The sequence below is a fragment of the Microcebus murinus genome, chromosome 7 (genome assembly GCF_040939455.1).
Source record: "Microcebus murinus isolate Inina chromosome 7, M.murinus_Inina_mat1.0, whole genome shotgun sequence".
NCBI lineage: Eukaryota > Metazoa > Chordata > Mammalia > Primates > Cheirogaleidae > Microcebus > Microcebus murinus.
The window spans coordinates 26391781-26529258 of record NC_134110.1 but is presented as its reverse complement, the minus strand read 5'-3'; the positions used below and the strand labels follow the sequence as shown (position 1 = coordinate 26529258).

The following is a 137478-nucleotide window of genomic DNA, read 5'->3' as shown; positions in this document are numbered from 1 at the left end:
AACATTTGAGACGGAGCCACTGGTTGTTTGGTGTGGGATTCTTGTAGGGCTCTAAAATGTTCTGGAATTGGATAGTAGCGATGGTGGCACAACATTGTGAATGTACTAAAAAAATACTGAATTATGTCCTTTAAAATGGTCAAAATGGCCCTAAAGCCAGGTGTTGCCTGTCCCTCTCATTGCATCCCTGGTGGGTATCAGAAAATAGACATGAGGGGATAGCAAATTAAGACCCTCTTTGTTCCCTCTCCTTCTTTTTTCTTTACACGAATCAGCCTATTTTTAAATTATAGAGAAAAAAGTCACATAACATAAAATTCACCATTTTAACCATTTAAAGGGTATAATTCAGTGTTTACATTCATGCATTCATATATTTATAATGTATGTATACATGACATATATGTATGTACACATAATATATACATACATAAGGTATGAACACATTGATTATGTATTCATTAAATTCATAATGTTGTGCAAACATCACCACTAATTCTAGAGCATTTTAGACCCCCCAAAGAGACTCACACTAAATAAGCAGTGACTCCCCACTTTTCCTACCTACAGGTCCGAGTTACCACTAATGTATGCACACACTCTGTGGATTTGCCTGTGGATGATATATCAGGCAGGTTTCTCCAGAGAAATAATAGCAATTAGGGATGCACGAATACACACACACACAGACTGAGAGAGATTCAGCTTGAGAAATTGGCTCATGCAATTCTTGGTGCAGGCGAGTCTGAAATCTGTAGGGTAGGCCAGGAGACTAGAAATTCAGGCTAGAACTGATATTACAGCCTTGGGTCCTAATTCTGCAAGTCCGCAGGCTGGAAATTCAGGCAGGGTGTGTATGTTGCGGTCTGGAGAGAATTCTTTCCATTTTAGGGAACCTCAGTGTTTGTTCTTAAGGCCTCTTAAGGCTATCAGCTGATTGGATGAGGTCCCTGCAGCATCACAAAGGAGGAGAGGCCAGACAGGAGAAAAGGGATGACACAGAAATCCTGGGGCCACTGTTGGTTTGAACGTGTGCCCACTCCTACCCCCTACAAAGTGTACTCTTGCTTAGTAATAAATATCTTTGCTCGCTGATTAACATTTGCGTATCTTGCTTTCATTCTTCACGGCAACTGCCAGTAACACTTTTTTTTTCTTTTGAGACTGAGTCTTCCTCTGTTCCCCATGCTAGAGCCCTGTGGCATCAACCTGGCTCACAGCAACCTCAAACTCCTGGGCTGAAGTGATCCTCCTGCCTCAGCCTCCCCAGTACCTGTGACTACAGGCACTTGCCACCACACCTAGCTAATTTTTTGTTTCCAATTTTAATTGCCCGGCTAATTTTTTCTATTTTTAGTGGAGATGGGGTGTCGGTCTTGCTCAGGCTGGTTTGAAACTCCTGAGCTCAAGTGATCCTCTCACCTTGGCCTCCCAGTGTGAACACATTTTTAATTATTTAGATCTTATTTAATTTCTTTCGACAATGATCTGTATTTTTCAGAGTGTATAAGTTTTTTGTTTTTTTTACTCTTTAAGTAAGCATGGTGCTTTTTTTTTTTTATTTCGGCATATTATGGGGGTACAGATTTTAAGGTTTCAATAAATGCCTGTTTCCCCCCCTCCCCCCACAAGTCTGAGTCTCCAGCATGACCATCTCCCAGATGGTGCACATCTCACTCATTATATATGTATATACGCTCCCCCCTCCCCCCTGCCCAATACCCTATTACTGCAGTACCTATGTGACCACTTAGGTGCTGTTCAGTTAATACCAATTTGCTGGTGAGTATATGTGGTGCTTGTTTTTCCATTCTTGGGAAACTTCACTTAATAGTATGAGTTCCAGCTCTAACCAGGAAAATATAAGATGTGCTATGTCACCATTGTTTCTTAGAGCTGAATAGTACTCCATGGTATACATATATCACATTTTATTAATCCATTCTTGGATTGATGGGCACTTGGGATGTTTCCACAGCCTTGCAATTATGAATTGTGCTGCTATAAACATTCGAGTGCAGGTGTCTTTTTTGTAGAGTGTCATTGGATCTTTTGAGTAGATGCCCAGCAATGGGATTTCTGGATCAAATGGTAGATTCACTTGTATCGCTTTAAGGTATCTCCATATTGCTTTCCACAGAGGTTGAACTAATTTTCAGTCCCACCAGCAGTGTAGGAGTATAGAATTTTTTAATTTCCATCTTGATTTCTTCATTTATGAAATAATCATTTAGTAGGAGGTTGTTTAATTTCCACGTTTTTGTGTAGAAATGTTAGTTTCTGTTACGGTTGATTTTTACTTTTATTGCACTGTGATCTGAGAAGGTACATGGTATGATTTCTATTTTTTTAAATTTCTTGAGGTTTACTTTGTGTCCTAGGATATGGTCAATCTTAGAGATGTCCCGTGAGCTGATGAGAAGAACGTATAGTCAGTGGATTTTGGGTAGAATGTTATGTAAATGTCAGTCAGACCCAATTGTTCTAGAGTTTTGTTTAAGTCCATTATTTCTTTATTAATTTTCTGTTGGAGGATCTGTCTCGTGCCATCAGTGGGGTGTTGAAATCTCCGGCGATTATGGAGTTGCTATTAATCCATTTGCTTAGGTCCAGTAAAGTTTACTTTATGAATCTGGGTGCACCTAAGTTGGGTGCATATATATTTAAAATTGTGATCTCTTCTTGTTGAAGTGTGCCCTTCACCATTATATAATGGCCCTCTTTGTCTTTCACTACTTTTGTTGGTTTAAAAACTAAATCGTCTGAAATTAGAACTGCCACACCAGCCTTTTTTGGCTTCCACTTGCTTGGAATACTGATCTCCACCCTTTTACTTTTAGTCTATATGCATCCTTGCAGGTTAGATGTGTTTCCTGAAGACAGCATATACTTGGCCTGTATTTTCTTATCCATTCAGCCAGCCTATGTCTCTTGAGTGGAGAGTTTAAGCCATTCACATTTATTGAGAGAACTGATAGGTAAGGTAGATTACTGTTCATTCTGTTGGGTTGGATGTTGTTGCTTTGATTTCTCTCTTGAGCCATTGTACTATCTGGCCTTTAATCTTTGGGTTTTGGTTGTTTTTATATTCATGAGTTTTTATTATGGTTTTCCGTGCATAACACGGTTTTGAGTACTTCCTGTAGGGCTGGTCTTGTCTTGGTGAATTCTCTGAGACTTTGCTTTTCTGAGAAAGTCTTTATTTCTCCTTCATATATGAAGCTTAGTTTTGCAGGGAAAAAGATTCTAGGGTGGGCATTGTTTTGTTTCAGAAGAGTGAGAATGGGGCCCCAGTCTGTCCTTGCTTGTAAAGTCTCATTAGAGAAATCTGGTGTTATTCAAATTGGTTTTCCCTTGTATGTCACTTGCTTCTTTCTTCTTACAGCTCTTAGAAGGGCCGCTTTAGTTGATACTTTGGTCAGTCTGATGAGTGCATGTCGTGATGTCTTCCTGTTTGCATTGAATCTCCCAGGGCTCCTCTTAGCTTCTTGAACTTGTATATCGAGATTTTGAGCAAGGCATGGGAAATTTTCCTCTATTATATCTTCAAATAGCTTGTCCAACCCTTGGGTGTTGTCCTCTTCCCTTTCTGGTAACCCTATGACCCTCACATTAGGTTTCTTCACGTAATCCCACATCTCTTGTAGGCTTTGCTCTTTTCTCTTGTTTCCCTGCTCTATCTCTGTGATGGTTTTATATAGTTGGAGGGTGTTATCTTCAATCTCTGAGATTCTTTCTTCTGTTTGATCTACCCTGTTCTGGAGACTTTCCACTGTATTTTGTAGTTTCCTGAATTGATTCTTCATTTCCAGGAGTTCGGTTAAACTTTTCTTCATTGTGTCCATTTGTCTTTCCAGATCCTGGAGGCTTTTTGTGGTTTCTTTGTGTTGGTTATTGAGTTGTTGTTGCAGCTCGGTGAGTATTCTTATGATCCACATACGAAATTCCTCTTCTATCATTTTGGTTGCCTGATTTGGGTTGGTGTCCGTTTCTAGGGGGCTGGTGCTCCTCTTTGGGGGTGTGTTTTCCGTTTGGTTCTTCATATTTCCTGAGTTCTTTCGCTGATTTCTTCCCATGTCGATCAGTTGTTGTTTCTTTCCTTTAGGTTATTGTTTGGGTATTCACACACCTTGTTTAGTTTCTGAGGCGTTAGGTGGTGTCTGTGGGTGAGATTGGACCACTCCCTGTATATTGAGTCAGTGGGTGCCGTGGAAAGGCTGTGCAAGATGCCGTCCCTGTCAGTAGGTGGCGTTTGCTTGGAGGAACAGGCTATGCTGTTAATTTTGTGTCCTGTTATCAGCTCTTGTTCTGGGCGGAGGTGGGTTGGGTAAGCCTGCCCTCAGGCAGTTAGCAGGGGTCAAAGTTCTGTTCTCTGCTTCCAGGAACAGCTGTCAGCACGGGGCTGGAATGGTCCCGCTCAGCCAGAAAGTCTGTGTGTGGGGGTGGGGCTGTCTGAGACCCGCAGTCTGGAGCAGGCCTCGCTTCTTTCCACCCTCCCCAACTCCGCAGCTTCTCCTAGGCCTCTACCTGCAGGCCAGACCACAAGCCACCAGGCCTCCCCGGACTGTGATGCCGGCGGGGAGGTTCCCTGCACCGGAACACCACCTGGGCTGGGCACACAGCCTCCTCATGGGAGGAGGGTTGCCCTCTAGGATGCTGATCCGCCCCTGGAGGCACACACACCTCAGCAGCCTGTTCACGTATAGCCCTTCTGTGCCCCGGGCAATGCTAGACCTCAGTGCAGGGGATCTGGTCTGCAGGTCCGACCTCTGGGTCCAGAGTTCAAACTGTATCCCCACCAGGGAGAGGATTTCCGGTCCCAATTCACCCACAGAGAGCCCAAGCTGGGTCTATGTCTCTCAGCCTCTGAGTCGGCACCGTTCTCCTGGGAACACCGTGCCAGCAGCACCTGGGAGAGCTGGCAGGTAGGGAGCTCACAGTCTGAGTTCCCCTTAGTCAGCTGTAGGTTCCCAAAAGGGAAGCTCCCATTCCCTGGAGGTGCCTCTGGCTGGTGGCTGTATTGTCTCTCTGGGCAGCCGTGGGTAGGGTCTGTGGAGGGGAGGAGGACGCAATATGGCGCCTGCTGGGCGGCTCGGGTCTGTGCACACGGAGGTGCCCGGAGGAAGTTGGGAACCTGGTGGCACGTCTGCCACAGGCTCACCGCTGGCTGGAGGCGGTGGCGGTCTCTGGGCTGGTGTCCGCAGGTCTCTCCACCCGCTGGGGAGCCCACCAGCAGTCCCAAATGCAGGGGAGGGGAAACAGCAAATCCACCTACCCTTGCCGCTGGTCTCCGGGCTGCTGCGGTGGTCTCAGCCTCCAGTTCTCCTCCGCAGCCTCCTCCCGTGGAGTCTCCCGGGGTGTCAGGTACCCCTCCTTCCGGCCCTCGTCCACTGTATGCTTGTCTTCTTGCTTCTTTTTTCTAATTTCTGCTAGAATCTGTCTTTTCTGCAGAGACACTCTGTCTGGCAGTGTTTCTCGTCCGCCATCTTGCTCCGCCCCCCCCCCCCCCCCGAGTGTATAAGTTTTGAACTTGTTTTGTTAACTTTATTCCTAAGTACTCTGCTATTCCTAAGTACTTTGCTACTACTGTAAATGGAATTATTTTTTAAATTCCGTTTTCATAATCTTCATTACGGCAAAAAAATACAAATGATTTTTGTATATTGATCTCATTACCTGAAATCCTGCAGAACTACTTTGTAGATATCATACTTTTTTAGTGGATTTCTTAGGATAGTCTGTATACAAAACCATGTGGTCTGTGAATAGAGACAGTTTTACTTCTTTTCCCGTCAGGAGGACTGCTATTTATTTTTATTGCCTACTTGTTCTGGCCGGAACCTCCAATAAAATGTTGATTAGCAGTGGCTAGAGCAGACATCTTGCTCCTGATATAACTGAGGAGGAAAGTAGCCAGCCTTTGACCATTAAGCATGATGTTAACTGTGGAGTTTTCATAGATGTCCTTTATCAGGTTGAAGAAGTTTCCCTCTACTTGTAGTTGGTTCACTATTTTCATCATGAAAATGGTGTTAGCTTTCTTCAAATGCACTTTCTGCATTTATTGAGATGAGAATGTGATTTTTATTTTTCATTCGATAGATGCAATACATTACAATAATTGATTTGGGGATGTTATACCAATGTTTTATTTCTGGGATAAATGCACTTGTCCATGCTTATAATCCTTTTCATACATTGCTGGATTCCATTTCCTAGTATTTATTGAGGGTTTTGAGGGGACGCCAGGGGAGGAAGGTGGGGCCTGAGCAGGCTCAGAAAATACAGCAGGGGAAGAGGGGCTGAGAAAATCCAAAGTGCAGGTGAGAGACTTCCATCCTCAGGGTGTGAATGAACAGGAGGGGTATTCGTGTGCACTTTGTTCTCCTTCGGTGTCTGTCCTCCTCATCCACTTGCCTGACAGCTCCTCCATCTTGCAGCCCCAACTTCCACCTTTGACTCAGCTAAGTATTGTCTGCTGAAGAAAGTGTACTTCCCGTGGGCACACTCCATGTCATTGTCTCCCTGAGCTGTACCTGTGTGTACACTGCCCTTCTTCCACGCCCCCCTCCCCTGCCCCCCTGCCTGCCACCCATAGTTTTTGTTTTCCAGGCATTGCTCCACTCATCCCCAGCCGACATGGAAGTGTTCACTTTCCACAATCCCTGAAACTGCACAGGCTTCCGGCTGCCCCCTGCAGTGTCCAGACAGAAGGAGAGAGAAAAGTGCGATTGGAAAGCTGCCTGCATCAGAATCACTTTTGGGGGATTGATACAACTTTATGTTTCTGGGATCTCACCCTGGCCCATCGAGGCATTTTTTTCTGAGTTGCAACGTGCTTGTGTGCATTTTGACAAACAGCTTGAGAAACACTGTGGCAAAGGGTAACCCAAGGTAGTCTAATGGAGGGGAGAGTTACTCACTGCCTGGGCCTGGTAGAGAGCTGAGCACTTTCAAAGTGGAGGGCAACAGAGTGAATAGAACCCAGTGACTGAGGCTCAGAGTCATAAGGGTAGGAGAGGATCCTGGTGGCCAGATAGGGTCAGCAAAGGCGCAGAGGTGGGAAGATACCCTTAGTTCCTACGCAGACTGCCACAGTCTCCATGGCACCCGAGAATCCTGGGGGGAGGGGTACAGTGTGCTGGAAGCAGGTGGCATCTGGGCACAAGGGCTGTTCATGGTCAGGTTGTAATCACGCATTTTTTCCTCCAAGAAACACTGACTGAATGTTGGCCCCATGCCAACTTCAGAGGTGACCTGGCTAGGTTCATGACCCAGTAGTGAAGACAACTGTAAAACTATAGAAGCAAAACAGGCTCCATTCAATCAGCCTGCTCGCAGGCTGCCCTCAGGAACAGCTCAGAGAGTCTTGATGCCTGCAGAAGCTGCAGGGAGGATGGCACAGGCAGCCATGAATAGTGCAGCACTGTCTAGCATGGTGGTGATGACTGCATCACCAAGGACAGGCTGCCCACTTACATCCACCCACCGAGGCACAGCTCTTATACCATCTGGCACTGATGAAGGCACACAGAAAGGCCACATCACCATTCTGCTCCTCTGTGTCAGCGATGCTCAGTGCCCAGACACAGCTGACGCACCACTGACTGCTGAAGGCTTCCCCCAAGGACGAGTGGGAGAGGGACTTGATTTTAAAATTATTAAATGGTGGCCCTCCCCTGCTAAAACCCTCACAACACCCTACCGCAGGCCTGCACCATTCCTCCCAGTGCAGCCCTCTGTCACCTTGCCGCCCACTCCCGCCAAGGACTGCCGAGTCCCCTCAGAGTGGAAGCCCCTTTCTTTCCAACTGCACAAGGAGCAGCCTCCTCCTTCCCCTGCAGGTCCAGCTGAAATTCCCCTCCCCAGCTCCTTCTCCATGCAGCTCAGCCCGAAGCCACCCGCAGGGCCCTTCCCCTCCAGCGGTAACGAATCAATGTGGGGGCTGACAGAATACAGGAAATGTGGAGGCACAGTAAAAATACACCTCAAGGCCAACCTCCTACGACCACAGCCAAAACTTAGGTCATCCGATTTCCCCACAACACTGGCTCTACTCATAAACAAAAGGCAAAATGTAAGTTTTTGATGTGGCCTTGTCAGCCCATTCTCTTGAAATGAAGCCGATCAGCTGCACACCAGGGGGCTCAAACCACTCTACTTGCCCTATGAAGAATCTGCGATGGGTCGGCCAATGACAAAATGATCAATACCTCCTCCCTGATGCTTTCAAGCTGTGGCTGCGGTAAGGTGGCATCTTCCCAGGGGACTGGACCTCTCCAGACGGCCATCTGCACTTTCTCTTATTGTGTCACAACGAACACTTGCATTTCCCTAGCTTGGTCTTGTTGGCTGTTGGACCTGCGAGATGATTGGATTTGCACACACACACTGCAATGCTTGTGAGTAGCCGTGCCAGGGGACTCTGCCTTCCCATGTAGTTTGTGGCTCCCCCCTGCCCAGACCACGACCACGCACCTGCTGTGTGTCACCATTTACCTCTGGCTGAGCATGTCTGTGCAGGGCTCTGCCTGCATTAGCATTCCCAGGGCCCATCCCCAGGGCATCAGGAGCCCTGTTGTCCTCCCCTGGCAGTTGCCTGCCACAGGTAGATGTGGAGTATGTGTCTTTCCAAGGTGTGGCTGAAAGGCAGTGCCAGGTGAGTCCAGCCTATTCCCCCAAGGGACAGCTGAGGCAGGGGCCAGATAGGGCAGGGCCATCCATGTTCCCATGTCTGGGGTCCAGGTCAAGGGCGCCTCAGTCTTCAGTTGCCCCACAGGTGTCTCCTTTAAGCTCTGACTTCAGAGGGTGGCAGTTAGTGGCAAGAAGAGCTGAGGCAGACCCTGGCAGAGAAAAACTGAGCTCTTCCTGGTCTTTGCAACAAGGAAAGGCCACAGTGCCCTGGCAGATGGGGAGAGACAGCAGGGGTTGCAGCATTTTGGAGCTGTGCCTTCCCAACCCCAGGCTGGGGTCTGGGGCCCAGACTTGGAGGGTGCAGCTGAAGAGAGATGAGGAGCGAGGGTTCCAGGTTCCTTGCGACCCCTTGGGGGACCTCAGGACTGCTATAGGCTTTGCAGAAACAACACAAGAACCAAAACACAGACCCACCCTCCAAGGGACAATCCTAGCCATGTGTTGCCAGAGAGAGTTGACAGGATAGTGGGGCTCCTGACAGCGCCCCCAACTAAGACTCTATGGCCTCTCATTGCTCTGAGCTATGAATCTGAGCATTGGGCCATGTGCTATAGGATGAAAAGGGGATGTGAGCAGTCGGCACAGACCCTACACAGGCAAGGATAGACCAGGGCAAGAGCACTCTCGCCTTTCAGCCCGAGCTGCCTCCCAGCACCCCCAGCCCCTCCAGGCCAATGTCTCCTGGCTGTGGCCTGCTGCTTAGCTGGACCAGCAAGGCCATCCAGGACTGGGTCTGAGACACGCAGGGAACCTCAAGGCCAGCCAAGATCAGGCAGGAACACGCCGTGAACCTCCCACATTGTACCCCTGTACTCACTGAATTGCCCCAGGGCTGAGCCCCTCATGGTGATGGTGCCTGCTTCATGCCTCCACTGCACACACCCGACATAAGGCCTGGAGAAGAGCACACGGCTCCACTAGTTGGTTAATTCAATGAACGCAAACTCCTCTTCCCTTGCTCCTGCCTGGGATCTTGCAAGGAGATGAATAATCCAAGGATCTTTGATAAGATAAGAGCCCCATCCCCTGTTTCCCAGCAGTGGAGGAGGAGGGAGCGGCCTCTTCGCCAGATCCACCCCTGTGCACCCCCAATCTAGACCTCACTCTGGCCCTGACCTATGCCCTGGGTTTCTCAGGCAGATCCAGGGACAGTTTCCATGACGTGATCCATCTGCCAGTGCAGGTCTCCAGGAGAGATAAAAGGATTCGGGCACAGGGTAGAGGAGCATCGGAATGGCATTCAGGGCAAAGGCAGGCGTGTGGATGGCAGGGCCCTGGCTGTCTCTGCGAGGGCCACGGGCACTGGCCACCAGAGCCTCTCTGGCGCCCAAGGCGGTGCTGCCCTTCGAAGCCATACCCCAGAGTCGCCACAACAGCTGGTTGAGGATGCTGCAGATCTGGAAGGAGCAGGGCTATGAGAACCTTCACCTGGAGATGCATCAGAACTTCCAGGAGCTGGGGCCCATTTTCAGGTGAAGCCCTTCCTACCCCTCACTGAGAACACCCAGAGTCCTCTGCGGCTGCGGGCTGCCAAGGCCCTTACCTGGCACACAGCACTGCCATTGCCCAGCCGGGCCCCGGTGCTCTGTATCCTTTGGAAGACAGGGAGGGAGCCCAGTGGGCGCTGGTCAGTGTCTTTGCAAATGAACAACATTGTTCTTCACGAGGGGGGAGCAAACCACGGCTCATGCCAAGAGCCCAGAACACAGAAGCACTGAAGTTGTCGAGGTTGCAGGTAGACGGCAGAAGGGACTTCCTGCCATGAAACCACTGGGCCAGGAGAAGGGAGAGGTCAGATAAGGGACAGTCTGGACTGGTTTTGCAGAGCGGGGCCCAGGGGAGGACATGGCTGTGGCCAGCAGGACTTAGTGCTTTGTCCCACAGGTATGACACAGGAGGAACACAAACGGTGTCTGTGATGCTACCAGAAGACGCGGAGAGGCTGCAGGAGGTGGAGAGTCTGCACCCACGCCGGATGCTCGTGGAGCCCTGGCTGACCTACAGACAACACCGGGGGCACAAATGTGGCGTGTTCTTGCTGTGAGGGGCGAGCTGGGATGGGGGGATGGGCAGTCTGGACACAGAGAGGAGGCAAGACAGAGAGGCCCCAAATCACCCCTGCCTGGGGCCTCAGGGTGACTGCCAAGTGCTGAGGAGTGGACCATGGGGTCCCGTGTGTCCAGTGGCTGGGGAAGCAGGGCAGTGGCAGAGACATGCACAGGGCACTTTGCACATGAGAGGAGGGAGAACGGTGAGCTCTTGCGTTAGGAAGCTTGCTCGGGAGTGAAGCACTGGGTGGGGCCACTGCCCTGGAGGGTGTCTCATGACCCGTTGACTGCGCAGCACTCCTGGTTGGGTAGGCAGAGAGAAGTCCCTGCTTGGCGGTAGTCAGCTGCCTACAGTGTGCCCTGAAGAAAGGAGGAGGTTCTGAAAGAGAGATGACAGACAGTTGACAGCCACCACACTCCCTGTGGGGAAGGTGATTCTTTGGGAATAGTGGAGCTTAGGCAAATAGGCACCTCTGTGTGGGGGCCTTAACTGGGGTAATCTGGGAGGGAGTCAGGACCCAGGAATGACCATTCCAGGAGAAGGCTGGGAAGGGTACGTGTGCATATCTGAATGAAGGGGCGCGCTTGTGGGTGTGTGTGTGCACGTGTGCATGTCCATGGGTTTGTATGTGGGTGCATGTGTGCATGTCTGTAATTGTGCATGTGTATATGCATGCTGCTTGTGTACACATGTGTTTGCACGTACATTTGCAGCCATATATATTGTATGGGCTTGTGTGTTTTTGTGTTCACATTTGTGAGCATGTTATGTGTGTTTCTGAGTTTCTGATTTGTGCATTTTTATGTGTATGCACTACATCTATTGTCTGCATGCATGCATGTATGCGTGAATATGCACACACATATTGCAAATACCAGTGTCAAAATCAATCCCTACAAGCAGATAAACATGCAAAAATCCAGGTACTTTTCCATGAATGTGGCTGAGGGCAACTTCCTGCCCAACATTCCCTGGAGGACATCCATCAGCCCCCTTGTGCTCTGGCTCTGTCTTGAGGGTATTCTGAGAGATACAGTTTGATTTCTGCCCTACGTAAGACAGAGACATTTCACAGAAACAGGCAGATGCTACGGGCACAGAGGCAGCACGCTCAGGAAAGGGAAGGGTGGGAAGCTGGTCCCCTTTGGGGCATGGTGTTTGTGACAGGGACAACGCATGACAAGAGGGACAACCTCCTCCCCTGGGGAAAAGACCTCCCCATCAAGGGAGGGCACGTGGGTGACCTTTGTGCCAGGACCAGGCATGGAAATTCACTGGAATGAACTCCATGAACACCTGCAGCACGTTCAGGCAGAAGCCACTGTCTCATCCCCAGTTTAGACTTGAGCGCCCTGCTTGCCAGCACCCGCAGGCTGCTCCAAGAGGAAATACTGCAGGCAGAATAGCAATGCAGGTAGCCTGCCTCAAGGGCGCTAGTCATGGCCTGTGATGCCCATTCCCTTTGGGGACAAGAAAGGTGGGACACAGGGTTGGGGCCGGATGTTTGCTGGGGGTGACTCTGCAACTCTGCTCTCTGCTCTGCAGGAACGGGCCTGAATGGCGCTTCAACCGATTGCAGGTGAACCCATATGTGCTGTCGCCAAAGGCTGTCCAGAAGTATATTCCCATGGTGGATATGGTGGCAAGGGATTTCTCCCAGGCCCTGAAGGAGAAGGTGCTACAGAATGCCCAGGGCAGGCTGACCCTGGACATCCAGCCCAGCATCTTCTACTACACCATAGAAGGTGTGGGGTCAGGTGGAAGACCCCATCTCAGTGACTTTGCAGTAGACCAGGAATGGGGCAGGGGGTGCTGGTGGGAGGCAGTGGAGAGTTGTGGGGGCTGCCTTTGGCTCAGCAGTGCCATCCTCCCTGCAGCCAGCAACTCAGCACTTTTTGGAGAGCGGCTGGGCCTCCTTGGCAATAACCCCAGCCATGCCAGCCTGAAGTTCATCCATGCCCTGGAGGCCATGTTCAAATCCACCGTACAGCTCATGTACATGCCCAGGAGCCTGTCCCGCTGGACCAGCACCAAGACGTGGGAAGAGCACTTTGAGGCCTGGGACTACATCTACCAGTATGGTGAGCGCCAGGGACTTGACAGTGCTACATCGCAGGGACACTGTGGTGGCCCAGTTGTCTATTCTCCACAGCCCAGGGAAGAGCAGAGACCACATAAAAGAGCTATGGCTTCCTCCATGTCTTGTCAAAGAAAGTTGGGGGTGAGGCAGGGGCTGGGCTGGACTGATCTGGAGGTCACGGGGTAGGGGGGAGGAAAACTTGTGGGTGTTGGGGTCAGTGTGTGTAGGAGGAGGACAAAGGAATGGCTTCTCCGATCCACGGCTAGAAGCTGTCTCCTTTTTGTCGTGCAGGTGACAAATGCATCCAGAAAACCTATTCAGAGCTGGTAGGTGGCTGCCCTTCTCAACACTATCGCAGTGTCCTTGCAGAGCTGCTGTTGCATGGAGACTTGTCAGCGGATGCCATCAAAGCCAATGCCATGGACCTCATTGCGGGGAGCACAGACACGGTCAGGGCAGCAACCAGCCCCATCCCAGAGAGCATCAGGCCCATGCTACCTCCCAGCCAGTGGCCTCCGGTGCCACCTGTCAGCCATGGGCCCGATCCATAGGCTCTGTCTTCCACATTCCTCAGTTCACCCTCAGCCCATGCCTCAGCTCATGCCTCAGCCTGGGAAGTGATAACAAAATTTGCATGTGGGCCTTGGTTGGGATGGGGTCGCCTTTCTCTGGGGGACTCAGGGAAAGGAGTCCAGGTGGGCATTAGGATCACACCCCTGACGCTCCTGGAAGAGGTGCCCTGAGGGAGGAGGTCCTGCCGGTGCCAAGGTCTGAGCCTCATACCTGTGGCTCCTGCAGACCTCCTTCCCCTTGCTGATGACATTCTTCGAGCTGGCTCGCAACCCTGACGTGCAGCAGGCCCTACGCCAGGAGAGCCTGGCAGCCCAGGCCAGCATCACTGACAATCCCCAGAGGGCACTGGTGGAGCTGCCCCTGCTGCGGGCCGCCCTCAAGGAGACCCTGAGGTAGGTGCCGCTGACCCCTCCCCAGCTGCCCTGCCCCTGCCCAGCTGCCCGGCCCTATGCTGGAGAGCAGTGCCCACTGGGGGTGGCAGCCAGAAAATGGGGCTGATAAGCAGCTTGCCTCAGACCCATTCCCCCTACACATCCTTTCCTCCCTGGAAAGGTGGGGCCCTCCCTTCCTCTGGAGTCTCTTTCACTACTATCCTGGGGGCCAACTTTGGGCACATCCTCCTTAGCATGGGGCTGCTCTGGTTGGGGGCAGGTTTGGCTGAGCTCAGCAGGTGCAAGGAAGACCTCATGGTCTGGGCTTCCCATGGGTCCAGGACCTCTGGGGGTCTTGGTAGGAAGGCTGCAGGGGGCATAAGAGGGACCCTGGCAACACTGAGACCACGACTGATGACCCCACTCCAGGCTCTACCCCGTGGGTCTCTTCCTGGAGCGACTCCTGTCCTCAGACATGGTGCTGCAGAACTACCACATCCCAGCTGGGGTGAGTGCGCCCTCACCGCCCCTCCAATAGAGCCCCCCAGCCACGTTCCCTGACAGTGCAGCTGACCTCTCCCTCCCCACTGTCCTGTCGGTAGACACTGGTCCAGGTGTTCCTCCATTCGCTGGGTCGCCACTCCGCCTCCTTCCCGAGGCCAGAGCGCTATGAGCCCCAGCGCTGGCTAGAGGTCAAGGGTTCCAGCACAAACTTCCGCCACGTGGCCTTTGGCTTTGGCGTGCGCCAGTGCCTGGGGCGGCGCCTGGCAGAGGTGGAGATGCTGCTCCTGCTGCACCACGTAAGCGGCCTGGTGGGGCGAGGCGGGAGCAGAGTGGGGCGGGGCCTGTGTTGGTTGTGTCCTGGGTTGAGCAGGCCTGGGCAGTGCAGGGCCTGATGGGAGTGCGGTGGGGCGCATCTGGGTTGAGGGGGACCCTGAAGGGGGTCTCATATTGTGGAGGGGCGGGGCCTTGCAGGCTGGGGAGGGGCCTGGTCGGGCCCTAGGCTTGGCCTGATTGTAGCGGCCTAAGGGGATGGGGGGAGGCCGGGTGTGGTGCAGGCAGAGCAGAGTGGAGTGGGCCCTGGGAGGTGAGGGACGGAGGGCGGGGCCTTGAGGGCTGGGGCGGGGCCTTGCCGGCTAAGGCAGGCCTGGGTTGGGCTGAGTGGGGCAGGTAGGTCTGGGCTTCTGGCTGGCACTGGTTGGGACCACAGGCTGATCTTCCCCTGCAGCATGTGCCTCACCTGGGAGAGGGGGTGGCAGATGCACCAGGTCCATGGGCATCTGACTAGACCAGATGAAAACTCAGCTTCTGTTCTAGGTGCTGAAAACCTTCCTGGTGGAGACACTAAACCAAGAGGATGTAAGGATGGTGTACCGCTTCATGTTGAGGCCCACCGCTCTCCCCCTCTTCACCTTCAGGGCCATCAACTAGTCACCCCTCAGCACCGAGGGTCCCAGCCTTGCCACCTGCGCCCCTCTGCCATGGCCCCGGGCCACCCTTCTTCTCTCTGTGTGCATTATGTGCTGGGCCACACCTCTCTCCAGCCGGCCCCTGCTCACATGGAACACCCTAGGCCCTCCAGGGCCAGGGCTTGCCAGGCTATACAGCAAGGTCAGAGCAGAGCTGGGGATTCTCTTCCTGGCAGGACCTGGCCTTGTCCCCTACCCCACTTGGCTCCTTCTCCAGCCGGCAGTATTTTTTGAGTGATTTATCCACATCCCCCCCAGGACTGGCTCCAAGCTCCTCTCATGACCATTCATGAGCCCTCAGATTCAGTGTCTGGTGTCACATACTCCCTGTATTCCTGTCCCTGCGTCTTGCAGGAGCCATTCATGTGTGTTCCCACTCCTGCTTCCTTGTCATTGCACATGCTGTGCTCTTGGCTTGGAATGCTCTTATCTGGACTTGACCTGTTGTATACAAGCTTTTCCGTTGTTATTTCCAGCTACCACTTCTGCTCTGTCCCCTGGGACTCTTTGTAGCAATACCAGTCCTCTCTGACTGTGGCAAAAGCCTCCAGGCTGAGCTTGGAAAGTGTCTGCAGTGGGTGGTTGTTAGAATAGCCATTGATTCTGCATAAGTGTTCATCTGTGCCATAAGATCCTGATCTAGGAAGCAGGAAAGATTGTGAACGCAGCTAGTTGGTGGGGTTTACCAAGCAGAAACTTCTGGAAGAATGTGGTGGGCCCATCTCTTCCAGGAACAGCCCTGTGTTACCCTTCATGGAGTTCTTCGTCTCAAGTGTCCAGCTGCCCCACACAGTGATCCATAGGCAAGCTAATCCTGGCCTTGTAGCAACCCATAAACAAGAGAAAAATGCCACACCATGTCACTGGTGGAAGAAGCTTTGAACATTGGGGTGCTGGCCTGAGGTCACAGATTTTGCAGGAAGAGTCTCTCCCGATGCTGCCTGGGGCCAGTGACATCCCCATGTGGACCATTGCCAAGAGGCAAGGCTGGGTGGTAGAGTGTACTCCACTATTGCCCTCACTGCCCCACCCATCCCCTGTGGTGGGCACCAGGCACTCAGTGGACACTGAGGCAATGAGTGGGGAGAGGGGACGGTCCTGCTGGTACTGAGCATCCTGGTGGCATCCTGTTTGGTCCCTGGAACTCGCAGATAAGGAAAAGGATTTGCAGGTTCTTTGCCCCTCCACAATCCAGTGGGAGAGCTGCCTGCCTGAAGCATGCCAGGGGCCTTTGAAGGTGCCTGGAAGAACTGGGGAGAAGAGAGAAGGTTTCAGGCACCATGGCTACACAGGCACAGACTGGAACCCTAGTCTGTCACAGGGGCCCAACTCTTAAGCCTTCTGTGCCTCAGTTTCTTCACATGGGAATTCCATGTAATAATTCCCATTTTACTGTCCCCCTGTGAGGAAAAACAAGATGGATATTTGCAAAGTGTCCAGCTCACTGCCTGAACAAACAACTCAATAAATGCAAATTTTTTCTCCTGTGTCTCAAAGTGGCTTCTTTATTTGTCACCCTGAATGGGGTGAGTGAGTGGTGTGTGATGGCAGGGACAGAGGTGGAATATAGTTACCACCAAGTGAGCATGTGGTACTCTGCCATTCTGCACACACCTTCACTTGGTCTTTACAGCAACTCTGTGAGGTAAGCACCAGGATCATCCCCATTTCACAGATAAGGAAACAGGCTTAGATCATTTGCTCAGCTGCACAAAGTCTCACAGTACATACATGGCAGCGGCACCAGCTGAACCTGGGATGCCAATCCCTTCTCTAGTGACCTTACTACGTCCTCTCCAACCAGAGGACCTTGAATTCAGAGGGCTCTTTCAGATTTTGGAAACAACCTCCAATGTAATATTGAAGAAGTCCAGGCCTCATGAGTGGAAAAAGACTTATTCAAGGTCCACGGTCTTGGAAAAGGACTTATTCGAGGCAAGTCCGGGCCTCTGTGGGTTGTGTGAGAGTCCTCAAGCTTGAGCTCCCCCCACTGTAGCCTGCCTTCACAGGAAGCTCAGGCATACACAGAGGCTCTGGAATTCATAAATTTGGAAGTGCCAACAGCTTGGAAGCTGGTCCTCTTTCCCAATAGAGCCTTTAGAGGACTGCAGCTTTGAATTTTTTCAAATTAAAGATTTAAATTTCTTTTTATTTAAATTTTAGTTGACTGGCTAATTTTTTTTGTCTATTTTTAGTAGACACAGGGTCTCATTTTTGCTCAGGCTGGTCTGGAACTCCTGAACTCAAGCAATCCTCCCACCTCAGCCTCCCAGAGTGCTAGAATTACAGGCATGAGCCATTGCACCTGGCTGAAGACTGCATCTTTGACATCTCAGTTGAAACCTCACAAGACACCGTTAGCTGAAACCACTCAAGCCAAGTCACTTCCAGATTCCCGACCCTCAGAAAACGTGTAAGATAATAAATGTTTGTTGTTTCAAGCCACTAAATTTTGGGGCGATGTGTTATGCAACAGTAGGCAACTTACATAAGTATATTCACATGCACACAGCGATGTATTTGTTGATACCCCAGACACATTCTACCTATAGCTATCCCTCTCTACTGCAGCCCATGCATTCACCCTGTAATGCCAATTCCAGCACCCTGAGTACATTTTTCCCTGCTGCCTTTCCATATTTGTAACTCTGTGCTCTGGCAATGCTCTCCTTCTCTATACATATTTATTCATTTCCCCAATTTTAGAACATACAGAAAGCCATTTAATAGTTGCTTACACACGTTTGTTTTAAGAAAGAAGTCTACTATAATAATTAGACTTCAATATTTGATTATAGTTCTTTTTATATTTAGAATAAGGAAGTACAGTTCAAATATTATGTTCAAAAGTTAGTTGAGTTACTTTTCCCCCTCTAGTGTGATGGTTATGCTAATCATTTGAAATATGATCTGGTTCTTTTTTTTTTTTCTGGTGTTATTCCATTTTAGGCTGCTCCTTATCTTTATAGATTTATTGGTTTTCTTTCTTTTTAAATTTATTACGGTAAAATACATATAGCATAAAATCACCTTAACCATTTTAAATGTACAGTTTAGTAGTATTAAGTACATTCACATTGTGGTGAATGTACTTAATGTCTAGAACCACTAATCTCCAGAACCTTTTCATCTTGCAAAACTGGAACTTTATATTCATTTAACACCAACTCCCCATTTCTCCCTAGTCCCCTCACCCAGCCCCTGGCAACTGCCATTCTATTTTCCATTTCTATGAATTTACCTACTCTAGATATCTCCTATAAGTGAAATCATACAGTATGTGTTCTTCTGTGCCTGGATTATTTCACTCTGCATAATGTCCTACAGGTTCATCCATGTTGTAGCATGTGTCAGAATTTCCTTCCTTTTTAAGGCTGAATAATATTCACTGTATATATACCACATTTCATTTATACATCATCCATTGATGGACACTTGGGTTGCTTTCACCTTTTGGTTATTGCGAATAATGCTGCTATGAACATGGGTGTACAAATATCTGTTTGAGACCCTGCTTGCAATTTTTTGGAGTGTATGCCCAGAAGTGGGTTTGCTGGCTCATGCGGTAGTTCTATTTTTAATATTTAGAGAAACCACCATACTGTTTTCCACAGCAGCTGCACCATTTGACCTTCCCCCAGTGGTGCATAAAGGTTCCAATTTCCCTATATCCTTGCAACATTTGTTATTTTTTGATATTAGTGATCCTAATGGATATGAGGTAATACATCATTGTGATCTTTTTGATTTGCATTTCCCTAATGATTAATGACACTGAGCAATGTTGCATATGTTTGTTGGTCTTTCGTATATCTTCTTTGGAGAAATATCTATTCACACTCTTTGTCCAGTTTTAATTAGGTTATTTAGCTTTTTGTTATTGCTGTTGAGTTGCATGGGTTCTCTTTATATAATATGAACATTGAGTCTCTATCAGATATATGATTTGAAAATATTTTCTCCCATTTTATTCATTGCCTTTTTATGCTGTTGATTGTTTTCTTCACTGCAGAGGTTTTTAAGTTTCACGTAGCTCCATTTGTCTATTTTTGCTTTTGTTGCCTGTGCTTTTGGTGTCATGTGCAAGAAATTATTAACAAATCCGATGTCGTGAAGGTTGCCCCTATGTTTTATTCTAGTAATTTTACAGTATCAGGTCTTACATTGAAGTGTGTAATCCATTTTCAGTTGATTTTTGTATATTGGGTGAGATGAGGTCCATTTCATTCTTCTGCACGAGGATATTCAGTTTTTCCAACACCATTTACTGAGAATATTCTCCTTTTCTCTACTGTGAGGTCTTGGCACCCTTGTTGAAAATCATTTCACCATATATACAAAGATTCATTTCTCGACACTCTATTCTAGTCCATTGGTTTATAGTCTGTCTTTATGCTGGTCTTTCACTATTTTGATTACTATAGTTTGTAATAAGTTTTGAAATCAGGAAGTAGGAATCTTCCAACTTTCTAATTTTTTTCAAGATTGTTTTGGCTATTTGTGGTGCCTTAAGAATTCTTATAAATTTTAGAATGGATTTTTCTATTTCTGCAAAAAAATGCTTTTGGAATTCTGATAGAGTTTGCATTAAATATGTAGTTTGGGTAATATTTAACAATACTGAGACTTCCGACCCATGAACATAATATTTTTCCCATTTATTTGTGTCTTCTTGAATGTCTTTTGGCACTGTTTTATAGTTTTCTATATACACAATTTTCACCTCTTTGCTTAAGTTTTTCCCAAGTACTTTAGTCTTTTTCATGCCATTGTTAAGTGGAATTGTTTCCTTAATTCTATTTTCAGATTGTTCATTTTTAGTGTATAGAAACACCACTGGTTTTTCTGTGTTGATTTTGTATCCTGCAACTTTGCTGAATTTATTATTTCTTACAGTTCTTTGCTGTGTGTGGCCTATTTAGTTCTTTTTTTTTCATATAAGTTCATGTTACCTGTCAACAGAAAATTTTACTTATTCTTTTCCAAATTGAATTCTTTTTATTTCTTTTTCTTGTCTAATTGCTCTAGTGGGGACTTCGAGTACTGTGTTGAATAGAAGTGGCAACAGTGGGTATCCCTGTCTTTTTCCTGATCTTAGAATAAAAGCTTTTAGCTTTTCATTGGTGAGTATGGCATGGGATTTTCACATATGGCCTTTTTTATGTTGAGACAGTTTCCTTCTATTCCTAGTTCTTTGAGTGTTTTTATCACGAAATGGTGTTGGATTTTGCAAAATGCTTTTTCTGTATCAATTAAGATGATTGTGTGGGTTTTCCCCATTACTCTGTTAATTCTGTTAACTTAGTATATTATGCTGATTGATTTTCACATGTTGAAACATCTTTGCATTCTACGACTAAACCACACTGGGTATGCATAATCTTTTTAATGTGCTATTGAATTCCATTTGCTTCAATATTCATCAGGGATATTGAGCATTTTTGCATCACCATTCACAAGGTATATTGGTCTATAGTTGTTTTTTTTAAATTTTTTCATGTAGTACCTTTGTCTGGCTATGGTATCAGAGTAATGCTGGCCTCATAAAATGAGTTTAGAAGTGTTTTACCCTCTTAAATTTTTTAGAAGAGTTTGAAGAAGATTGTTCTTGATTAATCTTTATTTATTTTAAAAATTATTATGGCACATAATAGTTGTATATCTTTATAGGGTACACGTGATGTTTTGATATAGGCATACAATGTGAATTAATCCAATCAAGGTAATTGGGGTATTGATCACCTCAGGTATTTAACATTTCTTTGTGTTGGGAACATTGTAATTCTACTTTTTTAGTTATTTTAAAGTATACCCTAATTGTTGACTATAGTTACTTTGTTGTGCTACTGATGATTGTTCATTCTATCTAACTATATTTTTGCATGCATTAACCAACCCCACTTTATCACCCTTACCCTTGTTGATTCTTCTTTAAATGTTTGGTAGAATTCACTAGTGAAGTCACCTGGTCTTGGGATTTCTTTTTTTCTCAATCACCTTATTAGTTATAGGTATGTTCAGATTTTCTGTTTCTTCTCAAGTCATTTTAGGTAATTTGTGTGCATCTAGAGATTCATCTATTTCATCTAAGTTATCCACTTAGTTGGGGTCCAATTGTTCATAGTGTTATCTTATGATCCTATTTATTTCTGTAAGATTAGTTGTAATGTACCCTCTTTTATTTCTGATTTTAGTTATTTTAGTCTTATTTATCATCTTCTTAGGCAACCTAACAAAGGTTTGTCAATTTGGTGATCTTTTCAGAGAATCAACTCCTGGTTTAATTTTTCTCTCTATTGTTTTTCTAGACTCTATTTTTAAACATCTCTAATCTTTATTATTTTCTTCCTTCTGCTAGCTTTGGGTTTAGTTTGTTCTTTTTCTTGTTCCTTAATATGTAAATTTAGGTTTTTGATTTGAGATCTGTAAGCTGTTACAGCTGTACATTTCCCTCTTAGCAATGCTTTTGTTTCACATCATTAGTTTTGGTATGCTTGGTGTTTTCATTTGTGCCAGATATTTTATAATTTCCTCTTTGACCCCTTGGTTGTTTAAGGGTATGTTGTTTAATTTCCACTTTCTGTGTATTTTCCAGTTTCTTTCTGCTATTTATTTCTAGTTTCATTCCCTTATTATTGGAAAGATATCTTTTATAATTTAAATCTTTTAAAATTTATTAAGACTTGCATTGTGGCCTAACCTGTGATCTGTCTTGGAAAATGTTCCATACGAACGTGAAGAAAATATGTATCTGCTGTTGTTGGGGAGAGTGTTCTGTATATGTCTCAAGTCAAATTTGTCTACAGTTTAGTTCAAGTCCTCTGTTTCCTTACTGATATTGTATCTGATCTTTCCACCCTTTATAGAAAGTGGGGAATTAAGTCTCCTACTATTATTGTAAAGCTATCTATTTCTCTCTTCAATTCTTTCAAAATTTGCTTCATATATTTAGGAGATCTGATATTTGGTGCATAGACAATTGTTATATCTTCTTGGTAAGTTGACCCTTTTATTAGTGCATATTGTCCTTCTTTGTCTCTGGTAACAGTTTTGACTGAAAGTCTATTTTAACTGATATGAGTAAAGCTGCACCTGCTTTTTTCTGGTTATCATTTGCATGGACTATGTTTTTCCATCCTTTCACTCTCAACCTATGTTTCCTTAGATCTAAAGTGAGTCTCTAGTAGACAGCAAAAAGTTGTATCCTATTTATTTATATATTCAGCCAATCTATGTTTATTGATCGGAGGGTTAATTCATTCACATATAAAGTAATTATTCATAGGGAAGGTCTTACTATTGCCATGTTGTTAACTATTTCCTGTATGTCTTATAGCTTTTAGGTCCCTTGTTTCCTGCCTCATTGCCTTCCTTTGTGCTAGCTAATTTTTTGTAGTGACATAATTTGGCTCTTTTCTCATTTCCTTTTGTGTATATTGTATAGATTTTTTTGTGATTACCATAGGCATTGACTATAATATCCCACAGTTAATAGCAATCTGTTTTAAACTGATAACAACTTAATTTCAGTTGCAGAAACTCTACTCCTTACAGCCCTGACTCTTCCCAATTTGATACATTTACAATTTTCTGTTGATACATAATATCTGTATATATTGATGGAGGTACATGTGATATTTTGATACATACATACAATGTGTCATGATCAAGTAGTCAGAGTAATTGGGATATCTATCACCTAAAACATTTATCCTTTCTTTGTGTTGGGAACATGCCAAATTTTCTGTCTTCTAGCTATTTTAAAATATACAATAAATTATTATTAACTTTAGTCACCCTACTGTGCTATCAAACACTAAAACTTATTCCTCCATCTAACTGTATTTTTGTACCCATTAAGTGGTCTCTCTTCACCTCCCCCTCACCCCAGCCTCTGGTAACTATCATTCTACTCTCTACTTCCATGAGATCAACTCTTTTAGCTCCCACATATGAATGAGAACATGAGATATTTGTCTTTCTGTGCCTGGTTTATTTCACTTAACATAATGACCTCCAGTTCCATCCATGTTGCTGCAAAAGGCAGGATTCAATCCTTTTTATGGCTGAATAATACTCCCTTGTGTATATGTACCACATTTTCTTTATCCATTTGTCCATTGATAGGGACTTAGGTTGAATCCATATCTTGGCTGTTGTGAATAGTGCTGCAATAAATGTGGGAGTGCAGCTATCTCCTCAATACATTGATTTCCTTCCTTTTGGATATATACCCAGTAGTGGGATTGCTGGATCATATGGTAGTTCTATTTTTAGTTTTTTTAAGAACTCCATACTATCATCCATAGTGGTTGTACTAATTTACATTCCCACCAACAATGTACCATATTTCCCTTTCTCTGCATCCCCAACATCTGTTGGTGTTTTGTTTTTTTTTTTTTTTGACTTTTTGATAAAAGCTATATTAACTGGGGTGAGATGATATCTCATTGCAGTTCTGATTTGCATTTCCCTGATGATTAGAGTTCTTGAGAATTCTTTTCAGTTTTCACCTGTTGGCCATTGGTATATCTTCTTTTGAGAAGTATCTATTCTTATCTTTTGCCCATTTTAAAATCAGATTATTTTTGGATTTTTGTTTTTGTGTTTTTGCTATTGAGTTGCTTGGGTTCCCTGTATATTCTGATCAATCCCTTGTCAGATGAATAGTTTGCAACTATTTTCTCCATTCCTTGGGTTGTCTCTTCACTTTGTTGATTGTTTCCTTTGCTGTGGAGAAGCATCTTAGATTGATGATTTTTGCTTTGGTTGCCTATGCTTTGAAGTTTTATACAAAAAATATTTGCTCACTCCAATGTCGTGAAGTCTTTCCCCAACACTAGTTTCATGGTTTCAGGTGATAAATTTAAGTCTTTGATCTATTTTGATTTGATTTTTCTATATGGTGAGAGATAGAGGCCTAGTTTCATTCTTCTGCATGTGGAGATGCAATTTTCCTTGCACAATTTAGTGAAGAGACTGCCCCTTCCCCTATGTATGTTTGTGATACCTTTGTTGAAAATGAGTTGGCTGTAAATGTGTGGATTTGTTTCTGAGTTCTCTATTGTGTTCCATTGGTCTATGTGTCTGTGTTTATGCCAGTACCATGTTATTTTGGTTATAATAGCTTTGTATTAAATATCCTATTTTGAAGTCAGGTAGTGTGATGCCTCCAGCTTTGTTATTTTTGCTCTGGATTGTGTTGGCTATTCAGAATATTTTGTGGTTACATATGATTTTAGGATTTTTTTCCTACTGTGAAGAATGTCACGGATATGTTGACAGGGATTGCATTGAATCTGTAGATCACTTTGGGTAGTATATTGTAACAATATTTATTCTAATTTATAAGCATGAGCTATCTTTGCATTTTTTGTGTCCTCTTCACTTTCTTTCATTAGTGTTTGATAGTTTTATTGTAGAGCTCTTTCATTTCTTTGGGTAAATTTATTATTAGATGTTTTATTTATTTTTGTAGCTATTGTAAATGAAATTGCTTTCTTTATTTCTTTTTCAGATAGTGCACTGTAAATGTATAGACATGCTACTGATTTTTAATTGTTGATTTTGAGCTGTGCAACTTTACTAAATTTGTTTATCAGTTCTAAGAGTTTTTTGCTGGAATTTTTAGGTTTTTCCAAATATAATATCACATCGCTTGCAAACAGGGTTAATTTGACTCTTTCCTTTCCATTTTGGATGCCCTTTATTTTTTCTCTTGCTTAATTGTTTTGGCTGGGACTTTCAATACTATGTTGGAAAGAAGTGATGAAAATGGATATCCTTGTCTTGTTCCAGATCTTAGAGGAAAGGCTTTTAGTTGTTCCCCATTCAGTATGATACTAATTGTGGGTTGATCATATATGGCCTTTATTGTTTTGAGGTATGTACCTTTTATAGCCAGTTTGTTGAGAGTTTTTATCATTGAGGAATGTTGAATTTTATTGAATACTTTTTTAGCATCTATGGACATGATCATTTGGTATTTATTCTTGATTCTGTTAATGTAATGTAGCACGTTTATTGATTTGCATATGTTGAATCATGCTTGCATCCCTGAAATGAGTACTACTTGATCATGGTGAATGATCTTTTTAACATATTATTGAATTTGATTTACTAGTATTTTGTTGAGGATTTTTGCATGTATGCTTATCAGTGATATTGTTCTGTAGTTTTCTTTTTTGTTGTTCTGTCTTACTTTATGTCTCTGTCACAAATTATATCTTCATATTTTTGTATCCATTAACATATATTTATAATTATTATTATGCTCTGTCTTTTAAATCATACAAAGAATTAAAAATGGCATTCATATTAAAATTACTACAATACAGCTTTTCATATTTGTCCATATATTTAACTTTACTGGAGAGCTTTTCATTTTTGTATGGCATTCAATTACTGTCTAGTGTCCTTTCATTTCACTTTGAAGTCTTCCCTTTAGTCTTTCTTATAGGGCAGGTCTAGTAGTAATAAACTTCCTCAGTTTTGTTTATGGGAAAGTTTTACTTTCTCCTTCATTTTTGAAGGAAAGTTTTGCTGGCTATAGAATTCTTAGTTGAGAGTTTTTTTTCTTTGAGCACTTTAAGTATATGATTCCACTGCCTTCTAGCTGGCAAGATTTCTGCTGAGACATTCACTGATAATCTGATAGAGATTTCCTTGCTGTTTTCAAGTTTCTCTCTTTGTCTGAATTTTCACAAGTTTATTATGTGTCTAATTGTGGATCTTCTTGGAGTTTGTTGAACTTATTGTATTTTTATATCCCTTTCTTTCTTCAAATATGGGAAAGTTTCAGCCATAATTTCTTCAAGCAAACTCTCTTGTCCCTTTTCTCTCTCTTCTCCTTCTAAGATATCTATAGTTCACACATTGGTGCTTAATGATGTCCCATAAGTCCCTGAGGCTCTGGTCACTTTCATTCTTTTTTCTTTTTCTCCTCTGATAATAATTTCAAGTGATCTGTATTTAAGCTCATAGATTCTTTCTTTTACCTGATTGAGTCTGCTGTTGAACCCACCTAATGAATTTATAAATAAAGTTATTGTATTTTCCAACTCCAGAATTTGCTTGGTTCTTTAAAAAAAATAATTTCTACCTCTTTGTTGATGTTATTATTTTGTTCACAAATTATTTTCCTCATTTCATGTAGCTGTCCATGTTCTTTTTCAGTCATCAAACATATTTAAGACAGTTTAAAATTCTTTATCAAGTAAGTAAGAGGCCTGTGTTTCTTTTGGGTCAGTTTCTAGGGATTAATTCTCTTCCTTTGAGCGGTTCATGTTTTACATTTCTTTGTATGCCTTGTAATACTGTGTTAAGATTTGGGCAGTTGAGTAAGTGGCCACTTTTCCAAGTCTTTGGGGACTGGCTTCACGCAGAGGGAAGATCTTCACCAATCAGCCTGACTTAAAGGTTTAAGGTTCTCTCAAACATTTTGTAGGGATTTGTCTTTCCTGTACCTGTATGTGTGTTCTTATTCCAGTTCCCCATATATACAGCTGCTTTTCTATGTACTGATTTCCCTTAGAGTCTCATCATTGCTTCTTCTCAGAGGCCTTGGATTTCTATTGTATTTTTCTGTCTATAATCTCTTGCCCCCAGGCACCTGAATTTTGGCAGACTTCCTGCAGCTCTAAAGTGTGGTAGTGCTCACCACTGTTTTCAGTGGCACCTAATCTGGTATTCAAACTATACTTCCCTTCCTGTCATAACTCCAAGTCAGGCAAGAGAGAAACTAGTCCCTTGGCCAGTCCCCAGACAAGCTAGAACACTCCAAGAACTTTCCATCTTTTCCTTTGATCTCAAGGGAGGAAATGTTTATTAAGTGGTTTCCTCCCAACTATGCCACAACGTACTGAGAGATGATGGGCCAACAGCAAGCAAAATGTCGCTAAATTTTCTTCATGTTTGTGGTTTTTGCTTGATTAGGCATTCACTTGATTGCTGTAACTTCTTAACTGATTTCCAGAGTTCTCAGAAAGCTATTTTGGTCCATATATTGTTATTTTTCAGTGTTTCAGTGGAGGAGAAAGGGCTTGGTGCTTCCTAGTCCCCCATCTTACAGACATCACCTTCTTTTTTTTCTTTTTAAGTTGTGCACATCAAATGACTACAAAAGTAAAAACTATACAATAAGATATATTCAGGGAATTGTCAGAAGTGGCATCACAACATTCTCTCTCTCCTTCCCATCTCATATCCACAGCCCATAGGTAAATACTCTCACTAGTTCTGGTTTAACTCCCTCTGTTTCTTTCTTTATTCTTTTAAAAATGTTAAATTTAATTTAATTTTTAATTGACAAATATTAATTACACATGTTTGTGGGGTACATACTGATGTTTTGATACACATAATGTATGAGGATCAGGTTAGGGTAATTAGCATGTCCATCATCTCAAACATTTATAATTTCTTTGTGTTGGGAACATTCAAAATCTTCCTTCTAGCAATTTGAAACTATATAAAGTATTATTGTTAACTATAGTTGTTTTACAGTGGTATGGTAGGCTAGAAGTTATTCCTCCTATCTACCTGTAATTTTGTATCCTTTAATAAATCTCTCTCTATCTCTCCCATTTTCCTACCCTTCTTAGCCTTCAATATCCTCTGTTCTACTTTTTACTTGTAAGAAATCAACTTTTTAAAAGCTTCTACCCATGAGTGAGAACATGAGGTGTTCTCTCAATGTGATGTAATGTTTACTGATTTACATATGTTGAACCATCTTTGCATCTCTGGGATGAATCTTGTTTTATCATGGTAAATGATCTTGTTAATGTGCTATTGAATTTTGTTTGCTAGTATTTTGTTGAGGATTTTTGCATCTATGTTCATCAGGGATATTGCCTGTAGGAGTTTTTGTTTTGTTTTGTTTTTGTTTTTTGTCATTGTTGTGACCTTGTCAGGTTTGATATCAAGGTTATGAATACTTCATTCATGTGTAGAATCAATTAGGAAGAATTTCCTTTGCTTCAATTTTTTGGAATAGTTTGAGAAAAATTGATATTAATTCTTCTGCAAAAGTTTGGTGAAATTCAATGGTGAAGCCATCCAGTCTTGGACTTTTCTTTGTTGGAAGACTTTTTATTACTGATTCAATCTTGTTATTTGTTATTGGTTTGATCAGGTTTCCTATTCATTCTTGGTTCAATCTGTCCAGGAATTTATCTATTTCCTTTAGTTTTTTTTTTTTAACTTATTGGTGTATAGTTGTTCATAATAGTCTCTAAGGATCCTTTGTATTGAAATTGTGGTATCCATTGTGATGTCTCCTTTTCAGTTGCTCATTCTATTGATTTGTGTCTTCTTTCTTTTGTTCCTAGTTAGTCTAGCTAAAGGTTTGTTGATTTTGTTTACTGATAGGATTAAGACCACTGGGACTTAGGGATGCTATGTCTGAGGCTATGAGAGGAGAGGAGGTGAAGGAATTGCCTGAGCAGAAGCCTGAAATAAGTGCAGATGTTAACTGTCTAGTTGGGGCACATATGTCAGCGATCTGGGAGTACAGCAAAGCATGCTCCAAACTCAGAGCCTAAGGGGTCTCATGCATGAAAAGCCATGGGAAATATGAAAACTTCTCATGGCTGTAGAAGTTGATTGCAATATGTCAGCCTGGCGGGAAGGTCTTAAGGCTTCCATAGTGTTGGAACACTGGGCCAAGTTCCTTCTCTCCTTTTCTCACAACAATGCCTCAGTTAATGTAAAACCAGGCTCCCAGTGGAAAGCACGTAGTTTCTTTGTTCCTTGATCAAATGGGTTGCAGCTACTGAAGTTAAAGATTGATATCCATGTACATAGCTTGAGCTTGGGATAAAATCAGTTTACCTTGACCAAAAGGGTTGTATCTACTGAAGAATTATGTGTTTTTCACTTCTAGAAAAGAGAAGAAAATTAGCTAGGACACCTTGTGATTTGGGGGGGAGGCCTGAAACCTTTGATCATTGTATCCTGTGATTTTTTTCACATGAGATCATTATATTTTGCAACATGGAATGAGAATAAAAAGCAAGTACTGGGGTTCAGTCACTGCCACCTTGGCATGGCAGTGCTGGTGGTCCCCTGACTTCCCTGCTTTCTTAACTATTATTTCTGTGTCTGTGTCTTTCTTTCTCTCATCTCTTGCAACACAGTCTGCCAGGGGACCCTATCTTTATCAGGGACATTGCAAACCCCAATGACAAGTTTATCTTGTCAAAAAAACAATGTTTTGCTTCCTTAATCTTTTGTATTATTTTTTTAGCCTCAATTTTGTTTATTTCTGCTCTGATCTTTATTATTTATTTTCTTCTACTAATGTTGGGTTTGTTTTGTTTTTGCTTTTCTAATTCTTTGAGGTGCATTGTTAGGTTATTTATTTGAAATCTTTCCAGTTTTTTAATGTAGCTACTTATTGCTACAAACTTCCCTCTTAATACTGATTTTTCTGTGTCCCATAGGTTTTGGTATGTTGTGTTTCTATTTTCATTAATTTCAAGGAATTTTAAATTTTCATTCTTCATTTCTTCCTTTACCTATTGATCATTCCAGAGAATTTTGTTTAATTTCCATGTATTTGTATAGTTTTGAATGTTTCTCTTACTAATTTTTTTTTTTTTTTTTTTTTTTTGAGACAGAGTCTCACTCTGTTGCCAGGGCTAGAGTGCTGTGGTGTTGGCCTAGTTCACAGCAACCTCAAACTCCTGGGCTCAAGCAATCCTTCTGCCTCAGCCTCCCGAGCATCTGGGACTACAGGCATGTGCCACCATGCCTGGCTAATTGTTTCTCTATATATTTTTAGTTGGCCAATTAATTTCTTTCTATTTTTGTAGAGACGGGGATCTCGCTCTTGCTCAGGCTGGTTTCGAACTACTGACCTTCAGCAATCTACCTGCCTCCGCCTCCCAGAGTGCTAGGATTATAGGCGTGAGCCACCATGCCTGGCCTTTCTCTTACTATTGATGTCTACTTTTATTCTATTGTGGTCAGATAAGATACTGGATATAATTTTAAGTTTTAAACATTTTGGAGACTTGCTTTGTGGACTAAGATATGGTTTATTCTGGAGAATAGATGATGAAAAGAATGTGCATTCTGCAGCTGTTTGGTGAAATGTTCTGTAAATATTTGTTAGGTGCATTTAGTCTATGGTGTGGTTTAGATACAATCTTTCTTTGTTGATTTTCTGTCTAGTTGATCTCTCCAATACTGAGAGCCCCCAGCTATTGTGCTGTTGGGTTCTACCTCCCCCTTTGGATCTAATAATATTTGCTTTATATATCTGGATTTCTGATGTTGGCTGCATATATATTTATAATTGTTATATTTTCATTCAGAATTGATAACTTTATTATATAATGTTCTTCTTTGTCTGTTTTTACAGCTTTAAACTTGGAGTCTGTTTTGTCTGGTATAGGTATAACAACTGCTTCCTTTTGGTTTCCATTCTCATGGAATATCTTTTTCCATTCCTTCACTTTTAGTCTCTGTGTGTCTTTACAGGTGAGGTGAGTTTCTTGTAGACCATACATAGTTGTGTCTTGTTCTGCTTTTATTCATTCTGCCAGACTATATCTTTTAATTGGGGTATTTAATTCATTTACAATCAAGGTTACTATTGTTATGTGAGGACTTACTGCTGTCATTTTATTGATTATTTTCCAATTGTGTTATATATCTTTTGTTCCTTATTTTCTCTCTTATTTATTTTCCAGTTGGGTGGTTTTCTGTGAAGATAAGGGTTGATTCCTATTTCTTTTTTTGTGTATCAACTTTACCAGTGAGTTTCATAGTTTTGCATGTTTTAATAATGGTTTTTATTGACTTTCCACTCCAGATGTAAGACTCCCTTGAGCATTTCTTGTAAGTCTAGTCTAGTGGTGATGAATTCTCTCAGGCTTTGCTTGTGTGTGAAAGATTTTTTTCTCCTTCATTTCTGAAGTGTAGCTTTGCTGGGTATAATGTTCTTGACTGGCAATTGTTTTTTCTTTCAGTACTTTGAATATATCATCCCATTATCTCCTGGCTTATAATGTTTCTTCTGAGAAAACTACTAGTTTTGAATGGGAATTCCCTAACATGTGACTTGATGCTTTTCTATTGCTGCTTTTAAGATGAGAAAGTTCCCAGGACCAAAAGAAATGAAAAAAAGCAGATACTAAGAAAGTATCTACCAAGCAGATATTAAGAAAAGGGGATTTCCACATCCATGATGCCCCTGTCCCAATATGCCTGGAATCAATTGCGTGGAAGATCCCCCACCCCCAACACACTCATGCTCATGGTTTCTACAGTGGAAAAGGGGACATCGAGATGGACAACCAGCTTCCTCACCATCATGGGTTCCTTGGCAGGAGACCTCAACCCACAGATCTTTGGGAGTGCCTGAAGGGAGAAATGTCCCTGGGACAGGCAGAGACAGAGGGGGGAGGTGGGACCAGCACCCCTAGCCCTGGAAACTGCTCTGTTATGTGGCCAAAGACGACGAATCAGAGTGGCTGCCCAGCAGCACTGTGCTGCAGGAGGTCCGTCCCACAGGTGCCCTGAGCACACCTCTAGCCAGCCTCCCACACTACTGGGACATCCCTGCGGACCGCCCCCCCATCTGAGGCAGCCCTCTGACCATGCCAGGGCTGAGGCAAAACTGGGGCACCACTTAGAGTAAAAAAAGGAGGCAGCCCCTAGCCTTGAAGAACCCCTGAGAGTGGGAGCGAGATGGCTGAGCACAGACTGGTGGTGCCCATCCCCAGCATGAGGGACCAAGGCAATGAATAAACAACTGAGCTTTGACCGGGGTGTGGAAGGAAGAGAAGTGCAGCAGGGGAGGGGACATGCACTTGTGGTGATCAGAAGTCCAGGAGGGCAGTGGGGAGGTACCTGGTCTCTGCAACTCTGTCTCCCCAGCCCAGATTGGATCTGCCTGGAGTCAGGAGGGACTTCCCATCACCAGGCCATCTGCCACAGCAGACACCTACAGACCTTACCACAGGAGAGCCTCAGTCTCCCCGTTTGGAGAGTTGCCAAGAACTCCTGTAGCTTTGTTGCCCTGGATCATGAGCAAAAGGTGTGCATTCCACCCCTACCCACCCTGTGAGGGCCAAGCTGCTGGAGCTTGGCACCACCTTGAGACCAGAGCCACCTCTGGAGAGCCCTGCTCTGGGGCCAGTAGTCACTGCACCTCCCAAGTGCTGGGTGGGGCTCTGTCTTCAATCCACCAAACCCATCCATATAGGTGGCTGAATGCCAAACTCCATTAGCTCTAAGCCCAGGCTCAGGATTAGCTGTGATGCTGGTCTAGCATAAAAATCCCCATGAGGACTGCACTGTGTGTGCTGTATCCAACAAAGGCAGGAATCCTGGACCTTGGGGGCCTAGCCATGCCCTAGAGTGTCCAGGAGATGGGACATTAGTCAAAGAAGATTATTCTTGAGCCTTAAGGCTATATGACCCACTAAGTTTTGGAGTTGCTTGGGGCTTGTTACCCATTCCTTCTTCCCTGTGTTTCCCTTCTGGAATGATAATGTCAACCCTTTCCCTGTTCAACCATTGTATTTTGGAAGCACATAACTTGTTTGATTGGTAAATTCTTAGCAAGAGCAATTTGACTCAGGATAAATTGTATCTTGAGACTTATCTACATCCAATGTAGATAATATTTAAATGAGACTTTGGATTTAGTCTTTAAAGTAGATGCTAGAGCGAGTTTAGACTTTTGGAGCTACCAGAGAGGAATGCAAGTAGTCTGCATGAGAGAGTATGAGAAGGATATAAACTTTGAGGAACCAGAGGCAGAATGCTATATCTGAATTTGTGTGTCTCTCTAAAATTCATATGCTAAAATCTAATCAACAATGTGATGATAACAGGAGGGCAGAGCCATTGGGAGGTGATGAGGTCATGAGGGAGAAGCCCTCTGAATGGACTGGTGCCCTGATTAAATAGGCCCCAGAGAGCTCCCTCACCCTGTCCACCATGTGAGGACACAGTGGGAAGGTCTCATCTGCCAACCAGGGAGAGAAACCCCCCAGCCACAGAATGTGCTGGCCCTTTGAGCCTACCCTTTCCAGCCTCCAGAACAGTGGGAAATAAATTTCTGTTGTTTGTAAAACACTGAGGCTATGGTATTTTGTTATAGCAGCCTAAACAGGCTAAGACAAAGACAGTCTAGCTAGGTGTGCTTCTAGGTGTACCGAAAGGTTCTTCCATTGATAGGAAAACAGAAGCTCTAATATGGTTGCTGTGATCTTCATACCAGTGAAATTAGTTGGGGTAAAGACAATATGGCTAGATGCACCCTCACCCTAGTCACGTTCCTTCGCTGCACTGGTGCGCTGCAGAGGGGCCAGTTTTGAGGTGTCTATGTCCTCTGCTGGATTAGGAGCACAGTGGGTAGGGGGAGATGGAGGCATGTCCCCTTTGCTAACTGCTGCCTCCCTGTGCCCACCCGCCCCACGTCCGAGCACACAGCATGTGTTCATATGTTGACTAGAAGATGGAGTGAACAAAAGCCATGTGTACAATCATTGGCCTAATCAGGTCTATCCTGTTGACAGAGACATTGCTCAAGCTATATCCAAGCATCCCACCCCACACGTGTCCTCCTCTCCTCTCATCATCCTCAGGATCTGCCCCAGGGACAGGACAGGGAGCAGAACACCGAATGCCCATTGGCCAGACAATGCCTAGTCCATAGGCAATGAGTACCAGGGCGTGTGGCTGGCACTAGTTAGCTGTGGGGTCACAGTTTACTCCAGACTAAGTTTTCTTGACTTGAAAATGGGGATGTGTCAGGACAAATGATCACAAGCGCCTCTTCCCTCTCCCTTGCAGGATCCCATTCCTAGACAGTGGATTTCATAGAGTCAGTGAACTAGGCTTAGACACTCAGATGCTGGCTTCCCCTTTAAGGATGCTGAGACAAGCCACACAGAGGTTTTTGTAAGGGGACAGGGAGAGGGCAACAGGGGGATGTGAGACTGGATAGGAAGGCATGGGGCCAGATCTGAGGGCCCTTGGATGGACACATGAGGAGCCTGGAGCTAGCGCTGGGGGGCATGTGGACAAAGCACTCAGGTGATACTGCCTGCTAGAGAAGGAGCCAGGTGGGGCAGAGGACAAGGTTAGGTCTCAACAGCAAAAGTGTCCTCAGCTCCACCCTGGCCTTGCCGTGTAGCCTGGCAAGCCCTGGCCCTGTAGGCTTTGGGCCAGCTGGACAGAGGTGCGGCCCAGCCCTTAGTGCACACGGAGAGAGGAAGGGTGGCCTGGGCGCTGATGGCAAGGCTGAGAGCTTCAGTGCAGAGGGATGACTAGTTAATGGCCCTGAAGGTGAGGAGGGGGAGAGCAGTGGGCCTCAATATGAAGCGGTACACCATCCTTACATCCTCTTGGTTTAGTGTCTCCACCAGGAAGGTTTTCAGCACCTAGAACAGAAGCTGAGTTTTCGTCTGGTCTAGTCAGATGCCCAAGGACCTGGTGCATCCGCCACCCCCTCTCCCAGGTGAGGCACATGCTGCAGGGGAAGATCAGCCTGTGGTCCCAACCAGTGCCAGCCAGAAGCCCAGACCTACCTGCCCCACTCAGCCCAACCCAGGCCTGCCTTAGCCTGCAAGGCCCCACCCCTCCACAATATGAGACCCCCTTCAGGGCCCCCCTCAACCCAGATGCGCCCCACCGCACTCCCATCAGGCCCTGCACTGCCCAGGCCTGCTCAACCCAGGACACAACCAACACAGGCCCCGCCCTACTCTGCTCCAGCCTCGCCCCACCAGGCCGCTTACGTGGTGCAGCAGGAGCAGCATCTCCACCTCTGCCAGGCGCCGCCCCAGGCACTGGCGCACGCCAAAGCCAAAGGCCACGTGGCGGAAGTTTGTGCTGGAACCCTTGACCTCTAGCCAGCGCTGGGGCTCATAGCGCTCTGGCCTCGGGAAGGAGGCGGAGTGGCGACCCAGCGAATGGAGGAACACCTGGACCAGTGTCTACCGACAGGACAGTGGGGAGGGAGAGGTCAGCTGCACTGTCAGGGAACGTGGCTGGGGGGCTCTATTGGAGGGGCGGTGAGGGCGCACTCACCCCAGCTGGGATGTGGTAGTTCTGCAGCACCATGTCTGAGGACAGGAGTCGCTCCAGGATGAGGCCCACGGGGTAGAGCCTGGAGTGGGGTCATCAGTCGTGGTCTCAGTGTTGCCAGGGTCCCTCTTATGCCCCCTGCAGCCTTCCTACCAAGACCCCCAGAGGTCCTGGACCCATGGGAAGCCCAGACCATGAGGTCTTCCTTGTACCTGCTGAGCTCAGCCAAACCTGCCCCCAACCAGAGCAGCCCCATGCTAAGGAGGATGTGCCCAAAGTTGGCCCCCAGGATAGTAGTGAAAGAGACTCCAGAGGAAGGGAGGGCCCCACCTTTCCAGGGAGGAAAGGATGTGTAGGGGGAATGGGTCTGAGGCAAGCTGCTTATCAGCCCCATTTTCTGGCTGCCACCCCCAGTGGGCACTGCTCTCCAGCATAGGGCCGGGCAGCTGGGCAGGGGCGGGGCAGCTGAGGAAGGGTCAGCGGCACCTACCTCAGGGTCTCCTTGAGGGCGGCCCGCAGCAGGGGCAGCTCCACCAATGCCCTCTGGGGATTGTCAGTGATGCTGGCCTGGGCTGCCAGGCTCTCCTGGCGTAGGGCCTGCTGCACTTCAGGGTTGCGAGCCAGCTCGAAGAATGTCATCAGCAAGGGGAAGGAGGTCTGCAGGAGCCACAGGTATGAGGCTCAGACCTTGGCACCGGCAGGACCTCCTCCCTCAGGGCACCTCTTCCAGGAGCGTCAGGGGTGTGATCCTAATGCCCACCTGGACTCCTTTCCCTGGGTCCCCCAGAGAAAGGCGACCCCATCCCAACCAAGGCCCACATGCAAATGTTATCACTTCCCAGGCTGAGGCATGGGCTGAGGCATGGGCTGAGGGTGAGCTGAGGAATGTGGAAGACAGAGCCTATGGATCGGGCCCATGGCTGACAGGTGGCACCGGAGGCCACTGGCTGGGAGGTAGCATGGGCTTGATGCTCTCTGGGGTGGGGCTGGTTGCTGCCCTGACCGTGTCCACACTCCCTGCTGTGAGTTCAATGGCATTGGCTTTGATGGCATCTGGTGACAAGTCTGCATGCAACAACAGCTGTGCCATGATGCCGCTGTAGTGTTCAGGGCGGTTGAGTGCTAGTTCCTGATAGATTTTCTGGATGCAATTGTTGGCTGTAGGAAGAAGAAGAATTAGCCCTCCAGCCATGGAGCTGAGAAGCACCTCTTCTTTGTCTTCCTCCTACACACCCTGACCCCAACACCCACAAGTTTCCCTTCCTCCCCCCACCCTGTGCCCTCCAGATCAGTCCAGCCCAGCCCCTGCTCACCCCCAACTTTCTTTGACAAGACATGGAGGAAGCCATAGCTCTTTTATGTGGTCTCTGCTCTTCCCTGGGCTATGGAGAATAGACAACTGGGCCACCACAGTGTCCCTGCGATGTAGCACTGTCAAGTCCCTGGCGCTCACCATACTGGTAGATGTAGTCCCAGGCCTCAAAGTGCTCTTCCCACGTCTTGGTGCTGGTCCAGCGGGACAGGCTCCTGGGCATGTACATGAGCTGTACGGTGGATTTGAACATGGCCTCCAGGGCATGGATGAACTTTAGGCTGGCATAGCTGGGGTTATTGCCAAGGAGGCCCAGCCGCTCTCCAAAAAGTGCTGAGTTGCTGGCTGCAGGGAGGATGGCACTGCTGAGCCAAAGGCAGTCCCCACAACTCTCCACTGCCTCCCACCAGCACCCCCTGCCCCATTCCTGGTTTACTGCAAAGTTGCTGAGATGAAGCCTACCACTTGACCCCACACCTTCTTTTTTGTTGTTGTTTTTGAGACAGAGTCTCACTTTGTTGCCCTGGCTAGAGTGAGTGCCTTGGCGTCAGCCTAGCTCACAGCAACCTCAATCTCCTGGGCTCAAGCGATCCTACTGCCTCAGCCTCCCTAGTAGCTGGGACTACAGGCATGCACCACCATGCCCAGCTAATTTTTTTTATATATATTAGTTGGCCAATTAATTTCTTTCTATTTATAGTAGAGATGGGGTCTTGCTCTTGCTCAGGCTGGTTTCGAACTTCTGACCTTGAGCAATCCGCCCGCATTGGCCTCCCAGAGTGCTAGGATTACAGGTGTGAGCCACCGTGCCTGGCTGACCCCACACCTTCTATGGTGTAGTAGAAGATGCTGGGCTGGATGTCCAGGGTCAGGCTGCCCCGGGCATTCTGTAGCACCTTCTCCTTCAGGGCCTGGGAGAAATCCCTTGCCACCATATCCACCATGGGAATATACTTCTGGACGGCCTTTGGCGACAGCACATCTGGGTTCAGCCGCAATCGGTTGAAGCGCCATTCAGGCCCGTTCCTACAGAGCAGAGAGCAGAGCTGGAGAGGCAGCCCGAGCAAACATCTGGCCCCAACCCTGTGTCCCACCTTCCTTGTCTTCCATGGGAATCATTGGAGCAGGGCTCTGTTTGGGGTCCTAAGGAAGGCTGTCTATGTTTCTTCTTAGCTGCACCACTTTCACTCTAGCAGCCTTACCAAATTTCTGTGAATATGGCAGCAGATGATGCACCAAGAATCTGTCTCCCCAGCTAGATAAGCATTATAGTGTGAGAATCTATCCAGGCATCTATTTTAGAACTCTGGAATCTATTGTTAGCTTGCAACTTCCAGGAGAAACCTTAACAATAAATTGTGGTTAATTTCAGCTCTTAGTACAGTAGCAGTCCCTCATCCCCTACCTGTGATAGGCAGCTATGGACATGGTCTTGTGGCAACTTACATGCAGCTTGCAGTAGCCAAGCTGGACAAAAAGGACCCTGTCCTCCAAGTATCAGGTATCTGTGGTTTGACCACAGATTGCTCTTCTGAACACAGAGGTGAAGACAAAAGACAGGTCACCATTGTTTCTGTCCCTCCTCATCATTGCAAGCCTCTCCACCTCTCACTTAAGTGACTGCCATGGGCTTTAATGGGCCAGCATATTTTTCCCCTTAATTGTTCTGTGTTTCCTCTTTTGGGAGCCAGGCATTGCAGTACATTAGAAAACAACTGCATCTATGGGGGCAATTAGAAGGTCACCCCACTTGTCCAGATGCAGACTCAGAAAAGATCTAAGAATACCCAAAGTTTATATCTCAGGCCTCAGCACAAAGACAGTCTGCAACAATCAAATAAATGACTTACAAGAACAGTTTAAGAAAAACCAGCAAACCCTAAAAAGTGGGAGAATTTGATTTCCAGAGTTACCACATTATTAGATTGAAATATCCAGTTCTCCACAAAATATTCCATGGCAAAGAAAGTAGCAGGAAAGTATGGCTCATACAAAAGAAAAAAATGAATCAACAGAAATCCCTGAAAAAAGATTTGATGGCAGATCTACTAGAACTTAAAAGATTTAAAACAACTGTCTTAAAGATACTCAAAGACCTAAAAGATGACATGGAAAAATTCCAGAACAGGATGTATAAACAAAACAAAATATCAACAAAGAGATGGAAAACCTAAAAAAATAAAAATAACAGAGCTGAAAATATAATCACTGAAATAAATACTTCACTGGAGAGATCCAAAGACAGATTTGAACAGGCAGAAGAAAGAATCAGTGAACTTGAAGATACGACTGTAGAAATTGTCAAGTCTGAGGGAACAGAAAGAATAAGAGATTGAAGAAAAGTGAAAAGAGCCTATGGTATCTGTGGGACACCATCAAAGTGACCAGCACATGCATGTAAGAAATCTTTCAGAAAGTCTTGCAGGTTGAAATGAAAGGACACTAGGCAGTGACTCAAAAATGTATGAAGAAATAAAGAACTCAGCAATGATAAATGAATGGGCAATTATGAAACCTAATATTATTGTAGCAATGGTGTGTCACTATGGTTTTTGTTTTACACATTATTTAAGAGGTTAATACACTTGATAAGCAAAATTAGTCTAAAAGCCACTGTTATTATATCTTTTGTTTGTAAGTCCACAACTTGTTTTCTATACAATTTAAGAAATTAATTTATTTAAAAATTTAGGTTGTGTTTTGGACACACAATGTATAAAGAGGTAATAGTTTGTCATCAACAACTGAAAGGGGTGGGGACAGAACCACAAAGGAACAAAGTTTTTGTACATTACTGAAGTTAAGCTAGCATAAATTCAATTGAGAGTACTATAATTAAAGGATGTTAATGATAATCCCTGTGGTAACCACAAATAAAATCGCTAAAGGATATACCTGAAAGGAAATAAGAAAGGAATTTAAATGTTTTACTACAAATAATTAAGTTAACACAAAAGAAGACTAATGTAGAAAATGAGGAACAAAAAAGCTGAAAGGCATATAGAAGAAATATGAAAATCAAAGAAAAAAGTTCCTCCTTATCAGTATTTACTTTAAATGTAAAGATTAAACTCCATCAAAAGATAGAGATTGGCAAAATGGATTAAAAAAAACATGATTCCTCTGTATGCTGTCTGCAGGAGACTCATTTTGGGTACAGATAACTAAAGGTTGAAAATGCATGTATAGAAAAAGGTATTTCATGCAATAGTAACCAAAGACAGCAGTGATGGCTATGATAAAGTCAGAGCAGCCTGCGGGTGCTGGCAGGCAGGGCACTCAAGGCTAAACTGGGGATGAGACAGTGCCTTCTGCCTGAACGTGCTGCAGGTGTTCGTGGAGTTCATTCCAGTGAACTTCTATGCCCAGTCCTGGCACACAGGTCACCCACGTGCCCTCCCTGGATGGGAAGGTCTTTTCTCCAGGACAGGAGGTTGCCCCTCCTGTCACGCGTTGCCGCTGTCACACACACCATGCCCCAAAGGGGACCAGCCCTGCCTGACCTCTCATCTCCCAACTCTTCCCCTTCCTGAGCGTGCTGCCTCTGTGCCCGTAGCATCTGCCTGTTTCTGTGAAATGTCTCCATCTTCTGTAGGGCAGACACCAAACTGTATCTCCAGAATACCCTCAAGACAGAGCCAGAGCACAAGGGGGCTGATGGATGTCCTCCAGGGAATGTTGGGCAGGAAGTTGCCCTCAGCCACATTCATGCAAAAGCACCTTGATTTTTCTATGGTCATCTGCTTGTAGGGATTGACAATGACGCTGGTATTCACAATATGCGTGTGCATATTCACATATACATGCGTGCATGCGGACAATACATGCGTGTGCATACACATAAATATGCACAAATCACAAACTCACAAACACACATAACATGCTTACAAACGTGAACACAAAGACACACAAGCCGATACAATACACATGACTGTAAATGCACATGCAAACACATGTGCACACAAGCCAGCATACATATACACATGCGCACTCATGCACAGGCATGCACACATGCACCCACATACAAACCCACGGGCATGCACACGTGCACACACACACGCACAAGCGCGCCCCTTCCTTCAGATATGCACATGTACGCTTCCCAGCCTTCTGGAATGATCATTCCTGGGTCCTGACTCCTTCCCAAATGCCCCCAGTTAAGGCCCCCACTCAGGGGTGCCTATTTGCCTAAGCCCCACTATTCCCAAGAGAATCCACTGCCTCACAGGGAGTGTGGTGGGTGTCAACTGTCTGTCATCCCTCCTTCAGAACCTCCTCCTGTCCTCAGGTCAAGCTGTAGGCAGCTGACTGCCTCCAAGCACCGTCTTCTCCCTGCCTACCCGGCCAGAGGTGCTGCCCAGTCCATGGGTCATGAGACACCCTCCAGGGCAGTGGCCACACCCAGTGCTTCCCTCCAGAGAAGACAGGAGCCAGCAACCGCCTATACCCATCCCCATCCGCCTCACGCCCGGGACCGGCTCCGCATGTGCAGAGGTTTGCCTGAGCTCTAGGAGCCAAGGGCACACTGGGGGCAGTGAGCAGCCCTGGTTGACAATAGGCTCTGGCACACGCTGATTGTGACCTGGGCCAGCGAACCCCCTTCTCAGAACCTCAGTTCCTGACCTGTACACAGGACAGCCACCGATTTGGTGTAACAAGCAGCCACCAAGGCTGCGCAGTGGGCGCTTCCTAACGCAAGAGCTCACCGTTCTCCCTCCTCTCATGTGCAAAGTGCCCTGTGCATGTCTCTGCCACTGCCCTGCTTCCCCAGCCACTGGACACACAGGACCCCATGGTCCACTCCTCAGCACCTGGCAGTCACCCTGAGGCCCCAGGCAGGGGTGATTTGGGGCCTCTCTGTCTTGCCTCCTCTCTGTGTCCAGACTGCCCATCCCCCCATCCCAGCTCGCCCCTCACAGCAAGAACACGCCACATTTGTGCCCCCGGTGTTGTCTGTAGGCCAGCCAGGGCTCCACGAGCATCCGGCGTGGGTGCAGACTCTCCACCTCCTGCAGTCTCTCCACGTCCTCCGGCAGCATCACAGACACCGTTCGTGTTCCTCCTGTGTCATACCTGTGGGACAAAGCACTAAGTCCTGCTGGCCACAGCCATGTCCTCCCCTGGGCCCCGCTCTGCAAAACCAGTCCAGACTGTCCCTTATCTGACCTCTCCCATCTCCTGGCCCAGTGGTTTCATGGCAGGAAGTCCTTCTGCCATCTACCTGCAACCTCGACAACTTCAGTGCTTCTGTGTTCTGGGCTCTTGGCATGAGCCGTGGTTTGCTCCCCCCTCGTGAAGAACAATGTTGTTCATTTGCAAAGACACTGACCAGCGCCCACTGGGCTCCCTCCCTGTCTTCCAAAGGATACAGAGCACCGGGGCCCGGCTGGGCAATGGCAGTGCTGTGTGCCAGGTAAGGGCCTTGGCAGCCCGCAGCCGCAGAGGACTCTGGGTGTTCTCAGTGAGGGGTAGGGAGGGCTTCACCTGAAAATGGGCCCCAGCTCCTGGAAGTTCTGATGCATCTCCAGGTGAAGGTTCTCATAGCCCTGCCCCTTCCAGAACTGCAGCGTCCTCATCCAGTTGTTGTGGCGACTCTGGGGTATGGCTTCGAAGGGCAGCACCGCCTTGGGCGCCAGAGAGGCTCTGGTGGCCAGTGCCCGTGGCCCTTGCAGAGACAGCCAGGGCCCTGCCATCCACACGCCTGCCTTTGCCCTGAATGCCATTCCGATGCTCCTCTACCCTGTGCCCGAATCCTTTTATCTCTCCTGGAGACCTGCACTGGCAGATGGGTCACGTCATGGAAGAAACTGTCCCTGGACCTGCCTGCGAAACCCGGGGCAGACGTCATGGCTGGAATCGCCAGGGTGGAAGTAGAGGAAGGAAACAGCCAAGTGCCCATCCCCCATTCTGGCTTGGCTCCTGGTTCCAGGGTGTGGGGTCTGGATTGGGGGTGCAGGCTGCCAGGCTGGCAGGAAGAGGCCTCTCCTCCTCCTCCAGGGTTTAGAGGAGCAAGACTGATGGGCCCTTATCTTATCCAGAGATGAGAAGGGGGCCTTGGGATCTTTTAATAGACTATTTTTTCAATAGCAGTTTTAGTTCACTGCAAAATTGATCACAAAGAGGAGAGAATTCCCATAAACCACTTGCCCCCCCACACGTACAACTTCCCGCACTCTCAAGGCCTTAGACACACAACGCTTAGTCCTTACATAAGCGTTGCCCTTAGTGTTGTATATTCTGTAGGTTTTGACAAATGCATGTGACATTATCTCCATCATTACAGTGTCATACAGAATAGTCTCCCTGCCTTGAAAAAAATCTGTGCTCTGCCACCCTCTCCCCAACCTCTGGCAACGATGATCTTTTCATTGTCTCAGTGCTTTTACGTTTTCCAGAATGTCATATAGTTGGAATCATATAGTATGTAACCTTTTCAGATTGGCCTCTTTCACTTAGTAAAATGCTTTTAAGGTGCTTCCATGTCTTTTCATTTCATTTCTTTGTGGCAGTGAATAATATCCCATTTTATGGACATACTACATTTTCCACTCACCTACTGAGGGACATCTGGGTTTCTTCCAAGTTTTGGCAATTATGAAAAAAGCTGCTGTAACATCTGTGTGCAGCTTTTTATGTGATAGATTAGTTTTCAACTAATTTGCATAAATTCCAAGAAGCACACTTGCTGGGTTGTGTGCTACCAGTATATTTAGTTTGATCTTCCAAAGTGGCCATACCATGTTGCATTCCCACCAGCAATGAATAAGAATCCCGTTGCTCTGTATCTTTGCCAGCATTTGTTGTCCTCAGTTTTGTGCATGTTTTCCACTCTAATAGGTTTGTAATTATATCTCATTGTTGTATTAATTTATAATTTTCTAAAGACATATGATATTGAGCATCATTTACCATTTGTATGTCATCTTCACTGAGATGTCCATTTAGATATTTTACCCATTTTTTAACCAAGTGTTCATTTTTTTACTGTTGAGTTTTAAGAGTTCTTTGGATATTTTTCCTATCAGTCTTTTATCAGATATATATTTTCCAAATATTTCCCCCCACTCTGTAGTTTATTCTCTTGACAATGTCTTTCAAGGGATACTGGATTGAAAGTTGCTGGGTTTTTCTTTTTTCTTTTAACATTTTAAATGATTCACTCCAGTCTCTTCTTGCTCGTGCAGACTCTGAGGAGGAGTCAGATGTAATTCTTACCTCTGCTTCTGCACAAGTACCATGGTTTTTCCCTTTAATTTTTTCTCTGATTTTTTTTTCTTTATCTTTGACTTTCTGGAGTTTGAATGTGATGTGCTTAGGTATAGGGTTTTGTTGTGTATTGTTTTATTATACATATCCTGCTTGGTGTTCTCCCAGCTTCTGGAATCTTCTGTTTGGTGTCTGACATTAATCCTTATTGATATGAATGTTTCTTCTTCTCCTTTCTGTCTCTCTTCTCCTTGCCATGTCCCCACTATGTGTATGTTACTCCATTTGTAGTTGTTTCCCAGTTCTTGGATATTCTGTTTCATTTTCTTCAGTCTCTTTTCTCTTTGCTTTTCTGTTTTCAAAGTTTCTCTTGATGATTCCTGAAGCTCAGACATCCTGTCCTCAGCCGTGTCCAGTCTACTAACAAGCCCACCCAAGGCCGACCTCACCTAGGTCACAGCGTGGCTTGTGATCAGGCTTTCCCTCCCTTTGGGGCATCTGTTCTTGCGTCCACTGTTTCCATGAAGAGCCTGCAGCATGTTAATGAGAATTGTTTAAAGTCTCCAGCTGATAATGACAGCTCCCTGCCACATCTCAGTCTGGTTCTCATGCTGGTGTGGTCTCTTCCAACCACGTGTTTTCATCTTAGTGTGCCTTGTCATTTTTTTGATGAAAGCCAGACACAATATGCTGGGAAAAAGGAACTGCTGCTGCAGATAGGTCTTCGGTGATGTGATGATAAAATGGGGCAGGTGGGAGAGTCCTGCAGTCTCATAGTTAGGTCTGAGCTCTCAGTGGCCCGTGCCCTGCGCTGTGAACACCACGGCTGCTCTTCAGTTTCCCTCACTGAGTGGGGACGGGATGACTTGCAGGGTCTGGGGTCATCTATTTCCCTTCCCAAGTGTGGCAGGCTGGAGGGGCTGAAGTCATGCTTTCCCTTCTCCCAGGAAGCTTCAGCTCTGATGAAACCCCAGAAGGATAGGGTCTGGTGAAATAGTTTCTCCTGAGGGCAGGCTTTGTTAAGAAGATAAAGCATTCTGGTGTATTTCAACATGATTATTTATCTTCTCCATCCACTTGAAGTAGGAGAGGATTTTTCTCTGATATTCACCGTGAGAACCTAGTAGAGCTCTTGAGGGTAAAACTCACAAAAGCAGGGCACCCCCACCATGACTGGGTTTGCTGGAACGTTTAAGTCCCAGACTCTTCCACGCTGAGCCTCTGGAATGTTCTCTCACTGCTCATTTTTTCCTTTCCTGACACTCCTTCCTGCAGAGGCTTCTGCCTGCTAAGCTGTGTTCTCTGTGTCGCAGACTGTCTCTGCAATTTCAGGGGCAACAGTTCCCTGTGTGGCCTCACCTCTCCTACAGATCTAAGAAGAGTTGTGGATTTTAGGGTATTTTTCTTTTTCTTTTCTTTTTTGCTTTTTACTTGTTGTTAGTATGAAGTAACAATTTCCAATTCCTTATAAGCTGGATTGGAAAACAGAAGTTGGACATTGGGTTATTCATCACTTTGCAAGATCCAGGGCAAGAGTAAGGGAAGCTCGCATTCATTGAATTAACCCACTCGTGGAGCCGTGTGCTCTTCTCCAGGCCTTATGTCGGGTGTGTGCAGTGGAGGCATGAAGCAGGCACCATCACCATGAGGGGCTCAGCCCTGAGGAAAATTCAGTGAGTGCAAGGATACAATGCGGGACGTTCACGGCGTGTTCCAGGCCTGGTCTTGGCTGGTCTTGAGGTTCCCTGCATGTCTCAGGCCCGGTCCTGGCTACCCTTGCTGGTCCAGCTAAGCAGCAGGCCACGGCCAGGAGACATTGGCCTGGAGGGGCTGGGGGTGCTGGGAGGCAGCTCGGGCTGAAAGGCGAGAGTGCTCTTGCCCTGGTCTATCCTTGCCTGTGTAGGGTCTGTGCCGACTGCTCACATCCCTTTTTCATCCTACAGCACATGGCCCAATGCTCAGATTCATAGCTCAGAGCAATGAGAGGCCATAGAGTCTGAGTTGGGGGCGCTGTGAGGAGCCCCACTGTCCTGTCAACTCTCTCTGGCAACACATGGCTAGGATTGTCCCTTGGAGGGTGGGTCTGTGTTTTGGTTCTTGTGTTGTTTCTGCAAAGCCTATAGCAGTCCTCAAGTCCCACAGGGGCTGCAGGGAGCCTGGAACCCTCACTCCTCATCTCTCTTAGCTGCGCCCTCCAAGCCTGGGTCCCAGAACCCAGTCTGGGGTTGGGAAGGCCCAGCTCCAGGTCGGCTGCACCCCCTGCTGTCTCTCCCCATCTGCCAGGGCACTGTGGCCTTTCCTTGTTGCAAAACCAGGAAGAGCTCAGTTCTGCTCTGCCAGGGTCTGCCTCAGCTCTTCTTGCCACTAATTGCCACCCTCTGAAGTCAGAGCTTAAAGGAGACACCTGTGGGGCAACCGAAGACTGAGGAGCCCTTGACCTGGACCCCAGACATGGGAACATAGATGGCCCTGCCCTACCTGGCCCCTGCCTCTGCTGTCCCTTGGGGGAATAGGCTGGACTCACCTGGCACTGCCTTTCAGCCACACCTTGGAAATATGCATAGTCCACATCTACCTGTGGCAGGCACCTGCCAGGGGAGGACAACAGGGCTCCTGATGCCCTGGGGATGGGCCCTGGGAATGCTAATGCAGGCAGAGCCCTGCACAGACATGCTCAGCCAGAGGTAAATGGTGACACACAGCAGGTGCGTGGTCGTGGTCTGGGCAGGGGGGAGCCACAAACTACATGGGAAGGCAGAGTCCCCTGGCACGGCTACTCACAAGCATTGCAGTGTGTGTGTGCGAATCCAATCATCTCGCAGGTCCAACAGCCAACAAGACCAAGCTAGGGAAATGCAAGTATTCGTTGTGACACAATAAGAGAAAGTGCAGATCGCCATCTGGAGAGGTCCAGTCCCCTGGGAAGATGCCACCTTACCGCAGCCACAGCTTGAAAGCATCAGGGAGGAGGTATTGATCATTTTGTCATTGGCCAACCCACCGCAGATTCTTCATAGGGCAAGTAGAGCGGTTTGAGCTGCCTGGTGTGCAGCTGATCGGCTTCATTTCAAGAGAATGGGCTGACAAGGCCACATCAAAAACTTACATTTTGCCTTTTGTTTATGAGTAGAGCCAGTGTTGTGGGGAAATCGGATGACCTAAGTTTTGGCTGTGGTTGTAGGAGGTTGGCCTTGAGGTGTATTTTTACTGTGCCTCCACGTTTCCTGTATTCTGTCAGCCCCCACATTGATTCGTTACCGCTGGAGGGGAAGGGCCCTGCGGGTGGCTTCGGGCTGGGCTGCGTGGAGAAGGAGCTGGGGAGGGGAATTTCAGCTGGACCTGCAGGGGAAGGAGGAGGCTGCTCCTTGTGCAGTTGGAAAGAAAGGGGCTTCCACTCTGAGGGGACAGGGCAGTCCCTGGCGGGAGTGGGCGGCAAGGTGACCGAAGGCTGGGCTAGGAGGGCCGGTGCAGGCCAGAGGGAGGGTGCTACGTAGGCTGTAGCAGGGGAGGGCTGTGATCTGCTGGTTGTTTGGCATTTTACTTTGATCACTTCCCCACTCCCCACCCTCCTTCAGGAAGCTCCAGATGCGTCAGCATGCCTGGCCCTTCAGCCACTAGTGATGGACGACATGTTTCCTGTGTGCCTGTGCCCAAAATGGAGTCAGAGCTGTCCTTGGCACGACGATCCGGGCTGGCTTTCCGCTGTGTCCTTGGGGTGGTGGTGCAATCAGCCTGGCTCACTGGACACCCACCCTGCCCCCGTCGCACCGTCTCAGTTGGTTCTGGTCTGTTCTGGGGGATTCTGAGCCATGTGCCAGGTTTCGTGTCCCTACTCAGCCTACCTGCAAGGAGGCTGGGGCCACAGGCCGGCGTTCCCAAGGGAACTGTGGGGCACAGCTAAGACCTGGAGGCACTGGCACAAGTCGCCCTGGATTTGCTCTGAACCCTCTGGCTTCCCAGATCCCCTGAGCTGGAAACCCTGAAGCAGGTCCCAGAAACCACTTCTCACAATGCTCCATCCGTTACTGTGCCTATGAGGTGATAAGGTGGCTCCCAAGGCCCCTGCTGCCCACCTCACCACCTTGCCCCTCTCCCGGCCCACAGCTCTGGCCAGCCCTCCCTAGAGTGCGCCTCCTGGGGAGGAAATGGGCTGACAAGGCTGAGCTGGGACCTCTCCTCTGGCTCAGAGCTGCATAGTGAGGGCCCTGCCATCCCCAGAGGGAGCAGAGGGGCAGGTGGAGGGCACTGGGGGCTGCAAAGCTGCCCCACGCTCAGGCTCACCCTCCCGTGGGTGTGGCTGTGCCAGAGATGCGTGCAGAGCAGGCCTGAGGCATGAAGGGGAAGACCAGAGCAAGCTCTCCTGGAACGTGCTGGTTGTCCCCAAGGGCCACGGTGGAAGAGAGGGGGCCACTAGCTGAGGGGCAGACCAGTCCCCTCTGTGAACAAGCTGGGCCACCCCTCCGGCCTGCAGCAGAGCCGTCTACCTTCCCGAGTCCGTGAGTCATGATCATTCTGGTCCTTGGTGACCCTACCTGTGACTAAGCCTGCACACACAACATTTTGAAAATGTCTCTGCAATTTCCCTGGTCTCCAGGAGGCAGCCCACACATCAGCCCTGAGCCAACCACCTCCCTCAAGGCTGACTTCCTGCAGCCCGGGGCAGAAGTCGCTGTCCACATGAGCCTCTGTGCCAACTGCAGCCCGGGTGCCCTGGTCACAGCCGGAGCACTGTAGGTTGGTAGGACTGCTTCAGAAAGCAGCAGCCCTCCTCTGAGCAGTGGCTGCTAACACACCCTTTCATGTCAGGAGTCCATCCCTGGGGACATGTGTTGAGGACTGTGGTGTGTGCAACAGCAAAAGAAAAGTGGAGGAAACAACAGCCAAAATGCCTGTGATCAGAAGAATGTCTTTTAAAATGTAGCATATTCACAAAATCAATTTTCACAGGGATGGAAATGAATTATCACAGGTACCCGGAATAAGGGTGACCTCCAACATAAGGACTAACTGTGGAACCGTCAATGGAAAAGAGCGAATGTCAGAAGATGACGTATACCATGCTACATCTTGTATAACGTTTAGAAAATAACCAAAAACTTAATTGATATGAAGTAAACTGTTGAGGTAAGAAGCCAAGGACTGATAAAGACCCGGATCAGTGGTGTCGCCTTGTGTTGGGAGAGACCGGGAGGTCGGCTGTGTGGGGACAAGAAGGAAGGCATGATTTGTCCCTGCTGGCCTGCCTGCTTGGGACGGCAGAGCAGAGGTGTTTGTGCCCCGGGAACTGTTGTGATGACAGGGAGGAAAGTTCAGCAGCGCTCAAAGCAGGCAGTAGTTCTCGGCCTCCCCGAGCTCTTGTTCCACTCTAATAAACCTCAGGATATGTCCCGACCCATGGGACCTTCTGCTACTCGTGGGGGTCGAGGGGGACCGTGCCTGAAAGAGATGGGCGAGAGAAAGGAACGAGACCAAGCAAATCGTTGTCAAGTTCTGCTTTACTTAGATCCTTTGTTGGTTTTATAGGCATACAGAGACAAGGAGGGAGGGAGGAGCAGCGGGGTTTAGGGTCAATCAGTAACAAGAGTTAATCAGTCACAGACAGTCTCTGGCAGCAAGCCTGAAATATATTGTGGTTTTCTCGGAATGGTCGTTATGCCCTATCTGGTAACTCAGGGTATTTCCGGGTTAAGAACTTCAACGGCCTCGGTTCCTAACAAGGATACAAACCAGCAGAAGAAAAAACCACATAAGAAGTAGACCAGAAACCTTCCTGCAGCAAGGAAGCAGGACTCTCCAAAGAGGCCCTGAGAAGGCAGTCGTCTGCGTAGGAACTAAGGGTATCTTCCCACCTCTGCGCCTTTGCTGACCCTATCTGGCCACCAGGATCCTCTCCTACCCTTATGACTCTGAGCCTCAGTCACTGGGTTCTATTCACCCTGTTGCCCTCCACTTTGAAAGTGCTCAGCTCTCTACCAGGCCTAGGGAGTGAGTAACTCTCCCCTCCATTAGACTACCTTGGGTTACCCTTTGCCAAGGTGTTTCACAAGCTGTTTGTCAAAATGCACATGAGCACGCTGCAACTCAGAAAAAAATGCCTCAATGGGCCAGGGTGAGATCCCAGAAACATAAAGTTGTATCAATCCCCCAAAAGTGATTCTGATGCAGGCAGCTTTCCAATCGCACTTTTCTCTCTCCTTCTGTCTGGACACTGCAGGGGGCAGCCGGAAGCCTGTACAGTTTCAGGGATTGTGGAAAGTGAACACTTCCATGTCGGCTGGGGATGAGTGGAGCAATGCCTGGAAAACAAAAACTATGGGTGGTGGGCAGGGGGCAGGGGAGGGGGGCGTGGAAGAAGGGCAGTGTACACACAGGTACAACTCAGGGAGATAATGACATGGAGTGTGCCCACGGGAAGTACACTTTCTTCAGCAGACAATACTTAGCTGAGTCAAAGGTGGAAGTTGGGGCTGCAAGATGGAGGAGCTGTCAGGCAAGTGGATGAGGAGGACAGACACCGAGGGAGAACAAAGTGCACACGAATACCCCTCCTGTTCATTCACACCCTGAGGATGGAAGTCTCTCACCTACACTTTGGATTTTCTCAGCCCCTCTTCCCCTGCTGTATTTTCTGAGCCTGCTCAGGCCCCACCTTCCTGCCCTGGCTTCCCCTCAAAACCCTCAATAAATACTAGGAAATGGAATCCAGCAATGTATGAAAAGGATTATAAGCATGGACAAGTGCATTTATCCCAGAAATAAAACATTGGTATAACATCCCCAAATCAATTATTGTAATGTATTGCATCTATCGAATGAAAAATAAAAATCACATTCTCATCTCAATAAATGCAGAAAGTGCATTTGAAGAAAGCTAACACCATTTTCATGATGAAAATAGTGAACCAACTACAAGTAGAGGGAAACTTCTTCAACCTGATAAAGGACATCTATGAAAACTCCACAGTTAACATCATGCTTAATGGTCAAAGGCTGGCTACTTTCCTCCTCAGTTAGATCAGGAGCAAGATGTCTGCTCTAGCCACTGCTAATCAACATTTTATTGGAGGTTCCAGCCAGAACAAGTAGGCAATAAAAATAAATAGCAGTCCTCCTGATGTGAAAAGAAGTAAAACTGTCTCTATTCACAGACCACATGGTTTTGTATATAGACTATCCCAAGAAATCCACTAAAAAAGTATGATATCTACAAAGTAGTTCTGCAGGATTTCAGGTAATGAGATCAATATACAAAAATCATTTGTATTTTTTATGCTGTAATGAAGAATATGAAAACGGAATTTAACAAATAATTCCATTTACAGTAGTAGCAAAAACAGAGTACTTAGGAATAAAGTTAACAAAACAAGTTCAAAACGTATACACTCGGGGGGGGGGGGGCGGAGCAAGATGGCGGACGAGAAACACTGCCAGACAGAGTGTCTCTGCAGAAAAGACAGATTCTAGCAGAAATTAGAAAAAAGAAGCAAGAAGACAAGCATACAGCGGACGAGGGCAGGAAGGAGGGGTACCTGACACCCCGGGAGACTCCAAGGGAGGAGGCTGCGGAGAACTGGAGGCTGAGACCACCGGAGCAGCCCGGAGACCAGCGGCAAGGGTAGGTGGATTTGCTGTTTCCCCTCCCCTGCATTTGGGACTGCTGGTGGGCTCCCCAGCGGGTGGAGAGACCTGCGGACACCAGCCCAGAGACCGCCACCGCCTCCAGCCAGCGGTGAGCCTGTAGCAGACGTGCCTCCAGGTTCCCAACTTCCTCCAGGCACCTCCGTGTGCACAGACCCGAGCCGCCCGGCAGGCGCCATATTGCTTCCTCCTCTCCTCCGCAGACCCTACCCACGGCTGCCCAGAGAGACAATACAGCCACCAGCCAGAGGCACCTCCAGGGAATGGGAGCTTCCCTTTTGGGAACCTACAGCTGACTAAGGGGAACTCAGACTGTGAGCTCCCTACCTGCCAGCTCTCCCAGGTGCTGCTGGCACGGTGTTCCCAGGAGAACGGTGCCGACTCAGAGGCTGAGAGAAATAGACCCAGCTTGGGCTCCCTGTGGGTGAATTGGGACCGGAAATCCTCTCCCTGGTGGGGATACAGTTTGAACTCTGGGACCCAGAGGTCGGACCTGCAGACCAGATCCCCTGCACTGAGGTCTAGCATTGCCCGGGGCACAGAAGGGCTATACGTGAACAGCCTACTGAGGTGTGTGTGCCTCCAGGGGCGGATCAGCATCCTAGAGGGCAACCCTCCTCCCATGAGGAGGCTGTGTGCCCAGCCCAGGTGGTGTTCCGGTGCAGGGAACCTCCCCGCCGGCATCACAGTCCGGGGAGGCCTGGTGGCTTGTGGTCTGGCCTGCAGGTAGAGGCCTAGGAGAAGCTGCGGAGTTGAGGAGGGTGGAAAGAAGCAAGGCCTGCTCCAGACTGCGGGTCTCAGACAGCCCCATCCTCACACACAGACTTTCTGGCTGAGCGTGACCATTCCAGCCCCGTCCTGACAGCTTTTCCTGGAAGCAGAGAACAGAACTTTGACCCCTGCTAACTGCCTGAGGGCAGGCTTACCCAACCCACCTCCGCCCAGAACAAGAGCTGATAACAGGACACAAAATTAACAGCATAGCCTGTTCCTCCAAGCAAACACCACCTACTGACAGGGACGGCATCTTGCACAGCCTTTCCACGGCACCCACTGACTCAATATACAGGGAGTGGTCCAATCTCACCCACAGACACCACCTAACGCCTCAGAAACTAAACAAGGTGTGTGAATACCCAAACAATAACCTAAAGGAAAGAAACAACAACTGATCGACATGGGAAGAAATCAGCGAAAGAACTCAGGAAATATGAAGAACCAAACGGAAAACACACCCCCAAAGAGGAGCACCAGCCCCCTAGAAACGGACACCAACCCAAATCAGGCAACCAAAATGATAGAAGAGGAATTTCGTATGTGGATCATAAGAACACTCACCGAGCTGCAACAACAACAAAATAACCAACACAAAGAAACCACAAAAAGCCTCCAGGATCTGGAAAGAGAAATGGACACAATGAAGAAAAGTTTAACCGAACTCCTGGAAATGAAGAATCAATTCAGGGAACTACAAAATACAGTGGAAAGTCTCAAGAACAGGGTAGATCAAACAGAAGAAAGAATCTCAGAGATTGAAGATAACACCCTCCAACTATATAAAACCATCACAGAGATAGAGCAGAGAAACAAGAGAAAAGAGCAAAGCCTACAAGAGCTGTGGGATTATGTGAAGAAACCTAATGTGAGGGTCATAGGGTTACCAGAAGGGGAAGAGGACAACACCCAAGGGTTGGACAAGCTGTTTGAAGATATAATAGAGGAAAATTTCCCAGGCCTTGCTCAAAATCTCGATATACAAGTTCAAGAAGCTAAGAGGAGCCCTGGGAGATTCAATGCAAACAGGAAGACGTCACGACATGCACTCATCAGACTGACCAAAGTATCAACTAAAGAGGCCCTTCAAAGAGCTGTAAGAAGAACGAAGCAAGTGACATACAAGGGAAAACCAATTTGAATAACACCAGATTTCTCTAATGAGACTTTACAAGCAAGGACAGACTGGGGCCCCATTCTCACTCTTCTGAAACAAAACAATGCCCACCCTAGAATCTTTTTCCCTGCAAAACTAAGCTTCATATATGAAGGAGAAATAAAGACTTTCTCAGAAAAGCAAAGTCTCAGAGATTTCACCAAGACAAGACCAGCCCTACAAGAAGTACTCAAAACCGTGTTATGCACGGAAAACCATAATAAAAACTCATGAATATAAAAACAACCAAAACCCAAAGATTAAAGGCCAGATAGTACAATGGCTCAAGAGAGAAATCAAAGCAACAACATCCAACCCAACAGAATGAACAGTAATCTACCTTACCTATCAGTTCTCTCAATAAATGTGAATGGCTTAAACTTTCCACTCAAGAGACATAGGCTGGCTGAATGGATAAGAAAATACAGGCCAAGTATATGCTGTCTTCAGGAAACACATCTAACCTACAAGGATGCATATAGACTAAAAGTAAAAGGGTGGAGATCAGTATTCCAAGCAAGTGGAAGCCAAAAAAGGCTGGTGTAGCAGTTCTAATTTCAGACGATTTAGTTTTTAAACCAACAAAAGTAGTGAAAGACAAAGAGGGCCATTATATAATGATGAAGGGCACACTTCAACAAGAAGAGATAACAATTTTAAATATATATGCACCCAACTTAGGTGCACCCAGATTCATAAAGTAAACTTTACTGGACCTAAGCAAATGGATTAATAGCAACTCCATAATCGTCGGAGATTTCAACACCCCACTGATGGCACGAGACAGATCCTCCAACAGAAAATTAATAAAGAAATAATGGACTTAAACAAAACTCTAGAACAATTGGGTCTGACTTACATTTACAGCACATTCTACCCAAAATCCACTGACTATACGTTCTTCTCATCAGCTCACGGGACATCTCTAAGATTGACCATATCCTAGGACACAAAGTAAACCTCAAGAAATTTAAAAAAATAGAAATCATACCATGTACCTTCTCAGATCACAGTGCAATAAAAGTAAAAATCAACCGTAACAGAAACTAACATTTCTACACAAAAACGTGGAAATTAAACAACCTCCTACTAAATGATTATTTCATAAATGAAGAAATCAAGATGGAAATTAAAAAATTCTATACTCCTACACTGCTGGTGGGACTGAAAATTAGTTCAACCTCTGTGGAAAGCAATATGGAGATACCTTAAAGCGATACAAGAGAATCTACCATTTGATCCAGAAATCCCATTGCTGGGCATCTACTCAAAAGATCCAATGACACTCTACAAAAAAGACACCTGCACTCGAATGTTTATAGCAGCACAATTCATAATTGCAAGGCTGTGGAAACATCCCAAGTGCCCATCAATCCAAGAATGGATTAATAAAATGTGGTATATGTATACCATGGAGTACTATTCAGCTCTAAGAAACAATGGTGACATAGCACATCTTATATTTTCCTGGTTAGAGCTGGAACTCATACTATTAAGTGAAGTTTCCCAAGAATGGAAAAACAAGCACCACATATACTCACCAGCAAATTGGTATTAACTGAACAGCACCTAAGTGGTCACATAGGTACTGCAGTAATAGGGTATTGGGCAGGGGGGAGGGGGGCGGGTATATACATATATAATGAGTGAGATGTGCACCATCTCGGAGATGGTCATGCTGGAGACTCAGACTTGTGGGGGGAGGGGGGGAAACAGGCATTTATTGAAACCTTAAAATCTGTACCCCTATAATATGCCGAAATAAAAAAAAAAGCACCATGCTTACTTAAAGAGTAAAAAAAAAAAAAAACTTATACACTCTGAAAAATACAGATCATTGTTGAATGAAATTAAATAAGATCTAAATAATTAAAAATGTGTTCACACTGGGAGGCCAAGGTGGGAGGATCACTTGAGCTCAGGAGTTTCAAACCAGCCTGAGCAAGACCGACACCCCATCCCCACTAAAAATAGAAAAAATTAGCCGGGCAATTAAAATTGGAAACAAAAAATTAGCTAGGTGTGGTGGCAAGTGCCTGTAGTCACAGGTACTGGGGAGGCTGAGGCAGGAGGATCACTTCAGCCCAGGAGTTTGAGGTTGCTGTGAGCTAGGTTGATGCCACAGGGCTCTAGCATGGGGAACAGAGGAAGACTCAGTCTCAAAAGAAAAAAAAAGTGTTACTGGCAGTTGCCGTGAAGAATGAAAGCAAGATACGCAAATGTTAATCAGCGAGCAAAGATATTTATTACTAAGCAAGAGTACACTTTGTAGGTGGCAGCAGTGGGCACAAGTTCAAACCAACAGTGGCCCCAGGATTTCTGTGTCATCCCTTTTCTCCTGTCTGGCCTCTCCTCCTTTGTGATGCTGCAGGGACCTCATCCAATCAGCCTATAGCCTTAAGTGGCCTTAAGAACAAACACTGAGGTTCCCTAAAATGGAAAGAATTCTCTCCAGACCGCAACATACACACCCTGCCTGAATTTCCAGCCTGCGGACTTGCAGAATTAGGACCCAAGGCTGTAATATCAGTTCTAGCCTGAATTTCTAGTCTCCTGGCCTACCCTACAGATTTCAGACTCGCCTACACCAAGAATTGCATGAGCCAATTTCTCAAGCTGAATCTCTCTCAGTCTGTGTGTGTGTGTTCGTGCATCCCTAATTGGTATTATTTCTCTGGAGAAACCTGCCTGATATATCATCCACAGGCAAATCCACAGAGTGTGCGCATACATTAGTGGTCACTCGGACCTGTAGGTAGGAAAAGTGGGGAGTCACTGCTTATTTAGTGTGAGTCTCTTTGGGGGTCTAAAATGCTCTAGAATTAGTGGTGATGTTTGCACAACATTATGAATTTAATGAATACATAATCAATGTGTTCATACCTTATGTATGTATATATTATGTGTACATACATATATGTCATGTATACATACATTATAAATATATGAATGCATGAATGTAAACACTGAATTATACCCTTTAAATGGTTAAAATGGTGAATTTTATGTTATGTGACTTTTTTCTCTATAATTTAAAAATAGGCTGATTCATGTAAAGAAAAAAGAAGGAGAGGGAACAAAGAAGGTCTTAATTTGCTATCCCCTCATGTCTATTTTCTGATACCCACCAGAGATGCAATGAGAGGGACAGGCAACACCTGGCTTTAGGGCCATTTTGACCATTTTAAAGGACATAATTCAGTATTTTTTTAGTACATTCACAATGTTGTGCAACCATCGCTACTATCCAATTCCAGAACATTTTAGAGCCCTACAAGAATCCCACACCAAACAACCAGTGACTCCGTCTCAAATGTTAATATCTGGGGAAACATTCTGTTGCTGGTATGAAGCCGGGTGCCATCCCGAGAGACAACTGCCCGGCCTACAGATAGTCTGACCCACACAAGGGCGCTCTGCAAAAGTCACTAAGGTCAGGCCCTGATGATCCACATGTCACCTCATCGCCAAGCACCCCCCTGCTTCCATCATTCCTTGACTTAAGAATGGAAAAGGACAGTCAGAGTCTCAGGCGGCCTTGGGGACTTATGGTCTGAGCACAGTGGGGACCTCTCTTTCTCTTTCAGCCAACATGTAGATAATCCCCGTAACCATTTTGCCTTTTGATAAAGATAATCTCTATATGGTAACATACAAAGATGTTTTTGGTATACTTCCATGATGAATACGTAGCCCACAATGTCTAAAGAAGAAAAACCAGTTCAAATACAGTCAGGTCTCGCAAATGAGGTTTGGGTCAATGATGAACCGCATATACAACGGTGGACCCATAAGATTATAATGGAGCTGAAAAATTCCTCTCACCTAGTGACATCGTAGCCTTTGCAACGTCATAGCACGAGGCGGTACTCATGTGTGTGTGGTGATGCTGGTGTAAACAAACCTACTGGGCTGCCAGTCATGTAACAGTATAGCACATACAATTACATACAGTATATAATCTTGATAGGAAACGATCATATTATTGGTTGACAAATTTACTACACCATACTTTTTATTGTTATTTTACAGCGTACTTCTATTTATATTTTTAAAAAGTTACGTTTAAAACTCTTTAACACAGACTCAGGCATGCCGTCCAGGAAGTATCTACGAGGCATACTGATCATAGAAGATGACAGCTCCATATGTGTTACTGCCCCTGAAGATCTTCCAGTGGGACAAGATGTGAGGGTGGAAGCCAGTGATATGGACGATCCTGATCCTGTGTGGGCCTAGCTTCATGTGTGCGTTTTTGCCTTAATTTTCAAGAAATAAGGTTAAAAATTGAACTAAAAATGTTTTAAATAAAAAAAAGCTTATAGAATAAGAAAATATTTTTGTACAGTTGTACAATGTGTTTGTGTCTTAAGCTAAGTGTTATTACAAGAATCAAAATTTTTTTTAAATGAAAAAGTTTATAAAGTAGAAATGTTACAGTAAGTTAAGATTACTATCTAAGAAACAAACATTTTCATAAATTTAGTGTAGCCTAAGTGTGCAGTGTCTGTAAAGTCTACAGTAGTGCACAGGAATGTTCTATGACTTCACATCCACTCACCGCTCACTTTCAGTCCTGCAAGCTCCAGTCATGGTAAGCGCCCTGGCCAGGTGTGCCATTTTTCACCTTGTATACCGTATTTTTACTGTACTTCTTCTATGTTTACATATACAAATACTTACCATTGTGTTACAATTGCCTACAGTATTCAGTACAGTACCATGCTGTACAGGTTGGTAGTCTGGGAGCAACGGGCTATGCCCACCTAGATTTGTCTAAGTATACCCTGCCATGTTTGCACAATGACAAAATCACCTATAGACAAACTTCTCAGGATATATCCCCATCAAGTGACACATGACTGTACTAAAATCACAAAGTAATCCCTGCGTATGTAGTAAAATCGAGAAGAACAGATACGCTTAGAGACTGCACTATGGGTGTCTGAGTACATGCAGGCAATCAAATGTTCATGAACGTTTTCAACAAACAATAATTTGCTTTATTTCTCTCTTAAAATAAACCATAAGAGGGCCAACTGGAGGCACCGTGGATCAGTGTCTCTGATTTACAAGGGAGCAATGGAGAGCAAAATTTCTCTGAGGAATGGGGGAAGATGAGGAGACCTTCCCAGGAGCGGTTCTCAAGTCAGTGCGTTTCTGACTATGATAGAGGCAAGGATCAGGACGCTTTTCGACTCCCCAAAACTCACAGTTCCTTCTGGGATGGGCTCCTCAATTGTACTATCAAGGCTTATGTCCTGGTCAATAGTACTAGGTCCTCCTTCATTGCACTGCATGCCACCACAGCAACGAACAAAATAGAAACTATTCGTCTTGAGGCGTCTTGGGGCTTCAGGAGGCACTTGAGAGTGATATAAAAATGTGCAGTTGGTCGTACAGTTCTTATAAATGAGTAGTTCACGAGGGTTTAAACCTAAAAATGAAGTAGCAATGAAAATTATTGATTTCAAGTTTTCTGTTTATAGATATCAAAGCACCACACCTCACATTCAACCATAACTAACTCATTTCTACATTTCCAACCGTTACAACATTGTCTAGAATTCTTTACTGAGAATGTTCAAGTCCACTAGACCGTCTCATTACTCCAAGAACAACTTCTTCTGGAGATATTTTTCTATCCAAGCTGCCATCTTTATGTCTGCCTCTGGCCCTCCCAAAATGGCATACAATGGTACCCTGTCGTGTAGCTATACAAATAAAATATATTCTCATTTTTTGCAATAAGAATTTTAGAGCTCTAGAAATTAAATGAAGACTAGGAATGATGCTTTAATTATGCCCCAGAGGTCGCACAGACCTGTCACAGGCTTGCCCATATTAATGTGGCCTTGACCTGGTTTTCTGCCCTTGGAAAGACCCCTTTGGGTAAGCTTCTTCCCAGGACCCTCAGCCTGGTGTTTCAAAACTCCTGGACCAACATACAAATGCTGATGAGCCCTTAATGCCGCCCTTCTCCCAGCACAGACTTGACACACCATTACAACTAGGGTTGCACAGTGATGTGATTACCTTAACTAGAGGGCTCACTCAGTAGCCTCTGTCAACCAGTCCTGACTGAACAAAGCTCCATCTGAGGTCCCCTCCAAGAATCCCTGGGTTATGTATCTTGGCCCTCACCACTACTTCCGTTCCCCTTGCAGTCTACACAGTACCTACACAAACACTTTATTCAGGAACTTACCACGATTGACTTATCCATTCATGGTTCTGGGTCTTGCCTCCTCTATGACACCAGAAGGAACTAATGATTAAAGACCACTCACTGTTTTCCTTTATTTTCCACGTAAAAAGTTTATTGAACTTCAACATGCTACGAAAAGTACATAATCACGAGTTGACAGCTCAGTGGCTTTTCACAAAGTGCACACAAGCATGTGATCGGCATCCAGATTAAGAAACAGAGCTGGAAGAAAGCTTTGAACTCCCCACTCAGACACTACTAGAAGCAGCCAAGGCCACAGATAAGAAGCATATGGGCTTCTAAGCTCATATATTAGTTATGCCTTGTTTTGAACTTTATGAAATGAAATCATGCATTATGTTTGTATTTGTGTATGGCTTGTTTTGCTCTACTTTGTGTTTATGAAATTCATCTCTGTTCTTGCATGTTGTTGTATATTATTCGTTCTCATAGCTGTGTGCCATTACATCGATGAATATACCACAATTCATTGTCAATGGACATAATGGTCGTTTCTGGCTTTCATCTCCAAATAGTGCCGCAATGAACATTCTTGTCCTCGTCTTCAGGTGAGCCTGTCTGATATTTTTTATTAGCTACGTACCTAGGAGTAGAAATGCTGAGTCTTTGGATAGGCGACCTTGGCAGATAATGTGGAAGTGTTTTCCAGACTGGGTTGAACCTATCTATACTCCAAAGGATTGTGTACACTTAAAAACCTTCACAACACTTGGTATGGTTATTTTCGGATATTTAGTCATTTCTTGTGGTATTATCGTGTTGTGGTTTTAAGTTGCATTTCCATCAAGAAGAATGACACCGAATGACTTTTCTTACATCTGTTACCCATTCAGATATCATGTTCTGCTACATTTCTCTTAAGCATTTTGTTCAAATTTCTGCCGCACGATCTGCTTTTTATTCATTAATTTGTAGGCAGAATTTCCTTATGTATTATGAACAAGAGCTCTTGAGGGGTGGACGAGCGAGCAAAGCTTCGTCTCCATTTACAGCTGCTCCTCATCACTCCCATCACCACCGGAGCTCCGCCTCCCCCACTACCCTCCCCATGCACAGAAAACTGTCTTCCATGAAATGGGTCCCTGGTGCTACAAAGGTTAAGAGGCCGCTGCTTTAGCAGATACATGTTTTGAAATGCTTTCTCTTCATCTGTGGCTTGCATTTGTCCTGTTTTATAGGTATTTTCTTAGGAGCAAACGCTGTGAAATTTAACGGAATCCAATTTCTCAATTTCATTCTTATATGATCGCACTATTTTATTCTGTTTTTAAATGTCTTAATTCCCAAAGGACACAAATACATTATTCTACATTTTCCTCTAAAAACTTTGTTTAGTATTTACAGTGAGATCTACAAACCACCTGAAACTGCTTCTTTTGTATAGCACAAGTATTGTGTATAAAGATCTACCATAGCCACCACAATGTAATGCAAACAAGTGTCTTCCCCCACTACACGGCAGGCTCAACTTTGTCAGAGATTGAGTAACTGGATTTATGTGGCTTTTGCTGAACTCTTTCTCTCCTAGTGTTTTATTTTGTGATCCTAACCACAGGATCCAACACAAACTATCTTCATTAATTAAACTATATAAATAATCTTGATAGTTCGGAGCACAAGGCCTCCAGCTTTTTTCTTTTTCTTCAAGATAGGCCTGGCTATCCCTAGCCCTTTACATTTCAAAAAGCATTCAGAATCAAGTTGTCAACACACACACACACACACACACACCTGCTGAGACTCTGAAATTCTATTGAATTCATAGATTAACGTGAGGTAAACAGACATCTTTACTCTCTTGGGTCTCACAACCTATAAGCATGGTGTATCCTTCTGTGTATTTAAGTCTTCAACAGTGTTTTTGCAGTTTTGGTGTTGAAATCTGGCACAAATCCAGTTACATTTCTTCCGAGGGATTGATTTTGTGGTGCTTTGAAAAATAGGATTCTTCTTGTAAATTTTATTGTCAGCTTGTTTCTTGCTGTATGGAAAGACAATTGATGTTTGAATACTTCTCTTATATCCAGGGTCCTTGCTAAAGTCACTCGTTATCTGAAAAGTTTGTGTCTGTTGAATAGTAGCAGTTTAAATTCTTTCCAATCTCCAAGTGTTTCAATTCTTCCTCTTGCCTAACTGAACTAAGAACTCCAGTTCCATTAGGAACAGAGGTGGTGATGGGAGTCATCTTATCTCATTTTTCACTTCAAGGGGAAATCTGTGATACATTCTCATTTAATTCTCATCATTTCTATGATATGCAATTTCCTTTCTGCTTCCGTTTCCCTCAGAGATTTTTTTTTAATTTGGAAAAGGTATCGGACTTTATCAAAAAGTTTCAGTGCCTACAGTTATGTTTCTCCTTTTCTCTGTTAATATGGTGAATTAAACTAGTGGGTTTCAAATTGTAAACCACACGGCAATTCTGAAATTGAATCCATGAAGTAGTGGTTATGATGTGTGTGCACGTGTGTGCACACATACATGTGTATGTGTAAAGGAACTTTTTATTTTAAAATAGTCTTCAATTTTCAGAAAAGTTGCAAAGATAGACAGAGTTCCTACACACCTCGTATCCAGGTCCTTTGTCTCACATTACTTATATCTCTATGGTACATTTGTCACAACTAATGAACAATTATTGATAAATTCTTATTAAGACAACTCATATGTTATTCAGATTCCATTCATTTTTCCTTAGTGTTCTATGCCTGTTCCAGAATCTCACCCAGGGTACTGCATGGCATTGGATGTACTTATGTAAATCCAGGATTTTGCTGGTTAACATTTTGTTACTATTTATTTTTGCATTTATTGTCATGAGAGAAAGTGGTCTATAATTTCCCTTTCTTGCAAAGTCTTTGCTGGGTTTTGGTAATAGCATGAAACTGCCTTCCTAAATGTGTTAGGAAGCAATTCTTCCTTGTTTACCATCTGAAGGAGCATGTGTAAGATCAGTGTTATTTCTCCCATAAATATTTGGAAGAATTTGCCAGTGAAGCAATCCAGGCCAGGTTACTTGGTGGGTGGGTTTTTCATAAAGGATTGCATTTCATTAACAGGACACATCAGCATTACAATTTCACTGTGGGTCAGATAGGGTTGTTTTTCAAGTTTTGTTCATTTCATTAAGAATCTCAAATTATCACACACGGTCTATTCATGATAGCCTCTTATTTTCTTTGTAAGATCTGATGATGCCTACTGTTTTATTCCTGATATTGGAAATGTGAATTTTATTTTTCTGCCTTTGATTCTTCTCACTAAGTTTTACAAATACTATGAATCTTTCCAAGAACCACCTATTGGCTTTGTTGATTTTATATATATTATTTTCGACTTCAAGGATTTCTTCAGTCCTCTTTATATTTCCTTCCTCATTGCTTTGGGGAAACTTTTCTTTCTTTTTCCAGCTTCTTCAATGGAAGCTCAGATGTTTCCAGCCTTTGTTCCCTCTGCCATCTGACTGTGCCGGTAGAGATTTTGCTCTGAATCTCTTCTTCAGCCACTTTCCACTCATTTGACATGTCATGTCTTCATCATCATTCAGACCTTAGTATTTCCTCATCTCTGTGGTCACTTCTCTTTCTGTGATTGGTTTTATCTAGAAACACTCTGTTTAATTTCCATGAGGTTGGGAGTTTCCTAGTTCACGATGATTTCTAGCTAAATTTCACTGTCATAGAGAAGGAACTCTAAATAGTTCCAGTCATTTGAACTTTGCTAATGCTTGTGTTATGTCATGTCATTAATTTTGTAAATGTCAATATCATAAGCGTCATGCGTACTCTTGTAAAGATGTCTACTTGCTCATTCCTGGCTCTGACGGTATACATATGGGTATTTCATTTGCTAATGAAATATCAGACCTTCTATAAAAGAGGTTGGCAAACAAGAGCCCAGGGGACAAATCCATCCCACCAACTGTGTCTGTAAATAAACCTTTGTTGGAACACTGCAATGATAATGTTTACTTATCATTTCTGGCCCCACCCATACAAAGGCAAAGCAAGGTAGTTTCCACAGAGACCAGATTGTCTAAAAAGCCAAAACCATTCAGTATCTGGCCCTTTACAGAAAGAGTTCACTGACCCCTGCACTATAGCCATAGCAGGTGCTGTCTCCTTGTGAAAGCATTCAGAAGCTATGAAGAGAGGTGTGTTGATGACAACTATATCATTGTGCATTTGCCTATATTTTCTGTCACTTTTTTTCTGTATATATTTTCATCCTGCATTATTTGGTACAGATTTAGATCCAGACATCTTCCTGGTAGTTCCCTTCATCTCCATAAAATATTGCTTTTCACATAAGTAGTGCTCTTGCCAGGCAGTTTACTTTGCCTGAGTGCATGTATAAGTTTTCTTTAGACAATGTTACCTATGTATACCGTTTTCTATATTTTATTTTTCGACTTTCTGTGTTCTGATTTTAAGTATATCTCCAGTAAAAAGAAAATGCTATTTATTGTTTTCTCTACTCTCAAAGTCCCAGGCTGCTAAATATAACCATTTTAATGTTTAATGTAGTTAGTGGTGTGTTAAGTTTCTTAACTTCTTTTTCATTAAATATTTTATTTCAAGATAATTCTTTATGCAAATGCAGCTGCACGAAAAAACACAAGATAGATCCCGTGTACACTTTACTCAGTTGCTCCCAGGGATAACAGCTTGCAAAACTACAGTACCTACAACAAGGAAAGTACTGTCACGGAAAACAGAACACACAACCGTGTTATCACAAGAATCTCTCACTCGGATACACTTTTCCCACCCAGCTCATCTCCTTGTTCCTCTGCAAACTAAGCTGGTGTTTGTTTTTATAACTTTGTCATTGCTAGAACGTTGCATGAATGGAACCATATGGTATGTAACCTCTAGAGATTGCTTTTTTTTACTCAGTAGAAACCCCTGAATATTCATTTAAGTTATGTGTATCAATAGTGTCTTCCTATCTTGTGCTGAGCAGCATGGCATGGTGTGGACACACTCTGGGGTTTGCTGAACCCTGTACCCACTGAAGGGTATCTAGAATGTTTCCAGTTTGGGGATATTAATAAGCGAAGCCATTGTGAACACCCGTGTACATGTTTTTTGTGAACACAAGTTTTTAGTTCTGTGGAAAAAGATGCCCAGGAGTGCCATTTTGGGGATGTATGGTGGTTGATTTTTAGTTTTTAAAGAAACTGCCGCACTGTTTGCTATAGTGGCTACATCATTTTACAGTCCTATCAGGAGTCTATCAACGGTGTGGTTTCCTTGCATTTTCACCAGCATTTGGTATTGTCACCATTATTTATTTTGGTCATTCTGATTAGGGCCATCTAACTGAGGTTTTTTATGCACTTCCCTAATGGCTAAAGATGTTTAGAATTTATTCACGAGCTCATGTGCCATCTGTGAATCCACTTTGATGAAATGTCTTCTTATGCCTTTTGCCTACTTTCTAATGAGACTGGTTGCGTTTGACCGTTGAACTTTGAGATTTCTTCATGTGTTCAAGATACTTGTTCTTTGTTGGATGTGTGGTTTACAGACATTTTCTCCCAGGTTGTATTTTGTCTTTTCATCCTCTTAACAGGGTCACTCACAGAACAACAGATTTTTAATTGGCTGAACCCCATGTCACAAGATGGCTCTGATGGGTAATGCTTTGGTGCCAAGTCCAAGATTCTCTGCTTCTCTGCAGATGCTGAAGATTTCCTCTTATGTGTTTTTTTCCTATAAGATTTAGACTTTGACCATGCACATTTAAGCTCACGGTCCATTTTGAGTTAATTTTCATGTAAGGTTATCGTGCAGGTTCCTTTATGAATGAATGATGAAGAAGTGAGCCTTCCTCCATTGATGGTGTTTGCACCTTTGTCCGAAGTCAGATGGGGGCTAGGTGCGGTGGCCTGTGAAATGCTAGCACTCTGGAATGCCAAGGCAGGAGGACTGCCTGAGCTCAGGAGTTCCAGACCAGGCTGAGCAAGTACAATACACTGTCTCCACTGAAAATGGAAAAAAATTAGCCAGGCATGGCGTCATGCACCTGTAGTCTCATCTACTCAGGAGGCTGAGGCAGGAGGCTCGCCTGAGCCCAAGAGTGTGAGGTTGAAGTGAGCTGTGACGATGTCCTTGCACTCCCACCTGGGCAACAGAGCAAGACTCAATCTCAATAAAAAAAAAAATCAGTTGGGCATATTCATCTGGGGCTGTTTCTTGGTTCTCTATTCTATTCCCTAGATCTTGTGTCCGTCCTTCCAACAACATCTAGTTGATATAGGCTATGGATGGAAGTTCTCAGTTGCTGACATTCAAAAGGTTTTCATAGAGGTCTTTTGATTACCATCCTGCACAGCCCCAGAACTCAGCAAATATCCCAAAGGGGAAAATGTCCAAATGCATTCTAGCATTCCTAAATCTCTGCCAAAGGCTCGTATAAATTCTTTGTCCTAGTATCCATCAGGGTTTGTCCACGAAAACAGAGTCCCACAATTTATGAAATATAGATCTTATAGATTCCATGCCCATGGGAGGAGCCAAGAAAGGGATGTGAGTTGGGGAGGCTGAAAAGGAACAGCCCAGAACCAGGTCCACTTGAAGCTGAGGCATGGTGGAAAAGTACAACTTTTGAGGAAATTATCAAAAACCATTCAAAATCCATGCACCTCTGTCCTCCCCGGTAAGCAAAATACAAAGGGGTCTCTTGCAGGGCTGTTTAAACTGCTCCCCTGGAGCACCTGTCATCTTTGTGAGCCAGTGGCCAGGCACCTATTGGGGCCTACAAATTGCTGTTGGTGAAAAGACCCACAGTGGAGAAGAGGGGATGAACGTGAAGGAGCGAAAGAGTGAGGACATGCTGGGGTTCACTGGTGTCCATCATGGTGTGAAAGACTTCCAAAGAAACGGTCTGTGCTTCACCTCAACCTTGCACATCTCAGTCTAGTTCTCTTCTTTGCCAACAACACTCCAGAGCCACACAGGGATGGAGATTCTTGAAAAAACAGTTCCCTGCCTCATTCAGGAGCAGTAAACCCAAAATGACAGCATACAACCCACTGAAATTTCCCAGAGGTGGCACACTGCATGGACAAAGCCCAGATCTCAGCTTCCTACCCATGTCCCAAATCAGCAGATGCCCACACAGTAGTGGCAGTTGGTACAACGCAGTGGCCATCAGAGGAAGTTTTTGCACAGAGCTTAGAACACACAATGACATGTGAAGCAGCAACCACAATCACAGACACTGGGTACAGCAGGGGCTAGGGAGCTGCACCTTCCCTGTTGCTTGATCGGTCACTGGGCCTCTGACCATACATCTTTCTCAGGTAGGGCCCTGGGGAGAGCCACACCTTTCTCAGAGCACTAGAGGCCTCTGGGTAAGAAGACAAAGCATCTTGGATGCTCAGGCTCTACACTGACTGCATGCTTGGGCTTCCCTTCTGTGTGTGGTAGGCACTGCCCTGAGGAGTCCATGGTGGGGCCAGTGCTTGGATCTGCCTAGCTTGAAGCCTCCTCTCAGATGACCGGAAAACAAATGGGCAATGAAGGACACCCAGGCCTACTGGGGTGTCTACACATACAACCTGGGACGTACAAGAGTCAGAGACTTTGAAGTCCTGCAGTGCTCATACCCTCAGAGACACCACAGATGTGTGGACTGACTGCCCCATCTCACAGAATGTGATGCATATGGCCTGAGCAAGGGCCTAGCCCAGTGCCTGTGGGCATGCTCTCAGGCCAGGGAAGCGTAACAGGGCTGGGTGTAGACAAAAGCAGACCAGCCCTTCCCCTAGAAACTGCTCCGGTAGGAGACTAATCCATAAGGTGTCAAAATGACAAAGAGTTACTTACGAACGGAAATGGTCATACAGCGCCTAATGTCATACGGACATTCCCTTACATGTGCACAGTTGAAGTTGTTGATGATCTCACAGTCGAAGCATCTCAATTTATAGGTCCCTGAGAAAGGAAAAAGAGGCATCAGGCCTTCTCCACCCATTACCAGTCCACTCCACCCTCCTCCAACAGCCAGCCCCTCCCCACCGCCTCCAAGGATTTCCTTACGCTTCACAGCTCAGCTGTCCGTGCCGTCTGGGTATGGACAACACCAGCTCCCGTGAGAGAAGCAGGTACACACAGGAGCTCTTCCTGCTCCAGGGACAGATCTGAGGGAGCACCCTGGCAGCCAGATGTGGGACTGCTGTGCTCTGCAGACCAGTCTCACCTCACCAAGGTAAGCCAGCATCCTCCTGGATTTCCCTGGACACATCCCCGCCTGCCTGGCTTGACGGAGAAGTGTCACTCGAGAGGCCCTCTCAGGTCTCCTGGTCACTTAGCTACTCAACTGGGGAAGTCTTCCTGCCTCCTAGCCCTTCCCTCGATCCTGAACACTTCCCAAATTGACCAGTGCTCACTCACAATTACACTGACAATGCAGACCCCAGGCAGTTGAGATGACCCAAATTCTAGTCAACCTTCCCAAAGACCCCTGTCAAGTCTGGGTGAATCCTGACCCCTCAAGACAGTGAGAAGGAATGATACTTACAACGTGCCTGATAAGAGATGGTGACGTTTGTTCCGACCAATGGGAGCCCCATGGCAAGAATGAAGGCAAAGGGAAGCATCATTTCCTGCAGGGCTTGGCCTGAAGGTGAGGAAGAACAGATGCCACGTCAGGCCACGTCAGCCAGGGCTCGCCTCTGTGCACCAGCTTCCTGCTGCCAGCATCAAAGGCCCGGTTCACTCCCCCCGCCCACCTGAACGCCTTCCCCACTGGGCAGGCAGCTCCTCCGGCCAGGGACTGGGGTTGGGTAGGTCTTACCCACACACAAAGGCCTTGCCTTGCTCATGCCTTCATCTTACACACACTCATGTCACCTCTCCAGTCAAGGAGGTCCTGGTGCTGCTTCACATGGCAGCTCACCCTGGGTCCCCATGCCCCAAATATTCCTCTGTATCCACTGGTTGACTCTGGACCTCAAAACCAGCTCATGAAACATTCTTTAATATTGCCTGCTGAGGTATTTCCTCTTCTTACAAGCAACTCCAGAACACGAGGGGTGAGGTGACTGGAGAAGGGGAACAAGTACAGAACATCCCAGAAGCCAAATCTGAATCTGGCTTAGGAAATGTCCTTAGGAAAGAATCCCCCCTGGAATCAAGTATTCCTTGGACTCGGACACCACAGAGACATCCATTAGTTACTGGCAATGGGAGGGTCCAGGGCACCTCGCACCTGAGTCCTGAACCAGCACTGTGGGCCTGGGAATGCCCACCTCCCGCCAGGGTACCAAAGAGGGCAGGCCCTTCAGAGTGAGCGGCTGTCATTGCTGATACATTTGTCACTTTGGGTGCCGGCTGAAAGCCAGTGTGGCCACGGACAGGGACTCCAGGAGGGAACACACACTGGAGTACTCTCTTGGCTCACAGGGGGCAGAAGTGGCCTGAAGTCCCCAGGAACCCTAAAGACCAAGCAGGCTTTCCCATGGGAGAGCCTCCGAGGGCTGAGGTGGGAGGAAACCTGGGAGGCCAGACAAGGCCAAGTACAATCCCTGGAGTGTGGTAGATCCTAGGAGACAAAGTGCTCCTGGAGGAAGCCCGCCACAATCACACCACTGGTCTCTGCCATCAGCCAGTGGCCCAGGTGGAACAGGTGTGTGAGGTGAAGTTCAAGAGAGAAGGTCAAAGCCTACGAAGGAAAAACTGTCGGTGCTGAGGATTCAGAGACAAGCCACATGTTTTAGCAAACGCTTGGGTCAAGCCAATTCTCCCTGACCGCACACAGCTAGGAGACAAAAGCGCATGAACTGAACCAAAAGCAAGGCAGCCCTCCTCCTCAAACCTCTGCACAAGTGGCAGCTGGCTGGGCTAAAAGCAAAAGACCATAGCTCACATCTGTTTCAGTTAGGAGTAGGGACAAGAGCTGGCTGCAGAGGTGGCATGGGTCTGGTTAGCTGCAACCATCCCAACCAGGCTCGGTTCCTGAGAAGACCCATGGACTAGGCCTTCCCACAGTCTCCCTGAGAGACGAGAGAGCAGATGGCCCCAGAAGTAACATACGTAAAGGAAAACAAAATCTCAGGACCACCCCCAACTCCTCATGCAAAAGGGAAGGTCGAACCTGGAGGCCCTGCCACACAGCACCTCCTTCCACACGAAGACTGTTCCTAACGTCGCCCACCAACCAGGGCCCCAGGGGAAGGGAAAAGGCCTGACGTGTCTGCAAGGCTTGCCCCACAGATCATCCATAAGGAAATTCCTCGCTGGCCTCCCACGAACAAGGACGTGCAAGCTGTAACTGTGCATCTGCAGGCTGAGTCCACCTCCTAAAACTAAGGTCTGTTCAATTCCACACTAATAATTGGGTTACAAGTTTATCTTCCCAGGTGCAGAGCAGAGACAAGATCAAACATTCTTCCACCTACCCAGAGACATAGACATAATTGAGGCTTCCTTCACTCCATATTGCCTCTAACATTTGCTTTATCTCATGTAAAATGCAGACTTCCTGGGGCCTCCTAAGAACGTAAGCATCCATCTCACAGCCCACCCCTCCTCTTTTTCCCTTTTGTATGCCCTATCCCTTTTAACCACTCCGGTACCAGCGTTGACTACAGTCGATAGCCACAGATGAACCCGTGCAGCCCAGAGTCAACTAAAGTCGACAGACACAGATGAACGCGCACAGGGACTTTAGCCGACAGCCTTGATATGAAGGCGCACAGCCGAGCGTCGACTTTAGCCGACAGCCGTGATATGACTTTTCTAATTTTTCATCTATCAAATTAAATTGTGAACATTTAAAAATAACGTAATAAAAACATGTATGTATATGTTACCTATTCTGATTTATATTCAAGTAAAGCTGCTGTAAAGTAAAACAAGCTTTCAGTGCCTTAAAGCTTTCTTCATCACACAAGGGCAAAGCGGATTCGTCGTCAATGCACAGCACAAAGTATCGTGCAGACTGTGAGTGCCGACTGTGGGCAAGGTTTCGAGGCCGGTGAGCGCAGCAGCAGCACCGAAGTGGTTAGGAACACAGCTCCCAAACCCCACTTCAGAAAAAGAGTCAGATTCATCTGTGGTTTGCGTTTTCCCTGGTGCATCCTCAAACTTGGGCTCAATAAATCTCCACTGATTGAGATACTCGCTGCCTCCGTCACTTATGCTGGGTTGTCACATACAGCCAACTACAAGCTATACAGCTATTTCATACACAATACCACGGGGCATGGAAGAGTTACGGATAGGTCACTGCTAATCAATGGAACGGCAATGGAAATAAACTCACAGTTCACTCAAATATTGACATTAGCATATAAGTGCTTTAAAAAATTACACTGAGAATAGTAAAGAGAAAGAGAAAGCTAACTAAATTGATTTGTTCTAAAAGATGAAACAAAAAAACACAGGATTATAAGACATAGCAATAGGGGACTATACCATAGACGATTTCTCTAACACCATACTTCTGACACCAAATGTGGGGGTTTTTCCACATAAACCAATTCTCCAACCGTCCGGACACCAAGCGAGGATCCAACAATTCAACACAATCTGACGCCCCACGTGGAGTTCGGGCAGAACTTCCAGGTAGAGAGCTCAGTGCCACAGACTGCTCTCACGTCAGATAGCAATCCTCACTCTGGGCCACCTGCACTTCTGACTGACCAGCGCTAAGTCAGGGGTTCCCAAGACCTCCTCCTCTGAATTTGCTGCAACCGCTCACAGAACATAGTCAAAGATTTTACTTACTACTACCAGTGTACTTACTATAAAGGATGCAACTCAGAAACAGTCAAATGGAAGAGATGCACAGGGCAGGCTACGGACAGAGGAGTTCAAGCCTCCACACCATCTCTGGGCACCACTCTCCCCACATCTCCATGTGTTCACCCATTAGAAAGCTCTCTGAACCTCACAGCTTATGGGTCTTCTGGAGGTTCCACTGTGTAGGTGTGATTGTTTAAACCATTGGCAACTGGTGACTGCCTCAATCTTGAGCCCCCTCATGGTCCCCTGAGGCTCGGGAGGGGGACTGCTGCCTTCATCTTTCCAATGATCAGCCACAGTTATCTCATTAGCCTGCAAAAGACACTCTTCCACTCCTCAGATCCCAAGGATCCCAAGCTCTTGTCTCAGTAAGGAGACACAGTCCTCCCTCAGTATCTGAGGGGAACTGATTCCAGGAAAGCCTCCTCCACAGGATAGCAAAATTCAAGGATCCTCTTGTGCCTTATATAGAATGGCACAGTATTTGCATATCCTATGCATACCGCTCTATATACTTTAAATCACCTCTACGTTATTTATACCTAATACAATTAAATGCTATCTTCACAGCTGTCACATTATTAGTTTTTAAATTTTTTTTTACCATATTGTTATTTTTTATTTTTGTTTTTTCAAGTGTTTTCAGTCTGCAGTCGGTTGAATCATTGAATGCAGAAGCTGCAGATACTGAGGGCCAACTGTACTAAGAGCAAATATTATGACCCAAAAAAATGCTCCTATCACCCCTATCACTCAGGAAATTACAAATGTTTTAGGAGCTCTGTGCCAGGCACGGGGGAAAACAACCAAATATATCTTTCATAATATCAAAGAATGCTAATCAATAAAACAGAAGAAGAAGTAAACGACAGTCCGTCAAAATGCTGGTGTTAGTATACGCACACTGTAAAATAATTATAACAAAAATATCAAAGAGAAAAGATAATATCAATTTTTAAAAGATGAAAACTACCAATAGAGAAACAAACTCTATAGAGAGAATCAAACAAACATTCTAGAACAGAAAAACAAAATATTAGAAATTTAAAAATTCACTGGATGGCATTAACACCCAACCAGACTCAGTAAAAGAGGAAATTAAAAAATACGAAGATAGTTCTATAAAATATATACAAACTGATACCCACAAAGATAAAGAGAAGAGAATGAAGAAAAACAGGAAAAGAAGATGAATAAATAGAAGGCAGTCCAATGTGTAGCACACGTGTAATTGGAGTCCCACAAGGATAGGGCAGAGAAATGAAGAGAGGAAATATTGGAAGAGTTATTGAGATAGAAACTTTCCAATATGAATGAAAGGTTATCAACCCCAAAACTTAAAAAGTTCAGCAGTTCCAAGGCAGAATCATGCAAGAAAAACCAATCTTAGACACACCACAGTGGCACGACTGAAGAAAAGTGAAAAATCTTAACAGCAGCCAGAGTGGAAAAAAGACAATGTTTTAAATAGCAACCGTCCAAATGGTGGTCATCTTTCAAGAGAACCTGTGAAAAACAAAAACCAAGAGAACAATAGCTTCAAACTGGTGAAGGAGGAAGCAATACCAAGCACTCTAGTCCACAGATGTGAAAAGACTCTTCACAAATGAAGGCAAAATGAAGATGACTTCAGACAACAGCTGGGATATGTTGTTACCAGGAGACCAGACCCACTACAAGAACTGTTGAGTTGATAACATACTTAGAAATAAAACATACCACAATAGCCCAAAGCAGGGGAGGCTCTGCAAGGTGGAAACCGTTACGGTAGCGACAGGGAGCGCAGACTTCTAGGGGGAAAGTATTGCAAGAGATGAGGAGGGATGGACATTTCAGGACCAAAAGTATTCTTGAAACTCAAAGGACATTTTCCGACGATAGTGGCATTAAGCAAAAAAGTCACTCACAGAAAGATAACTAGAAAATCCTCACGTTTGAAAAGTAAGAGCACTTCCAAACAATAAATGAGCCCCCAAATCATTCCCAATAGAAATAAACAAACATTTTGGACAAAGTGATAATTAAAAAAGACATATGCAAACGCTAAACGCCACATAAGTAGCGACCTGAGGGAAAAGTAGAGTCCCGAAAGCGTCCATTAGAAAAGGAAGAACGGTTGGAAACCAATGTCTAGTTTTCTATTTCCTAACAGTAAGAAGAGGACAGCAAATCACGCCCTATGCAAATAGCCCGAAAAGAATTATAAAGAGCAGAAGGTGGAAGGGGTTAGGGGAGCTGCTAGGACTCCAGGCTAGGAGGACAAAGCCGGTTTGGACTAGGCGGGTATGGGGCTAGCCTAGGGCTCCGAAGGGAGCGGCATTCCAAGGGGAGTGGGGGACCCGGGACCCTCGGGGAAGCGGTGTTCCAAGGGCAGTGGGGGGACCCGGGACCCCAGGCAGTGGTGAGGGAAAAGGCAAACCCCAGCCCCGCCCTGAGGGACGCTGCCCCAGAAGCTGACCTGGATCCTGGTCCATTCCGCTGTGTGATGGCCGCGCCTAGAGCTTCTGAGCCGCCCTGGCTGCGACCTGCCCCCTTTCTGGAACCTTCCACAGCAGCGCTCTACCCCACCCCGCCAAGCACGAAGCGCCCTCCCCCACGGGCTCTCCAAGGCTGGCGGGGTCCCCTCGGGGACCCTGAAGGGAAAATGCCTCTCGAGGAAATCCCTGCTGCCCTGGCTAGGTCCGCACACCTCTCAGGAGTGCTGGGGAATGTTCTAGAAGCCCAGGGCCCTGGAAGCAGGAGGAATGGAAAGCCTCTGCTCCTCAGGACGCCTGTCGGTTCCACCCACACCCTGCAGCCTCTGAGGGCTCCCCTGGGGACCTTGGCCCCACCCTGTCCCTCAGCCCCCTCGCCTGGGGGACCCTACCTCCCCCACTCCCTCAGCCCCCTCTCTTCAGGGGTCCCAGGAAGCCCCTTCTGTCAGGAACCGACCCAGGTTACCTGCGGAGTCAGCCCCTGAAACCTCCTTCTCTCTGGCTTCTCTCTTTCCCTGTGGTCTCTGTGCGCACACACGGGCTGCCCTGCACCTTCCGCCACGAGAGCAAGTCCCCCGTATCCCTCCGCGGAAGCAGGTGCTGCTGTCCTGCTTGCTGCACAGCCCTGAGGACTGAGAGCCAAATAAACCTCTTGCATTTATACATTACCCGGCTCCGGCGTTCCTTCACAGCCGTGCAAACGGACTACGACAGGTTTAGTAATCGCAATATGGAAAGCGTCTATCAGAGAAATGAAGCCAAACACAATCACCGATAGGTGTGAATGGCTTGAGCCTTAAACAAAAAAGACTTACATGGAGTTCGTCAGCAAGAACACACTACATAAAGTGAAGAAGAGACACACCTAAATAAAAGGGTGTAAAAAGAAGTACCTGATATCAAAGACCAAATGTGGACTAAAGAACACTTGTATTGCTGAAAACCACAATTCACAATGAAGTCGTGACAGTTACGAGTATCTATGCACAAAATGACACAGCAACCACCTGAAGACGTGAGGAGACACAGACAGAAACGCACAAATAAGAAGCAGAAACTGGTCACCGGCATTTGCATTCCCAGGGGGCCGTTCCCAGGGCATCAGGAACCCTGCTATCCTCTCCAGGGCACCCCAAAGTAGATGTAGAGGAAGCATCTTTCGAAGGGAAGATTGAAAGGCGGTGCCAGGCCTTAAATGGGGGTTTCTTTCACTGCCTCACCTTGCAGTGAAGGGCACAAGCAACATTAATTCTTTCTTCAAAGATTGATGCGGATGGTCTGTTGCTGCAGGCTTCATTTTCAACATCGTCTCGTCCCCTCTTAAAGTGAAATTATCCATTTGCAAACTGCTGATTTTTTTGGAAGTAGTGTCCTCACTCTCTCTCTACCTCCCTCACACACCACCTCCTCATCCCCAAGCTTGCATGTGACCACCTGCTGGACACCTGCTTAGAGAGCTCCACGGGACGTTTCCATTCTCTTTGTGTCCAGGGCTCCCAAGGTTTCTACACTTTCATGCTCATCTCCATCTGATCTCTGAGAGCTTGTTACAGTTCTAGCTTGTGCGGTCTCCTCAGATCCACTTTCCACAGCATCCATTGCCTGCTCCTCTGGTCTGCCCCGGGCAATAGCTTCAGGGCCACATCTCTCAAGGAAGCGAGGGCCACGCTGGAGTTCTGTTCACCTGGCTGCCTTGCACCCTCAGCTTCCTGGTGGGCTGAGAGGTTATGCGTTTGTAGGTTATGCTTTTGTAGGTCAGCCAGCTTTCTCTCGTCATTGTTGCTGTTAGGGTGGGAGAGATGTTCTCTTGTGACTTTCTACTTCCTAACCGGACAAACTGAAAAAGGATGAAGCAAGAGTCATTCTCAAAAGCACGATGAGGGCCCACCACACATTAAAACGTATGCTCTACAGACGTGGTCATTGAAACAACGGTGTTAGTCATGAATCGACAGACAAAACAACGGAAAGAACACAACCAATCCACAAAGAGTCCGCGTGCATATGATGGAGACATCTCAAATCAACCGCAGGTAGGATGAAAGTTACAACAAATCGTGTTGAGATAACTGAATAGGCATCAGGAAAAAAAATATATACCTTTGCTGGACAATCTCCAGGTGGATCATGGACTCGTGTCTTTATAAAGGGCTTGGGGGAGTGATTTTGGTTCTTCTGTCCCTTCACCACGTGAGGACAGCTAGATGGTGCCATCTATGAGGAACAGACCCTCACAGGACACCAAACCTGCCGGCACCTGATCCTGCACTTCCAGGCTCCACAACTGTGAGAGATACATTTCTGCTGTTTGTAAATGATCCAGCCACAGGAATTTTGTTCTAGCAGCCCCAACAGCCTAAGACACATGGTTAAAAGCAGACACTTGCTTGGCAAAAATACCAAGACTGATATGAAATGGGAAAAAGGCTTTTTTGGAAATGTTATCACTGGCAAAGACTCATCTCACCATACAAAAGGAGATCACCAGGAAAATGGACAATAGACATCGGTAGAGAGATCACAGAGAAAGGAATACAAGTATCCACTAGAAATATAAAAACCTGCTCAACCTCACTCTTAATGAAAGAATGCAAATTTAAAATCTACCAAGACATGATTTGCATGTATCAGACTAGTGAAAATCGAAAGGTTGAATAAGAATACTTTTCCACAGTGCCATGGAAACAGGCACTCACTTCCCAGTTAGGAGAGGATAAAATTGTCCTAGGGAGACGGAGCACCTGGGCTGCAAATACATCTAACCTCTGACTTTCAATCTCAGTTCTGGAAAGTTTCCCTTCTGGCAGAGCTGTATGTGTGAGGGATGACATTATGGACAATTGCAGTGTTGTGTCTGTGAAAGTTGATTTCCCAAACTGGATTATTCAGAGTCAAGGGACTGGGGAAAAGCACTCAGGCACAGAGCATGTACTCCAAGAATTATTTGCAACCCAGCCTGCTGAAACAGCTGCTGTAACCCTAAGGCCGGTTTTACCCACCGCTGTCACTCACCAAGCTGAGCTGGCCTCCTCCGGGACCCTGCATAGTGCCCATGAGCCTTCTTTCCATCAACATGCAACATTTCTCTCATAAAACCCCCAACCTTCTCTTTGTTCCTTGGGCACACCGAAGACTACCCTGTTCTGTGCCCATGCCCCAGATTGCACTTGTTTCTCCCCCAGCCAAAATTTTAAGATTCATCCCTATATTTTATTTTGATTTTGACATGTAAAATATAAAAACACTGTGAACAACACAAACGTTCACTAAAGGAGGACATTTCAACAAAGGATAGTACATCCAGGCCACGGAATACAATGCAACCATTAAAAAAATTAGAAATGAATGTGAAAGCTCTGCAGGTGTTAACAGGGACCATCTCCTGAGAGGGCGGTGGGGGTAACGCAAGGTGGAGGACGGTACACGCGGAAAGTCCTCTGGTGTCACAGAAAAGAGAAAATCTGAACATACATCCAGATGGGCTGTGTCACAATCTGGGAGAGCTCCCTGAGCGGTGGGGACGGCGGGCTCCTCACACCGCACCCTCCCCTCGCTCTCTGCACCCGGAAGCCATCAGACCGACCCCTGCCCGGGCGTGGGCGGCTGAGGGGGCGGCGGGGGACGGTTGGTGGCCCGTGTAGACACAGAGGCCCGGGCGGGCGCGTCCTGCGGGCAGGGAGCAAGTTTGGGAGGCGCAGGCAGGCTGGCAAGGACCTGCGCCCCCAGACCCCGCCGCCCTGCGGCCCCAGTCCTCCGCCGCCCCCTGCCGGGCCGCAGGGAATCAAGCCACTCGCTCTGAGGAACAGAGAACTGGGGAAGGTTCTAGAAGGAGCCAGGGTAGCACCCACGAGGTGGCAGTGTGGGGAGCCAGGACGGGCCCTGGGACGCTAGGATCTCTGCTGAGGCCGGTGGGCACCCCAAGGCGGGAGATTCAGGCTGGCCCTGGGGACAGGGGGGGCGGATTAAAGGAGAGGGGGTCGGGGGACGGAGACAGAGGCTGTAGGGTGAGACAGGACAGGGGTGGGGAGGCCCAGAATGGGGATTGGAGATCTGGAGTGTGGGGTGGGCCCAGGTGGGGGCTGGGGGCTCAGGGTCCCGGGGTGAAGGGTGAGGGGGCCGCCGTTGGGGGCACCCGGGATAGGGACTGTGGGGTCAGGGGTCCTGGGGTGCGGGGTTGAGGGGAGGCCCGGGGTGCGGGATGAGGGGAGGTCCGGTGTGGGGGATGAGGGGCTCCCGGGGTGAGGCGTCTCGGGTGGGGGACCGCAGCGCTCATGTGAGGCCGGCCTCCTGTCCCGCCCAGGGCTTGGCGCCCACTGAAGAGATGGCCCTGCTACCCTTGCTCCTGGTCGTGGGCCTGCCTCTGGTGCAGGCAGAAACCAACAGCACTGCCAGACAAGGTTAGTCCCTGCGCCCTGGGCTGGGGAGTAACCGGGTTGCCAGGGCAGAGCAAGGCGGGGCGTGCTCGGGCGTCTGGGGGCACAGAGCCCAGGGGCCCACAGAGCCTGGGTGCATCACGGGGGCCTTTTCATTCGGGGTTGCTCCAGTCTGGGCCCAGACCCCTCTATCCTCAGCAGCGCCACATCCCGGGAGCGGTCAGGCTGGAAGCGAAGGCTGGCCTGGTCTCTTGGGCCTTCCAGTGCTGCCTGAGCCCCAACCGGAAGAGCTGCCGGGGACTAGCCCCTTCTTCCCCAGAGCTAGTGTGGCCCCGACCCAAGAGAGCCTACTTCCTGCGGAGCAGGGCCTGGGGACAAGGAGGGTGGGCCAGGAAGGGGGTGACTAGGCACCTGGGAGCGGGCACCGAACCCAGGGGTCTCTTCCGTGGAACGCATCTTCCCTGGGCAGCTGTGGTTGCGGTGGATGTGGGTATGTCACTGCGTGTCTGGGCGCAGAGGTGCGTGTTTTGGGGTGTGCGTGCATGTTGTGTGCGTGGGTGCAGGCGCCTGAGAGAGAGAGAGAGAGTGTGGGTGGAGGAGGAAACCCCCAGGAGCAAAGACAGAACTCAGGTGAAACCGGGTGGGAACGATGGGAGCCGCTGAGGTCCTACCTTCTTTTCTTCTTCCTCATAGCGGCACGGCTGCAGTGCCACGTTTGTGAGGAAGAGAACGACTTCGCCTGCAAGAACCCATCACAATGTGGAGAACATGAGAAGTTTTGTGGTATCATTACCGTGAGTGAGTACTGTCATTCATGTTGGGGGCCCGCAGACAGATGGATAGAATCCTTTGAGGAATCAGGATCTGTCTAGTTTTCTTCAACAGAAAATAACTAATAAAACGTGACTTTCTTTTTCTTTCAAACCTGAAAGAGCAAAATTCTGAGAGGCTGGGGGTGGTGGGGGTCTGGCTGATGTAGGGTGGCACCCTCAACAGTGGATAAGGATGAAATACTGGGGGATAGTGTCAACGGGAAAAAAGCCAACCTCTGTAAAATAATTTTGAAGAGATTTATTCTGAGACAGATCGCTTGGTGACCCGGAGCCACGCCCAAGAAGTCTTGAGCAGTGGACTCGATGTGGTTAGGTTACAGTTTGGTTTTATACATTTCAGGGAGACAGGGGTTACAGGGTAAAGTCATAAATCAATACGTGGGAGGCATACATTGCTTTGGCCCAAAAAGGTGGGACATCTCCAAGCGGGGAGCTTATAGGTCATAGGTGGGTTTGAAGATTTTTTGGCTTGTAATTGGTTAAAGACATGAAGCTTTGTGTAATAAAGGCTTGGAATGTTTTAACATAAGGGGCTGTTACCAGAGATAAACCAGTGGAGGTAGATTTGTTGTGTGAATTGAGGACCTGCAGGTTTGTCTTGCATACCCTTAGGCCTGTTGATGGGTCAGTTACAAAGCATGTCCCCAAGAAGGAAGGGGGCTATGATGAGGCATGTCTGACCTCCCTCCTCCTGACAGACAATTTAGTTTTAGGATATTGCTCTGGCCACGAGGGGGTCCATTTAGCCGGTGGGGTTGGGGGTGGTGGTGGGGTTGAGCCTTAAAATTTTACTTTAGTTCACAATTTCCCCTCCGCCCCCCTTTTGGCCAAGATCTGTCAGAGGCAGCATCTATGGCCAAACTTTCATTTTGTCCCATCCGTTGCCAGGGTGGTGTGGCTACCTGCCCTGGATTCATCTAGTCCCTTGGTGGGACCCTTTTGACCAAGAGGACTGAAGAGCCAAACTGGGGCTTACAGCCAGTTAAATAAGCCAAACAGGACCGGAGGTAGACAGGCACTCATTAATACTCTAAAATCTTTTAGATGACATAAGAGTAAAATGCAAAATATCAAAAGCAAAGCTATAAAGCTAATTTACCTACAAGGTCGAGGCACTATATTCTTGGGTTTAGTAGTAGACTTGTAGCAAATATAAGCATCATTAACATTTAAGTTAAGGGACTTTTAGAGACTTTTATTGTGTCACAACATTTCAGTCTCTTTAGTAATTTATATTAAGGTGGCTGATAAATTGCTCATTATATTTCCTTTTGTGTAACTCTATAACTGATAAAAATTATACTCAGTAAGTTCTAAGTCTATAGAAAGCAGGGAAAAAAAACCATTTATTATTGATTTGGATATCTGCAGCATATGGCCTGAAAAGACCAAGTATTTCATTTAGTATTCTTTTAGGCTTTTGTGTGTCCCTCCCTTGATCTGGAGGGTCTAAACTAATTCCATCCCTCAGAATTGGCCCTTACAATCTGACACGCTCCCTCTTCCGAGATATACCCTGGGCATAGAGGGAGGATATTTGAACAGGGGTTTGGCAGATTCCATGGTTCTCAGGTCCCAGAGATCAGGTAAACTTGCTATTTACTTAAAATTTGTCAGGACTCTGAAAAACAAAAGAATTAGTAATGTTTTAAATAAAGCGTCTTTTTATGAAAATTTAGTGCCGTCTCATGAGGTTGTGTTAGCTATACTCATGGTCATATACTCATGGTCATAGTTTTTTACTTAAAGTTAAAGTCCTGGAACTTTGTTTTGTTTTAGTCCAGTGGTATATAATCTCCAGAGTTATCAGAAACCAGTATTCAAATGGATTTGTCAGTCCTTTCCATGACTTTTACTTGAAGAAGTCAACTTTGGACTTAGCCAGAAAGAACCACTTTCTGAGGTGAATCAAAGTAAAATAATAATTTCTAAAAGATGATAAAACTCGGACCAGCCATGGTTAGAGACAATTGACAAACCAAATTGGTTATTTTGTGACAAATAGCAATTTACAAAATAACCATAATTATTACTGACAGCACACACCAAGACATGTCAATATTTGACAACACTAAAATATATACTAAAAACATACAAGTACAGCCCAAAGAAAGTTAAACACCATTTCATATTTGACAATGTTCCTGGATGGTTTTGACACACCAAATAAATCTAATGTCTGTCTTAGACTTTTAGTGATCCTAATGTATAAAAAGCTAGTTTAAGGTCAAAAGGCTAGATTTAGAATTTAAGTTTTGGAAAACTTATTGTCAAATATCAAAGGCTTAAAACATTTGTTCATATACAATCACAAACCACTATAAAATAATTTATTCAACCAAGAGAGATAGTCATCAAAAGATTCTAAAGGTGATAAAGTTATATGGGTATAAATCTTAATCCTTTGAAACGTTTAGTTTTTTCTAGTTAGTCAAAACCTAATAAGGCTCACAGGGATGATCTGATAAAGCATAAAATCTGTATTTTTTTAGGTCAATTACCAAAATTTAAAAAAAAAAAAATTTGTAGTCCATTATTTTTTGCATTAAAAAGGAAATGAACATGTTATAGAATCAAAATGAGTGCATTATATGTCATTTTATTAAGAGTAACTTAATATTAACAGAAATCTTTGTTTTAGCCAAAATTTCTTAATAAATTCCCTTTTATAAACTTTATCCCAACCTGCACGTACCATATACTATCTGCAAAACATACCCTAAAACTTTTGGTTTTGTCCTAACATTCCCTTTTCCTAAATAACCAGTCATTTTAGGACAAAAATTCCATGCAAGATCCTTTCTTTACATTATTCTTTCAGTTTAACCTTTCTTACCAAAAACATATTTCTATATTCATTGCCTTTTTACATCTTTTGCTTACTCACAAGTGGAATTTTGTTTTTATTGTCTTTCTAAATTTGATTCAACCTTTAAATAACCTCTGAATTAGACAAAGTTATGTATACTTTAATAAGAACACATGCTGTTTTATAATTTTTCTTATTAAAAAATCTTATTCTTTGGTACACCTTATATATAATTATACACATTGACTAGAATTCTTCTTTTTGGTAACTTTAAATTTTAGTGAAAGCTTAAAAAGTAGAAAGTCATGAATTGTTCATTGTAAGACACTTGTCATGAAACAAGATTGCAGGTTACTATAAAATTATAGCCAAATTAATAATTCAAATATATATATATATTTTTTAATGTAAAAATCCTATCTTTTTGAGAAAGGAGACTCAGTTTCTCAAACAAGAATAAGACCTAATGCAGTGCAAGTTAATAAGGAAGCTGAATCTGTGTCTTTCTTTCCTTCCCTTCCTTTTTGCAGTCTATTAAAAGGTGAATAAAAATCTTGTTATTCCTGTTAATATCATATGACAATTTAGTTCAAAAGAGAAAACAAAATTTTATTGCAGTAGTGTATTAATGATAAAGTTAATTTTAATAAAATCTTATAACCAAATCCATCGAATTTAACCAATTTGACTATAAGGTAAGACTTTTATAAACCTTCTCTAACCTTTAACTTTTATATCCATTTAATTTTTAATGATCATTTACATGTTGAATAAGTACTTTCAAATACAAATAAATTCAACAAAATATCTTTTAACAAAACTAATACTTATGTTGTATAACATTTTCATTAAAAGAATTTTTTGTATAGAGTTGTTTCTCTTTCCTCTAGAAGTTTTAATTACATGTACTAATCATAATGTCAATGCTTAGAAAAACCTAGGAAGCTAAAGTAACTTTGAACTTTTAGTCACCAATTTTATTAGTATTCCTAAATATAAAGCTAAGATATCAAGGTGTAAGCTTAAACTTATGTTTAAGAACTGATGTTCCGGCCGGGTGGCTCACGCCTGTAATCCTAGCACTCTGGGAGGCTGAAGCAGGCGGACTGCTCCAGGTCAGGCGTTCGAAACCAGCCTGAGCTAGAGCGAGACCCCGTCTCTACTATAAATAGAAAGAAATTAATTGGCCAACTAATATATGTAGAAAGAATTAGCTGGGCATGGTGGTGCATGCCTGTAGTCCCAGCTACTCGGGAGGCTGAGGCAGTTGGATTGCTTGAGCCCAGGAGTTTAAGGTTGCTGTGAGCTAGGCTGGCGCCACGGCACTCACTCTAGCCTGGGCAACAAAGTGAGACCCTATCTCAAAAAAAAAAAAAAAAAAAAAAAAGAACTGATGTTCTAGTATTTTACCTTATAAATGACGGACATTTTATGATTATCTTTTGTTAACATAATGACTTTAAGATTTTAAATTATATGAAAATTTCATTTGTATTTATTTCATTTATATTTACCTACTTCATCTTATTTATTTATCTTAGCAGTTCGCTTAGATTTTAGCCATTAGTTTAAGTTACTTTTCTGTTAACCATTTTTATACACTGGAAATTAGATACATATAACACAGAACAGGGATCAAAATACAAGCTCATAAATCTTACCAAGAAAAAATAAATATTTCTATCAGACTTGTTCTTTTAAACAAGTATAACATCACTTCTAAATTTTATAAACATAGTAGTCATTTTAGAATATCTTGTTGAAAGGTATTAGCTGATTACATCCTTCCAAAACATCGCATCTCCAAACATAATCTATTGACATCATAGTGCTTAAAGTGTCTCTGGCTCCCAGAGTTTGGGAGCAAAGGCCACTGTTCTCATAAAGGCTTGCTGAAAATCTACTGACATTAAGATTAATAGGATTCATAGGAGAAAGGATTAAAACTTATACATGGATGCCTTTAGAATGAACACAAAGATGCAGGGGAAATTGTCTATTTTTTATGTTTAAAGTATGGACAGCTGTGTAGAAATATGATTGGACAAAAAGGGGATGAGCTAATTCTAACAGGCTGAGTGGCAGAACCAGCAAGGCGTTTTATATTTCTGCTTGGCCTCTTGAGTGTGCATTTTTTCTTTCTGGGTGTAGGGCAAGCCCTTTCTGGTTATGGGGTTTTACAGTAAAACAAAGTAAAAACAAAGTAGGTCAGATAATTACTTTATGGCCATTTTACATAGAATAATTTTAGGTTTTATGGCTAGCTTCAGGGAAGAATTGGTACAAGAGGCAGGCAAGCTCAGAAAATTTTGTTTCTGAAGCCGTCATTTTAAGTTAGTTTTCTGAATCCCATCAACATAAGACCATCTGACTGTAGACTGAGGGGAAAAAAATACTTTCAGCACCAATGTTAACATATCAAACAACGATACTAAGTGGTCACATGCTTTTTACATGAGGATCAAGATTAAGCTGTTTTAAAAAACGATCTTAATAGTCTCAAAACAATTTTGGTGGGGTATGAACTTGAGCACATACAATATTTATAAAGAGTAAGACTGCTTTGAGATTCTCATGGATTTTAACCATCAGTCACTTTTTATCTTAAAATAAATTACTATAGAAAAATTAACAATTTAGAAATTTTTCCCTAGGCAAAAGCTTTGATACAGCAACATAATGTACACATAACCGGCTAGCTTGTAAAGAGTAGGACAAAAATGGACAAGACCAAGGGAAAACTAAAGCTTTCAATTTAAGTTCTTTAACTACAACTTTTAGGACAACTTTGAATCCCTAACAGTACTATTAATATTAGATGATAGTGAGTTAGAAACACCTTTAGTGTACCTCTCTACAGGCATTGATTCGGTGGAAGTAAAACTATATTTGCAGTTAGGATTAAAAGACCAAAACCAAAATGTTTTCATAAACCTTAGAGGATTCAGTTTGTCTTTTGCTCTTTGGTGTTTTATTTATTCTGATTTGCTGACACTTAGGCACATTTGCATTTTTACCTTAAACTTAAACACATAAGTATTTTTGTTGGTAACTCAGATTTAGTGATTATCATTTGACCAAATACTAAATTTTCTTTACTTATCAAAAATCACGCATTATTTCGTCTTTGAGTTTATATTTTTACAACCTTTATATCAAATCTTTACACCTCAAGAACATAAAAATGTCCTGTAAAACCCAGGCAAAAACAAATGTATACTGACAATTTTCCAAAGCATTTTTACTATTACTTTACTAATAACACCTTTTTATTTTTTAATAATAGCTCAGATTATTTACCAAAGATTGCTAAATTCATGTGAAGCATTTGGGTTTAATTTATGAGCGCTCCCTTAATTTTAAGCCAGTCTGGAACCACATAAGCACAGACACGTAATACATGGACAGACATAAAACATACCCAAACGTATATACTCTCTCATGCCCATACACACACACAAAGTTCTAATAGATTTTTACCCTAGAACTCTAGCCATGAAATGGTAACTCAGACTCACCAGTCTGTAAGAGACAGCTGGATTCAAATTTCTTCTGATGAGACTGGAACTTGTTCCCATGGCAAGCTTCAGTTGCCCTGATAGGTAACCTAATTAGGCCTGTAGATCAAAGTTTTGGGTAAAGCAGTTTCCATGGCAGTTTGATTTTTAAAAAACCTTTACTCCCCTCCCTCCCCCCCCCATTTTTCTTTCTTCAATTCAAAATGAGTTTTCAGTGTTAGCATTTTAGCTAGAATTGACTGCAGGATCTCCAGGTAGCCTTTCAATTGTAAATACCGTAAACAATGAGTTATCTTAACATCAATAGAAAAAGTAAGCATGTTTTAGAGTAGCCAGAAAAGAAGAGAGAAAAATACCTGAGACATTTTAATCATGGTAGGTGGACTATTTCAGCTCTGAATTTTCCTTGATGTAATATGTCCTTCCATAAAAACTTGTGCACAAGAATTAGCTATAACCAGCCGGAGGCCTAGAAACCCTGGCATGCCTTTGAATCTTTTCATTTACCAAACTACTTGCAAATAGAGGCGCCACAAACCAACTGGGGTGTCCAGCAGGAGTCATTCTCCTTGTCTTTCTCATTCTGAAAGAATTAGTTTCTCATTTTTTGTTTGTTTGTTTGTTGTGTTTTGTTTTCAAGGAACCGAACTGTGGTCTAGGATTTGGTGTCCTGGGTCAGAGTGTGCTGGTTGTGGGTGGGGCTCCTCAATGTTTCACCATTGAGTCAGTCCCACCCTCTTACGTGTCTCAGTTTCTCTGTTCCGGAGTCTAGTACCTCCGAGAGGGCTCAAAACGCCAAGTGATCAGCTCTTATATGGGTTTCCCGAACGAGCCTTCTTTTAATTAATGCCGTGGCCCGTTTGCAAACGGGGGATGAACACAGAATACAAAAAGACACACAAACACACACAAAGACGATTACAAGACTGCAGTGCAGAATGCACCATTCGTTTTATTTTTATACACCCAAAATCAAAGTTAGTTCCTTGTACGTGCCCACCCAGGCTTTACAGCAATGGCCGTAAATTCTGGAACACGTAGCCTAAGGGTACAATGTCCCTGACTTAAGGTTTCCAGGCGGTTGCTCAAAACATAGGTCACAGGCTGAGATAAGCGAGGTTAAGCAAGGCAGCCACAGGGGGCATTTTGCGTCCCCAGTTCCTCTTGGTTGGCTCCCCTGTGGCTGTGTCTGTCTTAGGTTGTTCCTCCTTGAGGAATCTTGCCCATCATTGACTATCCAGCCATCTTACAGGGCTAAACAGCAATCAAAAGAACAATGTGCTTATTGTGTGGCCTCCAGGCCTCCACTTATCATGGGGCTGGGCAGCTCTTGCCTCAATGCAGAAACTCAGGCCTATTGTTATGCCTCTAGGCAGCAACCTTGTCCAGAGCACATTACTCTTAAATGTTCTGGGCAGGGCACGTACGTTACTCACTGAATTTAATTCTGAAACCAAGAAAGTATAATGTCAGTCCCCAACAATTAATTTGTTCGGGGGCTCCCCGTGGGGCTACTCACGCCTCGGGGAATCACCCCAGGCAACTCCTAATCAGGGCCCTGGTCACCCAGGGCTGCCTTAGGACTGAGAGGAGTAAGCTGCCCCTTATCTTCGGGGCTGAGAAACTCAGTCTCTCATTTATCTACAAATAGGACAATTGGGTTCCTTGTGCAAATACGCAGATAAGCCAATTGAAATTAGTTTTGAGAGGAAAAAAGGCAATGGAGAAAGCCATTTAGAGTGCACTTCCAAACCTAAATTGGGATCCAAAACAACAATTGCTAAGAAAAGAACCACCTCAGAATAAACCAGACCATCAACCAAAAACAGGAGTTCTGGAATTCAGGACAACTTATCAGTTCCTCCAAAGGAGAAGCTCTGAGTCGGAGGGCCTAAAAGGGCCATCCCAGTACCTGGTGCCAAGTTCGCATTGCTCCTTAGGCGGTCCTGAGTCTTCTCTGAGATCCTGCTGACTGTGCCAAAATTGTCAACGGAAAAAAAGCCAAACTCTGTGAAATAATTTTTAAAGAGATTTATTCTGAGTCAAATTTGAGGACCATGACCCGGAGCCACGCCCAAGAAGTCTTGAGCAGTGGACTCGATGTGGTTAGATTACAGTTTGGTTTTACACATTTCAGGGAGACAGGGGTTACAGGGTAAAGTCATAAATCAATACGTGGGAGGCATACATTGCTTTGGCCCGAAAAGGTGGGACATCTCCAAGCGGGGAGCTTATAGGTCATAGGTGGGTTTGAAGATTTTTTGGCTTGTAATTGGTTAAAGACATGAAGCTTTGTGTAAAGGCTTGGAATGTTTTAACATAAGGGGCTGTTACCAAAGACAAGCCACTGAACATAGATTGGTTTTGTAAATTGAGGACCTGCAGGTTTGTCTCGTATACACTTAGGCCTTTAAATGGGTTACAAATTGTTAGGGACTGACATTCCACAGCCCCACCGGACAGAAAAGCAGAGACATCGAGGATGTAATTACACAAGAGGAGGTTTATTTTCTGGCTAGCCAGGGTCCAAGCCCTAGAGCACCAACGCAGTGGCCACTCTTGCAGGCAAGGACCCTGACTGGGGTTGCAGCGGGCCTTTTATCCCTATGGTGCATACGCTCTGCAGTGGCTGATCACGCGTGGATCATGCATTGACCTTTAACATGATTGGTTGGCTGGTAGCCCCACTATACAGGGGTTCAAACAATGCAAAGTTGGCGCAAACAAGCAAGCAAGCAACGGTTTCCATGGCAAGCAAGCAACAGTTTCCAGAAGCCGGATGTTGGTTCCAGCTTCACTGGGGGTGTGGGCCTTGCAGGTATGCAATGTCTCGACCCCTCACATTCTCCCCTTTCTTTAGAAGCTGGTCGAGCACTCTTGCTCGTCTCTTGGGTCTTCTAAAGGTTCCAAGTCTGTGCTACCTGACTAGAGCTTCTGATACTGCGGCTGCAACACTAAAAGCTGTACTGTATTAACCCTTTCTTTTACAAAGGTTATTATTTTGTTTAATAATCTTTAGACCCATGTAAGGTCATGGGGTTGGTGGGGATTCGGGGCAGTAAGAACAGCTGTAGGTCTTTATCCCAAAAACATTAGACCCACAACAACCAACCCCACCTCAACCCATCCATGTTTGTCACCCAGTTTAATCCTTAGATGCCACAACCCCAGTCCAAGTCTGTGGCAGCAGTCCTGGGCTGTCGCTGCCACGTGGGTCAGTCTGGTCTTCAGAGGATTCTTCGGGTCTGCAGTCGCTTTCTACTGGTCCTGGCACCGCTCCTGGTCTTTTTATTAGCAGGTCTCACGTGGGAGTGGTGTATTTAGGTCGCTATTTTATCGACCTTAAGAGCAGTGGGGGTAACAAGAATAATTTGATAGGGGCCCTTTCACCTTGGCTCGAGAGTTCTGCTGTTATGCCATTTCACCCACACCCAGTCCCCCGGCTGGTGTGGGTGAAACGGGTGTCCGGCACCCTCTTCTTCAGGCCGGTAGATAGCACGGAGGGCCAGCCATACTTGACTGTGGACACTTTGCAGACCCTGCACCGCTTGTAACACTTCTTTGGGATGTCCCGGAAGAGCCTCAGGGCTCATCCTAGGAACTACAGGAGGGGGTGTGCCGTACATGATTTCAAGAGGGGTTAAACCCAAGTGATAAGGGGTGTTCCGGGCTCGGAACAGGGTGAAGGGAAGAAGGGTCACCCAGTCTCCGCCAGTCTCCAGGGCCAATTCAGTCAGGGTCTCCTTTATTGTTTTATTTATTTGCTCTACCTGCCCAGAGCTCTGGGGGTTATATGCACAATGTAATTTTTAATCTATCCCCATAGCCTGGGCCAGCCCTTGACTAACCTGACTGACAAACGCAGGTCTATTATCTGATCGTATCCCTTTTGGCAGTCCATACCTGGGGACTATTTTTTCTAACATTTTTTTAGCTACTGTCAAAGCTGTTTCTCTCCTTTCATAGGGAAGGCCTCGACCCATCTAGAGAACGTATCTACCATGACCAGCAAATACCGATACCCATATTTTCCGGGCTTTACCTCTGTGAAGTTCACTTTCTAAAATAGTCCTGGCTGCCTCCCCCTTTCCCTCGTACCTGCGTGGGTCCCTCTGGTCTTCCCCGGCTGCATGACCTGACAGGCTCGGCAGCCTCTGACAATGTTATCTGCAACCCGTCCTTGTGACTTGAACCTGAGTTGAGCAGTGTCCAGCAGCTGTAGCATTTTTCTTCTTCCCTAGATGCGTGGTCTGGTGTAGGTGCTCCAACAGGTGGCGTCTTAAGGTCTCTGGCACTATCAGGCGATGCCCTTCGTCCTGAAACCAGCCATCCTCGCCTTGTGTTGCATGCAACTGTTCTGTAACCCAGGCTTCGTAAGTCTCTCTGGGCCATCTGGGTTCCAGCCAGGATCTCAAGGCAGTCATGCTTAGGCGTGGCTGAATTGGGGCCGGGCAAAAGCGTGGCCGGATTCAGGACGACAGGTGTTTGGAACTCAATGAGGGGGGCGTCCAACAGAAGCCTCTGGTAGTGTGTCAGCCTCGCATTTGTGATCCACCGTCCCGGTGGCTGCTTCAGGACCCCCTCTATGGCATGTGGGGTGGTGATCTGCAGCCGCTGCCCTAGGGTGAGCTTAACGGCGTCTTTGACCAACAGGGCTGTGGCTGCGATGATATGCAAGCACGCTGGCCACGCTGCCGCCACCAGATCTAGTTTTTTGTTGTTTTTTTTTTTGACAAGTATGCCACTGGTCACTTCCAGGGTCCCAGGGCCTGTGTGAGTACCCCCTTGGCTATTCCCCTCTTCTCATCTATGAACAGGTGAAACTCTTTTGTAGGATCAGGGAGTGCTAGGGCTGGGGCTTCCAGCATGGCTGCCCTCAGGGCTTGAAAAGCGTCTTCCATTAGCACAGTCCACTCCCATGCTCGCCCCACCTTACACCCTTCTACAGAGGTCGAGCCTTTTAGTCCTTACACCCCGGTTTCTTCACCGGCAACAGGGGGGTGTTCCAGGCCGACTGGCATTTCCAGAGAATCCCACTGTCCAGGAGTCTCTGAATGTGGGGCGTAATTCCCACTCTGGCTTCCTGGGACATGGGGTACTGTCTGACTCGGGCTTGCTCGGCTCCGGGTTTTAACTCGACATAAAGAGGCGGCCGGTGTTTTGCCCATCCTGTGCCCCCTGTCTTGGCCCACGCCATGGGAAATTTACAGAGCCATTGCTCCATGCCTTTTTCTCTGCTTTTTATGGGCTGGTACAGTCTATATTCATTTGCCTGTGTCAGGGTCAGGATCTGAGTGACCCGGGGCTGTTGATGAGATTGCCTTTATTATAAGTTATTATTACTCCCTCTTTTTTAAAATGAATTTGAGCCTTAAGCTTGGTAAGGATGTCTCTTCCCAGTAGCAGCGTGGGGCACTCAGGGATGACCATAAAGGCGTGACTCACTTGTCCTGAACCCAAATATAATCTCCGCTGTGTGGTCCACCGATATAGTTTAGCTCCTATTGCCCCCTGCACCCAACTGGTCTTACTGGACAATTTTCCTGTGTCTTCCGTTAGTACCGAATGCTGTATCTGCTCCTGTATCTATGAGGAAGCTGACTGGGTTCCCCTCTACTTGCAAAGTTACCCTAGGTTCGGGGAGGGGGACCGAACCCCGTCTTCCCTATTCATCTGTCACCTGTCCAGCAACCATGACTTTTTAAGGACCTCTAAGTCTTCACCCCCCTTTCTTTTGAGGGCACTCTCGGGCCCAATGCCCATGCTCCTTGCAATTGGCACATTGATCCTTGCCTAGCCTCTTCCGCCGGGGCCTTTTTTTTTTTTCTGACCCTATCTGCCCCCCTCTTGTGGTGCCTAGCAGGAATTTAGCCATTTCTCTGTTTGCTTTACATGCCTCTCTAGCTTGGAATTTCCTATCTTCTATCCCGATCCTCTCTAACCTCTCTTTTGGCGTTTCTCTATTGTTATCGACCTTCTCTGCCACTTCTAACAGGTCCTGCAGAGTCTTCTCGCCTAATCTATCTATTCTCTGCACCTTGTGCCTGATGTCTGGGGCTGCCTGATTAACAAATGCCATCATAACAGCGGCTTGCTGTCTTCCATAGTGGGATCTATGGGGGTGTACTGCCGGATCCTCTCTAAGTATGCTGCCGGGCTCTCCTCCGGCCCCTGACGAACATCTCCTACCTTGGCCAAATTGGTCGGCTTTTGAGCCGCCATACAGAGACTGGCCATCAGAGTCTGGCGGTAGACCTGGAGACGCTCCCTACCTTTAGCCTCATCGTAGGCCCAGGGTGGCCATTCAAGGGGGAAGGTCTGATCAATGGTCTGCGGATTCGTGGCAGGTCTGCCATCTTCACCCGGGACCAGCTTCCGCGCCTCCCCCTGAATTCTTTCTCTTTCCTCCGTTGTGAAAAGCACCTTAAGTAACTGCTGGCAATCATCTCAGGTGGGCTGATGAGTAAAAAGAACAGAGTCTAAAATATTAATTAGGTCTCTCAGATTCTTGGAGAAGTTCAAGTTTTGAGATTTCCAATTATAAAGATCACTGGTAGAGGAGGGCCAATATTGGAATGTCTGTGCTCTGTCCTTCCCCAGGGGTCCCACTGCTCTCAGAGGGAGCGCCTTTAAGGGCTCCGGATCTGGGGCCCGGCCAGTCCGCTGTCTGGTCTCATAGGCCGGCCCTGCTGCCGGTGGTCCCGAGTCCTCCTGGGCTGGGGGAGCTGCAGAGGCTGCCCCGGGGTTATAGGGTGGAGGCGTGTTCCATTCGAGACCTGTCAGGTCTGGGTAGAGATTGGAGTCTGGCAACACTGGTGTCCCAGTGGACCTCGGACTCCGTGCCCCTCACCTTTCTGACTTCTTTAACTGCCAGAACTTCCGCCTTTTCCCTCGGGGCAGGAAGGGGGGCCTTCAGCCAGGGTGGCGGGTCTCGAACCCAGTCTTGCCAGACCACAATATAGGGGATCTGATCAGGGTGTCCGTGGTGGCCAAATACCACCCCTTTTACCTTTTTGATCAAGGAGGCATCAAACGAGCCCTCCCTGGGCCACCCCACTGCAAACGTGGGCCACTCGGCCTCACAAAGGGTAACAAACTTTCCCTTCTTGACCTCCAGGGACAGGTTGTGTGCCCTTGCCCTGACATCCTTAAAATGGCTCACCAGGATGGACAACGGCGTTGTTAGAGCCTGTCCCATGGCTAGTCAATAATAGGCAGATGTGCAAACCGATATTCCGCAGTTGGGGCACTGGGGACAAGGATCTGAATCTCTAGCCTTTCACACTCCCTGCAGAGGTAACGGCCGTGCCCCTCCCGCACTAGCCACTCCTGGCATGGGTGGCAGGAGATACACTGTGTGCTGCCAGCCCATGCAGGGGAATACTCACCTGGAGGTTCTAGTCACCCCTGCGGATCTTTTCATGGGTCCCCTGATTCCACGGCCCCAGCCCGAAAACCCATGCAACCCTGATGGGTTCTCGGGCTGAAACCACAGAACCCAGAGACTCCAACAAGCCAAGGAGAGATGTCACACTCACTCACACACACACAGAAAGCCAGCGACAAACAAAGCAGACAACAGACAAGTGGACAGTGAGGTAAACAGACAACCTAACCTGGTCTGGACCTACTCCCCGGTCTCCTCCTGACCGAGCCCTTGGCTACAAGGTCAGCTCCGGAGTCCCAACGGGGCCAGAGGACGTCTCCGCCTGCCTCCGATCGGCGACCCACCAGCACGTCCGCCTAGGTCCTGTGCCGGCGTCCTGATCCGGGGTCCTGCAAGGGGATTCCTCGTCCCTTGCCCAACACCACACCCGGCTAGTCCGGGGTGGATATTCACACTCCTCCCTCAGCCCTGAATTCTATCCGATAGTCTGTGGGGAAGGCAAATCCCGGACGAGCCCCCAAATGTTAGGGACTGACCTTCCACAGCCCCACCGGACAGAAAAGCAGAGACATCGAGGATGTAATTACACAAGAGGAGATTTATTTTCTGGCTAGCCAGGGTCCAAGCCCTAGAGCACCAACGCAGTGGCCACTCTTGCAGGCAAGGACCCTGACTGGGGTTGCAGCGGGCCTTTTATCCCTATGGTGCATACGCTCTGCAGTGGCTGATCACGCGTGGATCATGCATTGACCTTTAACATGATTGGTTGGCTGGTACCCCCACTATACAGGGGTTCAAACAATGCAATGTTGGCGCAAACAAGCAAGCAAGCAACAGTTTCCAGAAGTCGGATGTTGGTTCCGGCCTCACTGGGGGTGTGGGCCTTGCAGGTATGCAATGTCTCGACCCCTCACACAAAGGATGTCCCCAAGAAGGGAGGGGGCTATGATGAGGCATGTCTGACCTCCCTCCTCCTGGCAGACAATTTAGTTTTAGGATATTGCTTTGGCCACGACGGGGTCCATTTGGTCAGCCGCTGGCGGGGGGAAGATTGAGCCTTAAAATTTTACTTTAGTTCAGAATTGGAAGAAAATCTAAGTTTCGTTTCAATCATTCATTTTTAAATGAAAAGTTAAGCTTTTATATTGTTAAATTCCCCACTGCAAATAGGGTCTAGAGAGCTTTTACAAGAGAAGCACAAAACTAGGTGGACAGGTAAAAATATGTTCTGTCCGTCGTAATTCTCCTGAGAACTTCCAGGCACACAAAACTCTCCCCAAGGGGAATCTGAACACCTGGGACATTCTGCCCTCAGCGCCATCTTCAGAGCTTGAGAATTCAAGCTCTGTCCAGGCCTTCTGTGCTCCAGGAAGTCTGCGGGACGCTTAGGCGATGGCTAAGGCTCAGGTCAGCCAACGTGGACTTTGTAACCTAATATGGATAAATGATTTGCACAGTGGAGTAGGAGATGAGGTGAGGTCATAAGATGAGCCCTGGCCCAGAGCTGAACCTGGCGCACTGAGAAGCCAGCTCTGAGCTCTGGACAGGGGCCAGGATGGTCGAGAGTCCTTGCTCTTAATTGACTTATCTGTGTTTGAGAAGTTGAGGCTGAAAGAACTTGTATGTTCCCAAACAGCAATCCCCAGAACCACATGCCCAGTGCAGAGGGACAGGCCAGGGCTGGCGTCACCTGACATCCACACCACACACAAGCCAGCCCCCTCACTGGAGCAGCTTTAAACACAAAGGCCTGACCCACTTGGTGGTGGCTCCTGACTTCTCCACTGGGTATGCCCCTCTGAAAGGGACCCTCAAAGGGTGAGGGTTTGACAGACACAGACAGAAAGGCTTTGTGTTAGAGCTTGGATTCACGTGATTTTCTCTCTCTCTCTCTGTCTCTCTTTCCTATTAGAAATATTTCCACGTTTCTTCATGACTTCAAAGCAGTGCGCGAGATGGTGCCCAGCAATTGAGGAACCCCCCGCTCGTCGAACCAAGCGGTTTCTAATAGAAGGGCCTATGCCCTTCTTCTATATACTGTGTTGTAAAAGCAACTTATGCAATGAAGTCGGGCCAACCATGGACTATACAACGTTCAGACAATACACTGGCAGAGCAAGTGAGGTCAGCCTCAGCAGTGCCAGGCTGGCCATCTTTCTGGCGTTCACCGCCACCGTAGTCGGCCTTGGCCTGCCGTGAGCTACGGGCAGTGCCGTAGGCCCAACCCCCTAGAGCTCCGACTCACTGCAGACTATTGGAAGCTGTTGCATTAAACTTTTTTCCGTGGATTCCCTCTTGGTCTGACTTCTTGGCAGAGGGTAGGGGCAAGTGTAGTTGGCTCTGATCAAGGGCCTCCTCAGTTTGCATTCAGAGCAAGTCCAAATCTCGTGGTAGTGGTTTTGGTGACAAGATTTTCTCCTTGAAATCAAACCTTGTAACTCTGGTTGTTGCTGACAATCACTCTTTTCCTCTACTCCTCTTTGCCTCTGAGAGCTTCAGTGTTGATGGGGAAGGGGCCGAGGTCCACCATAAACCATAAAAAGGGTGTGCTCAGATGCTTCTGACCTTTCAGGTGACCCAGTACCTGTGGGGGAGACTGAATGATTGGGCTGAGACATCCCTGCAGTGAAGAACTCCTCAGCATGGGGCAGTGGGGCACCATCCAGGGGACACTCCTGTTCCAGTGGGAGAGGTGCCATGGCCACCCTTCCTCAGCTCTTTCTTCCAGATTCCAGAAGACAGAAGGTCAGGATCTCCACTGAAGGAACTTGGATTTCACCCGCCAGCTGGCACAGGTGCATGGAGTCATGAGATGAGTTCTCCCACGTGGACCTTTCCAACATCGGAAACTTGGGCCAAGTAGACAGCAGCAGAGACGATGTCTTTTGTTTTACAATTAAGACACAGCTGCCCAAAGAGAGCTGAGAAATCAAAGTTTTATCCAAATCAAAAACAAGGGGACTACAAAAAGTTCATGGACAAATGTGATTAAAAGATAAAGTAAAAATAAACAGTATTTCTCGGCATAGGCTCTCTCAAGGTCGAGACACTTTTGTCAGGGATGACCCCAGCCTTTTAATCCGTCCCTGAAGAACTGAGGGTCCTGAGGATTTAACCACATCAATGCAGTCTTTTTTTACACTATTAACTGAAGAAAAGCGGGGCCTTTAAGATTTTTTACAAATAGGGAACAAAAGGAAGTCAGAGGGAGCCAAATCAGGACTGCAAGGTGGGTGCCTACTGATTTCCCACGGAAACTCGCACACGATCGCCCGCGTTTGGGGAGAGGAGCGCGCAGGAGCGCCGTGGGGGTGGAGAAGGACTCTCCGGTGAAGCTTTCCCAGGCATTGTTCTGCTAAAGCTTTGGCTAACTTTCCCCAAACACTCATGATAAGCAGATGTTGTTGTTCTTTGGCTCCCCGGACAGTCAACGAGCAAAACGGCTTGAGCATCCCCAAAATCTATCGCCATGACCTTTGTCCTTGACTACTTGTGCTGTGCCGGGACCACGTCCACTTCCTGGTAGCCGTTGCTTTCATTGTACTGTGTCCTCAGGATCCTATTGGTAAAGCCATATTCTGTCTCCCAGTACAGTTCTTTAAAGAAACCCTTCAGGATCTTGATCCCAGGTGTTTCAAATTTCCGTTGAGAAGTCTGCTCTTGTCAGGAGCAGCCATCCGGTGGACAGTTTGCTCAATTTGAGTATTTCAGTCAGGACCGTGTAAGCTGAACCATTGGAAATGCCTGGGGTGTTGTTGGCTGTTATTTCTACTGATAATCGCTGGTCCTCTTTAATTAGGGCACGAACAAGATTAACTTTTCCTCAAGGATTGATGTGGATGGTCGGCTACTGCGGGCTTCAATTTCAACATTATCTCATGCTTCTTAAAGTGAGTTATCCATTTATGAACTGCTGATTTCTTTGGAGCATTGTCACCATAAACTTTTCATAACGCATCAGTGATTTCACCGTTCTTCCACACAAGCTTCCACCCACCATAAATGTAATGTTTGCTCTCGCTTCCATTTTAGCAGAGTTTGTGTTGCTCTGTTGGGGGCTCCTTTCAAACTGCTGTCCTATCCTTCTTAGTGCCTCAAACTAGATGCTGTTCAGACAGGTTATAACAAATTAGTATGAGTTTATTTTAGTGTAAGAAAGTTTTAAAATTCACGTGTAGTTTTTCATAATATGCTTTTTCCTCGAACTTTTTAAAGACCCTGGTACTCTCTCCCCACGCTGGCCACTCAGCTTCAGGGCAGGATGTGGTCCCACCCACTCCCTACCTTCCTCTCCTCTCTGTCCGCACCATCCTGGCCGGTCCCAACCTGCTCTGACACAGGAAGGCTGCTGAGTGGGAAAGCTGGGGGACCTCCCAGAAAGAGTTTTTGTGCTATTCCTGAGGCATGGAGGACAGGCCCAACTCGGCCACATATGAACCTAAACCTAAGGCCAAAGTTCATTCTGTGGACAATAGGCAGGGGGGATCCCTGAGGGCTGGCCAGAAACTTCAGGACTGCATAAGACCCCCAATGCTCATTGGACTCCACCTGTGTGCACATCTTCTTGCCCACGATAGGCTTTGCCTTCAGACCCTGCTGTAAGTGCCTGCACCCAGTTACAGTACCTGCACCCGGTTACGGTATCCCAGCCGCTCCTGAGTCAGATCCCTGGGCTGGAGTTCAGGGAGCACCACTTTTGTTAGGGCAGGCAAAAGTAGGTATTTCACTCAGAAAGAGCAAGCGACGTAGGAAGTCAACCAATGACAGAGTTTCCATGGCAACGTACCAGTGAAGTCTCTCCCTACGGAGGACATAATCTACAGTGTAAAAAAACAGGAAGTCAAGAAGCGTGAATATGGAAGTCCTAAATTTGGACTGCACATGGCAGAAGGGGATAGGATGCTCCCTGCAGTCTCTTTATTTATTTATTATTTATTTATTTATTTTTATTTTAGCGTATTATAGGGGTACAAGTGTTAAGGTTACATATATTGCCCATGCTCCCCTCCCCCCTCGAGTAAGAGCTTCAGCTTTTGTCAGGGCAATAATCTCCTTCATGGGAGTGGAACTCTCATGACCTAAATACCTCCCAAATGGCCCCACCTCTTAATACCTCTGCAATGGTGATTAAATTTCAACATGAGTTTTGGAGGGACACAACATTCAGACCATAGCAATCGCTAAAACCCTCCTATTATAAAATACGTTAAAGTGCTCAATGAGAAAATATTTTAAATTCTTTTCAACTGTATGCCAAGCTAACACAAACATTTCAGAGGTCAAAAATAAAATAAATAATATGAAGTAAAATAGAAATCGGATCACAGGTCAACATGGTAGTTAAGTCCCGAGGCTGGCAGCCGCCTTGAGAATGTTTGCTTTGTTCTAATCATCTTGTGCCATGTGCAGGCACTGGATCTCCATAAGATAGGAAATTAAAATAAACATAAATGAGGAGCTTAGGAAGTGATATATCCTAAATTAAATACTAAACTAGGAAAGGAGACAATCTGCACAGGAAACCTGTCTGTCTCAGAATTGACTCTGCATGAAGAAAAAATATGAAGAGAAGTTTCTCCCGAAAATCTCGAAACTCCCATTAGTATGGGGTTTCTATTTCCATCACTAGTTCCATCCAGTAAACTCTAAGCCAGGAAATAAATGTAAGGTGGTAATGGATTGGTTTTCCTATTGGATGCCTGGAAAAGCAAAGGAACATCCTCTCTGAAGTGATAGACCCTGAGTGCAGAAATCCTCATAGGTATTACCTCCATGAATATTAAAATTAAAATTTACCTAATAAATAAACTAAAGATATTAAAATTTACCAAAAAAACCCAGAAAAATAAGAAACAATGAGCAAATAGAAGTAGGTCATGAAAAGTTTCAAACATTGAAAATAATAGATACCAAATACAAAATAAGTCTTCTTAAATAAATAAAAGAGCATAGAAAGCATGAGGAAAGAACAAGATGCCATCGAAAAATTTGGGACAGACTTCACAATAAAAAAAATAAACCTAAACAGAACTTCTAGAACTGAAAAAACATAACCATCAGATATAAAAACTCCAGGGATTACATTTAAAAACAGATTACACACAGATGAAGAGAGAATTAGGAACTGGAACTTGAGATGAAGAAACTACTCAAATGCAACCCAGAGATAAAAAGAGATGGGAAATATAAAGAAAAGGCTAGAAGATATGGAGAATAGAATGAGACAGTCTAATATAGAAATAAGCAGAATTTCAGAAGAAGAGAATGAAGCACAGACAATATTCAAAGAAATAACAAAGAATGAGTTTCCAAAATTGATTAAAGACATGAATACTCAGATAAAGGATTTGTAACTGATGTGTACTGAGATGCATTTGGAGTATGACTTCAGGATTCCAAAGCCAAGAGACTATGTTAAAAGCTCCTAGAGAGAAGACACAGGTCTTTAAAAGAACAACAATCACGCTTTGTGCAGACTTCTGAACTTGAACATGGAAGTCAGAAGAAGACATCGTATTAATATTTCCAATGTGTTGAAAGAAAGTAATCGGGAATTAACCTGGAATATCTAAACAGAGGCATTTTCTGATAAATAAAAACCTAAAATTCTTTACCGCTGATTAGCCATTACTTAAGGAACTCCTAAAAACCTTCTTTAAGAGGAGTAAAAATAATCCCAGACAGAAGGACGTAGTGAAAGAAGCAATCACAAACAAAGAGCTGTAGTAGCGTGTTGGGCTATGGACTGAATTATTTCATTTTCCCTACTCACTCCCCAAATTCACATAGTGAAGCCCTAACCTCCAGAGTTACTGTATTTGGAGTAAGGAAGTAATTACGCTTAAATGAGGTCATAAGGGTGTAGGTCTCTTATCCTATAATATTAGAATCCTTATAAGAAGAGACATCAGAAAGCTCCTTCTCTCTCCACTATGTGAGGACATCATGACAAGTCACCATCTATGAACCAGGTAATGAGCCCTCACCATTCACTGAATCTGCTGGCACTTTGATGCTGGACTTCCCAGCCTGCAGAACTGTAAGAAATACATATCTGTGTCTTAAGCCACACAATCCGTGGTAATTTATTATGGTAGCCTGAGAAGACTGAGATATATGGATAAATCCAAACAATCATTGACTAGATAGCACAATCATAATTTCTAATTTGAGGGGGATTAAAGAAAATAAGAGAAATAATCCTGGATACAAATAAGATAAAAGGCAGAAGAGGGCTCATTAGAATTGTTCTCTAGTGTTTTCTTGATAGTTCACAAGCAGGCTCAGAGATATTGAAAACAAATTAGGCACAGAGAATAAATACCAAAGTGGCAGAAACAGAGTTTTTATCATATATATATATAGAAAAAGATAAGACAAAGGATAAAAGAAATAAAAAACACTAACCAAGGTGATAGAAATGCATTCATAAGCCTTAGCAACTACAATAAATCATCAGTTCAAAGATAATCAGATTAAATTTTTCTTTTAATCCATAAAAAGACACACTCTAAAATGAGAACACAGAAAAGTTAGTCATAAAAAAGACAGCAGAAGATATGGCGAACTTACACTATTAATGTGAGACAAATAGACTTTAAGGCAAAAAGTGTTAAGCAACATAAATGACATAAATGACAAAATATTCAATTCACCATAAAAATATTTTAACAATTAAAAATTATATGTATCTTACAGAAGTGCTTCCTTATAACATAAAATAAAAAGTGTTAGAAATACAAGGAAAAATTGATAAAACCAGGAACATAGCAGAATGTTTTAACACATCTCACCGTAGTTGATAGAGCTAGAAAATTTAGTGAAAAAAATTGAACGATGCAACTAACAATACTGGCTTAATATTGTCACATACAGGACTCTTCACCCAGGAATTACAGAATAAACATTCTTCTCAAAAAATGGGAAACCTGCAGGGCGAGAGTAGTATTTGAGGCAGGCCCCTGAGGAGATTAGCTACTTCTCCCCACGGAGCCAAGTCCCTAAGATAGGGGTCGCCACAGAGGATAAGGAAATTGATAGGCAACAGAGAGAAATAAAAGAATACACAGAGACTAAGGTATAGTTTATAGTTTTATATATATAAAAAGGTCAGATATAGCACAGCGAGGACTACCCAGGAGACTGGCGCATCTCCTCAAACGCCAGCAATGTGGTTAGATTCATACAAGTTTTTGTAATCCCAGACATCAATTACCAGTGGTCAGGGTAACATATTTGCATATCAGGAAATGCAGTTGCTAGGGGATACAGGTAGTGGGTTAGGGTCAAAAGTCCTCTCAAGGGGCTTCTAATCTAGGTGAACAAACAGGTACAAAGTTGTTCAGGGGCTAGCTTATAAGAGGTAGTTGTCAATTAACAAAGATAAAACAAGAGGTATAGTGACTCTATATATCTTGATTAGTATATCTTGATTAGTATACTAGACTCTATATATCTTGACTCTATATATCTTTGATTAGTTATGGTGGACTTAAAGGTAGACAGACAGGAGAGAGCAGGAAGCCCATCTCTATAAAACAGGCTGTTTATAACAACGGGGGCACATCTCTGGGCAAAGTGCACTCACTGTCTCCGGCTCCCATCCTGTGGGCCATATTTGCCTTGTCTTGTCTTTCAAGACACAGGGAAGCTCATAGATTTCGAGATACCGGGAAGCCTTCCTGGAAAACATCCCTACCGGAGATTTGAGAGCTCTCCCATGATAGCAGCCTCTAATAAGTGAACCATTGAGTCCACACATTCCTTCAGGGCAAAACCCTGAAAACTCCTGTTTCTGCCTTTAATATAGTAATACTGGGTTATACAATAGAATAATGATCTGATGAGCCACATTCCATTAATTCCTCAATCATATTTTCACAACAGTAACCAAAATGAAAATTTTAAAATACTTTAATTTGAACAGTTAACAAAAGTCTACACAGAAACAGAAAACAAAACAGAACTTTAGGATAAAGCTAAAGCAGTACCCAGGGAGAAATTTATAAGCAGTTAGAAATGTAAATGTTTAGACTAGCAGAGAAGACAATTGGGAAAATAATGAATTAAACACTCAATTTTAAAGGTTAGAAATTAGTATTAAGAAAATAAAGTGACAGAACTTAATGAAATAGAAATCAAGAGTATGGTGGAAAGGATTGAGAGCTGAATTTAACAGCACATTAGATAATCAAAGAAAGGAGTGGTAAACAAGAAGAGCAGTAGGTAGAAAATACCAGACTGAAGATTGTCAGGTTCAAGTGCAATGTCAGCTTCATGCATTCCCTGGTTCTTTTGTGTCAGTACCGAAGGATGGTTACTGAGACTGGGTTGATGGAACAAATGAGCAGGCAAGACAGATGCAAACAAGCCACACAGCAAGATTTATTAAGCACAGTACATTCCAGAGAGGGTTCAGGTTTATCTCTGCAAGTGGAGATGACCCTGAGTTTCTAATACTGACACACTTTTCTATGGTAAATGAACTGTCCCCTCCTTTCTTTAGGTGGAGTTTTCACTTCCCACCCTTGGGTGTTTGACATCTTGAGGTTATGTAACTACCTACTTTGTGCACATGCACAATTCCCAGAATTCCCTTTGATTGCCCATGGGAGCTGGGGGGGGGCGGGGGGCAGCAAATCTGCAATGCTAATCAGATGGGAATGAACCCACAGTCAGTTAAGGACACTTGAAATCTCCCAGTGCACATGGACCAGTTGATTCCAGTTGTGGCCCTGGCCATACCTCCATTTTGTGGTTTCTCTATCTCTTTTTGGCTGGTCAGTCCCCGCCATGGACAAAACCTATTCCTCTCCCCTCCTCCTTATACTCTAACAAGATTATAAAATTTCAAAAAAACTGAAAATATAGAAAAGAGCTGGATATCTGGGACATGGTGAAAATATATACATAGATCTAATTATTGGCCCCATACAACACTCTCCACCATATAACTTTGCAGTCTCTCTCCAACCAAAGGCTGGGTCTATTTTTCTGACTTTAACTTTGGACTTAGTTATGTGACTCGCTTCAGGCAGTGAGCTATGAATGGGTGTGACAAAAGCAAAGACTTGATATGAGCTTGTGTGATTGGGGTTGCTTCCTGATGCCTCCACCATCATTATGAGAAGAAACTGCTGCAGCTAGTCCATTTGTACCATGAGAATAAGAAACAGAAAGAGTTGACTCATCCTAGTTGACTCAAGATCTGTGCTGAGAAGCAGAGCTCCCCAGCTGAACTGAGCCTACCCATAGATACATAGATGAATGATAATAAATGATGGATGTTTTGCATTCGTGAACTTTGGGGTGGCTGATTATGCAGCAGTAGCTAATTGATAAAACACAGATCCACCAAGAGGCAGAAGAGAAATGACACAATATTTCAAGAGACAGACACAATATTTCAAGATACAGCAGATAATTTTTGAAAAGTGATTGAAGATACAAAACCACAGATTTGAGAAACTCTAAGAAATTGAATAGATATAAAGAAAAATCATACCTAAGCACATCAGAGCAAAACTGCTGAAAACCAAAAATAACAAGAAAATATTAAATGCAGCCAGAGGAGACAGCCCCAATACTTAAAGAAGCAACAATAAGACTAATAACCAAGTTCCAATAAGAAAAATGTAAGTAATGAAAGTGTTAACGAACCCACAGCGGGGATTCAGTGTTGCTTGCCACACAGAAAGCCAATTGCTGAGACAAGGAGGATTGTCCAAGAAGAAAGGATTTATTGCAGGGGACACACCTACTGCAAGGAGGGAGGTATAAACAGCCCCAAATCCACCTCCCCAGTCAACGGTCAGGGCTTTTTCTGGAGCTGAAATGAATAATGCACGAGGGGAGTGTTTGGGGTTGAGGGTAGGGCATACAAGCTCAGTGAGAAATGATGCCACCACATCAATGATCATAATTTTAGATCATCCCATGATCAAAAAATGGAGTTAGGTAAGTCCCTCCCAGGGCAGGAATCTCAGTAGAATAATGAGCTAGAGGGGTTTCATATTGGCCTTTCTTTCAGCCTTGTGACAGGCTCAGTGGATCCTGGGACACACTATGTGGTGGGGGTATCACTTATCTTCTGGGACAAACAGGTTGTGTGAGGTGGTACACAGGTAGTGTGAAGCGGGTGTGAGGCTTTCTAGTTATCTCGGGGCTGCAAGGAGGCTGCACTGTTTCTGGGAAAGAAACTTAAAAGGGAATATGTCAGTGCAACAGAAAGTTACAAAGTTCTGGTCAGCAAATCTTACTGGCCTGGGAACTTGAAACATGGAGAACTACAACAACAACAACAACAAAAACCAACAAAAAAAATGTTTTCTTGCTTATGGACCCAGTTGCAGAAGAAGATAGTGGAATGACATTGTCAAACTGCTGGAAGAAATAGCTGCTCATCCATAACTTTACACAAAACAAAAATACCCTTCGAAATTCAAAAGTAAAGACAGAAAAACAAAGTATGATAGAATTTATCACACCAAGGGAAATACAAAAGGTAGAGAAAAATTATCTCCAACACAACAAATGCAGGAAAAAATAAGAAGCAATGGAAAGAATATGTGAGTTAATAGAAATGGATATCTATTGTATAAACGATAATAACGAGAGTGTTGGGGATTTAATATATAGAGTTAAAGAAATATACAGCATATTTTATAGAGTTAAAGAATTATACAGCATATTTAACACAGTGAATATAGTGTAAAGTATTATCTACGACCATAGTAACAGAACGTGGCAGAGGGAAGAATGGAATCAAAAGTATTTTAATCCCCAAGCATTGTTCTGAGAGATAGTAAGTATGAAAATGAATAAAAATAGTTGTTCCAATAAAACGTATTTGAATTTCATATCTATTCATGGAAAATTCTTTTTTCCCTAAATAAACAAGAAACTATTTAAATATTACACTTAAAATGTATTATTATTGATAGTAGTACAGTTAAATAAAATTCTTAGCGCACAAAAATAGATGGATTTGGCGTGTAGGCTGCAGTTTGCCAACCCACGTGGCAGGGAAACGGCAACCCTGAGAGCTAACTGCCACCTCCCGACCTGGAGTCACAAAGGGAAAAGACAGGAGGTAACTAGGTCCGGAGCCCAGGGGGAGACACAGGAAGCCTTACGTGTACCAAAATGCCGTTTTATTTTGAGCATCCGAGGGCAGACGGGTGGAGGCCAAAGAGCGTCCTCCCCGAGGGAGGGGAGAGCCTTGGGTTTTATAGAGGGCTTTTCCCGAGGGAGTACCACCTGCACAGACACGGGACGGACGTAGCTTCCTCCCTCTCATGGGGCATAGGAATGCTCGCCTGGCTGCAGCTGCTTGTAGTCCAAGTTAGATTTGCAGCCTCGGACTCCCCAGACTCCCGCGGCTTTTGTTTCACAGGCTTTCTGATATGTTTCGGGTTCCCACTCTAAGTAGCCCTATCAGTAACAGCGCGCAGGGCCCCGGCCCCACGCAGAGGACCACGGCGGCGGGGCCGGATGTCAGCTACAGCCCGCGCGCCGGCTCAACAGCGCAGGCTCCGGAGCGGCGGACAGAAAACGGAAGCAGGCGGGAAGGAGCGCATCCCTGCCTCCGCCCCAGCCTCGCCCCCTTCTCTGGCGCCCCTAGCGGGGGAGCCTAGCATGGCCCGAGCTGGCCTAGCAGAGCCGGGTTTGCAGAGTGGGGCTGGCGCTGTGGCGTCCTTACTAAACACAAGAGGTCTGTAAAGTTTCTGCTATCAGACAAAGGCGATACCAATACAAGAAACATTACTATAATGGAGGGTTTTTCACAGTTGTAAAACGGTAAATCCAGCAGGTGGACATAAGAATTCTAAATTTATGTGCATCAATTAACGTAGCCTCAAGATATATAAAGCCAACATTACCAGAAATAAAAGATGAACTGGTAGGTTTCAACATACTTCTCTCAGCCTGTGGTAGAACAAGCTGGCAAATTAATAAAGATATGCAATAATCTTGGCCCAATAACATACATAGAGCACTGCCCCCAACAACTGAAAAAATCAGTCTTTTTATAGAACATGAAATGTTCCACGATGTACGTGGAACGTCGTTCATCAAAGTTTTGTCCATGTGCCGAGTATAAAGCAAATCTAAATAATTTCAATGGCCTAAAATCATCTGGAGTATGTTTTTGGCCATAGTGAAATTAAATGAGAAACTAATAACAATAATTAAAATATCCCAAAATGTGTGGAGGTTAAGCAATAAAGTTCTAAATATCCTCAGTCTCAAAATCACAATGGAATTTAGAAAATATTTATATTAAATTATAATGTAGACATGACAGAACGTGCTAAAGCCATGCTTAACAGAAATTTGTGATCTTAAATCATACATTCATGAGAAAACATCTGAACGATATCTGAGTAACTATTTCAAGAAATTAGAAAAAGGATAGTAAATATACCCAAAGACATTAGAAAGAAGCAGAAACTAAGGAAACAGAAAATTCACAGAAGAATCAATAAAATCAAAAGTTGTTTTGCTCAAAAAACTAATAAACCTTGTAAATCACTAGAAAGATTGATCATCACTCAGAGAAGGCACAAATAATATCAGGAATAAAAACGATGACATTTCTACATTAAAAAGACATAAAAAACAATGCAATCTGTGGCTAGGCAAAGAGTTCTTAGAGTCGATACCAAAAGCTTAATCCATAAAAGGAACGATTGATAAGTTGGATTTCACCAAAATTAGGACATTTGCTCTACTAATGATGGAGTTAAGAGGATGAAAAGGCAAGCTACAGACTGGGAGAAAGTATTTGCAAGCCACACATCTGACAAATAAGACTTATCTAAAATAAATAAAGAACTCTTAAAACTCCACAGAAACACACACAAAAAATCAAGTAGAAAATTGGCCAGACACATGAACGTTCATCAACAAGCAGATATGGGTGGCAAATGAACACATGAAAAAATGTTCAACATTGTTCTGCTTTATGAAATGCAAATTCAAGCCACAGTGAGATATCACCACACACCTATGAGCATGGCTAAAATAAAAATGAGTGACAACACCACGCTGGGTGTGATGGTACATGCCAACTATTTGGGAGGCCAAGGCAGGAGGCTCGCTTGAGCCCAGGAGTTCAAGGCTGCAGTGAGCTATGATTGTGCCACTGCACTCCAGCATGGGCGACAGAGCCAGACCCTGTCTCGTGGTGACGACACCGAAGACTGGCAAGAATACACAGAAATTGGATCATTCACACACTGCTGGTGAAAATGTGAAATGGCACATCTGAGTGTGCATAGGTGTGTGTTGCATGTACGTGCGTGTGTGAGAGGCAGGAAACAGGTGCGGGGCGGGGACCAGTGGCTGGGATGAGATGGGGGCTCTCGTGTAGAAGGGCTGTGAGTGTGTGATCACTTAGTGCACACCAGACGCCAGTTCGGGATTTGAGGTGCAAGAACACTGCGTGAGAAAGGCCTGCGAAGGACGGAAGGGGGAACGGCAGTGGGCCGTGGGAGCCATGGGACGCCATGCGGCTCTGGCAGCTGCGGAAGGAGGTGGGAGGTTCCTAGATGGCAGGGCCATTCTGAGATGTCAGCCAGGTCTGTGAGACGTCCAGCCAATGTTGCCCTACGAGGGGCCCATGGCAGGAACAGCTCTGGCAGCTGCGGAAGGAGGTGGAAACTTGGAATGTTCCTAGGTGGCAGGGCCATTCTGAGATGTCAGCCAGGTCCGTGAGACGTCCAGCCAAAGTTGCCCTACGAGGGGCCCATGGCAGGAACAGTCCCCACGGTGCCCGGTCACTGGCTGGCAGCACTGCAGGGCTTAAGAGAGCTGGGTTCAAAGCGCAGGGGCCAGGGTGCCTGTCCCCTCTGTTCCACACAGTGGAAGGGGTCCCCAGGGGCGCCCTGCCTTGGCTGCCCAGCTGTGGCGAAGGGATGAACTTGGCTGCCAGCCCAACCTCTGTGTTATGCTGGGGCAGGCGACAACTCCGTGAGCCGCTTTGCCAGCAGGGGCTGCTAGAGGGAGGCTGGGACATCACAGTACACAGGATGGCACATCAAACTCCTCAGCCAGGCTCTGCCCGGGGTTGCTGAAATTTCTGTCCCATGTGCTAAAAAGAACTGCAGAGCGGCATGTTCAGAGAGAGGCGAATATTCCCTGAGAGGACTGCCACATTCACTGGGCCCCTACTGTGGCTTTTCTCCCCTATTCACCCTTCCTGGCCCACCTCCAGTGCCCCTATCTGTAGGCCCTGCAGGAGCAGCCCGTGGCTCAGTCCCAGGGTGCACGGGAAGGCAGGTCGAGCTGTCCCCATGTGCCCTGAAGGATCCTGGGAGTGGACCGTGGGGCAGGGCGGGGGCCAGGCCACCTTGGTTGATCCAGTACGCCACCTCTTTTCTCCTGGAATATACCAGCAGCTCCCCTGCATCCTGGCTCCTGGCTGCCAGACCTGCCGGAATGTGCACCCAGCCTGCCTGGGAACCAGGGAGAAGTACCTGTGTCCTCTACCTCCCTTCCCCAGGCCTCCTCCTGAGGGAGCCAGCACAGCTCAGGGAGGCGGGCAGCCAGGACATGCCTGGGCAAGCAGCTGAGGTGCAGCCCTTTGCAGCACTCAGTAAAACCGGAACCCAAGGCCAGCCTCCCCCAGGGTGGGTTTAGAAAAGCTGGTGTCCTCCCTGCTACAGGAGGACAGAGACAGCAGGAGGCAGGGGTTGCAGCACCCGGCTTCCAGCAGGAAGGAAAGGAGTCAGAAGAAGCAAGGATGGCCAAGGGCAGGTGCCCTGGGACACCTTGGAATGCTCGACTTTCACCTCGGTGCTCCCTCAAAGAGCCCCACCACCTTGAATTCCCAGCTGCTCTTTGAGCCCTTTGAAGGGTTCTCTGTGCCCCTGAGCAAACCGGCATTTTTTTGCTTCCCCCAAACTCTGATCTTAGATCCTAAGGTTACATCATCCAATCCCTACAACCAGGGGCAGGGCTCAGAAGGTGAGCAAGATAAGGGCATGGTGTGTGACAAGGGTGTGACCAGGTTCCAGGTCTAAGCCTTGCCTGGAAATTAGAATATCCGTTGTGGAATGATGATGGATGGTGAGGACTAAACTCTGATCTTTTTCTTTGGCCCAAATTCCGTTCTAAGGGGGCCTGGTGAGTCACGCCTACAGATGATAAAATCTCAGTAAACAGGATTTTATGATGAGGTTTACTTCCCATATAGCATCACATAAAGGATAGAAGACCCTTATCTTAACTCAAGTGTTCCTTTCCACTGATTTCCTGGTTTTGGACAAAGCCTAACTCTTTCAGCTAATGGTCAACTAAAGAATCCCTAAATCCACCTATGACTTGTAAGCCCCCGTTGAGCTGTCCCACCTTTTCAGGCCAAACCAACGGACACCTTCCATGTATTGATTGATGACTTTACCTGTAATTCCTGTTTCCCTAAAATGCATAAAACCAAACTGGAACCCAGCCCCAGCGAGTCCACTTGCTCAAGGCTTCTTGGGTGTGGTGGCTCTGGGTTATGGTCCTCCAATTGGGCTCAGAATAAGCATCTTTAAATTATTTTGCAGAGTTTGGCTTCTTTTCTGTTGACAATGGGCATGGACCTGGTCGTGGCTTCATCATCTTGGCACTTTATCTCCTGAGACGGACCATTTCCAGGTCTTCTTCAAGCTACAGAAAGACGGTGCTGCCGCCTGCACAGCAAAGCCAGCCCCACGGTGGCGCCTTCCAGGGGCAGGGGCGGCAGAGCCGCAAGCGGGGTCACTGCTTGGCCACAGGAAGGGTGGTGACTGCCCCCCACGGCTCTGCTAGTCACTTCTGGAGGTATTGCTACATTTTTGACAGAAACTTCTTATTTTAGAGTAGTTTTAGATTTACAGAAAAGTTGCGAAAGGTGGTACTGACAGTTCCCACATTCCCCACACCCAGATACCCCTGTTTTAACATCTTACATCCCCCTGGTCCATTTGTGACAATGAACCAACACTGATACATTATTATTAACTAAAGGCCACACTTTATTCAGATTTCCTTCCTTTTCCTCTAATGCTGCAGTCCCCAAGCCCCTGGCCGGGGACCAGTACCAACCACGGCCTGTTGGGAACAGGGGCACAGAGCACAGCTCCACTGCGCCTCCATCCACTCCCCCCACCCAGCCACGGAAAAATTATCTTCCATGAAACTTTGGAAGGGGAGAGGCGTGCCAGGGGGTGAGTGGCAGCGAGGTGACTGGTACCACCGCCCGAGCTCCACCTCACAGCCCAGTAGCTCGGGCACCGCAGCTCTAACATCTTTTTCTGTTCCAGGGTCCCGTCCAGGAGGCCACATGACACTTCCTCATCGTGTTTCCTTACCCTCCTCTGGACTGTGACAGTTTCACAGACTTTTCTTGTTTTTGATGACCTGGACAGTTCTCAGGAGTACTGGTCAGGTATTTTGTAGACTGTTTCTCAAGGGGGGTTCCGCTGGTGGTTTCCCATGGGTAGGCTGGGGTGACGTGTTTGGAAGACCACAGCGGAAGCGAAGCCCATTTTCATCACAGAGGAGGATCCGGGGGCCACACTATCATCGGGACTCGTCACTGTCGATGCTGACTTTGACCACTTGGATGATGTGGTATTTGCCAGGTTTCCCTCCTAGTGCGCCTCCACCACTCCCCGCCCGCCTTTCCCACACCCTGCTTGCTGGGAGGAGTCCCTGAGAGCAGCCACAGTGAGGAGTGGCAATCTAAGCTCCTTGAGGGCAGAGTATCTATGTAGATTTTTTGGAATTCTTATGTATAGAAGACCTGTCTGTTCCTCATTTGCTTCTTCCTTCAACCATTTATACCACATAGGGGCCCATAGGCATTTATCTTACGCACAGGGTTATAATCCAACATTGTTACTTTGCTGCTCAAATTGTTCCAGCTCTGGCTGTGGGAAGAGTTTTCAGCTGCCTTCTGGACCCCTCTGACAAGGCCCATCATTTTGGGTTTTAGCTTTTAGGATTTCCTTTCTCTCCGGCCCCACGCGATGCTCCACAACCCAAACGTCCATCGACTGACGCCCGATGAACACAATGTGGTCGACCACATGGTGAAATGTCATTCCATCCTCAAAAGGGACGAAGCAGTGACAGGCTACAGCACAGATGAGCTTGAAAACGTCCCCTGAGTGAGAAAAGCCAGACACAAAAGGCCACATGCTGTGTGACCCTACTTACATGAAATGTGCAGAGTGGACAGACAAAGCCACAGAGACAGAAAGCAGAGTCGGGTGATCGGGCTGAGGGAGGAGCAGTGGGGCGTGGCTGCTGAGGAGCGCGGGTTTCCTTTTGGAGTAGTAAAAATATTCCAAAGGTAGACTGTGGTGATGCTCGCACAACTCTGTGAATATGCCAATGCACTGTTCACTTTAAACGGGTGACTTTTATGGCATGTAAACTATATGTCAATAAAGACCTTAAAAAGCAAAAAAGCACTTCAGACTCATCTTGTATTCCTCCTGTCCCACCCCTAGAGTCAGCGACCTCCCAGGAGCCTTCCCTCCTTCCACTGGAAGAAGGTGTTGGGGCCAAGATGCCAGCGCTGGGAGGGCACTGCTTGATTATTCAGCTGGACTTTGGGTCTCCTCGTCCGGTTGATAAGCCCTAACCCGGGGCATCCTCTGGTAGTAGTTGTCACCACTGTCACTCTTATTCTTCAGATGGCAAAATGGAGGCTTGGGGGGCAGATGGGGGGCAGGCCCAGCACCCCACAGCATGGGTGAGCGGGCTTGGCTGTAGGTGCTTTTCTAGACCCCTGTGTCTCTCCCTGAGGGAGGAGCTGGGATTCTCTTGGACTCTGGTCCCAGCCCAGGGCCTGAACCAGGGGACTGCTCTCCCCTGACACAAAGATTCCCGTGGGCCGCATGGCCACAGGAGGCCCAAGCCCAGCACATCTCCTTTCCACCTGGCTCTTCCCCAACCCCCACTCAGACTCAGTTTCTCTTGCATGAAGCCCCACTATTGGGCAAGCTCACACTGCTTGGGCACCACTCAGGCCCCACCTGCTCCAAGCCCGGGACAGGGAGGGCACCGCAGGCGAGACGGGCTCTGGGAGGTCTTGGGGTGTGGGGGTGTGGTAGGACACAGCAGGCAGCAGGTGGGGGCGGCCATGCAGGCCTTGAGGTGTGGTCTATAAAGTGCGTCCTCACTGCAAAGCCAAGTCAATGAGCCCCTCGGCCTGCTGGTTAAAGGCTCCAATGAGGTGGGTGTGGGTGTCCAAGCATCCAGGTGGGCAGGGAACACGTCCTCAGGACTTCTGGGGACTCAGTGCAGTGGCAAGGCCTGCCCCCTCTCCAGGGCCTGTGCCTGAAGCCTCTGTAGCCTCAGCCCCCAGCACAGGTCAGAGGGGCTGGGGGAGAGGAAGGGAGGGGAGAAAGGGGGAGAGGGAGGAGCCTCATGAGGGAGAGGGGAGAGGGGCTCCAGGAAGGAGACAAAGTAGAAGGAGGGGAAGAAAGAGGAGGGGAGGCAGGAGGGAGGAGGAGGGAGGACTAGAGTAGGAGCAGGACCCAACCACTGGCTCACTTGGAGGCCTTAGGCTCCTAACTGATGTCCCAGGTCCCTCCTGGAGGTGGGATCAGCTCTTCTGGGCTGGCAGGGCTTCCCTGGCTCCCTCACCTGTCCTGCCACCCTGAGACCGGGATCCCCTGTGCCCCTGTCCCCTCTCAACCTCTCTAGGGAGCTGAGTCTAATGCCAGGCTGAAGAAGCCCTAGGAGCGTGTGCACATGCCCAGCTTTTAAAGGAGTGATGCCTGGGGCACAACCCACCCCCAGCCAGACGGGGACATGCGGCAGTCGGGCTGCATTCCTCCACCCACCATAGTCCAGCCTGGGCAGCCACTGCCCTCAGGCTCTCCCACAACCCCAGGGCCCAGCTCAGCACCCCACCCGGGGAGCTGCAGCATCTTTGCCTCCGAAAGGCCCTTTGGGACCATTGAGTTCAGCATTTCTCAAATCCCTCTGCAGCCTCACAGAGCCAGCACACAGACCCTGCTGTGAGTCCTGTCCTGGCCCCAGCCCACTCTGCCTGCGCTAAGAAGCTGAGAAGTTCAGGGATAGTCTGGCCCTGCCTGGTCCGCTCTACCCCAGGTAGTCCCCTGCTTTCGAGAACCCCCCTCCCTCATCCATCAAAATGCAGCCCACCTTCTCCAGGGAGTGGCCCCTGGTACCGCCGGCCTGCACACAGGCCCCACTGGAGTTACCTGACCGTGGCTGTTTCTCTTACTGTGAGCCAGGGCACTCACACTCACGCACATCCTCCCGCCCACAGCCCCTTGTCCCTGCTCCCCCAGCAACCGGGATCCCCAGCCTGGCGCCAGTTGGTTCACTATTCAGGGCAGGGGGGGAACCCAGCACCCTGCTTCTCTCACCCCCTCCTGCTGCCTCTGGGGCCCACGTCCCCTTTGCACCCTCACGGGCAGACCCCTGTGACCAGGCTACCAGGGCGCTAGGAGAGGGCGGGGAAGAGGTCTGGGTTCAGGGAGAGGAGGCTTGTCATAGTCCAAGATGGCAGGGGCAGCTTGCACAGGCCTCCCTTTCCCCAGGCAGAGCCCTGCGGGGAGAGCTGGAGTAACGCTGCCGCCTTGAGACACCCATCGGGGCCCTCCTACTGCAGATGCCCACTCTGGGGGCACGCTCTGACCCTCCCCCTTCCCTCTGAGGCTAGGGCCTGGGCACTGCCCAGCTCTCCCTGCCAGCGCCAGTCTTGCTTCCATCACACCTTTCCCGACCTCCTGCTCCAGAGCAGAGTGAGGAAACTTTCTTAGCCCTGGGTAGAGGTCTGAGGTGGCATCTGCGAAAGTGCCCGGTCCCCGTCCCGGGAAAGCTCTAGGCAGGGCTGGGCTAGGGACCTGGGAAGCCAGGGGCTGTTGGGCATGGCCAAGCCCTTGAGAACTGCAGGGCCTGGCTGGGACTCCCACACCATCTCGGTCCATGGCCAGGAGACCACCAAGCTCAGAGGTGACACGGAGTGGACGGTGTGGGAGGAGCTGAATGGAGCAGGCTGCAGGGTGTGGCGCACTGGGATGGCCCAGCCAGCACCTGCCGCGCCTTGGGGCACAGACATGCACTTATCCCAGGGGCAGTGATCAGAACTCCACTTTCAGCCCTCCGTGGTCCCCTCCGGTGTTCTGAGGAGGGTGGGCTCTTCTGTATCATGTTGGGCTGAGGCAAAGATGGGCCCACACGCCGTGCACCCAGAAATATGGAAGTTCTGAAAGAAGCTAAAGAACAGTTCAAATAAAATACTGTTAACAAATATACTGTCAACACCATCCGGAGGAAAGCCTAGGGAGAATTTAAATTCCAGGCTCCCTGGCCTTGGTGTTGGGAGGGGGTGCACAGAGAGAGCCAGTCCGAGTCCTCAAGTGGGCCCTGCACTGCCCACCCCTGGCCCCTTCCCGAGTGGCCCCCCGAGGGGCATCCAGCCCCACCTCCCAGCCCCCACCCTGCGGGCAGGCCAGAGGGAGATGAGGCCCCTTGGGCTCCCGGCAGCGTCTGGAAAGGGGCCCAGGCCCAGGCAAAGGGGTCTAAGAGTGCTCCAGACAAGGAGGACCTTGCTGGGTGGGGATGGAGGAAGAGTGTTCCGGCCACAAGGCTCAGCCTCAGCAAGGGCCCGGAGGGGGTGTGGGTGGCCCATGCAAGGGCTGCGGAGGGCAGACAGGAAGTGAGGAAGAGGAGGCTGCAGGAGACTGCAGGAGCCCGGGAGGCCTGGGGAGGGGCATCCTCTGAGTGTGGGAGCTGTTGAGGGGATGGAGGACAGACACCAGGTGGCATCAACTCCCACCCCTCAGCCTCTGGGACAGCAATGGGACAGCCCCACTCCGAACGGACCATTTCCCGCATCCGTGGGACACCCGTGCCCCCCGTGTCACTCTGTTGTCCCCTGAGCCTGGTCTGGCGCCAGATGGACAGTGACTCAGACGGGGCCAGAGCTGCCCCTGTTCACCTCTGGCTCTGGCCTGGTCCAAGAGCACCAGGAAAGCAGAGCGTCCTCAGGCAGCATCAGCGTTGTAAGCAGATGCCCAGGGGATCACAACACTGAAGATTAAGGGGTGCAGGTCCAAAGCCCTCTTTCAGCCTACAGTGCCCCAGTTCCCCTTAGAATGGGTTTGGCACCTCCCTCCCCGCCCTGGTGCACTGGGCAGGGCAGAGGGGACATGGCTGTGCACACTGAGAAGAGCTGTGGGCGGGCCGGTTTCCTCAGACCACGGAGCCAAGCCATGGCCCTCTGAGGACTCCCAGGACCCAGGACAGGGCTGTCACCCACCAACCGCCTTTCTTCCCCTGGACCTACTGGAGCCTCTTGGTACGTGCAGGGAGGTAGGCCTGTGGCTCAGACCAAGGGACAGGCGAGAGGGGACACAGGGGACCTCTGAGAGCTCTGGGGCCCTGGGGGAGGGTAGAGGGAGGTCCAGGCATGAGTCAGGCCAGCCATGCTCTCCCCAGCTCATCCTCCAGATAAATTACCAGGTCTGGTCCTAGTCAGGCTGTCGCCATATAAAGGCACCCCCGCACTGGTGGGTCCCCAGTCGCTGGTGGACATCCCATGATGAGGCCTCTCCTGGTGCTGCTGCTCCTGGCTGCTCTGTGTGCTGCCCTGGGTAAGACCACCGGCCACTCCCCGGGAGGGACCAGGAGAGGCAGGCACTGGGCTAGGACTGCAGGGGCTGGCTCCGGCTGAGGAGCTTGGGGTGCCCATCTGGGGTGTCAGCCTGAACAGAGGCCTGTAGGAAGAGAGGTGGACTTTGTGGCACCTCCCTGTCCTGCCAGGTAGTGTGGAGACCTCCTTCCAGTGTCTTTCTGGCTCTTGTGGGGGGTGAAAAGCCCCATGTGAGTCTTGAGGCCACAGAGCTTCTTGGCCAGGCACTGGGACCTGGGCTCCAGACAGGGTGACAAACCATCCTCTATTTCCCAGGACAGAGGAGATTCCTGAAGTGTGGGACTCTCAGTGCTAATAACAAGAAAGTTCTGGGCAAGCCAGGATGAGTTGGTCACCCCCCTTCTAGAGCAGCTCTGCCCTGACCTTGATGACCTGGCTTTACAGGTGTGTGTGGGGGGTGTGTGTGGCAGAGTCTGTGATTAACAACTGTATAATTACCATCTCCAGAATAATTAGGCTTCCCCTGAGAGTGGGGTGGCCACATGCATGGGGAGGGGAGGGGCAGGAGTCCTTGGGGAGCAGCTCCAGCTTGAGAAGGGGCCCACAAGGGGGGTCTGGACAGACAGATGGAGGGGCCATGGGCAAGGGCCCGGGCTGCCCCAGGACACAGGGCACAGGTCAGGTTGGCCTGAGGCATCACAATCAGAATAGCTGCAAGGGGAACCGGTGCCCAGAAGTCCCAAACTAGGGCATCCACTCCAGTTCCTCCCTCCCCAGTGGGAGAAGAGGGTTAGGGTTAGGCTGGGTCAGGACATGGGGACACCAGCCTGGCATGACTGTGTACTCCAGGGCTTAGCTTTTCTGAGAGGTTCACACCTATAGTGTCAATTCTCAGATAGCAGCCAGCAGGAGCTGGCCACCGCTCCAAGAACCTAACAAGTGTGATCGTGTCCCCTTTCTTTACAGCCCAAGGTCAGGGGACTGTCAGGACACTCCTGGGGAAACTGAGGTACTGTACATCCTTACTCAGAGTAGCCTAGGAGTGGCTCCCTGGCCCCCGTCCCGAGTGGGGACTCAGTTGCAGGCAGGGGGCCAGGAACAGACAGCCTTATTTCTCTTGAGGCCCTGCAGCCTGAGAATCATAGCCTCTGAGCCAGGAAGGGGGGCTGTGAGGGTCTGAGCCAGACTATTTGCTGCCTGGGGTTCAGCTTCAAGTGCCCCCCCCCCCCCCGCAGAAGACGAATGGCTTTGACATCGGCTGCTGTGTGTGTGGAAGGTGCAGCTACCCCACTGAGCAGGTACTGACTCTGGAGTCAGAGCGAGTGTGCTTCACCCAGGGCACCCACACAGGACACCCCCGCAGGACACTCTCCGGGGGACACCCCCACAGAACAGTCCCACAGAACACTCTGCACAGGACAGTCTCATAGGACAGTCCTACAGGACCCCCACAAGGACATCCCCACAGGACACCCCCTACAAAGCACCCCTCCCAGGGCCTCCACCCCTGAGCCCTGGCACAGCGATGCCTTTCCAGGCAGCACAGCCTCCACACCAGGACAGTGTTTCTGGCTTCCCCACTCACTGGCATGCCGGTCACAGCTCCTGGGTCCTCATGGCCTGCACAAGGTGTTTTTGCCTCTGCTGTGCTGCACCTTCTGCCCCATTTTGTGTTCCCCAGACTACAAACAGGAATCCATGCAACTAGGCCCAGCTCCAGGGCCTCCCACTCCAGGAAGGCTTCCCAGGTCACCCTTGCCCTCTATCAAAACCAAGTTCCCTCTTGGCCTGGGGTCTCCACAGAGTGTCCGTTGCTCCTTCCCTCTGTCTGCTCCAGGTGTCACCTGAGCATCTGTCAGCCACGCCCAAGGAGCCTGTGGGCTCTCCAGAGTAGCAGCCCTGTCCCTGTCCTCCCTGTCATCTGAAGGTGGGGCCGACCACACAGTGCACAGGAGCCAGCCAGGACCAGAGTCCCCACCTCTCCCCACCTGCAACGGGAACCAGGGCCCCCCATCCCACCACCTGCAGCCTGGACCAGAGTCCCCATCCACCCCCCACCCCCTGCAGCCTGGACCGGGACCCAGTAACCCAAATTGTATGACGAAATAGACAACTCAGTAAATGTAAATGAATGAACAATTATGAAAGCTAATATTATTGTAGCAATGGTGTGTCACTACAGTTTTTTATATATACATGATATAAGAATTTAATACATTTGACAAGCAAAATTAGTCTAAAAGCCACTGTTATTGTATCTTTGGTTTATAAGTTCACAATTTTTTTCTACATAATTTAAGAAATTAATTAATTTAAAACATTTAGTTTATGTTTGGGTCACACAATGTATAAAGAGGTAATAGTTTGTCATCAGCAACTGAAAGGGGTGGGGACAGAACCATAAAAGAGCAGTTTTTGTATATTACTGAAGTTAAGCTAGCATAAATTCAATTGCGAGTGTTATAATTAAACAATGTTAATGAAAATCCCTATGGTAACCACAAATAAAATCGCTAAAGGATATACACAAAAGGAAACACTAAAGGAATTTAAATGTTTCACTACAAAAAATTAAGTAAATGCAAAATAAGACTAATGCAGAAATGAGGAACAAAAAAGCTAAAAGGCATATAGAAGAAATATGAAAATCAAAGAAAAAAGTCTGTCCTTATTACAATTTACTTTAAATGTAAATGGATTAAATTCTTCAATCAAAAAATAGACATTGGTAAATAGATTTAAAACCCCATGATTCAAATATATGCTGTCTGCAGGAGACTCATTTTGGGTACAGATAACTAAAGGTTGAAAATGCATGTATAGAAAAAGGTATTTCATGCAATAGTAACCAAAGACAGCAGTGATGGCTATGATAAAGTCAGAGCAGCCTGCGGGTGCTGGCAAGCAGGGCACTCAAGGCTAAACTGGGGATGAGACAGTGGCTTCTGCCTGAACGTGCTGCAGGTGTTCATGGAGTTCATTCCAGTGAACTTCTATGCCCGGTCCTGGCACACAGGTCACCCACGTGCCCTCCCTGGATGGGAAGGTCTTTTCTCCAGGGCAGGAGGTTGCCCCTCCTGTCACGCGTTGCCCCTGTCACACACACCATGCCCCAAAGGGGACCAGCCCTGCCTGACCTCTCATCTCCCAACTCTTCCCCATCCTGAGCCTGCTGCCTCTGTGCCCATAGCATCTGCCTGTTTCTGTGAAGTGTCTCCATCTTCTGTAGGGCAGACACCAAACTGTATCTCCAGAATACCCTCAAGACAGAGCCAGAGCACAAGGGGGCTGATGGATGTCCTCCAGGGAATGTTGGGCAGGAAGTTGCCCTCAGCCACATTCATGCAAAAGCACCTTGATTTTTCTATGGTCATCAGCTTGTAGGGATTGACAATGACACTGGTATTCGAAATATGCATGTGCATATTCACACATACATGCGTGTATATAGACAATACGTGTGTGCAAACACATATATATGCACAAATCACAAACTCACAAACATACATAACATGCTTCCAAATGTGAACACAAAAACACACAAGCCCATACAATATATATGGCTGCAAATGCATGTGCAAACACATGTGTACACAAGCAGCATACATATACACATGCACACTCACGCACAGACATGCACACATGCACCCACATACAAACCCATGGACATGCACACGTGCACGCACACACACACAAGCGCACCCCTTACTTCAGATATGCACATGTACCCTTCCCAGCCTTCTCCAGGAATTGTCATTCCTGGGTCCTGACTCCCTCCCAGATGCCCCCAGGGGTGCCTATTTGCCTAAGCTCCACTATTCCCAAGAGAATCCACTTCCCCACAGGGAGTGTGGTGGCTGTCAACAGTCTGTCATCCCTCCTTCAGAACCTCCTCCTGTCCTCAGGGCACACTGTAGGCAGCTGACTACCGCCAAGCAAGGACTTCTCCCTGGTACCCAACCAGGGGTGCTGCGCAGTCAATGGGTCATGAGACACCCTCCAGGGCAATGGTCCCACCCAGTGCTTTGCTCCTGAGCAAGCAGCCACCAAGGCTGTGCAGTGGGCGCTTCCTAATGCAAGAACTCACCGTTCTCCCTCCTCTCATGTGCAAAGTGCCCTGTGCATGTCTCTGCCACTGCCCTGCTTCCCCCAGCACTGGGCATAGGGGATCCCATGGGCCGCTCCTCAGCACTTGGCAGTCACCCTGAGGCCCCAGGCAGGGGTGATTTGGGGCCTCTCTGTCTTGCCTCCTCTCTGTGTCCAGGCTGCCCATCCCCCCATCCCAGCTCGCCTCTCACAGCAAGAACACGCCACATTTGTGCCCCCGGTGTTGTCTGTAGGCCAGCCAGGGCTCCACGAGCATCCGGCGTGGGTGCAGACTCTCCACCTCCTGCAGCCTCTCCACGTCCATCACAGATACCGTTCGTGTTCCTCCTGTGTCATACCTGTGGGACAAAGCACTAAGTCCTGCTGGCCACAGCCATGTCCTCCCCTGGGCCCCGCTCTGCAAAACCAGTCCCTTATCTGACCTCTCCCTTCTCCTGGCCCAGTGGTTTCATGGCAGGAAGTCCTTCTGCCGTCTACTTGCAACCTCGACAACTTCAGTGCTTCTGTGCTCTGGGTTCTTGGCAAGAGCCGTGGTTTGCTCCCCCGTCGTGAAGAACAATGTTGTTCATGTGCAAAGACACTGACCAGCGCCCACTGCACTCCCTCCCTGTCTTCCAAAGGATACAGAGCACCGGGGCCCAGCTGGGCAATGGCAGTGCTGTGTGCCAGGTAAGGGCCTTGGCAGCCCGCAGCCGCAGAGGACTCTGGGTGTTCTCAGTGAGGGGTAGGGAGGGCTTCACCTGAAAATGGGCCCCAGCTCCTGGAAGTTCTGATGCATCTCCAGGTGAAGGTTCTCATAGCCCTGCTCCTTCCAGATCTGCAGCATCCTCAACCAGCTGTTGTGGCGACTCTGGGGTATGGCTTCAAAGGGCAGCACCGCCTTGGGCGCCAGAGAGGCTCTGGTGGCCAGTGCCCGTGGCCCTCGCAGAGACAGCCAGGGCCCTGCCATCCACACGCCTGCCTTTGCCCTGAATGCCATTCCGATGCTCCTCTACCCTGTGCCCGAATCCTTTTATCTCTCCTGGAGACCTGCACTGGCAGATGGATCACGTCATGGAAGAAACTGTCCCTGGATCTGCCTGAGAAACCCAGGGCATAGGTCAGGGCCAGAGTGAGGTCTAGATTGGGGGTGCACAGGGGTGGATCTGGCGAAGAGGCCGCTCCCTCCTCCTCCACTGCTGGGAAACAGGGGATGGGGCTCTTATCTTATCAAAGATCCTTGGATTATTCATCTCCTTGCAAGATCCCGGGCAGGAGCAAGGAAAGAGGAGTTTGCAAGTTCATTGGATTAACCCACTCGTGGAGCCGTGTGCTCTTCTCTAAGCCTTATGTCGGATGTGTGCAGTGGAGGCATGAAGCAGGCACCATCACCATGAGGGGCTCAGCCCTGGGGACAATTCAGTGAGTACAGGGGTACAATGTGGGAGGTTCATGGCTTGTCCCAGGCCTGATCTTGGCTGGCCTTGAGGTTCCCTGCGTGTCCCAGATCCAGTCCTGGATGGCCTTGCTGGTCCAGCTAAGCAGCAGGCCACGGCCAGGAGACATTGGCCTGGAGGGGCTGGGGGTGCTGGGAGGCAGCTCGGGCTGAAAGGCGAGAGTGCTCTTGCCCTGGTCTATCCTTGCCTGTGTAGGGTCTGTGCCGACTGCTCACATCCCCTTTTCATCCTACAGCACATGGCCCAATGCTCAGATTCATAGCTCAGAGCAATGAGAGGCCATAGAGTCTGAGTTGGGGGCGCTGTCAGGGGCCCCACTGTCCTGTGAACTCTCTTTGGCAACACAGGGTTAGGGCTGTCCCTAGGAGGGTGGGTTTGTAGTTTGGTTCTTGTGTTGTCTCTGCAAAGCCTATAGCAGTCCTCAAGTCCCACAGAGGGTGGCAGGGAACCTGGAACCCTCACTCCTCATCTCTCTTCAGCTGCGCCCTCCAAGCCTGGGCCCCAGAACCCAGCGTGGGGTTGAGAAGGCCCAGCTCCAGGTCGGCTGCACCCCCTGCTGTCTCTCCCCATCTGCCAGGGCACTGTGGCCTTTCCTTGTTGCAAAGACCAGGAAGAGCTCAGTTCTGTTCTGCTAGGGTCTGCCTCAGCTCTTCTTGCCACTAACTGCCACCCTCTGAAGTCAGAGCTTAAAGGAGACACCTGTGGGGCAACCAAAGACTGAGGAGCCCTTGGCCTGGACCCCAGACATGGGAACATGCATGGCCACACCCTACCTGGCCCCTGCCTCTGCTGTCCCTTTGAGGAATAGGCTGGACTCACCTGGCACTGCCTTTCAGCCACACCTTGGAAAGACACATACTCCACATCTACCTGTGGCAGGCACCTGCCAGGGGAGGACAACAGGGCTCCTGATGCCCTGGGGATGGGCCCTGGGAATGCTAATGCAGGCAGAGCCCTGCACAGACATGCTCAGCCAGAGGTAAATGGTGACACACAGCTGGTCGTGATCGTGGTCTGGGCAGGGGGGAGCCACAAACTACATGGGAAGGCAGAGTCCCCTGGCACGGCTACTCACAAGCATTGCAGTGTGTGTGTGCGCGAATCCAATCATCTCGCAGGTCCAACAGCCAACAAGACCAAGCTAGGGAAATGCAAGTGTTCGTTGTGACACAATAAGAGAAAGTGCAGATCGCCATCTGGAGAGGTCCAGTCCCCTGGGAAGATGCCACCTTACTGCAGCCACAGCTTGAAAGCATCAGGGAGGAGGTATTGATCATTTTGTCATTGGCTGTCCCACCGCAGATTCTTCATAGGGCAAGTAGAGCGGTTTGAGCCCCCTGGTGTGCAGCTGATCGGCTTCATTTCAAGAGAATGGGCTGACAAGGCCACATCAAAAACTTACATTTTGCCTTTTGTTTATGAGTAGAGCCAGTGTTGTGGGGAAATCGGATGACTTAAATTTTGGCTGTGGTCATAGGAGGTTGGCCTTGAGGTGTATTTTTACTGTGCCTCCACGTTTCCTGTATTCTGTCAGCCCCCACATTGATTCGTTACCGCTGGAGGGGAAGGCCCTGCGGGTGGCTTCGGGCTGGGCTGCGTGGAGAAGGAGCTGGGGAGGGGAATTTCAGCTGGACCTGCAGGGGAAGGAGGAGGCTGCTCCTTGTGCAGTTGGAAAGAAAGGGGCTTCCACTCTGAGGGGACAGGGCAGTCCCTGGCGGGAGTGGGCGGCAAGGTAACCGAAGGCTGGGCTGGGAGGGCTGGTGCAGGCCAGAGGGAGGGTGCTACGTAGGCTGTAGCAGGGGAGGGCTGTGATCTGCTGGTTGTTTGGCATTTTACTTTGATCACTTCCCCACTCCCCACCCTCCTTCAGGAAGCTCCAGATGCGTCAGCATGCCTGGCCCTTCAGCCACTAGTGATGGACGACATGTTTCCTGTGTGCCTGTGCCCAAAATGGAGTCAGAGCTGTCCTTGGCACGACAATCCAGGCTGGCTTTCCGCTGTGTCCTTGGGGTGGTGGTGCAATCAGCCTGGCTCACTGGACACCCACCCTGCCCCCGTCGCACCGTCTCAGTTGGTTCTGGTCTGTTCTGGGGGATTCTGAGCCATGTGCCAGGTTTCGTGTCCCTACTCAGCCTACCTGCAAGGAGGCTGGGGCCACAGGCCGGCGTTCCCAAGGGAACTGTGGGGCACAGCTAAGACCTGGAGGCACTGGCACAAGTCGCCCTGGATTTGCTCTGAACCCTCTGGCTTCCCAGATCCCCTGAGCTGGAAACCCTGAAGCAGGTCCCAGAAACCACTTCTCACAATGCTCCGTCCGTTACTGTGCCCATAAGGTGATAAGGTGGCTCCCAAGGCCCCTGCTGCCCACCTCACCACCTTGCCCCTCTCCCGGCCCACAGCTCTGGCCAGCCCTCCCTAGAGTGCGCCTCCTGGGGAGGAAATGGGCTGACAAGGCTGAGCTGGGACCTCTCCTCTGGCTCAGAGCTGCAGGGTGAGGGCCCCGCCATCCCCAGAGGGAGCAGAGGGGCAGGTGGAGGGCACTGGGGGCTGCAAAGCTGCCCCACGCTCAGGCTCACCCTCCCGTGGGTGTGGCTGTGCCAGAGCTGCGTGCAGAGCAGGCCTGAAGGGGAAGACCAGAGCAAGCTCTCCTGGAACGTGCTGGTTGTCCCCAAGGGCCACGGTGGAAGAGAGGGGACCACTAGCTGAGGGGCAGACCAGTCCCCTCTGTGAACAAGCTGGGCCACCCCTCTGGCCTGCAGCAGAGCCGTCTACCTTCCTGAGTCCGTGAGTCATGATCATCCTGGTCCTTGGTGACCCTACCTGTACTAAGCCTGCACCCACAACATTTTGAAAATGTCTCAGTTTCCTTTCGCTGGTCTCTGGGAGGCAGCCCACACATCAGCCCTGAGCCAACCACCTTCCTCAAGGCTGACTTCCCGCCGCCCGGGGCAGAAGTCGCTGTCCACATGAGCCTCTGTGCCGACTGCAGCCCGGGTGCCCTGGTCACAGCCGGAGCACTGTAGGTTGGTAGGACTACTTCAGAAAGCAGCAGCCCTCCTCTGAGCAGTGGCTGCTAACACACCCTTTCATGTCAGGAGTCCATCCCTGGGGACATGTGTTGAGGACTGTGGTGTGTGCAACAGCAAAAGAAAAGTGGAGGAAACAACAGCCAAAATGCCTGTGATCAGAAGAATGTCTTTTAAAATGTAGCATATTCACAAAATCAATTTTCACGGGGATAGAAATGAATTATCACAGGTACCCAGAATAAGGGTGACCTCCAACATAAGGACTAATTGTGGAACCGTGAATGGAAAAGGGCGAATGTCAGAAGATGACGTATACCATGCGACATATTTTATAACGTTTAGAAAATAACCAAAAACTTAATTGATATGAAGTAAACTGTTGAGGTAAGAAGCCAAGGACTGATAAAGACCCGGATCGGTGGTGTCGCCTTGTGTTGGGAGAGACTGGGAGGTTGGCTGTGTGGGGACAAGAAGGGAGGCGTGATCTGTCCCTGCTGGCCTGCCTGCTTGGGACGGCAGAGCAGAGGTGTTTGTGCCCCGGGAACTGTTGTGAGGACAGGGAGGAAGGTTCAGCAGCGCTCAAAGCAGGCAGTAGTTCTCGGCCTCCCCGAGCTCTTGTTCCACTCCAATAAACCTCAGGAAACAAACCAGCAGAGGAAAAACCACGTAAGAAGTAGACCAGAAACCTTCCTGCAGCAAGAAGGCAGGACTGTCTGAGCTGCCCCTGAGGGAAGCTGACGAGCAAAAGGGACTCTGAGTGGAGCATGTTGTGCTTCTATAGTTCTATAGCTGTCTTCCTTGCTGAGCCATCAACCTGGCCAGGTTACCCCTGGAGGGGGCGTGACGTGAGGTCAATGGTCAGTCAGGTTTACTTGGAGGAACAAACGCATGATTTCATCCTGACCACAAACTCACCTGTAGGCAGATGCCACCTGCTTCCAGCACACTATACCCCTCCCCACTAGATTCTCGGGTGTCATGGAGACTGTGGTCATCTGTGTAGGAACTAAGGGCATCTTCTCACCTCTGTGCCTTTGCCAACCCTGACTGGCCACCAGGTGGTCAAACATATGTCTTCTTCTTGCCAGGCACATAGATAAGCTGTGTTTCCCAGCCTGCCTTGCAGTTTGTGCCCACATGTGCAGGGCTCCAGCTGGCAGAAATGGGGCACATGCCACAGGTGCCTCCTTTGTTCCGGCCCCCAGAGCCAGACAGCCTGTTCTTTTCCCTACCATCTTGAGCTGGCAACCTTGGGTACCGCGTGTTGAGATTCCTGGTTGAAGGAGAGTGACTGTTGGTTAAAAATGCTCATTTCAGAGTGAACACGAGCAATAAGTTTATTCCACTTTGGACCCGTTGCATATCTGTGTTTCACTGGCTTCCATTGCTGGTATTGAAAAGTTGGACATCAGCCTGGGGCAGTGGCTCACACCTGTAATCCTAGCTCTCTGGGAGGCTGAGGCGGGCGGATTGCTCAAGGTCAGGAGTTTGAAACCAGCCTGAGCAAGAGCGAGACCCCGTCTCTACTATACCTAGAAAGAAATTAATTGGCCAACTAAAAGTATATAGAAAAAATTAGCTTGGCATGGTGGCGCATGCCTGTAGTCCTAGCTACTCAGGAGGCTGAGGCAGTAGGATTGCTTGAGCCCAGGAGTTTGAGGTTGCTGTGAGCTAGGCTGACGCCACGGCACTCACTCTAGCCTGGGCAACAAAGTAAGACTCTGTCTCAAAAAAAAAAAAAAAAAAAAGAAGAAGAAGAAAGAAAAGTTGGACATCAGTTACTCTGCTTCCCTCTTTATGTGACCCCTCTGGCTGCTGTGTAAGAGGTCCTGGTTATTTACCTTACCTGGAATTCTCTGTGCCTCTTGGCTCTGTTTCATGTGACCCTTTTAAAAGTCCCCAGTTGTTTTGATAGTCTGTCATTCACTAGTCCTACACCTTATATCTTCTCCTTTCTTGAAACATAGAAATACTATTGTCTTCAAAATACCTGAAATCTGGGAATGTCTGTGCAGACAGGGCCCAGCTCAGGGCTGTGTCTATTCCTTCCGAGCATTTCTGTCCAAGGGTTATCACTTGCCCAGGGCTACATTTTGCATTAACCACTTCGCTTAGGGTTCCTGTGTAGGGTGGGTAATAGAAATCATAAGCCAATGTGAGGGCATTCATCACGATTCTTAGAAGGGAATATTTTTTCCTCCTTCATTCCCACATTTAAAGAAATAAGCTTCTTTCTCATCTCCCTATGCTGTTGGATAGAATATATGTGGGCCACATTTTTATGGAAGTTGTAGTCTTTAAACCCCTGGCTTTATGTGGGACTTTCAATTCCAGTTTCTAACCTTGCTTATATCCTAAGCCTCACACCGTTTCCGCCTGAGTACTCAAGCCCCAGCTTATTAAAAGTGTCAACCTGTACCCCTCAGCCCCAGGTGGCTGCCATATTGCCTTCCCCACTGACTGGGAGCCAATCATAATCCCAGAGGACACTATCTTGAACCTTCTTCTATCTTGTTCAGTAGTCAAATCCCTAATCGAGAATAGTTTGCCTGTGACATGTTTGGGAACCCCAGTATCAGCCCGTGCCCTTGGTGTGAAAGGCACTGACTGGTTGGATCTAGCCTCTGAGGATGGGCGTTGTGAAGGCGAGTGTGGGTCTGTGTGAGAACGGAGGAAGACATACATGAGTGACTAACGTGGCATTTCTTGTAACGGGGATTTCTTGTATTTTTCACCTGTAATCTCACTTCTACTGTCTTGGAAACACTTGCTGCACTCGTATCTGGAGAGAGGCTGTGGTTTACCAGTCTTCAAGCATATGTTGCTCATGTGGAACTCCGGCTGTTGCATTAAGCAACTTTCTGCCTTTGCAGCACCCAATCACAGTTAGCTTTTAAACTTTTATTTTTCACCATGAAGTAGCCTCACATTTAACTTATCACAACCTTTTTGTGTGGGAACAATTTCACAGTTCTCCTCCATCATGTTGTATGGAACACAGAAAGAAGGAATGGAATCCAGCTTCCCCATACCAAGTCTGTGTTGGCCTTCCCCAGGGAGACAGAACCAAGAGCTTGTGTATACAGACATAGGAGAGGGAATCTATTAGGGGAATTGGCTCACATGGTTATGGTGAGCCATAGGGTGAAAAACCCTATGACTGGCCACCTCCAAGCTGCCGCCCCTGGGATGCTGGAAGCCAAAGGCCTTGGCTCCCAGGGTCTGCTGGGGCAAGTCCTGAAGTCCAAGGGCCAGTGTGCCTGGAGACCTGATGTCCACAGCAGCAGGATAAAAGTCTGTCCCAGCTCTCAGAGGGAGACTGGTTTGCCTTCTGTGTTTGTTCTCTCCTGGTCCCAGCTGATGGGATGGTGCCTGCCAGCACTGAGGGCAGATCGTTCCCACCTTGTCCCCACCTCATCCACTCAGACTCACACACTAACCTCCTCCGGAAACACCCTCACGACACACCCTATATAGTGCTTTATCGGGTTTCTAGGTATTCCTTGTCAACCCAAATAAATGACTGAGGCAAAAATCTCAATCAATGGAGGTTTATTAAGCCAAGATCTTGAGGATACACTGGGGGAATACGCCAACTACAGACAAGCCGTGGCTGTTTTTCCCAAGCGGACGCAGGGAACTTCGGTTGTAAAGGCAGCAGAGAGAAGGAAAGGGCAGGGGGAGAAGGGCTGATGAGGTGGTGGTTACATTCTTGTGAGGCCCAAGAAATCTACATTGTAAGTAAAACAAGGGAGCGAGGGGGCATCAGTTATGCAGACGTCCCTGGGCAGGTGGAAGAATGTCTGACTCTGTCTTGTCTCCAGTTCTGTTACCTGTAAGATCAACTTGTAATTCATTCTTAGTGTGGAATCAAACAGGCTTTAGTTTTAGGTGCCAGACAAAGGTGCAATTTGCATGTCCTTGCTTTTGGGAGGTCAGTAATTTCCTTAATGAACGATCTGTGGGGCCTACTCTTCACGGTGCCTGAGGCTGCCATTTTCTTTCACCTCCTCTTAATCCAGTCAAGTTGACACTGTTGTGACTCAGAAAGCAATACCCTAAAATGAAGGCCTCAGAAGCCAAAGTTTTTCTCAGACCTTCTCTTGCCCTCTTGTCTCTCAGTCCCCCCTTCCCCACCTCCAGGCTGGCCACAGGACTACGAATCCCTCTTCCCCAAGGCAGGTCATAGAAACCAAAACCTCTTTTCCCCAAAGCCACCCACAAAACACAAAAATATTCCTCTAACTTTGCAACCCTCCCCACCGGTGCTTCTGGGAAAACTGGTCATAAAGAAATTATCTGACCTACCTTGTTCAACTGTAGGTGATAACACCCCCATTCCAAAGAGGGCCCTGCACCACCCCCAGAAGGAAAGAATGCTGCTCAGAGAGGCCCAGAAGAATCTAGACAGGCCTGGCGGGGTGTCCCACTCAGTCTGTTACCATTAGATCATACCCTTTTTGTCCAATCCTATTTCTACACGGCTGACAATTCTTTGTGGAATCTAAGCACAAAAATGGACAATTTCCCTTGTATTTTGGGCCTTCATTCTGAAGGCTCCTAAGTCACACAAAACTATGATCAGATACATTTTGTGTGCCTCTTCTTCTATTAACCTGCCTCTTGTCTGTGATTTTCAGTGAACCTTCAGGGACAGGGGAGCAAAGAGGAAGTTTTCCCCTGGCCTTTACAATACCTAAAATTAAGTTCACAAATCTAGCCCTTGTCAATTTGGCACTCACATGCATCTCCTTAAGCCACACTTAATTTCCAAATAAAGATAATAACAGGTAATAGTGAAACTGCCCTTTGCAAATCAACAAAGGGGTGCAAGGCGTGAACTGTGTGAAAGGCCTAAAACTCTGCAAAGGCTCAAGCCCAGCTAAAAACATTAAGAATAACTAGCCACTGTCCCCTTGTTTGCTTCTCTATGATTGCCACTCTGGAGTCACATGGCAGTTGATCATAAAGATTCTTAACTTTCCGCATAGACAACATCACCCTCGTGAAACCTAAGGCTAGTTTCCCAGATACCTTCCAGGCCCTGCATTCTGGTGCAACAGCTGACCCACACAGACCAGTGGTCCACACTGAGGAACTGACTCAGCTGGTCTTGTGATGCCACCCAAGAACCGACTCAGCAAAGATGACAATTCTACACCCCTATGGTTCCTCCCTGAGTTCAGCCAATTAGCAGACCTAATTGCCTAGCCTTTTACCCACCGAACTGGCTTTAAAAACCCTGTCTCCCAAGTTTCCGGTGAAATGGAGTTGAGAAAGTCCTCCCATCTCCTCAAAAGGCGGCTGCAAAATTAACCTCTTCCTCTGCTGTGACCTGCGAGGTCCCAGTACATTGGCTTCCTCTTGAACAGCGGGCAGTGAACCAGATTGGGCGGTAACAATGCAACCATCCTGTGATTGTGATTTGGGGGATTTTAGACTTTAAGGATTTAGACTTTAGGAATTTTTATCTTTAGAGATTTCAACATTTGGGACTGTGGCATTCGGAATTATGTCTTTGGAAATAATGAGCCACACCCATGTTGACTGATCCCTTGCCCAGCTCCCACCTTGTTTTGGGTTTGTGAAAATGTCATGTTCTTTTGCCAGCCCAGAAATGCATTTTTATATGTTTTTGAGTATTTATAGTTGCTAGAAGGATTTTCAAAGTTTCTGCTCTATAAATTTGCTAGGATCTGAAGACATTCCCTGAAGCTTTTTAAGTAGGGAGTCACTGTTAGGCAGCTCTCTGTTGCTACAGTGGGTGCAGGAGGAACTCAGGAGATTATACCCCAAAATATGATTCCTTGGTATAAAGAGTATTTTTAATTAAAGGCTCTTAGAGATGAACAGGCCTTGGAAGGGGCTTTCCCTCTAACTGTATAACCAGACCGACCCATCACAAAGAACAATTGTCTTTCCTTTCCTTCCCTGTGATCTCAATATATTGCAGGAAAGGAGTCAAGAATGCATACAGGGGGCCGGGTGTGGTGGGTGCATGCCCGTAGTCTCAGCTACTCAGGAGGCTGAGGCAGGAAAATCACTTGAGCCCAGGAGTTTGAGGTTGCTGTGAGCTAGGCTGATGCCAGGGTACTCTAGCCAGGGCAACAGAGTGAGACTCTGTCTCAAAAAAAAAAAAAAAAAAGAATGTGTGGAGACCTGGCCCAGCCCACTGTCTCAGGTTAATTTAATTTGCAAAGAGCATCATTTACAAGTCAATCTGTTTCCCCCATCCATTTATCCTCTCCAGCAACCAGTTATTGCCCCTAAACAGAAGTACCTATATTCCTCATCTGTCTTTCCCCTCTACAAGGAGAGTAGATAAATTCCTGGACTCCACTGGGATATTCGGTGATCACTCTGTGATTCTCCCCAGGGGCATGGTAAATAACCCTCTTTTTCTTATTAATCTGCCTTCACTGAGAGTTGATCTTTCAGCAAACTTTCAAGGGAAAGGGGAAGTTTCCCCTCACCACCACATGGGAAAGACAGGGTTGACTCTGTATGTATGTGACCTCATAATTGTTGAAGAGAAGTCTCATTCTCTTTGTAAAAGTTGTTTCATATTTCTTGCAGAAATATTTGCCTACTTGCAAAAGGGGTCCTAGAATTGCTGATTGTTGACGTGTAGAATGTTGGACAACAGTGGCATTGTATATTAAAATTTAAAATGGTCAAGTATAACTTTTCATTTATTCACCCAATGCATATTTATTGGGAGCTTTCGATGAGTCAGACACTCTGCTATATGCTAGTGAAAAAGAAAGTCCCTGCCCTTGGAATGACTATATTCTATAAGTTTAAACTATAGAAATATATACTAATGCATTCATTTCATCAAGTTTGATGATGTCAAAAGTAGACACAGCATAATTGTCTTGCACTAAAAGAAGCACTAAATTACAGTGCCCCCATTTAGTAGAATACTAGGCACCAGTAAAAAAAAGGGGATATATCTATAGGTATTTATTGAGAATGTTGCTCACCATGCATTAAACAAAAAGACAAGCCATGGAGTTATATCAATATGTATATACACCCACTTGCACTATGTAGATAAACAAGTATTCTTGTAGATTTTGAGCAGAAGAACATCAATAAAAAGGGAAAAGTATTAAAAGCTTCTAGAAAGCAAAGGCAACCTAAAAATTTGTCTTGACAGCACCATTAAATGTCAGAAAACAACAGAATAACATAAGTAAGGTCCAAAGGAAAAATTACTATAAACACAGGCACTCACACCCAGCTAAATGTTCAATTCATGAGGACAGGCTAAATGAAACGTTTCAAACAAATAACAAAAGACAAAATTGGTTCTCTAGTCACAGACCCTCACCAAAAAACTACTCAGAATTTGCTTCAAGAAAAGGAAAGTAATCCAGAGATGAGGGGTATGACATTTGAGTGAGTTCAGAGATTGATACAATTGTGCTGATACATTTATTTAACAACTGCCTATGAGAGGCACAGTGGCACAAATATTCCAAAATAATGTTAATATATAAGCCATAATGTTGTGACCCATTTACAGGATGTAGGAGAACACAGAACACAAAACGAAGAAAACACAGAATACAAAGAAAAACGCAGACACACGTACAAACGGTTGACTCGAGTAATAATACACCGGGTCCGTTTTATTTCTATACTCTAAAAAATTAAAGTTAGTTCCTTGTACGTAACCACCCAGGCATTGCAGCAATGGCCATAAATTCCGGAATAGCCTTAGGGAAGCAGATGTCTCTTGACTCAGAATCTCCAGGTGGTTGCTCTAGGCACCAGGCATAGATTAGCAAGGATGGGCAAGGCAAGCCACAGGGGGCATTTCTCATCCCCAGCTTCTCTTAGGGTGACCCCCTAAGATCTTCGGCTGAATCCTGGTGGCTGTACCTGACTTAGGTCGCCCCTCCCTTGAGGGGTCTTACCCGTCATTGTCTAACTAGCCATCTTATGGGGTGTTTATCATGTGGCCTCCAGACTCCCAATGCCGTGGAGTGGGGTAGCTCTTGCTTACTTGCAACTCAGCTCCTTTGTTATGCCTCTAGGCAACACCTTGTTTTTGTTATGTCTCAAGGCAACAGGGGCCTTGTCCGGAACATATTACTTTTAAATGCTCTGGGCAGAGCACGTACATTACTAAATTTAATTCTTAAACTAGGAAAATATATGTCAGTCCCCTACACCATAACCCCTCCATGCCTCAATTTGAAACACTTAGAGCAGAACCAGGCATTTGCCCTGAGAAGTCCTTTTAGCTTTCGGCACGTGACCAGCGACACCAGTGCTTTAGCTCCCAGCACAGCAATGCCAGGGCTCGCAGGTGATCTGAGGTGAGTTCTGTGTGGGCACAACCTGTCTGGCTGGAGTTGCAGTTTTAGGTGCAGCTATGTGAACTTGAACAAGTGCTTTGACTCCTCTAGTCCTCAGGGTTTTCTTTTAGTCTGCAAAAGGATAATGAAGGAATAGTAACAGAAGTAATAATATCGTTATAACAATATCAATAAGTGACATTGTTGAGCACTTATAGGCAGCCACTGTGGCTCACACATTATGCAAATTGTATGTAAATAAGACCATGAGGTAGGACTGATATCATCCCCATATTTTTCTTTCAGTTCTTTTTAAAGAACTGGTTTTTTATTTCAAAATATTAATTCAAGGGGTACAAGTGTTATTACGTGGATATCATGCAAATGCTTAAGTCAGGGCTCTTGGTGAACCCATCGACAGGACAGTGTTTATTGTAGCCAATAGGTAAGTTCTTATCCCCTCTCCCCTGACTTGGTTTCTCATGTCCCTTACATGGCTTTGCCGTCCCACTTTATTAATAAGCAAATGGAGGCCCAGAGACAGTAGGAGCTCTGTCCACAGCTGCAGGGTTATTACATGGCACCATGGTGCCCAGCCCTCCCCTCTGTGAGTCTGGGGCCTATGCTCCTGGGCTTGCCCCAAACCCTGCTGGGAAGTGCTGCTACCAGGTGGGGACAGGATGTGAGGAGGTGGTGGGGAGCTGCTTGGAGGCCAACAGCCCCAGGGACTAGAGTCCGGTGGCTCTACTCTACCTAGCTGTGTGGTCTGCGTTCGCTCTGCGCCTCGGGAGCCTGCGGAGTACACAGCCTTTCGGTCCTGGTGAGTAAAGGTCGGGCAAAATGAGGCCCGTGAAGTCCAGACCTGCAGCATCAGCCTCAGGGGAGCCCAGCAGCAGCTGGAAATTGTCCTCGGGTGGGTGTTATTGTTGGGAGTTGACTACCTCTCACCACCCTACCTAACAGAGAGACAGAGACACCGAGGATGCAAACACTCAAGAGGAGTTTATTTTCTGGCTAGCCAGGGTCCAAGCCTTGAGTACCAACACAGTGGCCACTCTGGTAGGCAAGGACCCCGACCGGGGTTGCAGCGGGCCTTTTATCCCTATGGTGCATACACTATGCAGTGGCTGATCACGCGTGGATCATGCATTGACCTTTAACATGATTGGTTGGCTGGTAGCCCCACTATACAGGGGTTCGAACAATGCAAATTTGGGGCAAACAAGCAAGCAAGCAACAGTTTCCATGGCAAGCAAGCAACAGTTTCCATGTTAGTTCCGGCTTCACTGGGGGTGTAGGCCTTGCAGATATGCAACTGGGGGTGTGGGCCTTGCAGGTATGCAATGTCTCGACCCCTCACATTATAACGACGGTGTAGCCAACACTGCCCTTATTCTGCCAGGTGAATGCAGCGTCTCAGCGCCGGTGTGTAAGCCAGGGGTGGCCTGGCTGCCTGAGGACCACAGGCCTGAAGGAAGCTTCCCGGGTGGAAGCTCTCACGGGCTGAAATCCAGGCAGGCCCTGGGAAAGCTGTGCCTTGGCCGTGCTGGGGGTCTCCACATGAAATTGTGAATGAATGGAGCAGCCCCTGCAGGACACTGCACAGCAGCCGAAATGAGAAGTTCCCTGCAGTCCCCAGTCCCCAATACATGAGGGGGTGCCAACAGGACTAACACTTCTTTCCCAAAGGCCCATAGCAGCTTGTACCAGCTGCCCCAGGAGAGCTGAGCTTACACACAGGCACTGAGATGCAGCATTCACCTGGCAAAATAAGGGCACTGTCGGCTACACCGTTGTTATAACACCCACCTGAGGACACCTTCCAGCTGCTGCTGGGCTCCGAGCATGGAGCCATGGAGGATCATAGCCAACCTTCTCTCTTGGGCGCCCAACACTCACAGCCCTGCCTTCTTCCAGCCACGCCCAGTAAGATGGAGTTTTATTACTAGAATGAAATGTTTCTCCACTTCTCCTAAGAGATTATACATCCTTGAGAGGATCAGGCAGGAAAGCACTTGCTACGTTGCTGGTCACCTGGAGCTCTTAGACCCTCCTTACAGCAGGTGCTGAGGCCTGGTGGCCTGGAAAGACCAATGCATGGCCTGCAGGATGCCGCCAGCACTCTGCCATGGGGGTGTGACTGGAGCTTGCCTTTTCACCATGGAAGATTCCGGAAGGAGTAAGTCTGATCCCTGTGGCAGGATGGTAAAGGCATTTGTGAGTCAGCCTAGGTACTCTGGGCTGGGCACAGGGGACAGTAGCAGAGTGGCATAATCTCATGGTCTAGAGGGAGGTGGCCAGATATGTCATCTGTGAGTGCTAAGGCAGGACACAGCAGGGCCCTGGGATTCCCTTCCTGGCACAATCCCCTGCTTGCCAGCTTGCCCCAGGGATGTCCCTTGGTCCTGGCCTCCAAGCCACCAAGGGGCCTAAGGTCAGGGGCAGGGGTAAAAAGTGCAGGTGGCACTTAAGTCTTGACTTGCTCTGGCTCCCAAGGATGGGGCTGTGCTGTCCACCCACATGTGGAGCTGGTGATCACGTTCTATAAAAGCAAACAATGATGATGGACACAGTCATGAAAATTCAGGTCACCAAATTCACAACACTCAGGACAGCTGAGATCTATTCTGAGAGTGCATGGTTTTCAGTTTTTCCACATTCGCCTACCTCTGCCCTTTTGGAGGCTATTTCTGCATTTCATACCAAAGGCACATCCTTCTGCCTCCATTTCACACAAACATATAGGTTGGAAAAGTGAGGTCATGCATGCAGGGGGCTGAGGGCTGCCACAAGTGGGGCAGGGGCCAGGTCTGCCTGTCCCACCCACACCCTGGCATGTGGAGCTCGGGAAAACCAGGTACACACTTGGACAGGACTCAGACATGGAGAAGCACCGTTTCTGGTGAGAAAAACATATCACCGCACTCTTTTCAGCCTTGCTAGCACTTGTGGATGGGACCAGGCTGGGGCTGAGAGGACAGAGCTCAAAGGCAGAGACTGCCCGCCGCCCCCTGCGTCCGCCTGGCCCAGCTTGGTGCACCCAGCGGAGCTCTGCAGGGGTAATCACAGTGAACTCAGGACCCAGATGGATCAAAGGGTTCCGTGCTCAGCTTCACACAAATCTGCTTCTATTTTGGGGAAGGACTTTCTGAGTATAAAAGGAAAGGCTTGATAAATTTGAGGATAAAATATCAACCTTATGCATAAATGAATTTAAAAGTATTTGGAAAATAGAACAATATACAACAAAGGATTATCACATTTAATATAGGAGTAATTGTTAAAATTGTCATGTGGAAAAATAACAGGAAATAGCTCCTTCTGACTCACAGAGGCAAAAATGGGCTATGTATATTAAAATGTCTGGAAACAACAGAAGACACTCATTAACCCCGTGAACTTATCTGCCTTCTTGTTTTAATTGTTTTTTTAATCATGAACCCAGTGTTGGGGAGGGCAGGCTTGGGAATGAGCTCCCAGGTAAATGGCAGGTGGCCATGGATTCTTCCAGAAAGCAGTGAGCTAATCTGTGCCCAGAATTTTAAATGGTTCCTAGCCTTTGACCAGTCATCCCAATTTGAAAAATTGAAAAGAAGCAATCCAAGATGCAATCCGTATACACGTGACTACATTATTTATAATAAGAAAAAGCGACAGGGCATAGCACACCATGGACCTGCTAAAGCAGAGCCTGCAACAAGGACCTGGGAGGGGATTATTTGGGCCCAGAAGATGGGGACAAAGGGAGCCCAGGCAAGGGGCTGGATTGCACCAGAGCCTTGAGAAGCCCGTGGAAGGCCTCCCCAGCCCTGCCCCAGAACAAGGGCTGCTTCCTGGGGCAGGACCAGCCAGTGGTCAGTCCAAGGCTGTGGGGCAAGGACTTCCTCACAGCCAGAGCTGACATCAGTGGAGGGGTCACCAAAGCACCACCCGTCAAAAAAGACCCAGTTCCTGAGATCCTGAGAAAACACTCATGACATGCTGTTATGCCCAGAGAAAGCCCACCATCCCCAGCGGAATAGATGCCCCACAGATGTCCTCAGACCACTGGTCACCCTGCAGCCTCCCCCTCCTATGGAAGGCAGACCCAGTAGTGCACTCCCCAGCTCAGAGCCCCAAGCTCTGAGCCCCAAGCCCTGAGGCCCCAAGCCCTGAGCAGGGCATCCACCCCACCACATGGTAGCCCCAGTGACTCCAACAGACCCCTCACCCCCACCCCCACCCAGCTGCCTGCACTCTGGGCTCCAGCCCACTCCTGCTGAGCCTTCAGTGCCCAGCCCAGGGGCCCTTCCACCCTCAGTAGCCTCCTGGGAGCTGGGTCTGGGGTCTCCCTCAGTCGTGCTGTACCCGGTGCACGCACCTGGCGCTCTCACCAGGCACTCACAGCAGAGTGTGCCAGCTGTTGGCTTGTCCTATGGCCTGCTGGGCTGCACACTCCAGGGGGCAAGGACAGCAACTATTTGGCTCACCAATGGGTGGATTTGTGAAGGAGAAGGGAGTGTGGGGGAGATTTGCTCCTTAACCCTCAGCACTCCTGTATTGTTTGACTTTGTCACAAGCACGCATTCATACACGGTATTCCTTTGGAAATTTAAGTTAAAACCACTTGTTAAAGAGAGCTCTGAGCCAGTAACCCAGAAAGGCACACAGTTTGCTTCAGAATGCAGTAATATTGTACCTGTATTCTAGTCCCTGACCCTCCAAGGTGCCAAGAGACCTGCCTGCCTGGAGTTTCTCTGTTGGGCAGAGTTAGCTTCTCTGCAGAACTGCAAGGATGCCATGTGGGTGACCTTATCCCATGTTCACTGGTCAGCTCACACCACTATGACAATGGACATGTAGGGGTGGCAGGGGCAGCCCCTTTGCACCTGTCATGTAGACAGAAGTTGGCGGCTAGAATCGTGGTGTCTGAGGCGCCCCCCACGTCTCATCGTGCAGGCCCATGGGGCTGAGGGCAGCCACAGCCTAGTAGGCACAGGGAAAGTGGGCAGGAGGGGCCTGGAGGAGCCCCTTGCACACCCTCACACTGACCATGCACCCCACTGTGTCCTCCCAACTCCCACCCTGAGCTGGCTTCTGGGGACACAGGCTTCGGGGACCTCACAGCCTAATGAGACACTTACCAAGCACCAGTTCAGACCCAGGGCAGAGGGCACTGGCCATCAGAGCCTATGCGTGGCATGGGTGGGCCTCTGCCTCCCTGCTGGGGACTGGCTCAGGTGGATTGGGCAGGGGGAG

At 47.0% G+C, this 137478-nt stretch overlaps 5 protein-coding genes across 7 annotated transcripts; 2 read left to right on the top strand and 3 right to left on the bottom strand.

The window, feature by feature from the left end:
* The first annotated feature begins 9927 nt into the window (after positions 1-9927).
* Positions 9928-15198, top strand: CYP11B1 (cytochrome P450 family 11 subfamily B member 1). Of its 2 annotated transcripts, XM_012757351.3 has the most exons (9): positions 9928-10166; positions 10579-10734; positions 12289-12488; positions 12621-12824; positions 13115-13272; positions 13622-13788; positions 14197-14275; positions 14370-14567; positions 15085-15198. In XM_012757351.3, exons 1-9 carry the CDS (start codon positions 9928-9930, stop codon positions 15196-15198), a joined length of 1515 nt encoding a protein of 504 aa, XP_012612805.2. The 2 variants fall into 2 exon arrangements, with proteins under 2 accessions (XP_012612805.2, XP_012612804.2); XM_012757350.3 differs by lacking the exon at positions 14370-14567.
* Positions 15199-34525: 19327 nt separating this feature from the next.
* CYP11B2 (cytochrome P450 family 11 subfamily B member 2) lies at positions 34526-42320 on the bottom strand. Of its 2 annotated transcripts, XM_012757352.3 has the most exons (9): positions 42082-42320; positions 41515-41670; positions 37424-37623; positions 36739-36942; positions 36289-36443; positions 35776-35942; positions 35289-35367; positions 34997-35194; positions 34526-34639 (listed from the first exon to the last, which is right to left on the bottom strand). In XM_012757352.3, exons 1-9 carry the CDS (start codon positions 42318-42320, stop codon positions 34526-34528), a joined length of 1512 nt encoding a protein of 503 aa, XP_012612806.3. The 2 variants fall into 2 exon arrangements, with proteins under 2 accessions (XP_012612806.3, XP_075860782.1); XM_076004667.1 differs by lacking the exon at positions 34997-35194.
* A 16037-nt stretch (positions 42321-58357) lies between these two features.
* Positions 58358-74403, bottom strand: GML (glycosylphosphatidylinositol anchored molecule like). Its single transcript, XM_012757354.3, has 4 exons — positions 74297-74403; positions 68130-68228; positions 67436-67543; positions 58358-58808 (listed from the first exon to the last, which is right to left on the bottom strand). Exons 2-4 carry the CDS (start codon positions 68209-68211, stop codon positions 58516-58518), a joined length of 483 nt encoding a protein of 160 aa, XP_012612808.2. The 5' UTR covers positions 68212-68228; positions 74297-74403; the 3' UTR covers positions 58358-58515.
* A 3748-nt stretch (positions 74404-78151) lies between these two features.
* Positions 78152-94949, top strand: LY6K (lymphocyte antigen 6 family member K). Its single transcript, XM_012757349.3, has 3 exons — positions 78152-78227; positions 78897-79001; positions 94663-94949. The coding sequence occupies exons 1-3, from the start codon at positions 78152-78154 to the stop codon at positions 94947-94949; spliced, it is 468 nt and encodes a 155-aa protein (XP_012612803.2).
* A 24704-nt stretch (positions 94950-119653) lies between these two features.
* Positions 119654-120445, bottom strand: LOC105864800 (cytochrome P450 11B1, mitochondrial). Its single transcript, XM_012752932.3, has 2 exons — positions 120207-120445; positions 119654-119804 (listed from the first exon to the last, which is right to left on the bottom strand). The coding sequence occupies exons 1-2, from the start codon at positions 120443-120445 to the stop codon at positions 119654-119656; spliced, it is 390 nt and encodes a 129-aa protein (XP_012608386.3).
* Positions 120446-137478: the final 17033 nt, after the last annotated feature.

Excerpts from the sequence above, each read along its gene's own strand:
- LY6K (XM_012757349.3), top strand. The coding sequence starts at position 78,152 with ATGGCCCTGCTACCCTTGCTCCTGGTCGTGGGCCTGCCTCTGGTGCAG. Across the intron at positions 78,228-78,896 it reads CAACAGCACTGCCAGACAAG|CGGCACGGCTGCAGTGCCAC; the intron begins GTTAGTCCCTGC and ends TCTTCCTCATAG. Across the intron at positions 79,002-94,662 it reads TTGTGGTATCATTACCGTGA|AAATATTTCCACGTTTCTTC; the intron begins GTGAGTACTGTC and ends CTTTCCTATTAG.
- CYP11B1 (XM_012757351.3), top strand. The coding sequence starts at position 9,928 with ATGGCATTCAGGGCAAAGGCAGGCGTGTGGATGGCAGGGCCCTGGCTG. Across the intron at positions 12,825-13,114 it reads GGACTACATCTACCAGTATG|GTGACAAATGCATCCAGAAA; the intron begins GTGAGCGCCAGG and ends TTTGTCGTGCAG. Across the intron at positions 14,568-15,084 it reads TGCTGCTCCTGCTGCACCAC|GTGCTGAAAACCTTCCTGGT; the intron begins GTAAGCGGCCTG and ends CTTCTGTTCTAG.
- LOC105864800 (XM_012752932.3), bottom strand. The coding sequence starts at position 120,445 with ATGGCATTCAGGGCAAAGGCAGGCGTGTGGATGGCAGGGCCCTGGCTG. Across the intron at positions 119,805-120,206 it reads GAGCTGGGGCCCATTTTCAG|GTATGACACAGGAGGAACAC; the intron begins GTGAAGCCCTCC and ends TTTGTCCCACAG.
- CYP11B2 (XM_012757352.3), bottom strand. The coding sequence starts at position 42,320 with ATGGCATTCAGGGCAAAGGCAGGCGTGTGGATGGCAGGGCCCTGGCTG. Across the intron at positions 35,195-35,288 it reads ACTACCACATCCCAGCTGGG|ACACTGGTCCAGGTGTTCCT; the intron begins GTGAGTGCGCCC and ends TCCTGTCGGTAG. Across the intron at positions 34,640-34,996 it reads TGCTGCTCCTGCTGCACCAC|GTGCTGAAAACCTTCCTGGT; the intron begins GTAAGCGGCCTG and ends CTTCTGTTCTAG.
- GML (XM_012757354.3), bottom strand. The coding sequence starts at position 68,211 with ATGATGCTTCCCTTTGCCTTCATTCTTGCCATGGGGCTCCCATTGGTC. Across the intron at positions 67,544-68,129 it reads CATCTCTTATCAGGCACGTT|GGACCTATAAATTGAGATGC; the intron begins GTAAGTATCATT and ends TTCCTTTCTCAG. Across the intron at positions 58,809-67,435 it reads CTGTATGACCATTTCCGTTC|GTTTAAACCCTCGTGAACTA; the intron begins GTAAGTAACTCT and ends CTTCATTTTTAG.